The 137,139-nt window shown below is 49.0% G+C and overlaps 2 protein-coding genes and 1 long non-coding RNA gene across 9 annotated transcripts; 1 reads left to right on the forward strand and 2 right to left on the reverse strand.

Annotated features, from left to right (window-relative positions):
* Positions 1-5,857: 5,857 nt before the first annotated feature.
* On the reverse strand, positions 5,858-7,828 carry Mbd-like (methyl-CpG-binding domain protein 3). Of its 3 annotated transcripts, none has more exons than XM_071708912.1 (5): positions 7,593-7,828; positions 7,251-7,386; positions 6,873-6,926; positions 6,247-6,492; positions 5,858-6,118 (listed from the first exon to the last, which is right to left on the reverse strand). In XM_071708912.1, the coding sequence occupies exons 1-5, from the start codon at positions 7,715-7,717 to the stop codon at positions 6,020-6,022; spliced, it is 660 nt and encodes a 219-aa protein (XP_071565013.1). In that variant the 5' UTR covers positions 7,718-7,828; the 3' UTR covers positions 5,858-6,019. The 3 variants fall into 3 exon arrangements, with proteins under 3 accessions (XP_071565013.1, XP_071565012.1, XP_071565014.1); XM_071708911.1 differs by having other exon boundaries at positions 7,251-7,398; positions 7,593-7,827; XM_071708913.1 differs by lacking the exon at positions 6,873-6,926 and having other exon boundaries at positions 7,251-7,398; positions 7,593-7,827.
* A 978-nt stretch (positions 7,829-8,806) lies between these two features.
* LOC139773999 (protein groucho) lies at positions 8,807-77,733 on the reverse strand. 5 transcript variants are annotated; one of them, XM_071708910.1, is made up of 13 exons: positions 75,084-77,733; positions 59,688-59,785; positions 57,914-57,977; positions 50,624-50,668; positions 34,499-34,636; positions 30,647-30,920; positions 26,986-27,011; positions 13,352-13,471; positions 12,990-13,272; positions 12,633-12,891; positions 12,229-12,507; positions 11,290-11,893; positions 8,807-11,156 (listed from the first exon to the last, which is right to left on the reverse strand). In XM_071708910.1, exons 1-13 carry the CDS (start codon positions 75,141-75,143, stop codon positions 11,049-11,051), a joined length of 2,358 nt encoding a protein of 785 aa, XP_071565011.1. In that variant the 5' UTR covers positions 75,144-77,733; the 3' UTR covers positions 8,807-11,048. The 5 variants fall into 5 exon arrangements, with proteins under 5 accessions (XP_071565011.1, XP_071565008.1, XP_071565007.1 ...); XM_071708907.1 differs by lacking the exon at positions 57,914-57,977 and adding an exon at positions 56,045-56,108 and having other exon boundaries at positions 30,647-30,926; positions 75,084-77,731; XM_071708906.1 differs by having other exon boundaries at positions 30,647-30,926; positions 75,084-77,731.
* A 7,591-nt stretch (positions 77,734-85,324) lies between these two features.
* On the forward strand, positions 85,325-108,840 carry LOC139774029 (uncharacterized). Its single transcript, XR_011718490.1, has 3 exons — positions 85,325-85,444; positions 97,850-98,002; positions 108,422-108,840. It is a non-coding gene; the product is annotated as an uncharacterized lncRNA (long non-coding RNA).
* Positions 108,841-137,139: the final 28,299 nt, after the last annotated feature.

A 137,139-nucleotide genomic window follows, 5' to 3' on the forward strand; every position in this document is an offset into this window, starting at 1 on the left:
AAACGGCGAAACGCAATCGTACGACGGATTATATTCGCGCAAACGCGTCATGCTCGGTTGCCAATCGCCGCGTCGCGTCGATTAATTCGGGGCAACGGAGAGATGATCGATAATCTCTGCCGGCCGAGAGATCCGAGGACTAATTATTTTGGAGAAAGAGAGTCTTGTAGCACCGATAAATTGAATTTAATTGATTTGTAAAAAAACAATTTACGAAAATCACCGAGTTTACAAAAATTTGAGGAACGTTTCACGACGAGGAATGTGACGAAAGGTAGAAACGACGGAATATTTCGCACGAACACGTGGCGTCTTGTTGCTAACTTAGGCTAACTTAGGATACGACTCCCATGGGAGTCATGGAACCGTCTCGATGCCCAGCGTCAAAGGATACGGCCGAACCTAGAGCCTCGACGCCGAAAAGGAAGCTTTTCTGGCCGCGCCGGCCGCTCCGACGCGTTAAACCGACTCCTCTCCTCGGTGTTCCGCGTCGCTCGTCGCATTTTTACGGCGTGCAACCGGTTGCCTTCCACGTTGCGATCATTGTCGTTGCTTTGGCGAAACCCGGCGACTCCCGTGGTGCGCCACGCCGCCTCGTCCTCGCCGATGTACTTACACGCGGATAGACGCACCGCCGCGCCGCGCCGCGCCGCGCGGCCCGCGCGCGCGTGTATGTATCGTGCACGCGCGCGTATATAAGGTATACGAAGCGACGGTGCCTCGCTCGAGCACTCGGCGGAGAGGATATTTCTTTCGATTTCGATCGCCGGGGTGCAGTAACGCCGGAGAACCGCATTGCTGGCCTCTGAGTCGGCGACGATGACGACGACGACGACGACGACGGCGACATTAGTCGCAGAAACATTTGAACGAGAATTTCTTATCTAATTTATACTCGATATAAGCTTTTATCAGCGATGAAATGAAACTGTTTTAATATTCTGTCCGAATACGGAGAAATGTACTGAAATTACGTACTATTAATAGATAACTGTTACACAAGGCTTTCACGAACCGAATGACTAAACGCCATCACGTGTTGTGTGCCCCGTGTCCCTCGAGGCGACTCCGGGAGGACTACAATGCTCGAATTATCGCGCAATGTGCCGGTATCGATCCGGCCATTCGATATCTGGTTATCCACAAAATCTTGCGGACGGACGCCCACGCTCGCCCGCGCGCACAGAAGGCAGAGATATATATCCTTATGACTACCGAGACCGCAACGCGGTGGCGGACTATGAGAGGCCGTTGCACAACGGCGAAAACACACACAAATAGCCAGTTAAACGATGATAGCGCGGATAAAGGCGCAACGCCTTTCTAAATATACCCCCGGTGTGCACCGGGTCCATTCGCGGAATTTCATTTTCTTCACCGCAGACGCAACACTTGTCACTTATTAGAGTTCCCTGCGAGGTACGCTTAAGCCTGCCCGCGCGCGCGCGCGCGCACGCGGACTCGCAGTCGAGGCCGTTTCATCTCGAACGCAAATAAGATGCATACACGAAGATTACGCGCGCTAAGATCCCTTACAGCTGAGAAAACGATTTGAATAATAAATCCCGAACTCCATTTTGCCCGTCTCGTAAGAGTCCAATGCAAAATGCAAGCTCTCGGAAACGTAAAAATCGCAATGTCCGTTAAAGGATGGCATGACGGGGCTGCAACAGATGTATTTTAGAGTTTCCGATGCAAGATTTACTCGCGTCCGGACGTGGCGAAGCCTTTCTCCGCAAAACGGAAAATTCCTCACTGTCTCTTCTCGATTTTACGAGAATACAACTTTGTCGGACCCCCTACGGCTGTATTGTCGAACGACAAAGTACAAGTCCTTTGTAAACTTTGGCCTGGCGGAGAAGCCGGAGAAGAATTTTCTCTTCCTCTCGAAATGCAGAATGCGCAGGTAACGTGTTCTTTGCAGTGGAAGCTGATATTTTCGAATTTTTCCAGAAATAATAAGAATTCGAATTTATCATTCGATAACGGACTTGCTGCGATGTGCCATGAACGTTATAAATATAGACGATATTCTAGAATATCCGATTAAACGTTTATAAATATTTCTTATTCATCGTACACGTGCCTCTTTCTTGATTCATCTTTGTTATTATACGCTATCGAACTCTCTCGCATTGTCCCATAGATGGGAAAACTAATCTGAAACAATTTATCTTATCGCGAGCTATTGTTATTATCGTAGATATCGGAAAATCATTCTTACGTTTCCATTGCTGTCTGTAAAATCTGCAAAATAACTGAGCGCCATTCATACAAAAGGGAAACGTGGCGACGAAGGAAAGCCGAAAGGAGGTCCGCTTTTTAGACCGATTCGATACATTCCGTACCCGAATGCCTCTTTTTTTTCCATGAAAACGAACAATGGGCCAAACGGAAACCGTATAGTCAGGCTGGAAGAGAGATCTATCGGCCCATGTGCCCGCATGTCTTCTCGTGCAGATACGAAACGGAAGCTCGAAAAAATTTCGGTTGACGATTATCAAAAGACATTGAAATTGATCGTTCGCTTGACGCTCGTGGTGGATGAAAATATAGTTATTTTTCGCGGACGTTGTTCCACGCGAGCATAGTTTTAAAGAAAATATTACGTAATTCGCGTCAGAGGAGTCAAAGAGATGCACGTAATTTGCATCGTTATATTACGCGTCGTGACGAGAAAAGACTCGATCATCCGTTCAGGCGATCGCGACGAAAGTTTAAATCGGAAACGAGCTAAAAATATTTTTTCTTTCACCTTCCCTTACAATGGCTCCCTTTTATACTTTACGTAATTATTGTGCTCTTTGTGCTGAAACGGTATGGGATATGTTAAAAACGGAAACGGAGAGATAGGTGTGTTTCTCTCCGCCACCGACGCGACGCGACGTCGTGGGACCCGGTGAAAATGGAAAGAGCACGATCGGTTATAGGCACACGCCCGCTCTCCTCTCCTCTCGCGGGTCCGCGAGAGAGAAAGTCTGTCGACGTCGATTACGTATAGCAGCCGTTGTTGGAAGTCGAAGGTCCCGCAGTTGTTCTTCCGTGCGAAACACGCTGGATGGACCAACGCCTCCTCCTCCTTCTTCTTTCCGAGACCCACAGCCCGAGTCACCTATTCGTCGTTTTCCTACTCGCCGTCGGCTTTCGCCGCGCTGATTGTCAATCGAGACTTAAAAATCGCGTCGTCTCCTCGTCCGCGTCCCTTCGCGACGAGATAAATCCGAAATACTTTGCGGCCAGTAACCCCGATACAAATAGTATAGTCAAGTCGGTCAACTTCCGATGGTCGAATATACTGCCTGCGCGAAAGATCGATAACGCGCCGTAGAGGAGCGTCTATTTATACATCGGCTATATTACGTCCAAGACAGCGGAGGATGTAATCTTCGATGGTGCTCCAGATAAGGTCTTTACACGCGATGCGACGCCGCCGTCGTCGCCGCCACCGCATAGATCGCCGTTGCATCAAGCTGATCAAGCACGCGTTAAATAATCTATCGAGTGAGAGCCCCCGAGAGAGAGAGAGAGAATCGTGCGCGCGGAATTAAATCCCGCATAACTGAGCGTAATGTCGGTACCGACCATCGTGTTTGACGTTCAAGCGCGGTGCAAAAATTTGCGTGAATTATGCACGCGCATGCGGGGCGTGGACGGTAAGTGAGATTATTTCGGGACGTGTCCCGTAGCGATTTCAATTCCTCATCCGTCGCATGATATTCGCATTATATATTCACATGCGCGACGTTCATTATACATACATATACATATATATAGTATATATATATATATATATATATATATATATATATATATAATTAAATTCCACGCTACATATCCCAAGCGACATCCTAGAGAAATCCGCGATGTATTTAGAACCGTGGACTTTTCGGTAAAGAACGCAAATATGTCAATCAGGTATAATTATTCAAATCGCCGGGTGCTTATTTCGCGATTAGTGCATTATGATTTCGCTCCACGATTTTTAAGCATCCTTAAGGAATATACACCGCTCCCATTGTTGCCTCTCTCTCTCTCGGCGTTTTCTCGCGGGCCGGATGTCGTCTCCGTGTGCATAAATTATTGCAAAGAACACGCGATAGCGCTATTGATCGCTCGGGATGCAGACTCGGGGGATGCAGGAGACATTCGGTGTTGAACTCCCGTTGTCGACGATGCCACGGCGGCGTCTCGTACTCACGATACCGCCGTACGTGTGCCGATTAGACCGGATGGATCGTCGGGTCGAGTCATGTGTTCGACGAGTTATAACGATTTAAACTGGGACATGTGCCCGCGTATACGCCGTACCGGCGATGGGGCGAGAACGGCTGTTCGTCTGGTTGACAATAAGGGAGAGAGCGACCCTTGCCCGCGCGCGGAGGGAAACAGCTGTTGGTCGAAGGTGGTGAGGTGCCGGGCAGGGCAGGAGGGACGGGGGCAAGCAGGGAGAGAGAAAAAAAGAGGTTACCACCTGGTACCCCGCTTATCCTTACCTGAAAACCGACGCCTGCCTGTATACCTGCCTGAGCATTCTTTTGTGCGGGGCCCTGGGCACGTACCGATTCCCAGAGGGCCTTGGGCCCAGCATTCGATACACAACTGCACTCGGCACAATGCACGCCTCGAACACTAGTAACACACGGTGCACGGTACTTAATGCGACACGATTAGAAAATACTTTCGTATGGAACAAAATCTTTGGAAAATAGTTTTTGAGAATCATTCAAAATGAGGAGTCCTCCTGAGAGAAAAATAAGTCCCCGATTAACCATTCATGCTCCTCGTCTAAGATCCTAAAAGAATTCTTTACTAATGTTTTTGCACCATAGGATGTCGTAGGGTTTTAGCCTGTACCTTTGCAACATATAGAAAATGCTAAGAAATATCTCATACTAAAATATCTTGAAACGGCTAATTCTATACTTTTCGTTGTCCTCTTACTATAGATTTTCTTGGAATGACGAAGCAACTAAAAATAAAGCGAAACAATATATTTCCATTTTTCATATGTCACCAAGAATAACAGAGTTCAACAAAAAAGAAGATCCCTAATTCCCAAGATTTACGAGGATCTCTATAATGAAAATATCTAAAAACAAGTTTTAACAGGTAGCCTAGGTTAATATAACTTATTTCCGGTGGGAGATGTCGGTAGGATAATTCTCGAAACCACTTTTGATAAGTTTTTTTAAATCTCACGTTTTCTATCCTGGGCCGCTGATAGCTTGGCAAAGGTTTTATTGAACCGTGCAGGCTATTTCCTGCGACGATGACATGCCATGCTCGAATTCGACGCGATATTTCAAAACCGGTCAATTCCCGCGCGGCCTTTCTCAGGCAGAACTGAACGCGGCAATTTGCATAATTAATATAGACGTTTTATTAACCCGATTCTCAATTTATTGCACGGATAGTATCGATTTTAGATTAAACACGTCACGTTGTTCGAAAACAACATCTCTATTCATTGGATTGAAAAATATCGATCAATATAATTTTCTTAAATATTTACTTCCAGTAATCCAGTACTACTTTGTGCGTTAATTTAATATGTTTGATACGAACTAAATACGGAATCTGCCGAAACCAAATCTGAGAAATGGTTATTTCCGTGAGCACATCGTTAGCTGGATCGATATCCTGCATGTCACAGAGAATATTAGGCATATGGCGATCAGCCATTTGAAGCGCTGCAAACTAAATTATTCTCGAATTATAATGGAAACTCGTCGAAATTCTTTAGAAGAGCACCTCAGCCATACGGTCGATTCTCGTGCACTTCCGACCTTATTCCGTTTCGAGAAATTTCGTTAAAATACGTTACATATTTGGAAAAAATCAATAATTATACTTTAAATATATCATCAGATTCTTCCATCTTAATCAGATTTCTATTTTTCCTCATTTCTCTTTCTTTTTTATAAAAACATTTATTACAAAAAGTGGTATGATATAATTTATAACGAACTTAAAACTAAAAATGAGCAAGTGATATAATAATGCACCGAGTTTCTATAATCTAGGTTTGAAAAGCACGTAGGGCATCTTGTAATTTTTTTCTTGCGACAGCCACTCGGTCTTCTTGTTTCCTTATATCCTCATCCGCTATCGAGACCGCCTTAAACAGAATAATTTATTCATTAATACTATTTAATACTATTAATACGATATTGGTGTCAATCGTTCTAATGATACTATTTTATGGGGCATTCTTCACGCCAATTAATGTTCGGCTATCGACTCTACCTGTACTAGTGGCTGATCAGGATTGAGAAATACCCCAGGATTCTTCTCTAAAGCTGTCTTTGATCCCGTTTGTCCCGTGACTGGTTGAGTACATACGTGCAATGCAGTGGCCACACTTTGGAGCAATGTTTCTTCCGTGATATATGGTCCTACTGGCTTCAAGTTCTTTGGCAGATCCATCGCATCAAATTCATAACCGTCGGTGTCACACGCTCGCAAACCTTCCAAACGTTTCTCCCAGAAAAGCTGGAAGAACGACATTTTGATTATCATTTATTAATCGTCTTATACCCAGCATACGCTATTCTACAAAAAAAAAAAATAATAATAATACAAGTTAGAAATGTCTCATTACATGAAATTGAATTATTTCAACATATAAGTTTCAACATATAAACGTTTTTATTGAGCACCACCACCAACCACCACCGATTAACTCATAATCCTACTCAAACAAAAATTGGGATGGTATAACTATAAGACACTTTTCTCCACTTGTCTTTATATATTAAAAAGATTGGCTTTTAATGTTATTATTAAGATCTAATAATCAATAACATTGTCAATTGAAAACATAACAGAAAAAAAAACTATTGACAATTTCATGATTGCATGTTCAGAGTTACCTGCTTAGGCTTATCTTGGGAGCCATACTTGCCGTCAGTTTTATCGGCTCCTTCCTAAAGCAACGATTTGACAGTTGTGAATTTACAAGGATAGCTAACAACGAGCAATACAAGTGAATGGGTGTAAGCAGACAAAGTGTATTTTGCAGGCATGAGGGATACAGGGATTAGAAAGATTTCCATATACAAGACAATATATATAAGACAATAATCCATGAATATACTCATAAGATTATAAGTGTGCGACTATATTAGACTATATCACATATGTGAATAGATGGGATACTGTGTACCAAAAGGATTCGATTCATTGACACATCAAGGTGTTCGACAGTCCAATTAGCGTACAGTCAACCGCAATTTGCTGCGTAAACTGACCTGCTTTGGCTTCTCCTGAGTGCAAGGATGCTTGACATCCTTCACCTTTCCCTCTTGCGTCTTGTAGATCGTCACCGGTTGCTTAAAAATCGACGCCGTTTGCCTGATCGGCGGCACCAGAGTCGCGTCGTTGATCCTGACACCGCGGCTAAAAACAAAGCCGCGTCATTAGTCAACAGATGATAGCTGTCATCGAGGTTACGATTCGCAGCACTCGAGAACCTGCGTGTCCGCGTCCATGAAAATTACTCTCGATCTGAAATATCCGTCCGAGAGGAGCCGCGCGTCGCGTACCTGCGTGAAATCGAGCGAATCTTTCTCTCGAAAATTGATCAAACCTACTTGTAATAGTAATCCTTCCCCGGGGAAGCCAATTGATTCTGACTCTTCCTCGACGGTTCCTCCCTCGGGGGCCAATTGATCGGTAACGCCGAGGGGTACTTCTTCTTCTCCACGGACATGTTCATCGTTGCGGGTTTCTGTCTTTACACCGCGCGAATATCCTCCGAAAATAATTACGGCCGCGAACGTACCGTAATCGTGCCGTAGCCTCACTATCGGCCATATTGAAGCGTCGTGCGCGCGTCGACGATAGTGACGGTACGTAGTTCAACGAGTCGCCGGCAGAGGCAGCACCTCCCGGTAAACAGAATGCACGTGCGCGCGTCACGCACGTGCACTTCCGTTCCGCATCGTTCTGCGGAGTTCATTGAACACGCGACAGATTTCTAACGTTTGAAAGCGAGATGAAATTCTAATACGAGCCTAAGACGCGGACATTGATTGCGATAATAAAATAATTTTTTTCTTCTTCAAATGGTTGCTTTCAATTAAACTCTTGTACTCCTCGATATAAGTTTCGTTCTTTACTAAAGTCTCCCTCAGTCGATCCTGAGTGAATCGTCGAATTTAAATAATTTTCTTTATTTTCAAGTGCTAATTCTATTTCAGAAATTTCTTCTGAGATTAGATATACCGTCTTGTATCGTTTTATCAGTACTTGTAAGGATTCTTTTCAGTTGACGAATATGTATTCAAATTTTAGAGATTTTTTGCATTGATATTTATCTCTGAACATTTAAAGCTATTAAGGAAAATTTGCCTAATGAAAGTTGCGCGAGAATCGTTAGTTGTCACAAAATTTCTACTGTTAACCTTCCAGTGGACGCTTGGGTGTAAATTACACTCCACATTATTTATGCTATGAATATTAAATCAATTATTCTGTTCAATATTATTCATTGTTGCACATATCTTAAAGTATGTTAACAGGTTGAAATTTTAATTTTAATGTTTCTTCGACAGTAATTGGTTCTGTATTGAAATGAATCCAGAACAATAATTTTCTTATAAGCTATTGTGGAGTGTAGAATACACTCCACACGCCCACGGAGGGTTAATATCGAGTATATTAATGAAGACCTCAGATTATCGAACCGCGAAGGCTTCGAGATTAAAGTGCTTCCAAAATCATTCTATTTCCGAGATTTTTATGAGATTCCACAAAGATTAGAAGGATCGGGAAAACAGGTCGGCGAGCGCAATGACGTCAACCCTTATATATAGATATAGAGGATTTAATTGCCGAAAGAAACAATTTTCGCGTAGCTATAGGAACAACTTGAACAGTGCTTGGAAAAAGATTAACGCTGCCTGTCTTCCGTTTATTACGAACGTATGTTCTCTCCCACGGCGGCTTTCGTACGCTTTCGCGGAGTGCAAAATGCGAGCACGGAGACGCAATTCAACGGTATTACGGTTCTCGATGGGCAAAAGGGTAGGTAGGTAGGAAACGGGGGGGAATGGAGGGAGAGGCAGGGTACAATCATTGTCGTGGCTATGCGATCTTTTTTTTGTCTCGCGTAATGCTTTCTTTTTTCACGGTGCGTGTGTTATTCAACTGTAAAAGAATATCGATTCTGTACAAGTCGATGAGTTAGAGATAATTAACTATTGAGTCTTCTTGAGGTATCGTTGTTTCTCTATTGGTCTATATGAACGGGGGGCTGCGATCGTCCAAAATCGAGGGTACGTTCATCCGGTTCAATTCCGCGACCGGCGAATGCTAACCACGTTACAATGCAAAGTTCTTATAGCGGCAGTTATTATATTATCGTGGCGTTGAATTTCGGACGGTCACAGCGGATGTCAACATGTGTGTGTGTAATGTATGTGCCTTCCTGTAACAAAATATAAATCTCCATTACGCATCACCCGCTTTCACCATACGGCCTCCGAATAATAATGCGCTAGCTAGTACCCTAAAAGTCCAGATGCACACACCTCCGGCTTTGTAACCTGCACCGAAGGGCGATGGTAAGAATCCAAGTGTGTGTTTCGCCTCTCATTTTACATATATCGTCTCGTCTCTGCAGTCGTCGATGCAGACGCGCGCGTGGTCGATCACGCTCGACCGGGTTTGCTCGATGGTTAAGCCTAGGGCCTCACGATGAATAGTCACAAAAATACTTTATCGAATATTCTGCAAAATCCGCCCACGAACGTGGTCCGCTCGTTCGTGTTTGTTTACGCGTATATGCGTGTGCGTAGTATGTATATGCCTATTATGGCAGTCAAGACTCGCAAACAATGTACATTGTATCAAGTATCCGATTGCGCGTTCGGCGCAACTTATAGAGTTCCTATTTGTATTCGATACCGCTCGTAATAGGCGTATGAAAGCCAGTTTCATAATTACCGCAAAAGATCGAAAAGTATCTTTCGTCGTCGTTCTTTTTTTTTTCTTTGTTTTATCACCGTCCTTCTTCATCGACACGTTTTATAAAATCTCAATTACAATAAAGTCTTAACGGCAGACGCAACAGTGCCATATAATTATAAAAGAACCGTATTTAAAACTGAAGGTGTAATAAGTACAAATTATTCCTCTTATCGGTGGTAGAAATGTCAAAGATCACATCACTGGCTTCGATACCGAACGAACGCAGCGTCGCGTACGTTCAACAACTGTTAGCGTGATCGATACTCATCGGTTTCTCATAGCCCTACAGTTTCTCCGCTACATGACGTAAACGTTCTGTCTACATGTGTGCTCAATATATTATGTATAATTCTGCGACACAACATACATCCCTACTTTGACAAGTCTACAACACTAGATCAGCATTCCGTACGTATTCAGGTATTTCACCGCGGCGGTTCGTTTCGTCGCCGCGAATTTTCGCGTTATCGCAACAGAACGACCTCACCCGACGAAATGCGCTCAATTCTTCGCTTCGTTTCCTTCACGATCACGTGCAAAAGGACCTAATTATAAAGATTCTATATTACATCAGTAACATATTACACAAGCGACTTCATCATCGCCTTCCACGCTAAATACAGACGGAGGGTACTTACACGCATTTGTCTCACATACGTACTCTCTCTTTCTTTCTTTCTCTCTCTCATATTCCATTCACTTCATCCTACTTACGATTATTAAGTTCTATACAATCTTATACAGCTAAATGCTGCAATCTTTATATATATTTATATATCCCCATAATTTATATACTATATCCCCCGGATATAACTTAGTTTTCTTTTTTGGATTACGGAAATGTAAAATTTAATTCGGTTTCTGAATGTAGCGACCGTAGTACATCGATCAAGTCTTATCAATTCTTGTTAAACTTCATAATTCGCCGTACAGCTGATGCTTCAAGTCACATTTAGGGAGTAAAAAAAACTATTTTTTTTAATTCCTCCGTCATGAGTCAATCACATTTAATGTCACGAGAAACTTCAATCGATGTTGTATATCTGTCAGGCTGTATCATCAAGCCAATACGTGGCTCAATACATCACTTCATAGACGGTGGCTTTCTTGTCGCCAGATCCGGTCACAATGTACTTGTCGTCCGTAGAAATATCGCAGCTAAGCACCGAAGACGACTCTTTCGACTAGAAAAAGAGAAAAGAAACGTTTACAGTATTATACTCGGAGAAAAGCGACAATAACGGATCACGCGCAAGATTGGCGTCAAAACAAAATCCGCAATTTGCGATGATATGTGATATGATATGTGATACTAACCTGGAAAATCGAGGCACCGTATGGCGTGCGCCACGCATTAAGTAAATTGTCCTTGCCAGTAGAGACGAACCACTTGCCGCACGAAGCGAAACGTAACGACAGCACGCAAGATTCGTGCAGATGCAACTGATACTTGTCAGGCTTCGTGGCATGGAGCACTTCGACGTTCGAATTTTCCATACCCACGGCTAACCATTCGCCGGTGGGGCAGTATCCCAATGAGAATATCTGTGACGTGAAATCGTGCTGCTGCAGCTGCCTGCCTTCCCTGAGGTCCCAGGATCGCACAGTATTATCGAGACCACCTGTCCACAGTTTCGAGCCGTCGGCGGAGATGTCGATACACGACGCGCCATCCGTGTGACCTTGGAATTGTCTAACCAGCGTCTGATTCTGCAAATCCCACACGGCGATGTTGCCATCGCTGCAACAGCTGAAGCAGACCTTCGAGTCCGGCGAGATGGCCAGGGCGTAACACGCCGGCGCCGAGGAGGTCAGCTCGGCTTTGATTCTCGGTGTCGGACTTGCCAGATCCCAGATGCTGAGATTACTCGCCTCGCCTCCCACAATCAGAGTTCTGCCGTCTGGCAACAGTTTCACCGACCTAATGACACGAACAACGAGAGTCGCGTTACATTAATTCTATTAAATACCGCCACTTATGCGCGCTTTTAAATAATTACTACGGTCGCGCGACGCGGTTCTACGGTACGCGAGGAGAGAGAGGGAGGAAGTCGGGAAGGGTGGTAAATGCGTACGGAAAATGCACGTGATAAATCGATGCCGCGCTGCTTCGACGTGATATACAGCCGGCGGACACGACTAAATGTCATCCAGAATTCAGAGTCAGAAATTAATTACATCGACCGCATATAGCGTTCGATGCGGGAGTTAATGTGTCACGAATTGCGAATGAAGACACGTGTTACCATCACTGACCTGATATAGTTGTCCCGTTGGAGGCAATCGAGCTGAGAGACAGGTTTCGCGCTAGCACTGCCAGCCTGACTAATGTCCCACACCTTGACGCAGCCTTTGCCGCCGGTGTAGACGTATTTGGTCGGATTTGAGATTGTCACGGCACAGACTACCTCACCGTGAGTGAGCGTGTTTATTTGACGTGCGTGACGCGGAATGCCCGGGCCGATGAGAGCGTCCTGCGGGAACGGCACCGGCTGCATCTGCCCTTCGCTAGACACGTGGAAGCTGTATGCACTGCTACGAAAAAAACATCATATCATAAATAGCGATACAGCGACAAACGATATTCTATATGTATATGCGATAAGGTGGCGCGCGGATGAGACAGTCGACAGCGAATTAGGAAAGGAAAGAACACTCACGGTTTACCACCGGGAGGAATGATCGGTCCGAGCGGTGCTCTCATGCTGCCATGAGGATCGTAAAGCTGCTGAAGGGGTGGTCTCGTGGGGTAACCACCGTTGAGCGCCGCCTGGGGATAACCCAGCATGTCCACGTGAGGTCCCGCGGACGGATGATGTGGTGGCGGATAGTGCGGCGGATAAGGGCCGACCACTGAAGCCGAGACCAACGGTTTGCTGGAGCTCGATGGTTTCAGGCCACCGGAGCCGGAACTGCTACCTACGATATCGTCGATCAAACTCGATTACTTCTCAAACTTTCTTCCTTTCTATCCAGTCTTTATTCTGGCTCTTGAAAAATCTCGAATAATGCCGTACCTGCCGACGTCGGTGTGACCGGTTTCGAGATCGGTGTCGTCGGTTTCTCGCGTTCTTCCATCTTCTTGGCCGAGGGCGTGCTCGCGTTGCTGCTGGTGCCACTTCTGGGCGACGGGGGTGGTACCTCCTTCTTTACCTGGCCGCTTAGAGACACCGAGGACGGGCCCATCTTGTCGAGGCCGTTCTCTCGCGGCGACGCCGTGCCGTTCGCCGCCGGGCTGGTTGGACCCTCGCTCGCGTCGTCGACCACCAGGTCTTGGTCGCTCTTTTCACCATCGCTTTGCTGTCGGGGAGAACACGCACGGCTTTATTAAGACGGACCGCGGATCGCGGAGCATAGAGCACTAATCTTAGATACCTACATGGCCTATGTCCTTGTCCTGCTCCTTTTTCAGCTTCTTCCCCAGTAGATGTTCGTGCTGAGGATCGGGGTTGCTGCGCGGTCTGTACTTCTCCCGTTCTGCCGGCGATATCGAGTTTCTCTGCAACAAAAGACGATCGACAATCAGCGTTTAAGATCCGGGATCTTTAACGGAGTCGTTCAACGAGGACGTTATGATTTTTATAGAATTCCTTATCAACGCGAAAGATACGATCCGCTCTCTCGTTTAGCGCGGTTAATCCGATTACGGAGATTTACAGGATTTATTCGTCCAAGATTTTTACGGGCTGCGCCGGATTTTACCTCCTCGATAGATTTCCACGGAAAAGTATCGGGAACGAAGGACTTCTTGCGCCACCGAGGGGATGGTCGAAACGGATGGAGGGTAGAACGACTAAATTCCTTCCTACCTCCTTCGCGATTAAATAAAACGACCTTCCCGTCGGACGGGTGGAAGAGGCATCGACGGAATTACTTATCCCTCCTGACCCGTACGACCTCCATTTCGCTCCGAGGCGAACGAAGAATAATAGAGCGGATCGTAGAATCCTGCTTTTTTTTTCTATCGTATTATGCACGAGTGCCGAGAAAAATATCGGCATGCATTTCCAAATGCGAAAGTACTTGAATATCTTAGGCGTTTTATCGGCTCCTTTTTTTATTTCATCGCGCCTCTTCAATAATCGCTTATATATGAATTGAGATAAACCCGAGGATAAATCCTTTTCCCGAGAAATTTAATCAGCCAGAGAAGACTTTAAGTTTTAATATGATAAATGTAAACATGAGATAAGAATCGTATAGACATTGATGAACAACGCGAAGATTGCTTATCGCTACGCCGACCTTGTTCTTCTTCCTACTTCGGCGCGATCGCGTAAAATTGAGAGGAAGATCATCAACGCTGACAATCTTCATAAAACGTGAAAAGGTGCATCTTTCAAAACGCTCGCACAGGATCCCCGAGTCAGAGGTATCATCGACCGGAAGCTTTACGAGCGGCAGTTTCGTCGTCGATACGGCCGACAGCATCGCGACATCGTCCGCATGCCTTAGTGTATATACATATAAGCGCGGCAGAGCCCTTTCCCTGTCCCCGATAACTGTGCACCCCATCTTTGCAAACCCGTAAACCACCCTGTCGCATCCCCTCGCAGCCACCGCCGCCGGTGTCGAAGTAAATTTCCTCTTCTCTCAATTACCTTTCGTCCCTCATCCACCACTACCAGCGACGCCGGCTCTCTCGCTCTCTCGGACCATTACTTCGACGCCTCGGTATCATCTCTCGCCTGTCGACCGAAACGTTTCGGGTGGAAGAAAATAAAAAAAAATGGGATCTTGAGATATATACGAATGCGCTCGCGCGAGTATCTCCGGGCGATTAACGTACAAAATTACATGCCGCGCGGAGAATAAGCGATATTGCGCTGGTGTCTTGTCAGACATCGTCGAGAAATCGCTCGGGAGAAGAATGAATCGGCGAGAACGGGTATGAAACGCCGCGACGCGGAAAAATCGAGCGGGAGCATGTTCTCTCATTCGCGACGACGATATAGTGACGGGAAGAAAAGCGAAGACAAAAGCCGGGAGAGGGGGGGGGGGTGAGAGCGGGCGGGAAGGTCTCGCAAACACGCGCTCCGCTCACGTCATGAAAGATTCTCGGTAAGAAAAGGATCCCTCGGGAGCCGTATTACGTGCCTCTCTTTCGAGTTTTCTTCGCGAAAGAATCCTGAGAGAAAGAGGGATCTTTTTCCTCCGAAAAGACGTCCTCTCGTTATCCGGAAACGGTCGGTCATTGCTTATCCGACCAGAGTCCACTGAAGCGGATAAGACGACTGTCGTGTCGTTGGAAAAGGAAAATCTGGCGAGAAAACAGCGCTTGACACGCGCATTCGCGAGAAAATAAGGCGCGCCATTATGATTTAAAATCTTAGGATTTAGACAAACTTGATCAGTGATTAAAAAAAAAAACATTTCACGCTACACACATTCTCGATGAGTTTTTTTATCACTGCATCGTTCGCACACATCTAAATCAGTTGCAAATATTTTTTCATGCACGATAATTTTCGGTCGAAGAAAAAGAATGAAAATATTTGTGGGCATTATATATCTAATTTAATAAATTATTGGTATAATGGTATTATTAAAATGGAGGAAATATACTCGAGTGAAACATAAATGGAATATAGCAACTGCAGTAAAACGACTCCACGAGGAAATCGCGATTGGATTTAGTTCCCTGGAAAATCATGCGGAAACACACACCATCTCTTGTCCACAGTCGATACCGCTAGTAAGTATGTACCCGGAAGTCTCGTCTTTCAGGGGGTAAGCGCATCCTTTCCTCTCCCACCCCGTCGCGAGACGCCGCGCCGATAGCTCGCAATGTCGTTTCGCGAGAGCTTTCCGTTTCTGTTCTCCCTTGCTTTCTCGTTGCCCGCTCGTGTTGCATTAGTGTATGTACCGAGCATACATATACAATATATACACATACGCGATGCGGGGGTATATAGGTACCTCCGCGAAGAAACGATATACACGCGGCCCGCCTTCCATTCACGTAAGTTTACTTACACCTATCCCGTCGGCTATCCATATCACCCTCTCCCACAAAGAGGATTCGTGCCACGATCAATATGGGGGTTGGTACCTCAGGGGAAGACGAGGAGATAGAGGAGGAGGCGGCGGAATGTAGGAGGAGCTGCGGGTATACCGTAGATATATAGACTTTGTAGTGTTAGGGACGACTTGGTCCGCAAGCAAGCAGGCAGGCAGGCAAGCAACTTGGCAAGCAGCAGCAGGCACCCAAGTACAGAAAGGGGTGGCTCTTTCAAGGGTGAGAGACGGGTTGACGGTAGGAGGGAGACGGACGGGGGACGGCTTTGGCCGTGTGCATGGTATTGGGGTTGGCGGTCGCAGCCATGAGGGTGGTAAGTGAGTGAGCGACTCCTTCGCCACGGCGCCTCGTCTCAACTCAACCACCCTAACCTTACGGATATATCCCAAGCCACCGACCGACCACCCACCGTTCTCTCTCCCCCCCCCCTCTCTCTCTCTCTCTCTCCTTCTCTCCTCTTTCCTTTTCTACGCCGTCTCTCACCCTTTGCTGCCGATGCCACTCGTGCGCTCTCACCCTACGTCGACCAACCACCCCCGTCCCTCGTCCGCCTGCCTGCTTGCCTGCCTGCCTGCCTGCCTGTGGTGCCTGTTTCCCTATTCCTCACTCCACCGTCGTCGTCGTCGTCGTCGTCGTGGCTAGGATCCCGAGAGAGAAGGTTACGAGCCGGAGTCGCGTCTCCCAAGACCCCGCAAACCCCAGCTGGTACAAGATTGCACCCAGTGGCTCTCAGTGTCTTCGTCGTCTCTCGAAGGAACGCGTCGGAACGGAGAGATGTCGGGAAATTGGGATTCCGCGTGGATCGGGACGACTCGATACCGTCGACTGCGGGGGATGCTCGTGGTTGACGGACATTGCGGGGCTTTGCGCCGCGACGCGGAGACGTTCGACTAATGCGTCTCGTGTCGGCGAATCTCCGACCGTCGAAGCACGACGGAAACGTAAAGACAATACTCTCTGTGTTTCAACTTTGAGACTGACGTTGCACGAACCGGCCGTACAAGTCCCGTCTTGGTGTTTCCAACCAAGACTTATCGGTTTTGGGGTATTTACCTTTCCCCTCGAGACATCCATCGCGATGACATCATGTAGATCTCGAACGAACCTCATTCTTCGACGCGATCAAGTCTTCAAACTCAATTTCCGAACAGATAAACATCCACGGTATTAAACTATCTTGACACTTGTTCCGCGATTTTGAACTCGCTCAAGACTAATATTCCTGAATAATCGATGTCCGATCGCGATTTTCGTTTCCGCTCGGTGGAAGATTAATTTAATTAGCCGAGAGATATTCATGGCGGGATCCGAATTGCGAGCGTAATTTTGGGTGGACACCCGTTGGCTTGCTGGCTACACAGCGCGTCGCAGCTTACTCGCGAATGCATGGAATTTTTTATGATCGCGTCGGACGCGGGACGGCAGCGGTAATCGGTTCGCGAAATCCGGCGCGTACGTGTCACTGGGTCAACCGGTGCATTCGTCATACCGGCAATTAGTGTGCGCGCGAATTTTTATCACCGCCGCGCCACGGTAACGCAGATATCCGCGTGTTTTAACCCCCGGTCGATTTTTTTTTGCGTGGCTTTATCGAAATCGATACCTGCCTCGATGAAAACAAGCCGTCCGTCGATATTGCGCTTCCACACACAGGCATCGGGTATCTTTCTAGATAGAGGAATTTTTGTTCAAATTATACTTGCACAAATTTTAATCATAAAAGCACCAGGATGGTATACTCGCGTTTTTTTCTCTCTCTCTTTTATTTATTCGATACAAACCGCGCCGCCGGTTTACCGCACTTCTACCGCGGATTGTCCCCGTCGAATTTTTTCGGCGGAGGAACCGCGCTATCTCGCAATCGGACTTGCTCAAATTGGACGACGTATAAATAAAGCTCACACGCAGCGCCGCGAATCAGACAGACATTCACAACGCTATGATTTATGGCAGCACCGTAAATAGCAAAATTCCCTTTCTCTCAGCGCGTTACTCGCCGTGTTCTCTCGCGCTGCGCTTTTTTCCTCTCTCCCTCTCTTTCTTCTCCGCCAGCCCTCTTTTTTCCCCCGGCCACGTCCGCCCTCGGAACGGCAGAGGGACCCGTGGTGGAATTTGCATTTTTAAATTAACTCGCGTCTGTTTGCAGCTATCTCGGCTCGGCGGCGCCGCGCCGCTGGTGCTGCTGCTGCTGCTGCTGGGCTCTGCAATTTTATGCGGCAACGCGCGTGTGGATCGCGTCCCATCGCCCCCGCGTATACACCACCATCTCGTCGCCGTTCTTTCTTCCGCACGTACATACACAGGCGCATCCGCCGCGTGATCGATAGTGCAACAGTTATCGTTATCGCGCCGAACTCGCGCAGCGCGGACGGTTTTTCGCCCCAACCCGGGCTCGCGCGACGAAAACTGCGGAGGCAGACAAATTTTTCCCCTCTTTTTTAAATAATATTTTACAAAAAACGTAACTTCAGAAAACCGACCGAGTGCTTTTGGAAAACGTCATACGTGTCGACGAACGAAGAGTTAAGTTTCATCAAATTTTCATATGGATTCGCTCTTGGGTTCCCCGTTCTTACGCTCGCCTCGTACAGCTGCCGCTTTTAATTACGTTTTTAATTACGAACGTGGTTCCGACAAGAAATGCCAACACCGCGAAGCCGCGTGAATACCTACTCGACCAGCTGTCCGATCCGATGTTGGACTTGTACGTGCGATTTTTCAAAGAGAAAATGCTTATGCACCGTTCGCACAGGAGGCGTTGTCGGCTAAGTCAGTACCGAGCTTCGCGGCGATAGTTGGAACGTGAGTGGGTCTTTTACGAGGCAGCAGCTTCCTGAGAGAGTAGAGAGTACCGCCGAGGCTGAGGAGCGAGGAAAGACGACACGAAGGGCTGATGCGGGAGATAAAAGACAGAGAGAAATAGACGACGGGGAGGAGGAGGAGGAGGGGGGGGGGACGATTGGGCGGGCGAGAGCAGATCGGAGAAATAAGGGGCAAACAGAATAGCCTGCCATAAAGTGCCTGCACGTTATCCACGAGGGAGGAGAGAACGAGGAAACATTTTTATCGCTCCGTCAGAAGAGAGAAGTAGGTGGAAGCAAAACAGACGGAGGAGGACGAGCAGAGAGGAACGAGGCAAGAAGTGTGTGCGGCGAGAGGTGGAGCTACGGGTAATTGAAAAGCCCGTGGTGCATCCCGATCGTCGCTTTATTTCGCTCGTGCACGCTCGACGGCATACCCGGAGCTTCTCTCCTATTATCTCGCCCTTCTACCCACTCCCGGTCGAGCTGCGCGTCGTCTCCTCTCACGCTCTCACCTTCCGCACGTCGGAATAAGAAAGACGAGAAAAAGCCGGAGGAGGAAGAGAGGGGCGCGACGAGCAGATGCCCGCCGAGGTAAGCTGGCGAGAGAGGAGGAGAGAAAAAAAAGATCGTACGCAACAATGCCCGCGGAGGTGCATTCTCGCGCGATTACTGACGCGCGGCACGGAGGGAGCCGCTTAACGAATGGCTTCGTAAACCATGGGCGCTTTAAGGTCATTACACATCGCAAAAAAGAGAGTTAATGGCCGTCGTCGAGCCGTACGCTGCCGGCAGGAGGCGAGACGGAAAAGCAGAAGGAGAGAAGAGACGAGACGGGACGGGACCGGTTGGCCGCCCGTCGCCGATCGACCGCCTGATTTATAGCGGCAGTATCTTCCACCGGAAAGACGAGAACGCGCAACCTCATTGGCTTCCTACGATAGCGGGTTAAACGTTCTCCTGCGGCGCGCACCGTCCCCTTGAACACTCGCCAAAAAGCTCAGCCACGTGTACGCCGTTAGATCGGAAAGTTCGACCAGAATGCGGAATATACTCGATCGGAATGGTAGACGCGCCAAGCGATATTAGATTTTCCCTTCGAAATACAGAACCGAATTATACGCGGCGCGGTATTTCCTCTCGTTCTATTTATTTACTTGAATTTCTAACAAGAAACGTACGGCGCGGCGCGAAAGAGAGAGCCAGTTGAGAGGCGGTATATATATATATATATTGTATATATATATATATGTATGTATACGGACGCGCTCGGCGAATTTCACAGATTTTTCCCTGCGAGTTCGCGTATCGGACACGTTATGTAACGGACGTTATGTTGGAATAAAATAATGATCCTTCGCTACGTATCTCGCGTCCTCGTTTGCAAACTGCATCCGTCGTCGCGTTGCGCGGCGCCCGTTATTTCCAGCGGGACGTTTTAATAACAAATCCACGCTTTCGCGGCCGCTCTTCTCTTCCGCTTCTGCTTTTTCGTTCCCTTTTCTCTCTCTCGCTCTCTTTCTCTTTTTTCCTCTCCCTCTGTCATTCCTGTCGTCGTCGCGGAAAAAGCGTTTCACGGCGCGGTAGAAAACGCGTTTGCACGGTACGCGGCACAGTCGGCCGATTATATTGTGAAATATATACACGGAGACGTAATTACGGGACGGTCGATCTTTGCGTCGGCTGTCTACTACGTGCAGCATTTTACGGCCGTCTCATTAAATTACCGGACTAATTACCAGTCGGCGAATTATTAAAAAGCTTAGTCGGCCGTTAAGCGCGCTACGAGTCGTAAAAGCGCGCCTTCTCGTTTCGAGGATTATTGGTCTTAAGTACGACTGCATTACGAGTGTCAGAATGGATATGCATATACACGCGTTAAATAAAAATGTGGCACACACAAACAAATTATTCACACAATAACTTTTACGATAAATTCCAACAGGAAAGAGTATAAGCCTAAAATTATCGAAAACATTTAATGTCGAAATTGAAAAATCTCCGACGAATTGCACGGGAAAAATAAAAATGCGGCGTGAAAAACTCGCGTTAATTTCTCGCTGGAAGACTGTGAGTGCGAAAATTTGTGCGGGCTTTTACGTTGGAGTCCGTAACGCGGACACAAACGGCGGGCGTAAATATCGGCGTGCGCGCGAGGCGGAACGAAAGCCGCGAGCGGCGAGAGAATCGATCGTAAAGAACCACGACGGAGCGATTCGCCGTTGAGGCACTGTTGCTAAAATTGCTTCCAATCGCACACCTACGGTATCGTGCTGCGGCGGTGTAATAAATATTGGAGAGACGTTTTATTCCGTTTCGCAGAATCGTCATCGATCGCTGCGAGCGCGCAATGACTATAAAACCGCCGATCGCGGTCGTGCTCTGATTGCGATCGTTGCGCGCGCGCGCGCAAGACGCAACCTTTATACACATATTTTTTTTTATTTTTCCTAACGATTATGTCTGTTGCCAATCGACTGTAAAACTAGGACGCGTTACGAAGTGCCGTGTTGCGTTTTTGCCACCGACACTTTCGTAAGCACAATTACCGTATCATGCGCCTCTCGTTATGGTAATTGTTACTTAGAGACTTAGAGTAATTAAATGTTCTTCCCATATTTATTGCGCGATGCTTTGGCGATTGTTTGTTTCATCATAGTGAATGACTTGAAACAAGAACTTACTTTGAAAAATGTGTATAAAATATACAAGATAAAGAAGTCTCTCGTTAACCTTGCCACAATCATACTCCATAACGAATTCAATCTTCTCCGATCTATCGAGCTCCAACAATTCTCTGCGCAAGAAGAGGATACTTTGAAAAAAAAGCTAAGCGAGAAAGGCGATAAAATGAAGCCGAAAAGCGGATGCAGCGAGGCGTTGTTAAGGACCATGATATTTTTAATTAATTAATTCGCGAAAGCCGCAGATTCGCCGTCTCATAAATTCCTGTGTCAGAAGCATCCTCCCCGCGAAGGGGGAGAAAGACCAAGGAGAAGTATAATATCGAGGATGGAGGTAAAGTATGTAAAGTATTTAAAAATATTAAGTATCCCCGAGAGAAGAAGAGCGGATATTAAGACAGAGAGAATCGCAAGCTCGGAGAGGGTTGGAGAGTCGTTAGAGTTAAGGGTAGGGGTGAAAGTGACAGCGACGTGGAAACGGAATTACGGGATCGGCGCGGTGGAAGGTGGTAGGAGAACGTTTCAATTAGTAATTAAAACGTGCCGTGCAGTAACCCTCGCCCCAACCCCTAGTCGCCACTCTTCCGCCCCGCCGCGGTACAACGAGGCTCTTGCTCTCTTATACCGTCGTCGTCGCCACCGCCGCCATCTTGTAAATTAATTAATGCGTTCCTAACGAGATCAGAGGCGTCGGTAAAGCAGGAGGGTTGGCTGGTTCTCTACTTTGCCCGCCAAGGAAAGGGGGTGAGAAACTCAAGAGCGTAACTCGCGCCTCGCGCACCTCATGCGTTGGATAATGCTCCAACGATCTCGAAGTAGTATCCCCGTTCGAATTCCGTTTAACAATAAGAACTAGACGGCTCGATAATTAAATTTCTGATCACGTGTGTAGTAGAAAAGCTTCGAATAAAATTTTAAATAAATATTATATATTATGGATAATTGACACAAGCTTCTGATTTTTCATAATTCTCTATATAAATTATACTTGAAGATTTTGTTTCAAGCTTCCTGACTAGTTATGTACATACGTAAAATATATCGTTCCAAGTGCATTCTTAGCGCAAACATTCGAAACGCGAAATTTCTTTCGGCCGCGAATCTCGACGCCAACTTTTCGAAACGCTCTCCCACGATCCTCACAGCCCTGGATGAGAGCGAATTAGTCTGTTCCCGGGGTAGACAGCAGAGACAGGGTGTTAGTGGAAGGGGATGTTGGTCGGGGGGTCGGTGTCAGGATCTCTCGACCCTTTCAAACCCTTTCATCGGCGCTTCACCCGCTTACATAATGCAGCCACTCTAATTAAAATAAATTACACTCTCGCGCGTCAGTTCGCTCTTTTATCTCTCTCTTTCTCTCTTGGTCTCGCACCCGTACCGGTCCTTTCTCTGTGTTCTCCCCCCTCTCTCGCTTCCCTTCCTCTTTCCTCTCGGCTAGCTTTTTTTCGCTCTCACCCTGTCGCTTTTTTGTACCGCACTTTCGACCACCACCCGGGTAACGCCCCTCTCTCCCGTCTCCTCTCTCTCTCTCTCTCTCTCTCTCTCTCTCTCTCTCTCTCTCCCCCTTGCTCGTTTATTTGCACTTTATTCGAGATTTAATTTACCGACCTCCGGCGACAGCCTCGTTGGTGCGCGCTCGACTCTGTGATGGGATTAAAAAGGCGGGTAGGGGATGATAGGATGGAAGAGGCCGAGCGGTGAGAGGGAGGCGAGAGGATGGCGTAAAAGTTGGAAAAAGAGTAACGCGACCGCGAGCTCCGCGACCAATGGAGAACGAACTGCCGGAAAATGGCTGAACCAAGGAAAAAGCGAGAAGGCGTAGGGAGGGACGAACAATCGATATCGCGGCGTCTCGATTCGGAGCCGATTTTCAACTCTCGGAACAGCCGAACGTGTACCTGCCACCGCAACATAGCGATGGCGCGAGGGCTTATACACACAGTAAATAACGGAATCGATTTCGATTAAACGTTTAAAATCGTTCCTGTTTTCGTGATATCGGGATCGCTGATGCAGTTGCGATGCCAGCCTCCGGGCTACGAGATACGGGGTAATTTTTTTTCCCTCGGATGATATTTGATTGCAATTAACATTCGACAAATCGTATTCAGCGTCATCGTTTTGAAATAAGTGACGAATAATGTCGTATATATTGTTGCACATCCGCGCCAATGTTTAACTCTATGAAGAGACCACTGTACAAGATCAATATTGAGCTGCAGAATGATGACAACATCCAACGAAAAAAGCATATCACCCTTAATTGACAAACATGAAAAGAAGAGCCGGGGAATTGGTCGCGAACGATGTCGTCGAATTATCGTGAAATATTCTCGTTATTACGATTGCGTTTTTGCGATTGTGTGTTTGTTAAATATTTCGTGTTGAAAATAGAGATATTCATTTATCTGCGAGCGAAAGCGGCGAGGGAGCGCGCACGAGAAAGAACCGCGGGCATAACAATATATATCTGGCTTTACAGTCGCAGGCAATTTTCGCGAAAATGCGTTCACATTACAGCGGGGTGAATCAACATTAACGGTCTCCACACGAGTATCCTCCTCGTCACCATCGAGACCACCAGCTTCCGCGACAATTTACCGCGAGCTATCCGAAACGAGGCGTAAGCATCGCGCAATTCAATTAAGCTCGCGCTTGGATGGCCGAGAGGGGAGGCCAGGGTAATAGCTGGAAAACCCTTTTTTCCGTCTGTGCGCGAAGCAATAGCAATAAATAAATATTCTGCTGTCGTTCGTTATCCCCCCTCATCCCCATGCTTCTCCCGCCTTTTTACGCCACAGGGGGCAACCGCTTCACGGTGTTTTATGAATTCGTTATGAGTCGACGCCTCGGCTGAGAGAGACGGCGAGAGGAGATTGTCGAGTAGCTCGCACGGAGTAGCTCGGTCTTTCATCGTCTTTTCCTCTTTTTCGAGCTCGAGCGACGTCAACGTCGGGCTATAGGCACCGTTGGCTTCTTTCCCGCATCCTCGAAAAGCTCCGAGGTGTTCCGCAACGCATAGAGGAAATATTTCCCGGGTCGTGAAAAATCCTGAAAACGGAGAGGCGCGCGCGCACCGCGCGCACGAGATATATACGTATATATATACATATATATACATATATATAATTATACACACACACACACACACACACACACACACACACACACACACACACACACACACACATATATATACATATGAGGTAGGATGCGAAAGGTAAAGCTCCCAGGAATGAAAGGCGAGGACTTTACTGGCGCGCGAATAATAAAGACTTGCATTCTCTCCGGCTGTCGTCGGTTTTCGGTTCGAGACGCCAAACCTTCTTTCCACCCCTTTTCATCTCTCGCCTGTCCCTCTGTACATACGTATACATTCCCTCTCTTTCTCGAGATTTTTTTCCTCCTTTCCATCTAGCCTTTCACGATGGTTTGCCCCTTTTCCACGAGAGCACCGTTCTTCCTCGTCGATCCAATCACGAGATCGGATTGCACGGAAGAAGGGTGGTGGGTGGAGGTGCAAGAAGGAACATGAAAATGTAGTTGGGTAACGACCCGCCGAGCGGAATAGAAGTTTTATCGTGCAGCCTGCCCCACGCTGCGCTGCGGCGGAGAGGACGTATAAATTCAAAGTGACGCGAGAAAACGGATCGATGGGAACGTAATTCTTCGCTCCTCGGAACTCGGTAAGTACGGCGTCAATTTGTTCGATGGCTCGGAACTTCCTTCCGTTAAAAAGAAGGCGATAGACGCCTTCACGCCGAGATCGGACCCCTCGATCAATACGGTATACATGCAGTGAAACATCTTGACAGAATAAGGGAGGTAGCGAATCTCGAAACTCGAAATGGCAATACGCGTAATTGCTTTTCAAAATTCAATGCCGTTATTAATTATCAACTAATGCGTTAAGTAAAGAGAAGAAAAGTAACGGAAAGCGTGGCGTAGAAAGGCTCGATTAGTTAAGGGTGTTCTTGGAACGAACGAAGACACAGAAGGTGAAGAAAAAATATGTACGAAGGAAAATAAAAGGATTCACCTTTCCAGCAATCAGTGATATTATATGACGCCGAAGTGAGTAACCCTATTAGCATTCATATTTCAATTTCACAGGCCTCAGGGTCGCAGTTTGAAACTGTGGAAGGTACTAGGTTGAAGCGAAACGGGGGAGATAAACGGAAGAGAATTCACAGGCAAGAGCCAGAGGGGAGGAAGCGATGCAGATGAGAGAGAGAGAGGGAGTACGTAGAGGGCGAAAGAGGAGAGCTGATATCGATAGCAACCTATTACCATCTATCTCCATACCGATGTAATGGACGCGCAGCCCGATTATCAATCCGTAATAATTGTGCATATTAAACGGGCACTAATTATCGGGCTGGCAGCGTGCCGCGGGCGCCATCGCCATCGAATCGAACGAATTACAACTCAGCGGTCCGCTTCGCTCTTTCCATCTCCCTCCCTCCCTCCCTGTCTGTCTCTCTCTCTCTCTCTCTCTCTCTCGCAGTAAAATTCACCACGACCGAAAGAGGATTAATAACCAAAAAATCATCGCTCGCTCGGGCGCGAAAATATTCGCGAAATCAAATATCAAACTGTGTTTTTCTCGATTCGCCAAGTGATTCGCGAATTTTTCAACGAGTGTGAAACCTTAATCGCCCATTCGTTTCGCCGCATCGCAACGGTTAATGCGGGAACGCTGTTACGACGCGCGGGACCGTTTAATCGACGCCCGAGCTAACTGCGCACATCGATATTCATCCTGAAACGAAAAAAAAAGAAAGAAAAAAAGGGAAGGGGCGGATGGGAGTTCCGACCGCGGCTGATCGATTCTCCTTTCTCGCGCGAGCCTTTTGCCCGTGCGATCGATCGATCGGCAGGACCGATCTCGCAGGACACTCGAGAGACCTGAGAGGCGGAGAGCGCGAACGGCGGTGCCCTCGAGCGCTCTCGAGGCTTTTTTCCTCTCCGGAGCGCTTTTAATAAACGCGCGCGCCGCAACCAGCGGACGCTTTATGTTATCGAAGAAGAAGAGAAACGCGGAGGAACAGAGAGGTCGAGAGGCGAGAGCGAGCGAGAGAGATGGAGAGACAAAAAGAGAGTGAAAGAGAGCGAGTACCCGAGTGGTCGATGAAAGCGGAAGGGAGTGCTTTTGACGACGAGCTTTTTACGGCCCTGTGTTCCGGTGTTCAGGCTTTTACGTCCATTCCGCGCTTCCTCCTTCGTCACCATCTCCACCTCCCATCCGCCCGCTTCTCACTCTCTCTCTTTTTCTCTCCCGCTTTTTCTTTTTCTCCACACTATCGCGCGCGTATCGCGCTAATTCCCTCTTTCACTCTCGTATTCCTCTACCTCCGCTATCATCCAATAATACATCGCGCGTAAGCGGCGATCTAATCCCCTTTATGAGGTGAAATTTTACTCGCCCGACGATATCAGCGATATGCCAGTCTCCCTCATTCGCGACGAATAATGAGAAATTACTTTGGTATTCGAATGTGATACTCACATGCCTCTCCTCGGCTGGATTGAGTCCTGTAACAAAGAATAAAAATTTCGTGTGAATTACGCGTGAATATCACGATATTATTAAGATGCAACAATGACTATTTCGCCGAGATAATAATCTATGTTTCAAAAAGTCACTGTTGACAGATCTATCCCCCGACAGAACGAACGCCATGAATGTTTTTCATTATTATTACAGCGTCGAAGGGAATAGAGTCGGTGGTATGTCGACGGAATCTTTTCCGCGGGAAGAAGCAGATAAAAGGGAAAGAAGGAGGTGCGCGCGAGAGACTAGCTCAACTTCTCAAGGATTTCCGAGAGACGGCGGGAGGAGTAGGAGAAATCGGGAAAAAAGAAAAGCCGGCTGGAACAGGGAGCGGAGAAAATCCAGACGGAAAAGCTTTGTCCTCGAGAAGCCGAGTTCATAGTTTGCCCTCGCTCGATTTCCCCAGTCTCCCCCTCCCCCTCCTCCTTTTCCTCCTCGTACCCACGCCGGTTGGTACACTTTGGTCTCGTAGGAAATATCTTAACGATATCTTTTTCCTACCGTTACCCGTCCTGCTACGAAGTAAGAATTACACGAGCCGTTTATGTTCCTGGTGCACCGGGACCATCATAAATTGCCTCTCTTTTCTCTCTCGCGACATTAACCACCGCGGAAATAAAATATTTTTATTGACGCGATGCCGCGGGAGACAGGACTTCGATACAGGCATACAGGGCGGTATTGAGACGACGGTTTTCCCCAATAATAAGTTGCAACGATAAAACGCGTATTTTCGTCGTTGAATGAAACCTTAATTCCCTCCCATTTAGAGCTTCCGTTCGAATGTTCTCTCGAGTATCATCGGCTATCTACATCGCGGTGAACGCGGGTGATTTTATTATTATAGTCTCCGTAGTCCGTTAAAATAACGGGAATGATAGTCGGGGAAAGCTTTACTGGGCCGGAAGAACTTTCTCGTATTTTTCCGAGCTACCACCCAGTAGCACCGGTAGCCGACGTAAAATGCGGAGAGGAGGCCGAGAGTCGGGTCGTTTCAGGGGGTTAAAATCCTGGATACACGTTCACGTCGTTATCGAGCAGACGCGTGCAAAAGCGGAACAGTTTCGGGGAGATAGAAGGAGCGAAAGGTATCCTCCTTCTCCACGCGCGCCGGGTATAGAGCTCGCTAATGCCCGTCATCCCCCTTTTATCCTTCCTCCTATCCGGCCAGGAAACTCTTTTCTCCTCCCTCACTCGACTACTCCCGTGCGCGCGCTCGTAAACGGACGCGGAAGAGCGCGCATAATTTTCTACTAAAGCGCGAAGAGGTCGTCGAGTGTTTCCGAGAGACGTTTTAAGGACTCGCGTGCTCGCATCTCCTCCTCCCAACTTGGGACGAGCTTACTAAAAGTACCGAGGACAAGCTCGCCCATTACTCAGAAAATTATCAGATAAAGAGTGGCTCGTTATCGAGTATATTCGAGTTATTCAGCGAAAATCCGCTTCGTATTAAAATCGCGCCACTTCTCCACTCAAGGAGCGACGCGGGGATAAACTTGAGTAAATCGAGCGAGGATCAATGCCACTATTATCAACGCCAACACGGCCGACATTGGTTTCTAATCGAGCATGAAGACTGTAGCTCTTTGCGGAGTGAGTAAAAAGGAATCGCGGCGTCGCGCAGACAGTCGGTGGCAGATATTGCCACAGATATGCCCGAGGATAAAGTCGTTTTAAGGGAAAACGCGAAAAACCGCCGGAAGGGGAGAACAAAACGAGAACGTGGCTGCCGCGCGCTGCGCTGGTAGAAACAATTCGCTCCGGGCAATGTTCCGGAAAGAAGGAAAGAAGTTTCAGTTGTCACGACAGAAATACTGGGCCGTTACACGTCTCTCGGTTCATAGCGGAATCTCTTTTGAAAAGAGTGTCTGCGATCGTTGACAATGTAGACTGCAGCAGATCTGTTCTTTTTGACTGCGCTTTTTCATGCCTTCTTTGCTTCGTGCGAGGCGAACGTGTATTCATGGTTCGGCGAGAAAAAGAAGGGGACAAAAAGTTTACGTTATGGGACACAGTCAGAAAGAACACGTCCGAAATAATACGTAATACGTCACGTTACCGAACATTCGCGTCGACAAATAGGGAACAATTCGGCAATTCGCGGTATCAATGAGTTTTTTCTAAGATAACCGGCGGCGTTCCCGCGAAAGCGATTGCGTCAAGATCGACGGATTACGATGAATCTAAAACATCGGTCGGAAATCGCAAAACAACGCGCGAAGCAAACCGGCCGGAGGCTATATACCCGGCCGGAGTAACGTAGTTAGTTGAGTGCGAGTCGGGGGAGGGGAAAGATAGGCAGGGTCAGAGAGTGGAGGCCATCAGGGAATAGAGACAGCGAGTAAGGGCGTCAGACGCAGGAAAGGGGAAGGGGAGGAGGGGAAGGGTTGTGGAAGTACACTCGTGTCGAGAGGAGATTCTGAGTGCTCTCTCGAGAGATGGCTGTGGCTAGAACGAGACACGCCGAGCGAGACATCGGAGGAAAGCTAGGAAGCGCGCGCGAGAATAAGGGCGAGAGAGGAGAGAAACGAAAGGCGGGAGAGAGGAGTTTGAAGGAGTACCGGCGCGTCTTCGTCAGCGGTACGTGAGGCCCCCGAGAGCGCGAACCAAGATCTTGCAGTCGCGTGACGTGCCAACGAGGAAGACAGGCGAGAAGGAAGAGGGGCGGGGGGGGGGCGAGAAGAGGAAACGAGAGAGTGAGGACGAGGACTAAGACCCGAGAGGATTCTCGAGGTCAAGATCGAGAGTTTCAGAAGCTTCTCTCGGGTTTAAGCACGGTCGTTTGCATCATCGGCTCGTTCATTCCAGACCGCACTTAAAATAGCACGAAAAGGTTCTGCTTAATTTCAGCGACTTTGGAGCGGTTTCGCCGTATATACTCTCCAAGTGTACTCTCTCTTCCTCTTCTTGAAACGTTCTCACGAGCGGTTTTCATCCATTACACCGACGGGCTCTCGACGGACTAATCGTGTTTACGTTCATCGTCGCTGCGTATATCGCTGAATCATTGATGAGATTACGAGTCACGACGAAGCGCGGCAAAACAACAACGTATCGTCTCATGAGGATCGGTTACCGGCCTATTCTCGCAGAAACGAAGATAAGCGATTGAACAGCAGGTAGCCGAGTTACGCGAGACCCAAGGCGAAGCTGAATGCGCAACCGTTCCGCGAACGAGACGGTTAAACGGATCGTTTGGCACGCGAAATATCCACGAGCGAGTTGCTGAGTGCGCGAGACAGTCGAGGCATTGCAGCATTGGGACCGACAGACTTCCACGAATAGAATAGAATCTTTTCTATCAGCGCGCTGACCTTACACACGCTCGTCAAGAGAGACGCGAGTTTACACGTGTCGAGTGACTGATGAAAGAAAAAGATTCGTCCGAAGATCACGAGAAGACGCTTTCTCCCATTGTAGCGCAAAATTTGAGAGATATAAAAATGTTCAATATTTTACTTTTTGACGTTGAATTCATTTCTTCGAAGACTTTATTTTATTAAACACATATTGTCAATTTTAAACATCTTGAATTCAATGTTCGAAAAAAATTTAAGACTCGAAGAATTAAACAGCCCGAAAAGATAAAAAAAAAAAGAAGGTTCGTATGACTTACCTCCGTTAGGTTTGAGATCGTCGGGTTGACCGCGGTGAAGTTCCGGTTTTGTCAGCATTGATAACGGATGCGCGGCTGTGCCTCCGGGGGTGGCAGCCGCTCCCGGGGGAAGGCCTAAACCGAGAAGCGCCGCGGATGCCGAGGTGGGGACCGGTATACCCGCGCCCGGGCCCAACCCAGGAAGTCCGGGTATACCCGGATGCGGTCCCATCGCCGCACCCGGTGGCAGTTGTTGGGCATGCATCTGTTGTAGAAGTCTCGGCAGATCGGGCCTCTGTTGCTGCAGGCAACGACAAAAATTCCGCGTGTCAATAACAACGTTTGCGCAACTTGACGATTGTTATCTCGCGATCGGGATATAGTATCATCGGGTGCTATCGGTTGCTCGTCGATACGCGCTCCGCGAAGCATCGGTACGGGAAAGATTTGGGTACGTGTTTGCGTACACACGTAGATACGCGGGGATCGGCACGAATAATATATCGCACGGATCTCGATAAGTTCCGTAGATTAGATTAAATAAGTGGCGAGGCAATTAACAGGCTCGAGAGCGCGTAACGGTGCCTCTCAAGTATTTCCGCTGTAATTACCAGATAAAAGCGAGCGGGTATTATTCCGCGAAAGACGTGAAAAAACGCGATGTACGGGAATCGAGGCGATCATCGCTAAGAGCGCGGCAGATTGGAATTGAACGGGACAGGTGGGATGGGGGAAAACTTTAATAGCGTGTCGATATTATCGTGGTGGCCGCTACGGCTATACCGAGAGTGAGAAAGAGAGAGAGAGAGAAAAAGAGAGAGAGAGAGGCAGCCAAGCCCAATAGAAGTTCGGAAATGATTTTTACGGGCTATCGGTTTAGCACGGTGGTGTGGTGTGTACGGTGCCGCAGCTTCGTTAGGAGAGTCTGTTTGCCGAACGTGAACTCACGTTTCCAGCGCGGACAAATGCATAAGCAAATAAAATCGCGTTCGCGAGCAAGCGCGCGTGGATTTAAAAGCACGGCACGGTGCGGCCTCTCCTCTCACTCTTTCTCTCTCCCTCTCATCCGTCATAATTGATCAAACAATTTCGTTTCTGCGAGAGGAGACAGGGAAACAGTGAGGGGGCAAACAAAAAGCAACGCAACGATAATTCGCTGGAAAAATCGCTCCGCTTAATTCCAGTCACGATCGCGTGTTCTCCCCCGGCTCTCTCTTTCTCTCTCTTTCTCCCTTCTTCTCGCTACTGCCAGCCACCGCCAGCCGCTGCCGACGCGAAAATACACTTCGTTACAGTCAACGGAGGCAACTTTCCATTAGCAAAGCATACAAATTGCCGAGTAAACTCCGGCAAGTTTGAGTAACCTCCGCGTTCGACCTCGCCCGGGTAAATCAAAGGCTGCGAAACAAGTGGAAAGACTTACGCGTTCTACCATCGAGCGAACGAGCGAACGAGCGAACGAGCGCCGGCGAAAAGTTTCGCGGAAATCTTAAGCGTATCTCACCCGTAGTTTCCTCGTTAGTTGGACCAAGCCGCCAGACAAATTGTGGATCTGTTCAACGCCGTTTTAACGGTTCGCGGATCATGGTGCGGAGGCGAGACTGGCGGAGAGTAGGTAATCACGTGAAAGAAAGACAGAGAGAGAGAGAGGAGGAAGGATAGTGCGCAGCCGGCGAGTACGAGAGGAGAGTATAGTACACCCACACCCGCCTGTAACCATGTACACTCGTTAAGGCAGGCTGAGGCGAATATATATTCCGGGGAGTAGTTTGCCGAGATAATTAAATGGCTTAACGATATAATAACCTCGCGTCGAGCGTCGACTGTCTGAACAGAGCCACCCACAAAACATACAAACAGAGGAACGTGTACAAGCGTGCCGGTGCTGCGCGCCATGCCGCGTCTGTGGAGGGATGGAGATTGGAAGAGAAAGAGAAAGTGAGACAGGAATAGAGAAAGAGTGGAGAGAAGGAGAGAGAAAGAGAGAGAGAGAGACAGAAATGAAGAAAGATGAAAGACGGAAAACGGCTCTCCACGAAGCCGTATTTCTGCGAAACGTCGCCGATGATTTCGAGGAAGTCGGAAGCCCCAAGGAAACGTTCTGAGTTTCCACTCTTGATAGCGATAATAATCCTGACCCGGATCCGACTTCTATGCGGAGTGTTACTCTCTTACCAGTGCCAGGAAACCACTCTCGTCCTCGTGCCGAGATTCCTCGTAATACCGCAGCAACGGGAGAAACGACGCTTTGACGTCGGCGGCCCGAACGAATTATACGAAATGTTCAGAGGTGTGAATTTCGTTTTTCAAGTTCTTGCTAACGAGTAAGGAAATATGGGCGAGAAGATACATCGAGTGTGGTAAAAATTTCACGAAATTTAAAAAAGATCGCATAAAATATTCGGAATATTTTCTGTCCTTCAAACTTGATGTAATTAAAGACGATACTTCTTTTTTATGACCGTCATGAGGGTCGGAGAAGACTTCTCCGATTTAAAGCGTCTTAACTTTCTTCTTTATTTCCGGATACGAAGTTACTGCGTCTTAATCTTCGTGCGAACCATCTCGCGGCACCTGCATCGGTTGCCAAGTACTCGTCCTCAGCAGTTTTCACCGTCGCCGTTGCCGCTTGCTGACTCGACCAGACGCGAAGTTACGGCCGAGAGATCTAAAGGGGATCGTCTTAACCTTCTTATATTGCGTATCGTTGACACACTCTAAGCGTCTTTTGGCCGAAGTAAGCAGTCGCCACAAGGGAAATTGCGATCGATGCAAATGCGAGCGTATCTACCGCGAAGACGCGTAAGCCAATATCATTCGCCAATATCATTTTGAAGCTTTACAACTGCGATATCCTGTTCGCTGTCTGTATATTCGTAGCGAGTTTACAACAACGGTCTCGAGTAACTATTATACAACAGAGAGATAGAAGGAGAGAGAGAGAGGGGGGGGAGAAAGAGGAGCTTCTTCCGAGAAAAGCTAATCTACCGCGATATCTATATCGCGATGCGAAATAATCCGCGAAACGATTACGTTTCCTGGGCTTATCTATCCACGGCGAAATCGACCAGCGAATCCGTCGTGGCTTATTCGATTCGATCTATCCAGCATAGCTGGTGGGATTTAAGAGAAGAGAGTAAACTAAGACGGGTGGCATTCCGGAATCCTGCTAAGGATTTGCCGCACGTACCCCCGACAACATCGCAGATCCGTGGAAGTTTCTCCGTGGGCTGTGTGGGAAGGAAGGCTCGGAGACGGAGGGGTTGCTGGAATGCTGATTAGTCGGCGCGCTCGTGAACCGTAACACTATAACCTACCCCCGACGGCTTGGGTAACCGGGCGGGAAGACTCGGGATAAGATTCAGTGAGCGAGAGAGCGAGAACGAGAGAGAGAGAGAGAGAGAGAGAGAGAGAGAGAGAGAGAGAGAGAGAGAGAGAGAGCCGGCTATATAGGTGGTGAGAGCGGATGCGGCGAGGAATAAGGGTGCGAGGGTTCGAGGAGGCGGACGACGACGGGGTCGGAACGGAGCAACGGAGGAAGAGAACGAAACGGGGGGTTGGAGAAGCCGGTGGCTTAATAGGGAGGAAATTGAGTGCTCGAGCAATATTGAGGAGGATTCGGGATTCGCCAGGATCGTATCCGTCCCGTCCGCTTTTGGATTCCTCGGACGTGCATCGGCTTCCAGCGTAGCGTGCCCGCAGGGGTTCTCCATCCCACCGCGAATGCTTTTCACGCTGGGACGCACGTGAATAGGTTCGCTATGTATTCGATCGAGTCGCGAACGCGATTCGACGACGATAGGTACTCGCGACGCGGCGTCGCCGACGGAAGATCCATCTTTGTAACAAGCTATAACATTGGCGTGCACTCACCCCGATAATAGTGTTCAGCTCGGTCATGGTCACTTGTTTGGCTCTGTCGAGCGCCGACGCGACTTGCTGCTGATGCTCTTGCGACAGAAACGGCAGGATCTGTACGACGATGGCGTTCAATCTCTTTGCTATTTCCGTCTGAAAAGAAAAAATATAATAATAATTTATATAAAAAATTATCTTTTTCAAATTACTAATTTATCATATATGTTCGCGAGTACAGTAGGAACGCAACACGCACGGAGCAAAGAATGAGATTATTTGTATAAAGATTGCGAAGGCTTTTATAATTGAAACATTAATTTTTCAAATGAATATTGGGTGTTGGAATTAATTTTTTGGTTTCTTTGCATAAAAATTAATGTTTATTGAAAAAAAAAACGTTGATAAGTCAACCTCTAATATATCCGCCAATTCTTGTAGCGTTTGGCATGGATCTTCATCCAACAATGTTTCCAATCTCTCATTTTCGAACTTTTTTGGCTGTCCAGGGCGCTCTTTGTCTTCCAAGTCAAAATCACCAATTTTAAATCGTCGATACCAATATTCAACCGCTTGAACCGTCGGAGTATAATCACCATAAGCTTCCAGCAACAAACGATGACAGTCAACAGCTTTTTTCTTTAGGTGAAAGCAAAAAAGCATGGCTTCCCGCAAATTGCGTTTCGATGGCTCGAAACTCGACATTTTTGACGCACCAAAAAAACGTGTTACTCACACTTCAACGAAATGGCTTCTACTGATTCTTAAAGCTTAATAACAAGACTTTTATATAAGGTTGGCAACAGTATGCACCGGCGTGGAATATTCTAGTTACGCCATCTCTTAGAAAAACCAAAAAATTAATTCCAACACCCAATACGTAAAGCGAAACAAGCACGAGCAATTAGAAACGATGAATGACCACGCAAGGTTCCGATTTTTTTGAATCTAATGTTTTCTCTAAATTATTCGAAAATCTCAGTAACCTCGAAATTATCAATCGTGACGTTTACATCAATCAAACAATCAGCAGTTTGTCGCTGAGACAAAGGGATCTTACTCAAATATTCTCAAACTTCTATAGAAGTTTGTGGACTTTACGAACGAGAATTATTGATAAACAACATGATTGAATTTAATTTTTTGTTTCGCGTGTTCATAAAATTTGTTGTCACCCTTTAAACCGTTAACCCTCTAATGGCGAGGTGGTTTTTCAGAAAATATATAAATAGTCTACCAAAATTTTTTTGTTAAAAAAGTAAGTAATAACATAAAACTTGTTCATTTGTTTATTTAAGTGAAAAAAATACAATACAGTTTATTATCTGACTTATTTAAATAATTGCAGTAAAACAAAAAACTGTAAAATAGACGTGGGTCACCATCCAACATTACCATTAGAAGGTTAAGACGGTTAAGACGAAGGGAAGTCACAAGAGGGTTGTTAGATGCGCGAAATAAACAATGGGAATTGCTGTGATTATTACAAATTACTGTGCAGAAATTGTTCAATTTCGAACAATATCAGTTTACGGAATTTTTTCATTTATTATCCTATTGTATATCATTCTCCTTTACTCAATTAAAAAGCTATTACAAGAAAATGTAAGAAAAAAGGAGGAACAGTAAAAAAGAATATTTCGTTAAGCACTCAATACTTCCCCCTCGACAAGCTACGTATTACGGCGGGAGGGTGTTCGATCTGACACCATGCCGCCGTAGTCTGCGCCCGAGGCCCTCGGGCGGCTTGTTCCGGATCGTTAAGAAAGGTAAGGGCTAGCTTAACGCGCCCTCGCGAAGGAAACGAGTGAAGATGCAGGTGCGGCATAACCGACCGAGGGTGTTTACGACGCCCTCCGGCTGGAAGAGACTGCCGGGAATTAAATTAAATCCAGGCAAGATTGCTACAGTGGCGCAAGCATTCGTGCCGTTATTTCGCCCTCTCTGGCCCGACTTACTCCGGCATACTTGACATTGGAGATATATTTCTTTATGTCACTTTGAGGCATCGGATCTTTTTCGGTATAGTAGGTACGTCACTTTTCTTAAATTAAATTTTTAATATACAACTTATCTCGACATGTGTCATAATTTCCTTGACTTCTTCCTCATATTTTCTTTCCTAATCTACTAATTTTTCTAGACGAGAGGGTACTAAACCATTATTAGATAATCGTATATAATAAATCTACGCGCCAGGCCGGATAACTCGGCATAATTATTCACACGGCAACATCGCATAGCGCGAAACTACATTTAATTATCGCGGAATCAACAGGCAGCGCACGGAACGGAGCGCGGACCATTTTCAATGCTTTCGTCGAGAAAATGAAATCACTTAATTACCTCGACAAAGCGGCGGCTCCGACGCTCGTTTCCCCGCCGACGCGTAGAATTCGCACGCTCGAGAGACGCGGAAGCGGAAGCCGCCGATTCGTCGTGAAACAGGAAACAAACCGCTGGTTTCTACGTGCCTTTCGTTCCCTCTCTTTGCCGCTCATCCTCGGGTAACTCATAAACGCCCCGAAAATATAAGCCCGGCGAGCTCGCGGTTGATATAAACGTGAGCTTCCGTCAACGCGTTTTCACCGCTGCTTAAACGAGTCTCGGATACTAATTGAAATATCGCCAGGCCACTGAAATTCTTGGCAAGTTTCCCCCGAGCGCATCTCGGCGTCTCGGCGAATGAGCAGAAAAGGAAGGGAAGGAAAGAGAGAAAGAGAGAGAGAGAAAGAGAGAGAGCGCGCGAGCGATTGTGTACGTGTGAACGTATGTGTACGTGGAACGAAGATGAAAGAGAGAACGCAAAGAGGAGGACCTGTTTTAATTACTCGTCGCCCTCCGAGTGCTAGTTATTAAGCCGCTAATTATAATGTACGCGAAAATGAGTCGAGCTATATCCGCGAGACATCGTGTATGAGAGCAAGGAGGTTTACAGGCAGTGTGTAAAAGGCGCGCGATATGCGGCATATAGAACGTGCAATTTTATGGAACACCGGAATTTTAAAAGTACATTTTGTGCGCGTACACATACGTATACATTCAAAAGAGAGTATGAATAAAGAATTTTATGAAAATAATATTCAGTAGTACATGTAGATTCACTTGTAGATTGTTGATTAGATTTTCTATTATAATATTATTTTGTTAATTTATATATATATAATTTTTCTGATAAAACTGTTTCACACTAACTATTCTCTCCCCGCCCTTACTTAAAGAAATAACAGGTGGCGTTAAACGTGTTTAATAATTGACATTTAAGCATGACACGGCTATTATCATGATGAAACTCGAACGTACTTGTATTGTTCGCTAGGATAACACGGGGAGTGTGTTTCGTAACGTGCGGTAAAGTCCCATCTACTTGGCGTACTGTACGGCAGTTTGCGACGGTACTAGAACCAGAAGATTTCAAGCGAGTGGTAGAACGGGGGAGGACATTGTGGGCGAGAAATGGTAGCAGCTCCAGGGAGGAAGAGACGACGACGGGGGTGGAGTCGTCGCAAACGTAATTGCGTTGCCAAGAAGTTTTCCCCGGGTGAGAGGTAACCAAGAAAATAATGAATGGCTCGGATGCTCCGCTACTACTCTCTCACTCCAGGAGAGAAAGAGAGGATGAGTGAGCGAGAGAGAGAGAAATAGCAGAAGTAGAGAAACGAGAAACCGAGTTTTGGCCACGGTGTTCTCGTTGGCCTGGATTTCACACGGGGGAGAGATGAAAATCTCGCCCTGAGAATGAATTTTTCTCTCCCGTGCCAAATTGGACCAACGAAGATTGCTCTACTCCGAGCGGAGTCTTTCACAGCGCGAATGGCTTTTTCCTTAAAATAGCACTTGCAGCGGGCGTTGTTATCCGCTATCGAAATATCGAGGGCGACGTGAGATTTCAACGATTACTGCGATTACGCGCGAATAACCATGTACAAGTCTGTGCAATTCTCAAAATCTTCAATACTCCTTTCCGTTTCTTTTTCATATCCGCGTTCTCTATGACATTACGTGGCGTCGCAACGTGCGCTGAAACGGAAGACGCAGATGCTCCGGCTCAGTAATATCGCGAAAACCGCAAGAAGCTCTCGCAAAGTGCCATCCTTCTCTCCTGCTCTCTCTTTCTATATATATATATATATATATATATATATATATACACATGCAATACCGCCGTTGTGTCGCACGCTCGCACACACACCCGGACACGCGGTTACGAATACATGTGTATCTCAAAAGGAATCAGGCGTCTCTTCGAGACGCTCTCCCATACATATAAACAACACTATAGCGTACGTCTAAAAGCAGGCAGCAACATTCACGGCATGAAAATGCAAAGCGCCCGAGTGCCGTCGATAAAATTCCTCGCCTGTAAAACGGTGACGTGAACTGAATACTCTTTCACCACCCCGGCCCGGCCCGGCCCGATACTGCCGATAATCCGATACTCGAAGCTGCCTCGAGAGGAGATAGGCCTCCGTGAATCCGACTGCATTCTATACTATGCGCTGAATATCGAAGCACGATCTCTTATCTCTTATCGCACGCACGGGACACGTCTTTGTCTCGCGATGAACTTTATCCTCCGTGCTACGCTGGAAAATGTTTAATCGAAGAGTCAGCATCCAGTATTATAAAAGAGAAAGAGAGAGAGAGGGATATAGAGTTTGTGGCAACAAAGCCATGCTCGCCGCCAACCTCTACCGACTAACCGGAAGCCGTTACTTGCGCTAACGAGTAAACCAACGGCTGCTCGTCGGACTTTGGTGGTATTATGCTGCGCGAGCAAATAAACTGGCGTGTTCGGCTAACTCCCTGGTTTCTGGTAAGCCCCTGCACACCGGCGGCGGTTCTCGTTCGCTCGGCCTGTAAAGCCCGGCTAACGTCCGCGTGATTGCAATACCCCGCGGCTTGCGGAGAATACCGGATGTGGCCGTGTGTACGCGCGCGCATCTGTGTACACACGCTGGACCACCGTGTGTGCGCGAGCGCGGGTGGGTGGATTAGTAGGTAGAAGAGGGAAAAGCGGGACATGGATAAAGCGTCCGTTAAGGTATACGAAGAGCCGAAAACTCATTGTGTCCGCTGTTGTTTTCGAATCGTTGCACTGTCCAGTTACCCTGAAAGTTAGATTAAATCAATTTTCCGTCTCGCGTCGCGTCGCGTCGCGTCCAATCGAGTCGCGTCAGCTAGTTTTCATCGCGTCACGAAACCAGACAACGCGTATCCAACAGCACCGGGGTCTCCTTCCGTCGTGCGACGACGTGAAAAGAATCGATAATGCGCCCTGTCTTTTGTTCCGTCTATCGCGCGCGTCCGTATTGTCGACGACGGTGCATGAAGCTAACTGACAAATAGGTCAAACGCTGTAACAGCGGAGGTTTGATACAGTGCAAAACGAGAACTGCTTCTTCATTTATCCGTTAATATCGCTATATCGATCGCGATATTCGCGCGAGGGCGTTCGTCGGAAATATCGGCGCTCCGAATCGCGAAGTCGATTAGAATGCGCGCGGATTGCAAGGTGAAAATGAAAAAGGGAGGAAAAAAACGCTCGCAACGCTCGTTCCAGCGACGATTACCCCGTGTGTCACGCATGACAAACACGCGCGCGCGCGAGCGAACGCGTCGCGGAACGGCCGCGGAGTAGCAACGCCTGAAATTGCTTGTATAAATATTGGAGCTCGCCATTTTCATTCGGTTAATTTTCCGCGGTGGACGCACCCGAGAGACCGCGATGAAATTTTATACGCTTTGCACGTCTCTCGACGTCGTTGCACACGCCGCTCTGCAACGCGATGCGGCACGCATGATCTCGTTCGCGAATTTAAAAAAAAATAGTGAGAGAGAGAGAGAGAGAGAAAATCACGGCGTCGCGCAAAATGGCCAACTCGCCAACTCGAATAACTCGAATCGCCGTTAAACGGGTTATCGGAACGAACGGGTTACGAATGACGATGATACGTTGGCTGTACAGTGTGTTGGCGGTTGTTGCACCGCGAGTTGAAGGGCACAATTGCCTGTCGCGATGATGCGGTTCCCGGCTTCGATCGTGCTTCAACGTATTGTAACAACAACTGTCCGCGCGGTGATAAATCTAGTACAATTTTAACGGAATTCAATTTTTCTCACAATAAGAGTTTTTGATTTAATACAACTAGATTTATTTAATTTTGGTCAGAGATCGTAAAATACGATTCCACTTTGCGGATCGAATTGTCGTGCACGAAATTCGAGGACGGAGACGGTCCTGCGAACATAGCTCGGGCCAATCTCTGAAAACAGAGGGCAATCGTCGAGACGGCGAAGGACCGAGAGGGAGAACATTGTGCGCGAACGTTCGAGGGTAAACAGGCTACAATCAATTCGGGGTTCGTCGTGGTCGCGCAACGAGGGTGGCGAGGGGTGACTTGGAGTAGCCGCAATTCGGAGAACATCCACAGCTCGTATGTACGAGGCGTACGTGAAACGTGAACACGAAGCATGCTACAGAATGTGTACGTATGTGTGTATGCGTGTGTGTGACCCGAGAGAGAGAGAGAGAGAGAGAAGTCGTTGTTGTCACTAGCAGTCGGTATTGCCGTCACCAGCTACATCGTTGCGCTAGAAATGCCGGGATACCAGAGAAATGGAGAGAGAGAGAGAGAGAGGGGGGAGCAGGAAGAGAGAGAGGAAGAGGATGAGAACGGAAAGGACCTCGAGTTCTGGTTAGAGATCTCCGGGCCGACGAGAGATGGAACGAAGAAAGGGACGAAGGGGGTTGGAGAGAAGGATAAGTGGTACTCGAGTCGCAGCAGAAGCAGCAGCAGCAGCAACTCGGCAGGCGGAGACCCGACACAGACGGCCCGACCCCGAAAGATCGAGATGTTTGGATGTTTGAACGTCGGAGTGCTGTCTCAGCACTCGAGCTTCCATCCATCCTTCCCGTTTCCCTCCTCACTTGCTCCCTGCTGCTCTTCGAGAGTGTCGTGATCTCGCGCGATACCACGGATCTACCGGGTGGCCGGAGTCGTTTTCAGACACGTTCTAGAGACGTGGAAGAGGATGCGCAGGGATCCTCGATCCTCCAACGATTCACGGAATAACGAAGTAACCGCGCGAGAGTGGTTTACCCACCCACTTATACCACCAACGCCACTCTCCCCTACCCCTGCGTAGCGTAAAAACGAATATTTACAGAGAATGCGGAAACTTATGGTGGGTTCGTGCGAGCGGTCCGGGAAAAGCCTGTCTCTATACTTCTCGCGTATCTAATTATCCGACTTCTTAGCTTCCACCCTCTTTTGCCGCGATGCTCGCAGTAGCGACGACCGAGCGGCTTGGCAGAGCGATCGATCAACGAGTGTCAGTGGGTTACGGTCGACAAATTAGCGGCACTCAGGATATTAAACGTGCAGAACACCCATCTCTCGGAGCGAACGCGCACGCGCACACGAACGCGTGGCTACGATAATGTCGGTAGACAGCTAATAACAGCAGCGAACCTTGACTTGACTGTGAAAAGGAATGTACGAGCTGTTAAAAGGATGCTGAGAGCCGTTACTCTCGGATGACTGCGGCAAGAGTTGTCTCGAAAGAACGTTTCGAGAAGCATGTTATCGAGCGATGAGATTTCTTTAAACGGAAATCTTCGATTGCTGATTATTATATTGTTATCGCGATCATGGGGTAAGAGAATCATTTCGCAGCAGGCGATGTAACATACTATTTAATATTTAAGCCTTTTCAGATTAACTTTTCGCACGAGTGTCATCGCATATTCGTCTCGGCGTTTGTTTATCGGACCTTGTCCTGTAAAAAAAACCGCAAGAAAGAGAAAGAAAAAGAGAGAGAGAGAGGCGAGAACGAGGTGCAGTTGATAATCCCGACCGCAGCAACGTATTCGTGTGGCTCTGTGCACGTATATATACGGTGGTCACTCTCTGGTCGAAGCGATGTGGGGCCGGCAGAGACCACTAAGCCCACCTGATATGTCCTATCCTCTCTGCTCTATCGCCAGTGTACTACTCTCTCTCTCTCCCTACATCTCCCTCTCACCACCCTCCGCCACCGCTGACCCTTTCCTTTGCACCCTGCCGAGGGGCAGTCCGCTTTCGAACCGCAAGCCGCAACGGGCTACTGCCTTGATTAAACGCGCCATAGACCGCCATTATCGCTGATTGCGCTAAACATTAACGGACTAGCCGCCGAGGCCGACCGACCTCCTACTCTCCACCCTTTCGAGTACGAGTCTCGCTATGTGTACAGTACCCTCTCTAACAGCTCGCTATTATTGATACGAGGCGAATTTCGGGCTGTATCTTCGTTCATTTAACCAGCCGATTCATGTCTTTGACTTTACGATTGCGGCTTCATTGGCAGTCGATTCCCGACTCCTGCGATTAACGCATTATCCTCGAACAAATACAGAATGCAGGCGCAAGTCGAAATTAAATCTTTGTCAAAATTTTATTTACAATCGGATCGTACGTGCAATCCTCCATCGCATACACACGACGCTCGTCTCGAAACATAAACGCGACTGCGGTAATCAACGCAGAGTCGGGAACGGAACTGAATGACATCCGTCGCGGCGTAAAGCGAGCAGGATCTCGCCCTACGTCCTACCCTGCGGACGCCGTTAAGACGCCTCGTTAAAAGTCCCTCCTTGCCTCGCGCGCGCTTCTCCTCTTCATTCCACCAGCCAGTGTCTTGGCACTTCTCTACCGTGACACGCTTGGGCGCCTCGGGCCTCGGATGCATTCGCCACGGCGTCGTCAACAACGACAACGACGACGACGACGACGACGACGACGACGACGACGACAACGACAACGACGACGTCGGCGGCAATCCGCATTGCCGACTTGACTTTACGACCGCCCCCGGCACACCCACCGAAACACCAAGAAAATTATCGTCGCCGGGCGACCCTCGTAATTCTCCAGCACGGCGAATGCCGGGGAAAACAAGACCTTCCGTCCCACCTTCACCGCCCACCCGACCGTCCGACCGTGGGGTTAGCTCGCGCAGGAAGTACAATTAACTTAACGCTAATTGCGAGATGAAGACCGAGCGGAGCTCGGAAGGAGGAACTTGCCTCCGGCAATTCGCAGACTCAATTACTCAGTCATATGATACGACGATTAACCGCGCCAGTTTCCTTTATGCCTTCCTCTGCCCCCGCGGCGAGACTGACTCTTTCCGCGGTACGAGGTACGAGAGATACCGAAATCGCGTGGTTTAACGCGGGTCGCGCCGTAAACACCACGGGGGTGAATGAATAAACTACGCGGAGATAAAGCACATTGTGTATCTAAGCAGATGAATCCTGTGTACTAAGCAGGCGAATCTGAAATTCAAACCTTAAAGTCGGTGAAATTTGTCGAATATATATGTATATCTTCATCAGTAGAAATAATTTCGTCTACTGAGGTTGGAATACTACGCAGGATAATTGCCACGGCATGAAAATAATCACGGACTTTATGATGCTCATCATTCTTTTTTCTTCGACATCCTAATTCGTTGAGAACGAGGCGCGAAAGCAAGAGAGAGAAACGTGATACTTTACACACACACATATAAATATATACATATATATATATCTCTCTCTCTCTCTCTCTCTCTCTCTCTCTCTCTCTCTCTGTGTGTGTGTGTGTGTGTGTGTGTGTGTGTGTGTGTAGAGTGTAATAAAGCAGGCAAAGGGAGCGATCTCTTAACGACACCCCTAAGTACAAGAGGGCTCGAGGGTGTCCGTTCCACCCTCTCGTTGATAGCTGGCATAATGCTAACGCCCTAGCGTCGATAAAAGTGCCGGGGGCTCGGCTGCATAAAGCCGATGGAGGAGAGTTCGGGAGCTGCCGCTTCAGCTATAGTATACGAACACGTAAACATACCCGCAAGGCAGTGTAACGTCGCCAATCTATATACCCCCGGGCGCAAATTAGATTCGCACACTGATACGCTCCTTTTGTACGAGCTAATGTCGGCCAGCGGAACTTCTTATCTCGCGTGCATTCACGTACCTCCCGGGACACGATATCAAGAACGTCCACGTAAATACCGAACGTGTTTAATTGCCAAACATGTTTAATTATCAAACATGTTTGATTACCAAACATGTTTAACTTCGTTACAGCTTACTTCGGTGGCAAACGAGGATTTCAGAGATGTACCGTCTTTCGATATGCGCAATCACAGCGCGCGACAATATAAGAGAAACGTAGGCTATCGCGCACAGCCAGCGTCCATCGGCGAGGCCTAAATAAAGATAGCGGCTCGAGGATAAGGCTCTTAAAAGCTCGAGACGATGATAATGGAGGCGAACTGCCGCGTCTCTTTCTCATCCGACCACCCATCGCGCTGCACCTGCACACGGCGTGATATACACGCGTCGGGGGCAAACTTTACGACTCGCGGTTTAAATACGGCGCTTACAACGGCGAGGGCATGGAAAACATGCCGCGGAAGACGCGAAGAGGCGCGAGAAGAAGAGAAAGGGCGGCGAGAAGAGCGGGGACCAGTCGTAAAAGATGTACGAGTGATAAAAGCGATCCCAACCGACATCAGGGCTAGTAGTAAGTAGTTACGCCCCCCTACCTTTGCAGAGAGGAAAGAGAGAACGGCCGCGAGAGTGTCTACGTGGATCTTAAATCCCGCGAGAGATCTCGATAGCATCTCTTTTCTCTCTCTCTCCTTTCCTCAAAGGCCGAACCTCTTGAACCCCTTTCCTCCCTCCCGAGTTAACGGCTCGACTGTTTCCCGCAGCGCCGCGGGTTTTACTGCGAGAAATTTAAGTGCCCATTTGGAGACGCGAGAATTAAGCGTATTCCTCGTGTTTCGCTCGAGCTCCGAGAACCTTGAATCCGTCGTAAGCACGAAACGGGAGAAAGAGAGAAAGGAGGAGTGATAAAAATTCATGACCGCCCGCGGTCGCGTATCGTGTACTCGCGCTTGTACTATGATAGCTTCAGATATTACCGGCGCGAGTACGTGCGCGAATTTCTGCGCGAGTCGTTCGTATCGCGTAGACAAGCTGGTTAACGCCGATTATGGTCGAGCGTATTGCAAGAGAAGAAGAGAATCACAGTCGAGATCTAAAGTCTCATCGTATACGCGAAGTAAATTTTGTTTCCGATAAGATACGGGTCCAGACTGGACCACTCTGGACCGACTCAAACCAGTCCGAGTAAGTTACTCAGCTTCCCCCGGTTCGCGGGAGAGAAAGGACGTGATTCGATTCGCGCGACATTCTCGTGTGCCGGCGAAGCCCATTTGCCGCGGATAAAACCATCCACGGATTGCGACGTCTCGGAGCAACATCCTTCTTATCCGTGGGGCGAAAAAGGTGCACGTATTGTGCGCGCGGAGGGAAAAGAGAAAAAGGATCCGAGCCGCGGTGCCGGTTGAAAGAACTTATCGTGTTGAGAGATCGCGAGCATGGAGAGGACGTGTATCGGGTATAACCCCCGTCGATATCGCGGATTCCTACGCTGAAAGCACACCCCCGGCCGGCGTATACCTGTACGTGTGCGCACGTACACACGCACGCCCGTACTCCCCGCGAATGCGCGCTCTCGCGACACCGAGAAAAGGAGGACGTAGACGCGCGAGAGTGCGAGCGAGAGTAGACATTTCTGTGTATATTTTATTGTGCACATATTGCGAACCGTTCTCCGCCAAGCCGCACGGCACACACGAACGCGTGTCAAACTCACACCGACGCGACGTACACGCCTCTCGCTGGAGGCCCTCGGAGGGGTTTGGCGGCGAGGTCGGAAGGGATCGCGACTCGTGGTTGGGCGAGGTCGAGGGAGAAAAAGCGAGGAGCGCAGCGTGTGGAGAGGTCGGCGGCGGTGGCGTGGAGAGCTCGATTTTTCCGATAGCAAATTTTGCTCTTCGCTTTTTCCCGCCCCCTCCCCCCCGAACCAACGCCGAGCCACCGCCAACGCGTCCCCACCGTCAACCACCGCCGCCCGACCGCCACCCATCCACCCCCGACGGCGGTGGCGGTGGCGGCGGCGGCGGCGGTGGCTGCTCCCGGGTTTCCCCCTTCCGGCGTGCACCCTGTTCCATCCCCTTTCCCCCCCGCCTGACACCAACGTCCCATTCGTTCCTCCGCTCGTTGCGACGGCCCGGACTCGCCCTCTTTTTTCTCCCTTCTACCCACGACCACCCCCGCCGCGCGCGTGTTCTCCCTTTACCTCCCTTGTCCCCCCCCCGCCCTCCCGCCTCGCCCGCTTCCCTCTCAATCACCATCTGCTCCTCCGCCTCCACCTGGCGCGGCCCGACCGATCAAACCAGTGGCACTGCAGACACAATAAAAACGGGAAAAAAAGCGGCGGCCGCGCACACATTTCGCGCAGTCACTCACTCTCTCTCTCTCTCTCTCCCTCTCTCTCTCACGAGCAAGGGATGACGAACTACCGGACGCTTTTGAGAAGTTATTCATGAAGCGCCCAACGAGATTCCTCGAGCGTCGCGTATTTTTTTTCCCCAGACGCGACGCTCAACGCCCTCGATAAAAAAAATATATGGTGGCGTACAATTTTACGAACGTTAAACGTTTCGTTTGTTCGACAAATCTCGAAATCGCTCGACAATTCCCTCGACTGTCGTCGTTATCTCGATAACGAGTGAAAAGCGTATATATACGCGTCTCGGATCTCGGATACGCCGGGCGAAATCGCGATCGGTCGATCTTTTGTTTTTCCGAGTGAAAGGTGGAGCGAGCGCCAAACAAGGGACCGAACGAGCCGAGCGGGTATTGACCATCCGATATCGATATTTCGCGACGCTTTATCGCGGACGTGCTCGTTAAACCGATAAATGAATAATGAGCGTACTGTATATGGGATGGATATGGAGAGACAACCGGGGGAGACAAGCGCCCGGGAGGGGGGAGGGAGGATGGAGGGAACGCTCGCGCGAGGGGGAGCGAACCAGCGAATCGAACAAAACAACGAAATCGAATCACTCGTGGTGGCCGCCCATACTTTTCATGCGTGAATTTTCCGACTGCCCCGACACGTACGTGCAGCTGCGGAATCGCCGGTAATAGCGTTAGTAAAATCGAGAGTAATGCCTGAAAGCGTTTACAATACGCATCGCTTCCTGCAAATAAAAACGTGGGGAACGCGCGCGACCGCGTGGTCATTGGCCGACGATGTACGACGAAACGGGTCAAAATCAAACTATACCCATCGTGACGTAACATTCTCGATTCCCTACCGGCGCCCCGGCGCCAAGAGGAAGCGATGAGAAAAATGATATTCGCAGGAAAGAGACATCGATACGTCTAAGCGCTTTCGCAAGCGCACTTGACGTCGATCCAAAAATCGACGATTACTATATTCATATCTATAACATCCGATATATATATTAAATGAGCCGCAGTAGCAATTACCTGATTAATTCACGTATTATACGGCCGATCGAAGAACTGTTCGATCAACGTGGGCGTTTATATATAGCCGCGCGCGATATATCCATAAACTATCCGGCAAGCGTGATTCCGGTTGACAATAATTATCGTACAGGTGTAACAGGAAAACGTAACAGCTCGGTTGCGGTCAGAGACGGCTGACGATGATGACAGTAATTGTCGAGAATTAGCGACGTTAATAACCTCGAGGGAGAAGGGAGTGGGAGGAGGAGAGAACGGACGCGTTCGGTGCGTGGACACTTGCCGAACCGGTCGTCGTCGCCGTTAATGTAACACACCCGATAATTCTCGAGCGCCCGCGATATTTTGCTCTTTCGCATCGCCGCGCCGGATCCGTTATTCATTCTCGTCCCCGCGCTTTTTCTCGTTTTATTTCCATCGCGCGCTCTCGCGCGAACGCGACAACGCCCGGCCTCGTCATAAACGCGCGGGCTGGCTATTAATCGCGGGTACCGCGTGGCAGGAGCGAGCGTGTCGACGAGGCGAGGCGGCGGCGGCGGCGGCGGCACGGCATTTCGATTTTATAAATATGAGATACCGGATACGCATGGATCCTGTACACCGCGCGCGTGTACGAGCGTGTAAATCGCACGCGCGCGCGCGCGCGATAATGCCCGGCCCGATAATAATAAATCCCCGCCGTCCGGCTACCAGAAGCGATAAATCGTAACCGAATTAAAAGTGACAGCAGATAATAATCGTCATTCCGATCCAGAAAAGTACGCGGGACCGTCACGTCGTATTTCAGGGCGCCGCCTCGAGTGCTTATCTCGAGGATATCGGGGACATAAAACGGCGGATACGACACGATCGTATTGCGATTTCCTATCGGAATTTATATTCCATCGCTCCGATACCACATTTCACACGGTACGTATCTCGCGGCTTGTTCCTCCACGTAGCGCACGAATGTCCTCGTGGAGAGGGAGTCTTGAAAGAGTTATGCTCTTCATTCAACCTTAATACGTAACTTTTCTACGAGACTTACAAGCGGAAATCCACGTTTCGATCATACGGAAAAATCGCCCCGTTCCCGTTCGGTCTCCCAGAATAGAATCCTTCTTCTTTTCCATTTGCGCACTCTTTTACATCCCGATATTTTCTCTTTTCCTTACTTAACAATATTTTTCCAGATACTACTTTTACGCAATTTTTAAACAAATAACATGAGATATACAAATTTACCGAATTAATGATTTAAACAAATACTTAATTATTCACGTAATTGCCGTTTCTCGAGTCACGTCACATCTAAAATACTTGCAAAAGTGTCAACATCATTACTCGGTTGAATACCCGCTCAGGAAAAGAGATAAGCGAGCTACTACCTGACTTGCGTCGCTACTGGCTTCGTGCAGACCTGCCGTAAGGCCGACGCCGAGGTCTTATTCATGATTTGAGGGACGCATCCTGCCGGAAAAAGAAGAGGAGTCGGAAAGAATAGGCGGGACACAAAGCGGACGGATGGAGGCGGGCTGAAGGAAATAACGGGCTCAGCTGCTAAATATTCAATAAACGTGAGCATTACTCGTCGCTGCACGCCCACGCCCAAGATAGATTATGGAGAAGCATCGATGAGGGGGCGAGAATATCGAAGTAGGCGAAGAAAGAGGGATCGTCATTTATTCTACAGAATTCGTGATCGAGATTCTTGTTCAGTAGCGTGTACAGAATGCCTCCTCTAGGACACTCGAGAGCTACCGTCGTCGATATTGCTGGCTTGTCGATAATTCGACGAATTCACTTGTAGTACGTCGAGTTCAAAACGAGATATTTCTCAGACCTTTCGCGAACGGCGAACGCGAAAATCCATTCCGCGGATAATAACGACAGAAATATGCGATTCCCCGAACGGGATTTCTATATAAGATCGCGTCAAGCCTGCCCGGGGGCGTTTCACTTCGATCAGACGCGTCCTATAATTAAGAGATGGGGTCTCGTTACCGATCGATTAACGCGTCTCTCCTTTTCTCTCGCGACCCACGTCGACCCTAAATTATTCCGCCGGGCACCACCTTTCTCTCGTCGTAAAAAGAGAGAAGCCAGGGACTGCTTCGAAAGAAAATGAAACCAACGCTTCGCGGTAGTTGCCATCAATGGGATGCACGTGCGAGAAAATAAAAAATTCAAATGGTCCGTTCGCCACGATGAATATGGATGCGATGCAAAAGGAGCTTGATTACGAAATCTTTGTAATGGAGATTCTCGAAATGGATCTCTGTTCAAAAATAATATACGCAGACGTTTGATGATGCTGTACGAGAAAAAAAGAATATATGAGTATTATTTGATTTGTACGCGCAACGCGGAAAGAAGTAAAAAGCTTCATTTGCCCCGAGTGCTTTCTGAAAGCACGGTAATCTCGGTAGTTCTTAATGAAAGTCTGGAAGTCAAGTTAGGTTGCTTTTTTCATTGCGTAAGGTTTTGCGCAAGAGGTAACGCGGGCACCCCCGACCGCGCTGCTATTTGCATGTTATTACCTTGTTTACATATTTATTCAATAGCTAAGATCCCGGAGGGTCGCAAACACCCCGTAATCGGGGCTTTCTCCTCGTGTTCGACCCTTTAATTTTGGATTAAAGCCCAAAGCTGCGCGCAACGTGCCAACTGAGCGATTAATAAATCACCGCCGACTGACGTCGCGTATCGATCACGACGATATCGTTCTTTAACCGCATTTTCAAGATACTTTTAAATAATGTAGGCAGAACTGAAATCTCTCTTACCTGTTTGTGCATCTCCACGTTAAGCCCGTACGACATCTCGTAATACTGCAAAAGTAAATGAAATAGAGAGATTAGAACGTAATCACATAAATTACGATGTTAGTACGGAATTAGTGTAAGCGTAGTGTTGCGTAGCTACATCGTTATATGCGTTTCGTTAACGAAGCCACGTCGACGTTAAGCGTAAGGTGATGCGTGCGTGAACTAGCAGCGTAACGCCGACTTTCTCATGCAAAAGCTGAACTTTGCCGGAAGGTTGCTCACACGAAATCCAATTTTCGTATTTACGTTACGGCTTTGTCATTTTATCCTACCCCGAAGACGTTACCGCGTAAAATTTCCGTTTACTCTCTCCCTCTCTCTCTCTCTCTCGGATAGCTAAGAAAATTCGATTAAATTTGCGCCCACGAATGCAATGCCGCATATACCTGTCGTGTTCACGAAGTACATGTAAAAGTAAACATCGATTTTATCTTTCATTGCGACGACATACAGAAAAATTCGTCGTAGTATATTCGGCGTGTTATTTTTATAAATAACGATCCGAGCGGAAATAATTGAAATTGGCGTATAAATATCGCATCTCGAATAAAACGCAAAGCCACTCCGTGGGATTAATCGAATTATCGAGTTTCGCAACCCAAGATGCTGCTTGAATCCGTAATGACGGCTGTGCGGAAAGAGCGCCTCGCGGAGGATCCTTAAGGGCCTGCTTCGCGATTGCAGGGTTGAGATTATATCGATCAAATGAGATTACGAGATTACGAAAAGCGGACCAAATGGAGCCGTAATGCGAGACCGCAGTCAGTCGGTAAGAGGGATAAGCGCGTCGAGAAAATGAGAAAAACGAAGACGATGAGAAAGGAGCGCGGGCCCTTTCTCTCTCTCGTCTCCTTCTCCCCGAGAGGGAGAAAAGGCTTGTACGTGTGCTCCGTCGAGTGCACGTGTGCGTATGCGTGTCGACCAAAGACCGGTTTCTCGTAACATCGTTTCTACATCGTGTGTACAAGACTCAGGCCGGGGCTGGCTTTAACTAATTCGCTTACCGAACAGCGGTTCTCATTTCGCACGCATGAGATTTCTGATCGTAAAAGATTCGCAACGAAATAGCGCTTACGTATTTAACGTAAACGTTGCCGCGGTAGTGGTTTTCGAGCGTTTCCGTTCCTCGCGAGCGCGTATCCTGTACCGACGCAATACCAACAGCGTGGCGCGTAACTACGGTCGCGCAAAGGAGGAAAAGAGAGAAAATCCGGCAGTTCGCGATTTTAACGAGCGTCTTGAATATAGTCGCCGCATTATTCCCGGCGGAATCAACGACCGTTGTGAAACGGGCTTTATTGCCCGGTGGTCGTAAAGAGCGTACTAAACCGCGTTTTAATATATCGGTGCGGCTACGACAGTCGGTTTAGAGTTTTTCTCGCGTATATATACAAGGGAAACGCGCGTAATGCGATAGACGTCGAGACGCGGGCGCGAGAAAACAGTCTCGCGCGCTTTCGAACGCAATGTTCTCAACGTTACAATTTTTACGACACCGGTAATATTTATTTCGCAATGCGGTAGAATTATTATCGTTAATACTTCAAACGCGGGCAAATTCGTCTGGATGAATATTTTACGAACCTGCTCCGGACAGGCCGCGATTAATTAAACCCGTTTGTTTTAATAATTCGATATTCATTCGGCGCGGTTTATCTTTGAAATTACGATTATTTTGTAAATTGCGAACGCTACAATGTATATATATAGAAAATATAAATATAGAAATTTGGCCCGGCTCACGCTCTGCTTTTAAATATAAATTAATCCGCCCATATTTTTATTACATTCGCGCTCGCGAGCATTATCAATAAATCGCGAAATGTATATTTCAATCGGTTCTGTTCTTGCGAAAATAATAATTTCGCTGAGAGCTCGCAGCTTATGTTAGCGTATAGTGAAATTTAATTATGTTTAAATCAACTTATTAAAACGTCGAGAACAAAATAAAAGAAAAGCGATTAAAAATTTATCAATAATATATATGTATTCCATTTTTTATCATCGAGTTTTTCTATACCATCAGAAAACTAATTATGAATCTTTTTTTTTAATTTAGTGTCTAAATTTCAAAAATATAGCTTGGCGAAATATTTCTTTCTTTCTCCTGCATTTTGATTCACGGATAGAAAGAAAAAGATAGTTAAGAAGCTACGCGGAGATCAGTCTCGCCGCCGCAGACCGTCCCAACGAAGCAATTGGTTTTTAATTAATAGACTCCATTGAGAGAGGGAAACCCCCGGAGACGGGAGATCAGGATCTTAATTATCACGAAACTGGAAACGCCACTCTCGCGGTCGAGATATCTAATACGAGTGAAGGAACACTGTGAATAGCGGCAATCGGTTACGATAATGGAGTGAAGCTCCGTAAACTCGATGCAGCGTGATTACGAATATCTCATAGTATCGACATTTTATACGCGTTGCATCTTTTTTTTATGTAAAAAATTGAGAGGAAAGTATTTTAGTGCTTTCCGACGACAGATCTTTTTCTTGAGGTCGAGAATAAATCGAGCCTTTATCTATGTTCGTATAAAATTCTCTCTCATTCGAAAAACAGTCGAGAGAAGATTTAGGTTGAATTATTAGCTGAAAACTTACTCCGTGGATAGTCGTCTCTAATCGTGACCGATTGAATCGCGAAAACGACTCCGGGATGGCGCAATCTCTTTTCAATTCACGAGCAGCCAAACGATATCGATCACGATCGGTATCTACCCCACGAACGTGCCTGGCTCGTTCCCCTCTCGCTTAGAGAAAGAAAGACACTCATCGTCTCCCGATGAAAATCGTTCCTGAATATAACTCTTTAGGCGATGATAATGTATCTGATCGTGTGCGACTTGCAAATTTCGTCCTCGATGCAACCTCGTTACTCCGCGGTCGAATCGGCTTAATCAAGAACATGCCACAGCCTACGTGTACGGCTGCAATAGTTTGTGTTTACGCTCGTGTATTCGTACTACGGAATGATTCAGCAAATCGGCGGCCCCGACGCATACACGAATTAATTCTCTGGTGAGCGTGTTCTTACTTCTAACATTATTTTCGTATTTAATAGAAACGTTTTAGACGCTCACTCAACCGATGAGAGTATCGCGCGCAGTTATATAGCGTGCGATTCGCGAGCGGAAACACGAAGCGGAGGATGTACTCACGTCAAATGTATCGGGTGGCATTGCGAGCGCGATGAACGAAGTGCTTCGCGACCGGTCTCCCGCCATGCTCGCGGTTCGCGCGCTCGTAAAAGTTCACGAGCTCGACAATTACATATGAAAGAGTCGTAAAGGCGTAACGCCCCGTGGCTGGGGCTACACCCGTATGGTATAACGATGTCGTACCGGGCATCCTACGGCTCGCACGAACACGACCGTATACGCCGATGGCCTCCATCGATAACGAGTCCCGAGAGATTCGCCGGCTGGCTGCCAGTAAATGCCGCCTCGCGACGTCACGTGGAAAATTCGGAGGGAGACCAGATACGGGGACTGGCTTTACATGTATGTGTACACACGTCGTATACGAGATATCCCGGTTACTGTACTCGCGATATCCGGGAGAGACATTCAGTGGGGACGACGGCGGCGTTGTTCGGAGCGCAGGAAAGCAAGCTACGGCGATTACCGTAGCAAGACCGTAACGTGATACTTTACTCGGTACACGCTAATTCATCGACGATGAGGGCGACAAAGCATCTGCGCGACGCACCGCTACGCGCGCTACGATTGTAATACCCGCATGAATCAATGACTCGCTCGATGCGAACTCGAACGTGTTTTAGCCGACAGACGCGAGTACCTGTTGCTAACGCCGACCTGAACCCGATACTACGATAAATTCTTGTTACGTCGGTAATCAATCATCAATGATAAAACGGCGCGATAGGACGATAGCGCAATAAATATGCTTTCGTGCTCGCCGATCGAAATTTGATTAAGTGCATTCCGTGGTTTCGCTATGTTTCGCGCCGACGTTCGTTACCGCGCAACTGGCAGAACAATAAGCGCCCCTGCGCCACATCGAAACGAAAGTGGAATAAAGTATGATATGTACATTTAAACCTGTCACACGCCTGAGTCGCGGGCCGATCGATCGATATGTGTACGGGCGGAACAAAGGATACGGGCGCACGGGGCGCGAAGATCGATCGATCGAGGGGAGCGAGAGCAGCGCATACCTGAACGCGAGATAAGCGCGCTCTCGTACGACGTACACGCTATGTACGTGAGACGATCGCGCGATTAATCTTCGTGCCGTGGCGTGAATCGGCGGAAGTGCCACGTCCACGCGAGAGCGAGCGACGCGCATTTTATATGAAGTTATTTGCATCGACCGTGCGCGGGCCGGTTCCGCGGACTACGGCCTATAAATTATCGCCGGCCTATAATGCATGCTTCGTGAACTTTGGGCAACGAACTGCGAACCGCGTATACTTATGGCGTGCGAATCGCGGCGCGGCCCGGCTCTCTATTCGTACGCTATCAAGATTTCTCGAATAAACTTCCAGTTAGATTAGCACAACGAATATCTTCGCGGTAAATTTGCAAATCTAAGGAAGTGTCTGTGCCTTAATCTAAAAAAAAAAAGATTTAGATCTATGCTTCTCTGGGTACTAAAGTGATGTAGCCTGGAAATTATCGCGTTATATGTGAAGACACTCTCAAGATAGATAGCCCGGAAAGAATGCAGATCCACCGAGACGCCGCGCGCCGGTACAACTGGCGTAAAATTAAAACCGGTACTCTCGGCGACCTTCGACCTCCCATGAAGAAAGCGGTGCGCACCTCTTTACGCTTCACGCGGCTTAATGAAGATGCATACACGCGGTCGACGGTGTATCGCGATAACGAAGATCTACGGGCGAAAGTAAGCCGAGACTCTCGCGGCGTCTACATGTATACTCTCGCGGGACAAAGCCGAAAAACAAAACTAGAAGAGAAGCCTTCGCGATCGGCGAAGGAGCACCGCACGGCACGTGTACGACGTGATTCTAAATTATTTCGTCATCCTCTTATGCCGCAAGACAAATATTTTTTTATCGCAAATCGGACTTCTAGAGATATATGTACCTAAAGATATATATGTCAACTTTGTAGCGCGTAATTTAAACATCATTAAACTTATGTACTCTCGATATATTTCAGCATTGCGTCGTAGTGCAAATTTGACGAGCGAACTTACGATGTGGAGTGTTCCCTGCAGTCCGCAACGGTTCAAGTCAAGAGTGAGCGCAAAAATAAACTTTGCGAGGACTCGTCTCTAGACGCGAAATGAGAAAAGCGCGTCGCGTCGCGTCGTTTGACCCTTTTACGTTTTAAATACGATTACTATCGATATAGGTTCTGCCAATAGGTTTTGTAAGCTTGTGTGAACTCACCATGACGTAATGGCGCTGCATCTCCGTCTTCTCCTGGGCGAGTTTCTCCAGCTCCAATTTAATACTGGACAGAACAAGCAGGAAATCGCACGTGTAAGCTAAACATTAGTAAGTGCAGGCGACATTCAAAAGCTGTGGGGGCAAAATAAAGAAGGGGGCTCTCTCTCTCTCTCTCTCTCTTTCGTATTTGACCGGGGAGAGGACTCGTGGAGCGTTTCGGCTAACAATAGAGAATATAATAACGCCGCTAAACGGGATTATCGAGTCATCAACGAGTCGAGGGTCTGTGACTTGGGCTCCGTGGCGAACGAGGGATACGATATCATGTTCGAAACGCATTGTTCGATCGTGTAACGATTCGTTAATCTGTCCCGGATTTTTCCGCATGTATTTTTTTTTAACCTTCCGAACCGGTTCGTTTCTATCGCGCCCCCAAATTGAGGGATATTGCGGAGGGGTGGTGCACAGCCAAGCCATTAAAAACACACAATTAGTGCAGCCGCAACAAACATTGATAATAATTGTTATATACTGGCCATCGTGTGTGTGTGTGTGTGTGTGTGTGTGTGTGTGTGTGTGTGTTACATTGTGTGTGAATTTCGTGTTTACCAAGTGGACCGTGGAGAATATTGGAAGCGTCGCGATTGCGAGCGAATAATTCATAAAAACGCATTCGTGGAATTTACATCGCGTTCAATTAACAAGGAAATCGTATGCAAATACAAACAATCGCAAACGCGTTAGGTAGGTACTACTGGTCGTTAAATATTAAATAACAAAACTGTTCATCATCGAGAGCGATAATTAATTATTTTGTAAAAAAAAAATATGTAATCGTCAGAAAATGTGTTTTCGAGCACTTTGCCCCGTTTAAAAAGAAAGTTAATACGAAATCAATACGAGAGAATCGGCGCGGCACTGCGCAGGTTCATTAAAAGTTAATCCTCGTCGCGTCGCGCTTTTCCCCGACGTGTTAAAGCGCATATTAATATTCACTTGGCCGGCCACCATGTTACCCCGACAGCGACATCAGAGCGGGAACAAAGGCCCCGTCCACGGTGGCGATAACTTTTTTAACGACGACAAGCCCGCGCCGTATTTTTGTTTAGCGCGGCGCCCCGGGGGCGCAGGAAAATAATCTTGCGGTGGCGGCGGTCGACAAAACCGCTTGTACCGCGGCGAAATGAATGCGTTCGTATGTGCCTGTAACGCTCGAGTGCATCGCGCGCCCGCCGCCGCTGCTGTGTTGCTGCTCCGCTGCTGCTGTTGCCGCTCTGCCTGCTTGCTCCATGACTGTATACCTACGATAACGAGTATGGGGTGCGTCGTGTCTCTCTCTGTGATTCGTGTTTCTCCCCATGTTCCCAGTATTTTCGGCGCGCGACGACCGCCAATGCTCGGCTCGCGACGATAATTTCCCAGAAATTTCTTTTTTTCTCTCTCTCTCTCTCTCTCTCTCTCTCTTTCTCTGCCCCGTCCACCCAACTCCCCTAAAATTATACCTCTGACATTACTTTGAAGATCCGTACCATTTTCCTTTTAATTGCACTCCCACGTATAATAAAAGCGTTACAGCCGTGCTGCCGCGCGCATATCGAAAATTCATTTCGGTAAAATCAAATCGGTTTTTTAATAATTTCCCTCCCTTTTAGGGGTCTTCGCAATTTCGCGAGAATTGAAACAGCTCGACCGCGACCGAGCGATATCTCTCGAATTCGAGCGCGACGAAAACGAATGCATTTTAATCTGGGAACAACGGCAGGATGATTCGTATGGCTTTGTGTGCATGTGTGTATGCGTGTGTACGTGTAAATGTATGTATGAGTAACGCGTTGCCCTTTCTACATTTTTATCTTTTTCCCGGCTTACCATCACGTAATGCCTCTGTATCTCTATTTTTTCACTGGCCAGTTTCTCGCACTCCAATTTAAGGCTGTGTAAGAAGAACAAGAACAGAGCATTAATATCCACCGGCCCTCGAAATCGTCGGTGCCATTGTCCCTCCGCTCGTTCTTCGTCGCGACATTAAGTTAAAAACGCGCCGTATAACGCGCGCCATATATATCGCGAACGGGAGAAAATAAAAGGTCGGTACAACTGTAAAAGCTTCAACGATAACGAACGGAGTAAAGACGGTTTATATCGATCTCGCCATCGAGTTCAGCACGAAAACGCAATGATAAATTTGACATTTCTCGAACAACTAAATTTTCTTTCTCTTTTGTGTTTTTCAAGGAGGAAATCCAGAAGTCGCGTAACGGGACGCAAAAAGCAATTTGTCTCGGTTCGAGGAAATGATAGAATGCATGCGGTAATTCCGACGCGGCGTTTAATATTCGTGAAAGGCGAATCCACGCTATATGTTGCGCGGCGTAATCTCACCTATAAGGCGATAAATTAGCACGGTATTAACGATCACGCTCGCGCGAGCGGCAACTCTCGTTACGCAAACGGCAATACTCGTACAGTCAGAAAGTCGATTAATTATTTCAGATTGACGCCGTGCCAACGATTTGCGGGACGATTTATCGAGAATCACGTTGCGCGCTTGAATGCGCGCGCCTACTAACACGTGGCCGAGATAGCACTCCGTTTCACGCGGCCGGATGCATTTTTGCTTTTCCGCGATTAATATCTCAATCCGCGGAATTTATGAATGTTGTTCTAAACGCGCGATAGTTATTCGCTCAAACGTGCCCGGTGTCGTCGTCCCGTTGTAATTATTGTAATTATTTTTCTTTTATTGTCAGCACTTTGTACATTTAACTTTCAAGAAAAAAGAGGGGGAAAAGGGAGAGGAGCCGGTGCCGATGCTCTTTCAACGACCCCGGAACGCGGTGAATTTAACATATCGATGAATAGGGACGCAAATCCAACGATCGAAGAAACTAGTCACGCGCCAGCGAGCTTTTCGCTTCCGAACCCGCCAAAAAGCGCGACCCGCGATCTCGGAGGAAACCCTTTTCTGCGATCGCAGACACGTGCACCGCGCACACAGGCGCGCTATCCAAATGGGGTCTGGGGTCTTCGCTCCTTCTCCAAACCGTGCGCATACTTCGGTGTGCACCGTTTCCGGTCGGACAAACAATTATCTGCCCACGTCCGTACATCAGTTCGTGCGTTTCGCGTGCGCGCCCACGTGGTATTTGCACGAGCGCTTAATGGATACGGCCCTGCGGTGTCCACGGACGCGAATGTTTACTCCGTTCGACAAACTACTGACCGCTGAATGAAGTTTACATCACGCTCAACTATCCGCGAGAAAATATGTATTTTCGCCGAGGAAATGGGAATCCGACAATTTTTCTTAAAAAAAAAAACGCCGATAAGATCGCGTAAAAGCTTTGGGACAAGTTGTATCAATATCAACTTCCTAGGTACTCTACTGTTACTTCAGTAACGAGAATAAAAAAATACGTGTCGTTAATTCAAAGAAAAAAAAAGTTATAAATATTAATGTCTGTGACAGACAACGAAGATGTACGTTTACAGTCGCGTGATTAATACAAATTGCCAGGATTGTCGGAAACAATACTTGTGACAAATTGGCCGTGTCTTTATTAATATTGAATAAAGCCCGTACATCTTCGATTGACTGCAATCGACAAGGACAAGTTTGTAAATACGAAAAGAAGAAGGATACCTGTGATATTGGGCTTGTAAAAAGTTGAACTCCTCTTTTATACGATCGCAGGACTCGCTGACCGAAAATTTGAACGGCTGCCCAGGCTGCGGTGGACCCTGCAACACAAAAAAACCATTAAATGTATCAATGTGCCTTAATCCCTTAACGCCATTAAAGCCCTTAAGACCTCGAGATTTATTCGAGAAACTCCGCCAACTCGCTGGTAACTTGAAATCGATACACAGAGTTGGACAAAAAATGTTGCCACTTTGATGTACACTCCGCAAAAAAGACCGTGCCACGCCTCGTTAATTAATGCTTTTCTTCAATTTTAATGTACATCTATCTTTCATGTCTATATGTAACTGCTCTATTTCTTTTACCGTAAAAACTAATGTCAAATTTTGATGACTCTTCCATCAGACTTTCTAGATTACCACAAATGAAATTGCCGGCGTAATAATCTTCGAGTACATTTCGAACTGTTCAAACTGTTCTGTAACTGTTCTGTAACTTCGACGCATAATCATAACAATATAAACCGGCTTAAAGTTTAATTGGTTTAATAATTCTATTATATGTATCTTATCTTGATTCAGGTTTCATCCGAGCATCGCGTTATACATGCGAAGTACAATGTAATAAACATAAATACCGGATAACACGCTAAACTTATTATAGATAGTTAGTTTCTCATCTAAAAAAGGAAAATTTCGCTCTATTATTATTCGGTCGAAAGTGATCACTATTATGCTTCAAGCTTAAGAGTCAAACTTATAATCGCCAGAATATAACTGCCAGAATAGAAACTTTAGTAATAATTTAAACCAGTATATCACGTCAAGAACGATCCTTAATTAGATTTATATCCCTTAATTATACTTATATTTATCCCAATTATAATTATATTTATGCCAATTAATTAGATATTTCAGGATACGCTACTTTTTTGTCGCAGAGCATATGCTGTAGTAAAATCCGAGTGACTTTAGTGGTTGCTGTATCAGCGCGCGTCCACAAGCGTAAAAGCCACATTATTGCCGGTAGTACCAGTGCTACCCGCCTCCGTATACCTGTTGGTAATAACGTTACGAGCGTGTTATCGATCGTTTTGCACGTCGTGCCCCGCAAAACGGATACGCCACTATGGCCTCGTAAAAGCCGGAATATAGTTCCCTCTCCCTTTCTCTCTTTTCCCTCCGTCCGATCGTTCTCCCGCATCGTGCGATCTCTAGTCTAATCCGCGGCGGCCGAGGAATGCCGCCGGAATCGCGACGTTTCGTGCGGGAGCGCGAGCGGGAGGTCGCTAACGATTCGCCGGCGATCGCGATCGCGATCGCGTAATGAAAATCGTGCCAAAACTCGTAAAATAAAGATCAACTTTCGGTCGCGTTGCCGCGCTAATGAGTCACACGTGTGATACCGGGCCCGGGTGTGTGTGTGTCTACTATATACATATAATATATAATACCAGAAACAGTACGGACGTTCAGCAAACGCTAAGTACTTCCTTGTTTGTGATTTATTAATTTTTAATCTCATTTTTAAAAATCGTTTGTTATTGTCTCGTTAGGATTTCTTTTACTTTTTACAACATGCTTTTAAATTGTATAATATTTTACTGTGATAAGCGAGTAATATTTCAAAGGGAAATTCGATCTCACGTGAATCGATGTACCTTAACGTAGTCCTCGGAAAGCCTCGTAGCTGCGAGTAGTCACCGCAGCGTGTTTGATTAATTTTTACGGCTTCGCAAAAGGCTTCTCCCCGACGCATTATCGCACATGTATATTCGAATTACGCCGAGGATTTGCGCGCCAGGTGTGCAATATCTTTAAACGGCTCAAGCTCGACGGAATCATACCAGACAACGCTGTGTATCTCGCTCGCTTGCTTGTTATCTGCGAACGTATATACACATATCCAGAAACACATACGTACGCGTATATACGCTCATCTTTCGCAAGTGACTTTTAAATGCGACGTAATGCGAGTAGATTCTCTTATCTATCTTATTAAAGGACGGAAGAGTAGAGTTAATGCAAATTGGCAAACAGCTGATCGCAATGGAATCGCTGATCCGATTTGTATGCGACAAGTCACGATGGTCAATCCAATTAATTTATCAGCTTTCGCCCGTGGAACAAAATAGCAGACGTCAGAATGAAATGTACCGCTTGGTATTTTCCGGTAGCTCCGTTTATCAGCTCCATCAATAGATCGATATGAATTAAGAATATCAGTCTGTCGAGATACGGACACCACTCGTAAAACAGATTTATATCGCCGCGTGCATAATTTATTGTAAATTATTTATACTGATATAGCTAAAAAAACACATCTACATACCTAATACATATGGAAATGTCGAAAGTAATAGTAATGTATCTAATATGATAAACACACAACAGTATCTTGCCGATATTTTCTTGAAATATTCACATCGTTTTAATGTTCAACGAACGGAATGACGATATAGTGATGGCCTTTCGCATCGATGAGCGAGACGGAAAAGCAACACACACCCGCCGAGCGACACGGTTAGCGTCCGTCGAAAAGCGAAGCGCGCGAATTATGTCGTTTCGACGAATAATAATGAGAGAACGTAGCCGTCGCGCACGTCAATCAGTGTCCTTTACGTGCCGCGGCCGATTTAATTATCCGATAGCCTCCTCTCTCCCGCATCATCATTCGGTTCCCTCTTTCCACGCCGCGCCGCGCTTTTTATTCCGCGCGATCGAGAGCCATCGGCAATACAGCGTGCGCGCGTTTGCGCCGGCGGTATTCAAATAGCGCGTTATCGGTCCGACAACCCCGTGAAAACGATAGCCGGGGCCGGATAACGACGAACAAGAATTGGCATTAAAGCGCAACGATCGGCACGATCGCGCTTTTATTGGTTTTCGAGTCTCGCGCGACATTTAATACATCCCGGCAGATACCGGATTACCGTTTCGCAGTATATTATCGCGGACAACTCAATGGAGCGAGGAGGCCGCTCAATGGACGTTCGTTAAAGCCGACTATGGGGCGACATCGTCGTTTACGGTCACCCTGTCTCTTCGGCCGTCAAAGAGGAAAGGAGAGAGAGAGAGGGGGGGAGGAGAGGAGACGACAAGTCGGCCACGCCGTGTTACGTCCTAACGCTAACAGCAACTGGACCAATCAGTTGCGTTTGCAGCCACTCAAGTACGCTTAAGTGGCGCGTATCACTGCGTCTAATTACGTTAGCTCCATCGATCCCGCCGTCCGTCATCCACTAGATGCCTGATTATCGGCACGTATTATCGGACAGGTTAACTGCTCTCTACGATGTCCCCGTCTGTGATCAAGCCCGTAACCAAACACAAGGCACGCGCGCGCTCAAGTGCCAAGAACATTTGCTCATCTCGAGCTACGGTAAACGGGCATTGTGCTCACATTAGGGTCGCAACTAAAACGGAATGCTATATATATTACGCTCCGAATATTTTAAATTTATTCTCGCGTTCCCCAGTTATATAATATAATTAAAGATTTTAGATTTATTTCGATTTACCAACTCGTTAAAAGGTTTAACTTCAAAGTTATTATTATACAAATTTCACTATAACTCGTTTCTCTTGCAAAAAAATAATAAGAGTTTTTTAACCAGTGTCTTTTCTAACTTAATATTCGAGAGAAACAGCTGCCTGTATCAATCGAAGCACCTGATATACCGTGCTAATCAAAGAGACGGTAGTTTCGAGAGTTGTTGGCCGGTGCGCACTCGTCCGCTTTACTTAGAGGCTCTCGTGAGAAACTCGCTAAACCATGGTGGGATTACGCGAAAGGACGACGCAAACAGGGAGAATGGCCGGGAAGAGCTTCGAGAGGGTCGGCGGTTTTCGCCGCACCGCAAAACCACCGACTCGTGGCGCGGATTCCAAAACCACCCGACGACCAGAACCGACCGCGTTCGCCCTATAAGCGAACCTCTCTCTACCACCTTCCGTTATTCCGTTATTCCGTAGAGAACCGCTGGTCGCGAAATATCATCGAAATATCGCGCGCGGTGGAGAGAGTAGGGAAAAACATGATTTATCTTATAACGGTTTAAGCACCGTACAATCGGAATTCCTTGAACAACCGTAATATCGCGAACGAAATAACCACGATCGACGGTAATGAGCTTAAGTTACGTAATTTCTACAATTTTCACGGGAAATTAGGCGAAAAACAATACAGAAATCGATGTTGGGTGTATAACAAACTGATTGCCGAACAAACGAACTCAAGCAAACCCAAGCACGATCGAATACCGAAATTATGCAACGCGATAACAATTCCCTTAATATCGCCAGACAATACGCTTCAAGATTTGCATGAGGTGTAGAGAAAGAAAGGGGGGGAAGGGGGAAAACGAGAGAGAGAGACGGGTGTACGAGCGGTTGTATCTTATTGATCATTATGATTATTCCCCGTAGCAGACTGCGAATTCATCCCGAGACTGCGGGGCACGACCGCTATTTGCATAAGCAATGCATTTTGATTCGTAGACCCACATTGTACTCGGCACACGGGGAATGACATAAATAATGCATAGAATAATGATAGCGCGCGCGGCGCGCGAAAGCGAGTCTCTCTATCGCGAAACGAAACGAGACGAGACGAGACGATTCTCGCGCTCGTAATTCTTCGGTATGCTGAAATTGCGGTGCGCCGCCACCGGCGCATGCATTTTGTTCTACTCTCGTTAACCATTACCGGCGCGTTATATCCAGCTTTCTCGCGGTGTGATTCGCGCGATCTTCGTGCACACGTTACGGTAGATCCCACCGTGCATCGTTCCGCGTGAAAAAGCGCAAATAGACATATCTGAAATAAATAAACGGAACAATGAAGCCGAAGGCTTCTTTAATATCAGAAAACGGGAATATTAAGATCCGAGAGGTCTCAAGAGGCGAGCACATCTGCTGTAACGCATTAAGGCTCTTATACAGTTAACGTATAATCATATCGTATAATTTGCCAGGCCATTTACTTAAATTTCTTTCGCGAGAGGTAACGAGCAGAGTTAGCGTATGTAGAGCGGCTAATAAAACCATCGTGTCAAAACGTTATTTCACGGAAGAAGGTGGTAACGGTGTCGGCGCCTATCCGCCAACAGTGCGTCCACAAAATATTCTTTTATGTGCGTCAATTCGCTCATAACTACGATGTATCTATAACGTAACTCACGATGACGTGAAGCGAGCTGAAAACACCTGACGCGTGTACGCACGGTTCTCCGTGCCGTCCCGAGTCCCGACACAGACAGGCCAGGCCACGCATTCGAGCAGATCGCTCGATAAGAAGCGACCGCGCGGCAGTTTAACCCGTCGAGCAATTAAGGCGATACGATCGACGCTCTCGTAAAATAACGTCACACTGGCACGCCGCTGGATACATGAATAAATGCTACCCTCTGTCTCTCGTCTCATATCTATACGTAGTCTCTTCGTTCGTCTCTCTGTCCCTCTCTTTCTTGCTCTACCTCTCTCAAGCCCGAATGTATTTACACGAATGCTTTGCATGGCATCTCGCATGCACACGACGCGGTAACTACGATCACGACGACGACCAGCTGTGCGCGCCAGAGATCGCTGCGCAGAAGACTTAACTTAATAACACGCGGACGCTGACGTTTATAGACTCCGTTTCGCCGTTGGCGAATGTAAAGTGACCGTTCTCTCTCTCTCTCTCTCTCTCTCTCTCTCTCAAAGTTGATATTCCCTTACATCGGTATTATGCAGGAAATCGCGTTACACGTTTCAACAAAACAAACGAATAAAGTGTGCGAAAATGTAGAAAATAAGCAGCAAAATTACTGCATCCATGCAGCGATAAATTTATAATAATAAAGAGAATATGCCCCAAACACACCGCGGTACGTTCTTCGGATCTCCAGCAGTAGTGATTCAATGGGCGTGCACACATAAGTCAAAAGGTTAAGAACCGTTGTTATACCATATACTTTCGCGGATACTACGTCGCGCGCCGTAAAAAGAAAATGTCAGACGTGACAGGTTCGAGGTGAAACACGAGATAACAGACGGACGAGAGAACGAGGAAAAAGAGCGTATAAAAAAACCGGTAGGAATAAAGATTAAGCGAACAGAAGCCGCGGACAAACAAAGAGCCGAGAGCTATGATTCGGCCGTTCCGAGTAGACCAGGTAATTACTGGTTGAATCTGGAAGAGAGAAAGAGAGATTTCGTGTCTTTTCTTCCTCCGCATTTCCTACCCTCGACCATGGATCTCGACCTCGTTGAAAGAGAGAGAGAGAGAGAGAGAAGAGAAAAACTACGAGATGGAGACCTCGTTGAAAGAGAGAGAGAGAGAGAGAGAAGAGAAAAACTACGACGATGGATAAAAGCGCGACGAGAAAACTCCGTCGAACTGCGCGAATGAGCCGCGCGTGGTACTTTAACGGTACAAAGGGAGCTTAAATATCGGCCAACTGTCGTGGCCCGCTACCGTCGTCTCTCTCAACTCCCTGGAACGACCATTTACTCTCCTCGTTCTCCTATCTCTTCGTCTCCCTTTCACCGTCTGGTACGCTTGGTTGCCGGTGGAAGCGAGAGCAGAGGGCATCGACAAAAGCGACGGTGTTACAAAAGCTCTGGCGATAATAGGAAGCACGGCGGGAGCCACCCTGGCAGTTCGGTCACCTAATCTGTTACAGTCATAAACCCCGTTCTCACCCTCTCGTCTCTACCCCCTGCCTGCCTGCCGTTCACGGTGACGCCCTTTTACGAGCTGCTCCTCCCGGCGCGGCGGAGCAGCTCACCCTTACGTGAAACGCTCTCGTCACTCTTTTCCTCTCTCTCCCTCACTCTCTCTCTCTCTCTCTCTCTCTCTCTCTCTCTAATTTTTTTATAAAGTGATTCTATCAGCGCCTGTAGAACATTCGTTCAACGTCGTCAACGGGGACAGTTATCTCATGGCACGCATGCGAAAATGTGAAGACAATGAATAAACGCCGCGAATTTAATATCGCGCATTTTCTCTGGAAACTTTTAATAACGACTTTACGATCGTCGAATGATGGTCTTTTCTTTCTCTCGATGGCATCGCGCCTTTTTCGCAGCATCAACGGTCCTTGAGGGCGTCGCGCGATATTCAATGGGGAATCTGTAACACGAGGGTCGTCTCCCTCGGGATTAAGGGGAGAGATCGAGGGAATATGTTATAATTACCGCCAAACTGAACGCTGGAGCGGGAGTCAGGAGCGAAAAGGAGGGGCTGATGGGATCGTACCTGCCAACCGACCTCTCTTGCTTTCGACACTCGCGACAATGTCGTCCCTTTCGATCTCCTGGGGCTGATACCGCTCTTACCCTCCCCCTTCTCCCCTTCATCTTTTTTACGACGCGCCGCGCATCACGGCGTAGCCAGTAACGTCAAAATGAAATTTCTAAGGACGAGGACAGCTACCACTCTCTTACCACTCCCTTTCACGATAATCTCGTTATCCACGCCGACAACCGGGAGAATGGAAGGCGGAGGGTGAAGGACGAGCGGCACCCCTTGTTGTTGTCTGCCTCCCCCTCGTGCGACGAGGGAGTGTGCATCGAGGCAATGAAATCCGAGCACGCGGCCACATCTCTCGAGAGCATCTAAATTGCGATTCTAATCGGCGCCGCTCTCGTGAGCGCCCCCGACCATCCGTTTTGCGGATCATAAATGCACGATCGCGCTGAGTCATAACGCGCGCCGCCGGGCGAATTGAAAATGACAGTCGATTGTTCCCGGCGAAAATGAGAAGATAAAACGTTTCGTGAAGAATGCGAAGATTGCAGAAAAAAATCTGTAGATAAAAGGAGGATTTTTATGATAAGGGGTATACGTTCTAGGAAATCGGAGAGAAAGACATAAGAATACTATTACGTATTGTACGATCGTAAGAAATACGAAGAATATCTTTTTATTCGTTCGAAACGACCATGAAACGGCCAAATCACGAGCTAACTGCATTTGATTCCATGTACTCCAAACTTCTGTTTTCGTATTAGTTGTTTTTTCTGCCAATATAGCTCGGTGAAGAGAGAGGACCGTCGCGGGACTCGTTTCCTCGCTCCGGCGATCGAGTATGAGCTGAAAAACGAAACAAACGCGAAGCGGTTTGGATGGGGAGGAGAAAAGAATGTCTCCCTCGTGTCTCCGGGTTGTCAAGCCATTATCGAAGCTATCGCTCGACGGTCGACCGGGCGTTTTTAAGAGTGCCAGCCTTTATCTGGCGAACAAGCTACAGCTAATGTAGATCCCGACTGCGACCCGATTTTATCCTTCTATTTTATCTGTGACATACCCGAAATAGAACTCTTCACGGAACCACTTCTCCTATTTCTTAGCGCCTCGTGTATCGAAGAAAAAAACCGTTACTCTTTTAGCGGCGGGACTAAAGAACAATTTTTACGTCTACTGTTCTTGTCTGAGAAATACCAACGACATTACGCTGACGGTATTATCTCAATTATGTAAAATACGAGAAGTCGTAGTGGGTATAAGAGATGTTAAGCGGAGAAAGTGAGAAGCAAAGAGCGCGCGGGAGAGCGACGAGAGATAAAAAAGAGGAAAAGACGAAAAGATGGTAGCCACGGACGAGCTCGAGACAGTAGTATACGGTAGCCAGCGTGTATATCATTAACCTCATCCTCGTTTTTCGTCTTCCCCCTCGCGCGCACAGCCACCCCACCCCACCTCCGTGACAAGCACGGGTCTCAACGGTCCGATGAAACAGGAATGCACCGTCTCGTTCTCTCGCCCGCGTCGCGTCACGCACCCCGCATCGCTCTTTCTTTCTCTCTCTCTCTCTCTGTCTCTTCCATCCGCGCGTATATATATATATGTGTATTCTCTCCCGTTCCACCCAATATGTCTTCTTTCTCCGTCCATGCCGCGCGATACTCGTCCCGACCCGCACACCATCTCACTTCCAGATGACTCCGACCCAGCGCGGCACAAACGAGTAATTAACTATCTCCGTGTGGGACACGTGTTCCCATCGTGTTTCCTCTCCTCCTTCCGTTCATTTCTCCCTCCCCTTCTCCGCCGCCTCCTCCTTCTCCCGACTATGTCTCCTGCTGCCTTCCACCTCGCTCCACTGACTCTCCGTGTTTGCACACACTCTCTTATGTTAATTCGGCTTAACGCCCAGAAGCCCTCGAGGGGTCGAGAAGCGCCTTGCCTCGCCTCGCCGAAAAATTACGGGCGATCACGAAGAGGGAGCCCACGACGATCGGGGTGGTCACGGACGATCTCGTAGAAAATAATAGGGATGTTCGTCCACTCGTGTGTTACGTGACAGGGGAGAAGATACGGGAAGAAACGTAAGGGTCGTTCGATCGTTCGTAGGGTCCCCACCACCATTATTCATTGTACACTCGACGCGATTCACATCTCTTCATACGAGCTTCGCGTTAACGTTCCTGAAAATGGTACTGCTAATCTTCCGCCATTCTCGTGAAACCAAGCGTCTCGACAAACATCGATGCTAGTTCGTTTCAATTATGAACTCCCAGGGGTTGCGAACAATACTCGATAAGTCCTCGACTTTTTCCAGTTAAGTCTTTTCGCGACCGTTCGTAATTTTGCGGATTTGTTCAGGTTTGTAACAGAAGTGGATCCTCGCCATTTACCATTCGGTATGGTTCGCATTTTGGAAAAGCATCGTGTCGACAGTGAGAGGAAGAGAGAGAGAGAGAGAGAGAGAGATAAGCTAAGAGAAACGCGCTTGCTAATAAACTCGATTATTCCGACGTAATCCGTAGCGAACGTCTAATGACCAGGTAGTAGTACCCGGCCTCAAATTTATCCATGGCATTCATCTTCCCATTAGCGGTGAATAATTCCGTTGGCGTTTACGTGCCGATTCCCCATTCGTCCGGGTTGTAAGATGATTGGCCGCAGGGAGAAACGACGGTGTCGTCGCACGGTCACGACCTCTCTTCCGTTCCCTCTTGGGCGCTCTCGTATTCCCGTCCGTTGAGAAATCGAACCGTGGGGGTCAAAAGACGCCGATAACTATTGTACAACAGCTAGCGATACGCGCCAATCTATCGCATACTTTTTTAAATTGCATATTTTTAATAAATCTTTCCTTATATAAATATTCAATATATAATTTAAGAAAAAATAAACTTGAAAAACAGATAAAATAATTCTCTAGCTAATTTTAAGCAGACTTAGTTTCGATTTTAAATTGAAATTCAGTTATAAAGATAGATGATGCTAAAGACTGGAAAGTTGCAATAAATAATGACCACTCTCGACGATATCACTAAGGAGGAATCAACAACTCAAAATTAACCACGAGATCCATAAATAACAGGAAATACGCTTGATGAAAAAGATAAGACTTCAATATTTAACATATTTTCTATGCGAGCATGAATACGAGATCGAAATATTACTCTCGAACGATAAATCAAAATGTTATTCTTAAATCATTACCCAAATGAGTGAGATCAGTATACACTAATGCTTTTTTATCTCTTTTAAGATCCTATTAATTTTTCAGTCAGTAATTTACACGGTAGTAAAATCTGAACTTTCTATTACGCATAAAGACCAGAAAATAAGAAAGAAAGGGACAAAGGCAGAGACACGTGATTGCGAAACAGAAACCTCGGACACGAGATTACTCTATATGGCGTACTGTGCAACATGAAAACAGTGGGAGACGAAAAAGAAAGAAAAAAAGAAGGCGAGGAGACAACTTGACAAACCACCAGATCTAATGTCAATTAGTGCCATTCTCATGTACGAATAGGCCCGCAGGGATCTCTCGACGAGGCTTCCTCGAAGTTTCTCCTCTTTTTCTCCAGAGTTCTTCGTTCTTCCTCTTTTTACTCGGAGATTCAAGTACACAAGCCGTATTCGCCACTTTATGCGTAATTACAAAATTGCAGCAAGTATCCTTTCAAATACCGTTTCTATAACAGGTGTGAAATGAACACTTCCAAAGAGAAATTTCTACAGGGAGCTCATTTTTAAATAGAAAAACTGACCGGACTAGCGATAAAATTATATCCTCACAGCGGCATGGCGCAGATAAAAATTTGTGCTCAGGTCAGAATGGAACGACAAAGACGATTAGGATCCATTCAAGAATTTAAGGGTGCGGAAAGCGAAAGGTTGCCAAATTAAAAATAATCGCGGAAACCTAATAGGTAAAGCTTTCTCAACTTTCTTCAAACTTTTATCGGACCAATTCACGAGGGTTTAGGAGAATAAATATCCTAGAAAAGGTCTCGTGTCCGATTATCGTCATGGAGATTATTTCGGCAGGTAGAGCTAGGAATATCTGCAGAGCTATTCATTTCATTCACATGGTCAGCGAACGCACACCTGCGACGGAAGTGGCGCGTCAGACTTTTCTAGAGACCACATCGCACCGATCGACTAATTATACAGCCCAGCGAGATATTTAATCATCATGACACGTGTTTTTTTTCTCTCGGCCCGCGCATCAGCGGCAGCGATTATTATTTATTACGTCGTAAAGCATATCGTTGAGCAAAGAAACGGAACGACACGGAACAAAAAGGCACGGGACGGATCGCTCGTCATATCGAGCGTGTTGATCACGATGGGGGAGGGAGGGAGAGAGGAGAGGAAGAAGGGTATCTCACTCGACCCGTCATCGATTGCGTGTATCACGCGAAACCGCTTCCTACGCCGGTCGCCGCGCATTAACGTGTAATTGTATCTAAAAGTAAATACAGACGTCTCGCGATAAAATCGGTAAACGCCTCGCGCGTTACGCGTTAGCGTCGGCAGATGCACGGCCGTTGCGCCATAAAACCGCCACGGGAAGGAGAAAGCGTAGGTAAGGAAAGTGGAAATTAAAACCGTCGCTGCTCGCCGCACGGCTGGCGCACACGCGCGCACGCACACGCACACGCACACGCAGACGCACACGCGTGAAGACATGACGCGGCGGCGCATGCATACATACATATATACGTATCCCGCCGCGGAGTTCCTCCATCCATTCGGCGGCGCGGCACCGTGTAATTACGTCGGGCGAGAGCACGAGATCGCGATCCGGCTCGGCCAGGAAACGTATAATGGGAGTATGCGTGAAATTTACTGGCCGCATCGGCATAATGGACGACGTGACGCTCAAGATATCACCGTGATTCCATATTTCCGAGCGATGCGCGCGCGGCGCGGCGCGGCGCAGCGGAGCGTAACGCGCCGCGATTCACCGCGTGTACGCGTCAGTTTAGATCTCGGATTTTAATACAAGCAATTACCGGGAACGGGACAGGGTAGACCGAATCGGCCCGAGTCCGCGGCCCCTGCCCCAGCTCCGCTTTGGAATATCCGCATCGCATCGTGCATTTATCGCGCGCGGCCTCGGTCTGTAATTTCGCCGAGTCGAATTTCAACGTTGCGCGTAGGTATCACTGTATATCACCGATACGCGTGGATCGCGGCAACGCGAGGATTCAGATTCAATTAATCCCATCGCGGTAGCCGAGATCTGTGTTTATCGGTGAAAAAAATTCCAATTTTCAACATTTACGAGATATGGCTTTTAAAATCGCGTGACTTTCCAGACACTTAAGGAATCCTCGGGTATCTGATCAAACACGAGTAGCGCGATCGTTAGAGAAGTATCCGAGCTTCCTGTGCTACGCGCAATTTCTTATGCGAGCCAGTCTTGCGTAAGCCGTAATTAACATATTACTAATTAAGCAATCTCGACGCGTCGCGCCTCGACGAGGAGGAATTAAAAATGAAGAAGGCGAAGACGAGAAGGGAAAGGAGCGCGCCCCGCGCGACCGACCGGTTGCGCGTCGCCGCGTTTTTTCAGCTGTGCACATTCGGACGCGTTTGAACAGCGTGTCGGCGCAAACAGACCGATTAAAAGTATCAATATTTACCGAATTGGGGGTCCTGCGCAAACGTGCGCCAACGTGCAGTTTACAGGAAGGTAGTAAACCCGACGGCGAGGTCCGGTCTCTCTAATACGCGCGTGTGTACGGGTGCACGTATAACGACGCCCGTCTGCCCGTTGACGTTCGCAACGTGTACCCTACTAACTAACGTTAGCACTTCGCACCACCGTCCGTCCTTCCTCGTAGAGTTATGGATTGCTCATCGCCCCTTCGCCCCTACCCACGCTTCAGCTCCGTAATATTCGATTACGTGGGGTGTCGTTTACGCGAAAAATATTTCAGGGGTGGATACAGGCTCTCGAGATGCGAAGGAATATGCTGTTAGATATAGGAAGCACTCTCGTAAAATTTAGCACTGAATTCGAATAGGGTTCAGCACTGAACGCAAGTACGTGGGGGCTTAACATGCACGAATCGTAATATTCGATAGAAAAAAGTCAAGATCAGCTAGACGACTCTAGTCGCTAATTACAAGTAAATATAAGTCGATACCGATATCTTAACTTTTGAAGAGACACCTCAAAGATATGTATAATAGACGATAAATTAAGTCGAAAGAAAAATTTCAATGTAGTCTTTAGGTGTATCTTAAACACATTGATATCCTACGTACAAAAGAATTTAGCCTGATCTTTTTAGGGAACTTTTCTACATGCTTATTACCTGACCTACCTGACCACGTCCGGGTGCACCTCTTATTACTGTTATTATTAGGGTCGGGCCTTTTCCTGAAACTCTCATTACGTTGCTCATTACGCCTTTAGGTCCCTTTTCTCAGGTCAACGACACCGGCACAAAGTGACGTCCGAGTATCTCGCGCGTCACAACGATCGTCATTCGCAATGATCGGTAAGTGCGTGCAATGCCTTTTTCTATGAGTCACGTTCGAGTTACGTTCGACTAACTGACTCGATTAGCGAGTTGCGAAAAAATTGTTTGTCCGCGATTTTTACGCGCCGGGCGCTGCGCGTATTTGTTTTTAACGCAAGAGCGTTGCGTCGCGGCGAAACTAAAAAAAAAAAGGCGTTAATATCCTGTAACGGACGGATGGAAGTTATATGCCGACGAGCGAGAAAGAAAACCGCGAAACGGCGTGAACGTGACGGGACTACGCAACGACGACTCCGAGCGAGCTGGACACGAGTCGTGCGCGACGACCAAGTCGCCATTATCTCGACCGGGCCGTTAAACGCAGAACCAGCGCCGAGTCCATCGCGGAACGGACGGCGGACGGCTCTCTTCGCTCGCACGATTCACGGATCAACGATTCCGACGTGCCGTGGCGAAACGCTTTTCGCACGGCCGCGAGGCCAACGTCGGACGACGGCGAATGCGATTGTTCCGCGTTCGTACCGACCGAATTTTCGACGCGCGGCGGAAAAGCACGTGCACGTGCACGCGTTGTATATTGAGCAATATCAATTTAGCGATATTTATACAGTATATTGTGTATGCGATTACAGTTGGAGCAACGTGTCACACGTGCGTTCCACGTGGTCGCGTCGCCTCGAAACAGCCCGGTAATCGTGATTTCCTCGCACGACGATCCCTCGACGTGCGTTAACGAAAGTTTCCGCAGGCGGCCGAAATCCGATATACGCGAGCGAAGCGCGGAATGCCGAGGTTGCGTTCGTCACGTCGCCGCGTATACGCGACGACACGGCGAAACTCGAGAGGCCGCCCGGATTCGTCGCTGACGACGGATCGTGTTACGAGAGGTGCGAATCGCGTAGTCGGGAGTAACGGGAGCGCAATCGAGCGCGACAGCTCGAGCACTCTAAAAAGAAATCATCATCATGCGGCGTGTTTATCCATTTAGCGGTAAAAAGATGACGGAGAAATAACAAGAGGGGGAAAAGGGGAGGGAGAGCGCGGCGAGTCAGAAACGCGCCCCGCGATCAAGGAAGAACGGGTTAAACAGGGTCAACAACGATGTAAATTACAGACGTAAATCAGATCGCCAGCGCGCGCGTGGCACGACCGCGCCGGTCCGCGCCGGCGCGCCGACGCGTCGCGGCGGTACATTAAGTATGCAACGTGCTGTAAAATAGACCGAAGGCTCGCGGCGGTCTCGCGAAAAAAGGAACGCGACGGTCGGGGGGGGGGCGGCCATTTCGCGGAGCGAGCGAAGTAAAACCTATCGACGACGTCGCGATCTCTCGCGTCTGTAATCCGATCCCGGCGAAGCAGCGTCGCGGCGATACGATCGCGGCTCGCCCCGCGAAATATACATCACCGCCTCGTGTCGTCGACGCCGTTATCGGCCGCATTCCGGCGGTGATCAAGCGCGCGTCCAGCCTAATTTATTCGGCCTGAGAATTTACATCGATTAAACCCGATGGCTATTTAATGGTTACACAATTGCGGTTTACGCAGTTTATCTACGCCGAATGCCATCGTCGATCCCGGGACAAAAACAAACAAACAAACATCAGAGTTACGATTATCACGATAATAATAATTATTATTATCGTTATACGTTATTGATACAATCGTTACTCACCGGATGCCTGGCGGCAGCGGCGGCCACGGCGGCTGCGTTGATTCCGGCGCTGGGATACATCCTTCCTGCGCGGTTTCCCGCTCGATGCGTCCACGGAGGTACGCCAAGCCAAGGTATCTGCACGATGTGTCTCGCTGTACTGGCCGGGAGACGCGACTTATCCGTTGCTTTTCAGCGGAGACGCGTCATGTCGCGCGCGCGGCAGTCGGCACGCTTATTCCGACGAGCGCGCCCCGGGGAACAACAATAAACAACAACAAAACGGCACAACGGGCAACAACCGATAACAGAAGTAAAACGACGGTTCCGAGGAGGGAAAGGGCCGCTCTCTCTCTCTCTCTCTCTCACTCTTTCTTTCCCTCTTCCGGGAGGCTCGTAACGCGCGTCGAATCACTCGGCCGCTACGAAGACGAAGATGATCGGCAGCACTCCCGGCGATGACGTGTCGTCCCGCGACGACGTGCTACGTTCCGGTGCGACGCGTACGCGAGCGTGATTCGCAACACCCCGTTTCCCCGCCGAAAATCCATCGGCGGTCGGCACCAATCCATCCGTCACTACCGTCTCATCGGCCGCGCTTAAACGTCACACCTTCTCTCTCGCACTCGCGCGGAGTAACGGTCGGTTGGTCGGTAGGCGGCCTCTCTCCTTCTCTATCTCTCTCTCTCTCTCTCTCTGTCTGTCTCTCGGTTCGCCGGGTCAGGTGAGGCTGGTCGTCGCGTTCATTCGGAGTCACGCACGACGCGCCGAGACGAGCCGATGCACGATGGGACGAGGCGAGCGGAGGAGGCCAACTCGATCTCCTCGACGGCCGTGTCCGCGCCTTTCTTTGTGCTTCGCAACGCGAGAGTCGCGGCTTACCCTTTTTTCGGTCGGTAAGGCAGGAGAAACTCGCGTCGTCGTCGTCGTCGTCGTCGTCGTCGCCGCGCCGGAGAAACACACCGAAAGATCTCGAGAGCACACGTTCCTTATCGGACACACGCGCGTTTATTGCGATCTATTTACTTCACTCCCGCCTCCTCTTCTCCTCCTCTCGCCACGATTCGGAAGCGGCGGCGGCGTCGTCGTCGTCGTCGTCGTCGAACGTCGCGGGCAACACTGACGCGCGTCACACACGCTGGCACACTGCACACACTCGGTTGTTTACTCCAAGACCGCGAATTCAACGTCCAGGCGCGCGCGCGCGCACACACAATCGCGACTACGAGATCGCCGCCGAAAACGTGAAAGCTCGAAAGACCGCGGAGCGCGATCGATCCCACTTGCGGAAGTTCCTCGCGAGAAAATCGCGACGAGCGTCATAAAAGCGCGCGAGAATCAAATGACGCGGACGAACCTCTCGCGAGAGCGGCTACGGAACGACTGACGGATAGACCGATGGTGGGAGATCTCCCCACCAGCGCGCTGTATACCCCCCGCGCGACCTCCCTCCCTCGATCGTCGACTCTCCCACTGCCTCGCTCCCTCGTCGCTCACCGCGCCCCGCGCCGCCCGCGGCCCATCGGTCCCGCTACTTCGCGTTCAAAGCCGCCAAGCATCCCCTCGAATGTCTCTCGTCTGACGTCTCCTCCACGCTCGTATTAACTGGCGCGATAGCTCCTTCGCAATTAAGTCGCGTTACGTAAGGATCTCGAAAAGGCGAGCACGAAAATCACGGCTCGTTAAAACGTTGCTCTACGCGTCCCTCTTACAAACTCCGTCCGTCCTTCTCTCTCCCTCTCTCTCTCTTTCTCTTTCTCGTATATCTCCACTGTTCTTACGTATGGTCGATCCGTTTTATCGAGCTCCTTTCCAACGAGGAATGTTCGTCGTGATTTTCGATCGTCCACGCGCAAGTCTTTACGATTGCCTTTACGCGTCGCTCGTCGGCGATGAATGGCAATTTCAGCGGAATGGAATTATATCGTCATTAAAGCGGCCTGGCGTCCCCGATTTTGTCGTCTCGCCGAGCGACGACTTCGCACGGCGGCGGCACTTTGACATTACGACGATATTGCGAAACGCGTCGCGCTCCCAATTCGTTCTTTTCCGCGAGCGAGCGTGCAAAAAGGTGACTCGGCACTCTTTTCCCCCTTACTCACCGATGCTTTATCGACATCGATTACCGGCCGTCTGGTTTTTCTTTTTTTTTTTCTTTTCTTTTTGCCGTAGCTACATGGAGGCATTATCGCCACGACGACAGCGTCGCGGAACCGCGCGCAAACAATATTCGCGCTCGATCGCCCCTCGGAATTCAAGCGATTCGGCGTATCAATCTCATGAGAGACGGTGACTAATAAAAAGTCGTTGCTTACCCGGCGTCGTTATTCCGCTGGGAGGTACTCCACTACGAGTAGTTTGCTCCGACTACGGGCTTGGATTTTTGTGAGTCTTGGCGCGGAGAAACGCCCGGTCCATCGGGTACCGAAAAGTTCTCAGTCGCGGACGGATACGCGCGGCGCGCGGTATAGTACGAGGATAGATAGAGAGATAGAGAGAGGCGAGGGAGGGAGGCGCGGCATGCCGAGCATACGCGCCGGTATTAGTCGTTCCTCCGGGTTCGCTACGGCGTGTGCAAACAAATCGAAAGTTTTTCGCAAAATGGCCGTCACCGGGCTGACACGGATGTCCGCGTAAACTCCCTTTCGCCCCTCCTCCCCGCGCCGCCATCCCCCGCCGCGCTTTTCCCCGCGCCTCGTTTCCCCGCTTGTCGACCGGCTGCCTCTCTCGCCACTCGTGATTTCCCTCACTTCCCACACTACCACAAATATGGCGCCTCCACCCGTTTTCCCAACCCCTATACAACGTAGCTCCGCATAAAGCGACAGAGCGAGAGAGGGGGAGGATACGTACACGTACGCCAGGGCGCGCGCGCGCGCGCGCGCGCGCACGCACACACGTACGAGATATAACCGGAATATATATGTATAGCCGTGTACGTGCGCGTACGTGTGTGTACACGTGTACGAGTGTGCGCGAGTGTGTAGCGAGTACCATCCTGTACGCGCGATTGTGTGTGCTAAGGGGGTGCCCCTATGTGAATATCGCGCGGCACACAGTCCCAAGCAGTTTCCTACTTGATTGCCGCTATCGTCCGCTCGCCTCGTAAAGGCGCTGACTCCGCGCGGACCGTGCCGTCGTGATCGCAACCTCGACCAATCGACGCCGGCCTAGCCGACACTTGGCCAATCGCGGCGCCGTCTGGCGCGGCCGATCGACTCGACGGCGGCAAAGAGTCGAATGAAAACGCGACCTCGGCCAATGGGCGCGGCGACTTTTTCAAATGACGCGCGTACGTGGCGTCCGCGCGGATCGCTCGCTTGTCCCCTCGAGCCTCCGCGGAGAGAACGTACCTATACTGAATAAAGGTGCTACGCGAAGCCGCAGCGAAACATGAAAAATAGGGGGCCACACGAGGAAAAACACGGACCCGAGGGAGGAAGGAGGATGAGGAGGTGGAGATGGAGGGCGCTGTTGGATGGATCCTACGAACCGAGACACCGAAGGCTGGGTGCAGTCAGGGTTGCGTGGGATGGGTCGGGAAAGGAGGCCGGGACGACTAGAGTATAGAGGCCGAGGATGAGAATGGAAAAGTAACATAACGAAACGTCGATCCCATTACCTGGAGCTCTCTCTCTCCCTCTCCCTCCTTCTCTCCAGCCCTGCCGCGCCATACGCTCCGCCGTTGCTGCACGCCTCACCGCGTCGCGCCGTGCAACCATCCCCGCTTTCGACCCTTAATCCAAAGGAGGATTAGAAAAGCCCATTGTCATGCTCCGCGGAACGCGGGATGGGTAATACGCGTACGCGTATGCGCGACGCTTCGTCCCTCCTCTGACACGTACCGACGTGTGCGAAAGACCGAGAGAGAGAGAGAGAGAGAGAGAGAGAGAGAAACATTTCCCTAATGAAATATAATAAATACGCGACAAAGCGCGACGCGCGCGCGCGCGTACGTACGGCGATCACGGTTTATCGCAAGAATCATGCGTTTTTTGCGCGATTCAACGCGGTACGCGCCGAACGAGTCTATCCTCCTCGCTGGGCGTCCACAACCGCGCGCCCTCTCGTCCGCCAAGCTCGCCGGCCGGCTCTTTATCTTGTTTTCACGGGGCGAGAAGGAATATAAGGTAGTGCCGTGGAGTGTTGGCGAAGCTGTCGGTCGCGCTTGGTCGGCTGCGGTTTACGCGAAGCCGCCTCGCCTGCCTGCCTGCCTGCCTGCCTGCCTTGCCTTGCCAGTTTGCGTGTTCGCTCGCAACTTGGATACCTCTACGTGTCCCCGACGCGGCTCGGCTCGACTCAGCCCGGCTCGGCTCCGGTGCTCCCCGGAATGGTGGAGGAGAATTGGAAGGAAGCCGCACCGCGCGAGAGTGCGACGAAGATGTAGGAATGCGAGAGGAAGGGCGCGATATACCGCGAAAAGCGCCGACGAGCGAGACCCTCTACCGTACCGTACCGTACCGCACCGCGCCGCGCCGACAGGCGGCTACGAACCGGTCGCTGCGGTTGCCGCGGTTAACCGCGCCGGTGCTCTCAACCCGCGGCGACCGCGACGGTCACGCAGCCGCTCTGTACCCCGGCTTCCTCCGCACGTACAGCTCTCTCGAAACGGCCCGATAGATTCGCCAAATTACGCTTACGAGAATTCTCTCGGCGCTTTATACATCTACGCGAAAATGTCGAGCCCGCGCGAAAACCGAATAATATTTCTCGAGTCTCGCTATCTCTCGTCCGAGAGATAACTCGCGCGATAATTGGAGAACATAACCATCCACCAGCGACCATCACTCATCATACGGGAGGATGCTATTTTAATTAATCGTTATCGGTCGAGAGCCTCTTCTCTCGCGACCATCAGCCTCCCGGTTTTATTCGTCCCGGAAGAGAGGGAGAAGAGGGAGGAAGCGAGAGTCAAAGGAGGCCCACAAAACGACTTGTGCGCCAACGTGGTCTACGGTCTTGCCAACGCGGAGATTTGCGAGGATGACGGAGCGCTCTGTGAGAGCACTCTCGTTAATATTTTTACTCTTGGACGACGACGGCAAGCACGCACGCGCACACACGGCCAGATTGAAAATAACTAAAATGCCGAATCACCACCGCTACTAACGGCCGCTCACACACATGGAGCTTAATGGAATGTGGAATTTTATTGTTCCGACACTTTTCCATTATGCAAATGCACCAAACAACTGCTTCCCTCCGCGATACGCATCGAGGAATCAATTTTAATTATCGTCGCGACGAATAATTAACAGATCATGTATTCGTATACGAAAAAAAAAGTTAACGTAAAGACTAATGAATGATTGCCGCGCGCGCTAATTGATTGCCGAAATCATTGTCGATATATCAATGGAAAACGCAAAAATTACGTGTCTCTGCCACAATTACTTTCCCATGTCCATGTCAATGCAACATGGCCCCAAACTGAAGATTCGAATATAATCCTATACACCCTTTGTCATTTTTCGTGCAACGTGATGGAGACCGATTATCCCTAATCAAATCGTTGAGCAATCCTGTCGCGAACTTCACCGAATGGCGTTAACACGGTTGATGGGAGCGGAACGGAGCAACCTTTGATTAATATCTCACTAATCCCAAAAAGTCATGGAAAAAGCGAGCCGACGGCGGCGCTTTTGGCAAAATGTTAGGATGATTGTGCGGCCTGCATATACATATATGCAGGTGTACGTGTATGGATGTATCGCCTCAAAGCTGCGACTCTAGCCGCGGCTGACAAATGCCTTCCGCGATTCTGGCAGCGGTATACCGTTATCCAAATTACAAATAACACACCGCCGTTGACGTTTTATCCAACGCCCGAAGACAAATTGCAGCCAACGTAGGACGGCCGAGCTCGAGATTATCCCCCTTCTCGCCGCCCCGCTGCTGCCGCCGCCGCCGCCGCCACCGCGCGTCTTCCAACTACTCTTCGTGGTGTAACCGCGTGTCGTGGACTCGGTTAATACCGGTAGTTGCTCGGCCCCTTGGTCGGCACACGGAATTAACACGGCGAAGTGTATTTATGGATCAGGCCCGACCAGATATCCCGAGGAGGAGCGCAGGCAGATCTCTTCCTCTCCCTTCGTCTCCCTCTCCGTCTGCTCGCCTCGCCTCGCCTCGCCTCTCGTCGGTGTTTCTTTTTTCTTCTTCCACGGTGGAGGATTAATTAATGAGACTGGACAAGCCAAGCATTATTACCTGCTTTACAGCGGCGCGGGGCACTGGCGTGGGAATGTCTCTTCTTCCCTCGATTACTACACCGAGCCGGCGAAATTTGCCGAGGGAACTTGGACCATTAATTTTCATTCACGATCGGAGCCGTGATAGCTCGCATGATATGTCTCGAACATGTAATGAACCGACGTGCTGCCGATCACATTTTTATCTCGTTTTTGTGACGAGAAGTTGGAATACGACGGCGCGGCGCGGCGGAAGAAATTGTCCGCTTACCGATACAATCTTCCGCGCGCACTTGCAACGCCGCTTGCATTTCACATCAGTGCTTGAAGCAGCGAACGTAAATTCGTCCCGGTAATGATTCCTCATCGTTGGTCGCGTCCTTTATCCCGGCCGGGTATCTACGGCGCGGAGCGCTCGGGCAACGCCGAGGGCGCGATAATCAAATAACATCGCCGCCCTTGTGCCCGACGCCATTGGCCCACATCCCACCGCATACAGGACGTGATACACGTGTACTCGCAGCGTGTAACGCGTGCTCGAATATAGTGGTCTCTCAGTGTGCATCGCCGGTGCATTTGCCATGCACTCGCAGAGAGCCACGTACCACGCGTAATGCACATTTGTAAAACTATACACGGGGCCCGGCAACCGCGACTAGACATTTTTCACCGTGCCGAGTAACTTCCTTAATTGAAACCTTTTGTGAAGGAACAAAGTGTATTCTCGGTAACTGTATAAAAAAAAACCCCGGGAGGGCACGAGAGAGGGAGAGAAAGGAAAAAGAGTGGAAAAAAAAGAGAAATTTGCCGTCATTTCAACTTTAATAGCAGCAGGAAGAAGAAATTACAGAGCGCGCGATATTAATGTCAGCGCGAAAGAGAAAGCATTATTATAGCCGCGACCGAGATGCCCGCGGCTAAACGCGTAATAGAGCACGTTTAAATTGGAGCGAAACTTAATTGATTAAAATGGACGTCGCGGCTTGGCTTAAAATTCGATTTTAGGTCAGTCGCGAAAGGTTAAATTAACTAACGAGATATTAGTGCCGCAGGGTAATTTAAGACTCTCTGGTAAGACGGCTGCTCTGTCGTATCGAGGTCACTTATACATTGTTAAACGCCGCGATCGATTTTTCACCGGATGGTCTGTGACTGTTATCTATATTGCAACGCTCATAAATAATTATCGATACCTCCCAAGTGCCGAGATATTTCTGAAGAAACATATCTGCGGCTTTACATCGATTTTGAAGGAGATTTATAAACATACGTGAAAGACTACGTGCGTCGGCCAGACGAAATTTCGATACACATGGAAGGTTAAGAGTCACCAAAGAGGACGACTGGTTTCTCGCGCGGAAAACGAATGGGCAGTCGTGTCGTTTATACACACTCGAGTCGAGAGAAACGAGCGAGCGAGCACGACGACGACGACGCCGAGAAGAATGAGAGCGAGGACGACAGCGACGGCGACGGCGAAGGCAACGACGACGACGAAGGCAACGACGACGACGACGACGACGACGACGTGGTGACGGCGAAGAGGGCGATTTCGTCACGGTAGTCACGATTGTCACGGTCGTCGCCCTGTGGCTGAGCGAAGCGGGGCAAGGGGAGACGAACGAACGCGCGCGCGCGACTAACAGAATTATACTCGCAGGCCATGGGAGGTTTTTAACGGTCGATTTGCCGCGTAGCTCTCTCTCTCGTGTGGGTCGCCACGCTATGCCGCGCTGTGTCCTCTCGAACTCTTCAGCGGCAGCTAAGAGCGACGGCGACAGCGCGACGTTCACCCCACAGCCAGTTAGTGCCCTTAAACTGTCCCTACCCTATGTGCCGTTCGGCGTTTCGTCACGCCGAACGGGGGGTCAAAACTGGCCGCAGATGTCGGCCATAAAGCTCGTACGGGCACGACCCAATGCTCTACTGATCGTCGTCCCCTCATACGTGTCCTTTCCCTTTCCGTCTTTCTCTCTTCCGCCCTTCCTCTGTATCTATGCATCATGCATCGCGTCGTTTCGCCATTGTATCTTCCGCCGAATACACGCCCTTAAATAAATCTATCCACGAACCCCCCGTCGCGTCTGCACCGTGACCACCAACCACCTACCCCTGCCTCCGTTGTCCTTTGTTACCTCCGTGCTGTTGTTACCGAGATTAGGTTCGCGTTCCACGCACGTCGTCCGGTTCTCCGACCTAACTCTCGACTCGACATCCTCGAGTTGCTTTTTTATTGGTACCGACGGTGGTGCGATTTCGAGAAATCTCGTCCCCCTAATCTCACGATGTAACAATGTCATATTTGCATCGAATCGACGTATCGCGTTCCGGCGCATTCGCCGCGTAATACGTACACGTTTACGAGCGTGTTAATCCTGACGGCGCGCGATGCACGCTGCCTCGCTGAATCGACGAACACCTATCGGACGTGACGGTGCGAGCAACCGTGACACGCTTCGAGAGATTCCAGCGCGATCTTTAATGACGAGGCGCGGCGGATTGTTAACGATCGCTCGTCGACGTTTAATTAGCCGAGGCTCGCGATTACGGGCAAGCGTTCGCTCGCTTGCATCTCGCAAGCGAACCAACAGCCAGGGCCCCGCGGCGTAATCGCAATCGCGACTGTAACGACCCGTGGCCGGAGAGGGACCGTAAAAGGCCGGCGAGAGTCAATGACGAGATTCGCTTCTTCTTCGTCGTGCCTCTCCCGATCCGTTCGTTTGTTCCTTCGCTCTCGCCTCTCGTCCTTCCTCCGCATCGCCACTCTTCCTCCATTCCGTCCGCTCTTGCACCATCCGTGGCACTTTTGTGCAATGCCGCGTTGCACGCACGCACGAAGCGAATCGGCGAATTACGACGATTGAAATTCAATTCCGCGCGCGGCCGAGCGGCTAATTAGACGCAATTGCGGCGCGGCGCGGCGGCTAGGCAACTAGACGACTCGTCGTCGGTATGCAGGGACCTCGAGTCTACCCTGGAGGCTCGCTCGTTGCACGTATCTCGCAGCTTGTGATTATTAGCGAGTGAGCTCGGTGTGATGCCCAAAAACGCCGGAAGTTATCTCTTCAAGCGAGATATACACGAATATAATCGACGTGGCTTAGCCTCGAGACAGTCAAGAGCGCGAATTATGGATAGCCTGGGAGAGTACGTAATAATCCGCTTTTGCGATTCGAACTCGAGAGACATACTTCTCCGGGCTGTGTGCTGTGTGTACGAGGTCGTAAGCCGGTCAAAAGCCGTAAGGCGCGGGACGATTAACGTGGTCGGGCATGCGTGACGAATAATTATCCGTTCGAAAGCTGCGTCGGCAGTCTGTCGGCGTTAACCGGCAACTCGTTGCCCGCAATGTTGCGACATTGAAGTCGTAAACGACGTCGATCATCGTTTATCGATGGCTACTCCGATTAAACGTTTGTACTCATTGACGTTACACGCATTATACGCGTGTGTTATCTCAAATGCACGCACGCATAATTAAAAATTCATGTAGCGTTTATTTATACGCGTTAAAAAATACCGCATATGTCTGTAAAATCGCGAACAGTGCTTCGTGTAAATTCTTTAGTCAATACGAAGCCGAAAGTAATGAAGTGTAATAGAATTTCGACGACACGTTTTTTAATTCGTATAGAGAGAGCCGACTTTCCTCAGTGAAAATTATTTTAAGAGGCCGTGAGGTGTAAACAAAATTTTTCGCGAGGCAGGAAGAGTCCCATTATGTAAAGTTTAGCAACCGGTGCTGACAATTAGCACTTGTAAAATCGCAAACGGACGTCGGTCGCTGTACGCGACAGACGGCGGACCCTCTTCGATCGGACTCGTGTTTACGGAGTAAACAAATCGCCCCGATTGAGGGGACCGTGACTGCCGCGTCATCGAGCATCGGTCTCCCCGCCTCATCCTCTCGAACCATCGACTTCACTTCACGGTTCGAAGTTAGCAACACGATTCCAGCTCGTGCCCCCTCTTCTAGCACGCTCTTACTTTTCCCCTCCCTGACGACTTTCCACCCCCTCTTTTTTTCCCCAGTTAACCATCGTACGGTCTATATTGCGCTATTATTATCCCGATCCAAGTCGTGGCGTCATTATTATCCACGAGCGCGGGAAGTCATCTGTAACCATCGCATCGCGACGGGCGGTGACTTAATAACAGCCCGCTACGTAAGCGTAATGGACGCTGCCGAGTAACGTAAGCCCGCTAATTTACCGTTTTTTTTTGCACAAGTCCTTTCCCTGCTCGATGTCTCTCTCTCTCTCTCTCTCTCTCTCTCTCTCTCTCTCTCTCTCTCTCTCTCTCTCTCTCTCTCTCTCTCTCTCTCTCTCTCTCTCTCTCTCTCTCTCTCTCTCTCTCTCTCTCTCTCTCTCTCTCTCTCTCTCTCTCTCTCTCTCTCTCTCTCTCCCTCCCTCTCCCTCTCCCTCCCTCCCTCCCCTTCTCCCTCTTTTTTTGTGTCTTGCCGACAATCTATTCACTAACAGATTGTTCACCTTTTTTTCACAATGGGTTTTGCTTCCTTTTTTACGACATGTATTTCGTCAAAGTCGTTTACTCAACAGACATTTGCCAAGTTCGGACGAGAGCCATATCACACGTCGAGATAACGCGTCATCCGTTCAGTTGGAACAACAACTATTTCGCAATTGGGATTTTTTTTTCATTGGAGAGGCAGTTTTCCGGCGCGAATGTCCATCAACGTTTATGGATGTACCGTAAATGGTAATCAAGATTGACGAAGAATTATTTGCGATTATTGATTCGCTGAGGAATGCGCCTTGAACTGACGAACATCTGTATTCTCGTGGGATGACAGGGACCGTTTAAAGCGCTACTGACTTTCTACGGAACGACGACCGTAAGGCGGCCCGTTGGTGGCACTTTCGCTCTGCGCGCGCGATAACGATCGGAAAACGTCCGCTTTCGTCGCGACAATGGCTAGTCACTTGAAATAATAATACAGAGCTCTAGCGTAGGCAGCGTCGACGGACCTACGCTCCACCGGCGGGTTCCTTCGGGCGAGCATAATGGCCTATCCGGCGCGCACTCGCGCACTTCGCCCATCTGCATACAGGGTGCGCCCGTAAGAACGATCGTCGTTGCCTACGAACGACGAACGGCCGGCGATCCTCCCGGACAGAGTACTGCGAGACAATGCGCCGTTTATCTCCGATCAAGCGGGAGGAGAAAAGGGTCGCTCCGCTGATGCGTAACGCCTCTCGATGTATGTAAGAGCCGATAAATAGCCGTTAAAACGCTTCGAAGGAATTTAAGAACGGTACCGCAAGCCGGTCTCTCGAGAAGAGCTTATAGCTTAAATACTTAATTGAGAAATTTCCATAGTTGTTCGTGAAACGTGCAGGGAGGCTTATTGTTGTCTTTAAAATATATCTTTCGCCAAACCATCATTACATATCACGCGTGAAGAAAACGTAAATCTCTTTTACAAATTATCGTTCGGCTTCAGTCGTAATTCCATGGAAAATGGTCTCATTAAGTTGAATATAATTTGACATCTGTAGAAAAGTGGAAACAGAGCTCTCGACTAAATCTCTTTCAAGGGTCATCTCCCTTCTTCGGTTTCTCCCAGTAGGGTATCGGTTGTCCGGTCGATCCTGTCACGCGTGCACGAAGGACAGAAATAGAGACAGAGAGACAGAAAGGAAGAAGTAGCCGGACCGGATGACAGTAAATAACGAGAGATTCTCGAGAAACTCTAGCCGCCAAGTTGGGGATGTCGGGGAGTGTACAGGCAATCGAGCATTGGAATCGAAATTCGATACCGGCGCGTACACACGCCCTCGCGTTTAGAGGCGGCTTTCAGGACGGCGGCGGCGGCGGCGGCGGCGGCGGCGGCGAGAGGTGCGAAGTCCGGGTTAACCGCAAGCGGAGAATGTTCGCGTAACGGAGATGCAAAGAAGAGAGAGAGGGAGAGAAACAGGGAAGGCAAGCCTCCTCCACGTAATAACTATTATCTTAACCGAAGGTACTCTTCCTTTAATTCGCGCGCTTTCCGAGACACATCTCGCATCCCGGCATCGAGTTTATGCGATGAAATCACGAACGCGCGGCACGACGCGAACGCACGTGTGCCTATACCGGAGCTAATAATAACATGCACGAGCGCTCGACGAGAGAGAATCACCTCCTAATTATAACTCGGCTACTAATGATCCGTGAAATTTAGTAAGTACAGCGCCGTGGCTCGTAACCTGGAAATTAAACGGTCCGCCGGTCTGTTCGGCCCCGCCGGCGGCGATCCGACGAAGCAATCGCTTTACACGACGCGACTCGATATAGCCCCCTTCTTGCTCGCGGAGTTATTAGAGAAACGTCAAAGATACATATACATGGACGTGCGCGCGCGCGCGCAAGTGTGTAGCGTGTAGTGAATACGTACGTGCCGCGCCGGTATCGATACCCTCTCGCCGAGTAGACGGGCGCGCGCGGTTATGTATTACATCCATTAAAGCCATATGCACGCGCGAAGGTACGCGCGCGCGGTGGCGAGGGCAAGTTTGTAGGTACCTGACGTTAATACGTTCCGCCTGGAATCTGCATCTGCATAAGACAGCACTGTGCGAGCGTGCAACTCGGAGCGGACGATCAGACCGGGGTTCAGACCGGTACTAATTATTTCGCCTCTCTGACACGATTGTTAGTCGTCCGTCTCGCGGGCATTCTAGTTCTCTCTCTCTCCCTCCTTTTCTTTCTTCTCTCTTTCGCTTTTTTACTATAACTTATTTAATACAAATAATATAGTATCTCATTCCTTACTGTTGCCTTGTTTTTCATTTAAATATACTTATATATTTTTTTTTCGCACTAAACAAAGTATGAAAATTCTATCCAGCTTCCCTGCTTTTTCACGTAAATAAAAATTAGAGAGATTTCTTACTCTTTATTTCTATAAGCACATCTTTTATTCTATTTTATTCTACGTTTATCCCTTATTTATATATGTTTTTCCTCAACACGTCGCGTGTCTCAACGACAGAAAGAATGATTATTAACGAGGTTATTTCGTGATAAGCAAGCGCGACTCGACTAAAGTAACTACGTCACACGTTTGCATAAATGCAGATCTTTCTCTATGTGTATGTGTGTATGTGTCCGCGTGTTAAACTTTTCTGCGTGCAAAAGTCGACATGAATCGACCTCCATGCGCGCCGCATATCGCGCGGCCGCGTTATATTAATGCTCGCGTATATGCGACGCCCGCTGCAATACGCTCGTTATCTGGCGCATAACGCCGTCCGTCGCATGCAAATCGCGACGTGTGTGCATGCGAAAGAGTGGCGAAAGAGTGGCGCAGTGGCACACACCGCGGTGGTCGCGCCGAGGAAAATATAGCGATCCAGGTAGCCGATAAAATCGCGAGGCACACGAAGCAATCGCCTCCGCGTGGGAAATAATTAGTGTCAACTCCCTTACCTAAGGCGGTCCGTAGGTGGCGAGGACGGCGAGAAAGGTGTAACGTCGGTCTTTTATTCACCGAACGTCTAAATTTCTAACGACACTTGAGAAATTGCTTTTTTGGGGACAATTTTTCCAAGAGAAATGAACGCGCGCCATTATCGGGAGACGGGAGATGGGAGAGTGAGCTCGCTCGCGTGGAATCGAACGAACTGCGAATTACTGCGCGAATCGAACGGTTTCCAGATGATCGTTCGTGCTCTCGCGACTCTCTGCCATAATGAATTCCACGACGGTGACAGGCGGAACATTAAGAAGTGGCTGGAAAAACGATGGAAGAAGCGGAGAGAAGAGGAGAGATGGGTGGAAGGTGGCATATCTCGTGTCATCGTCTCAGTGGAAATGAATTTTTCATTTCGCGCTAAAGTCGCGAAACGGTTCGTGACTTAAAGGCGAAGATTAAAGGGCAACGGCGGCGCCGAGCTTTTCCTTCCTCTCACCGGCACCGTCTCGCTCTCCCGCTCCTTTGCAGTTTTTTTCCTCGTCGGGGTGTAAGAGGGAAACGACGAGGGCGGTGCCTTACTATTATTTTTCATTGCTCGCGCGCACCGCGATCCTTTTCCATTTCCTCTTTACGCTTTCCTTCCTCCTCACCTCTTCCACCCCCTTGTTTCTTACCTCGCTTCCCCTCTTCTTCGCGGAACGTCGAGACGCCCGCCGCTGGCGTTCCCTTAAATTTGTATTACCAGCTGCGAGAGTTACGACGAGAACTCTTGGAAGAGAGATGCGATTCTCATGGATTATTCAATTGCACCACGCAATTTGTATCGCCTCATCTTAATAGGCCAACGTGATCGTAACCGGGGATTATTAGCAAACTTTTATAAAACGCCAACAAGTTAAAATATAATAAACATTCTTCATTGAATGCGACGTTCGATAAATTTCTCTTGCTCGAGTCACAGCGATAAGGTCTGAGATTTTCACAGATCTACCCTTGTAGATCCGGAAAATTCATTATTTTTTCTCGGCTAACGAGTAACGTGGAATATCCTGGCAGAATAAATGGAAATAAAAGCGGGATAAATACTCTCGCGGGCGGAACAAAGGGATACGGCACTAATTGAAAAAGTCCGGCCCTCGCGATCCTATCGAATTAAGGTCGCCGGGTTCGGATATCGGACCGATATCCATAACTACTAAATTACGGCGTTGTATTTCCTCCCTGAGAGACCCCTTGTCGTTGCACACGTCCTTTCGCCAGATGCCGTCCTCTCGATACTGTCTCTCTCTCTCTCTGTTCGCCCTTCGAGCGAGGTTATTACTTATACCGCAGGCTATCAGCGACGGTTTATTTTGTCGACGACGTAAGGAGACGACGAAAACGACGACGACGACGACGACGACGACGACGGAAAACCGAAGAAGAAGAGGAAAGAGCGCGAGGGGGAGAAACCCCTCGCGTTGGTAGGAGGGCGGAAGGAGGGTCTCTCTTTCTCGACGGATTAGAGCGCGAATCAATATTGGGCAGAGAGGCGAAGTTTTTGTCGGCGCTGAAAGAAATCCCCTACTTCTTCCTACTTTGAGTAGGTACCACCACCATCACCATCACCACTACTTACTCCATCTCAAAGTCGGGAGATAGAGAACGGCGGGGATGGAATCATGCTCGCGGGAGGATGAAGAAGTGAAGAGGGTTGGTCGCGAAGCGCGGCGGAAGGACGGAAGGATGCGCCGCCGCACAGCAGGACACGAAGACGGGGACGAAGACCGAGGTGCGCACCGCGAAGGAAGGAAGTGAAGCGGTGGAGAGTAAGGAGTAAGAGAGGAGGTGGAGAGAGAGAAGTAAGAAAACGAGGATTCCGAGCAACTTACCGGACTTGTACTCTCTTTCTCTTTCTCTCTTCCCACTCCCCCCCCTCTCTCTCTCTCTCTCTCTCTCTCTCTCTCTCTCTCTCTCTCTCTCTCTCTCTCTCTCTCTCTCCACGCTCGAGGATTTACAGATTACGCGCCGGTAGACCGAGCCCGCTCGAGCGCTCGTCTACGAGCTGCAGGGACGAGAGCGAAAGCGACGCCTGAGCGCTACAAGAGAGTCGTGAGAGAGCGACGAGGACGGAACGAGGGGCCAAGTCCGCGCGGACTCGAACGAGATCGTCGGCCGCCTCCGCCAATCGGACGGCGCCGTTGGCGCGCGTAGTCCAATCCGCCGGCGGCGCGGGCATTACGCGTTTATTATCAGGCGGCAAAAAGAAATGACTGTTTATAAATAATTAGAGAGGTTTTAATTAACCCTCGGGAAGAGCTCTCGGACCTCCGCTATCCGCCGGCGAGACGAGACGAGGCGAAACGAGACGAGACGAGACGAGACGAGACGAGACGAGACGTGGCGAGATGAGACGAGACGAGGCGAGGCGAGGCGAGGCGAGGCGAGGTACGGCGCAGTTCGCCGTGGCGGCGTTTTAATCGCTCGGCCGGTTTCGCTCTGACCGGATTGGCCGAAGTAGTCGTTGCCGCCACCGAGACTACGAGACGAGGACGAGGACCATGTTGTTCGTGCCATTCGCCTCATTCGTCGCAACCTCCTTTCTCCGTCTCTCCTTTTCGCGTCGCAGTCTCGCGATCCGTGTTATATTTGTAAAACTAAACCGACGTCGGTCGCTATCGATCGTCGAAGACAGCTATCGCTCTCGCTCGAACGACGCCGGTTCGAATCCAACATTTCCAACCACCTTCTCCGCCTTCCTACACATGTCGCGTACGTATAATACACGTAAGTATGATACTTGAAGTAACGACGCGCGCGCGCGCGCGCGCGCGGCAGACGTTGCTCCGAAATTTCCGGCGACCAATTTTCAGGCGTAACGGCGCGGCTCCCGCGCCAAATTTCTTTATTAAATATTCAAGCGTGCGTAAGCTCAGCCCGTGCGCCCCGGCCGCGCCCGATCTCGAAAACCGCTTCAAACGCTTCGGAAAATCTGCCGCGCGTCTCTCCTGCGAAAGGGGGAAATCAAAGCGGCGCCGAGAAGTTTTTACGATCGAACGCACCGCTTTTCTTGCTCGTCGCCTCTCGCCGCTTTCGGCATCCGCCTTGGTCCGCTCCCCGTCACCGTCCCCGTCGAACCCTTCGCCGACAAAAAGGTGCTCCTCTCGCGCTTCTTTCAATCCTCGCGCGTACACAAAGACTATAAACCTAACCTATACCCTATACCCTCCCTGTATATATGGTTCGGAATTTATTATCGGGAACGGAGAGGTTTATGCAGCGAACCAGCAGATGACTATCGAATGGCTACAATGGCCGAGCAGCTAGATGTATGTTTGCAAATATCAAATTCTGCCCGATACCTAGATATTTCAGAACTTTTCTATCGAGTCTGTCAGTTCTGTCGGTCGCACACGCGATACGCATTTTAACTATTAAATCGCTAAATCGTTAAATTAATTGGAAATTTCTTTTGTACAGCTTTCTCACTGAATTAACTTTGTGATGTAAGTTTGACGAGTTTTTATTTAGATCTCAATCTTCTTATGTACGGTCAAGTCAATGTAGATTGAAACATTTTTTATCTTAGCAACCTTTCGTTCGAAAGGCAATCGACTTATAAAAAATTCTCGCGCGCGTTTGTCATGCGATGGATATTACGTCAGACAAGATACTCGACGAATAAAGAGGCAGGAGTAAACCGCGCTTGTTCCTCAGTGATCTTTGGCGGGTAGCCAAGAAATTTGTTTCGCGGTCGTTCCGCGCCGAACCGAGGAGGAAGAATTATTTCTCGCTCGGTAGGAACGTCAAATATATCGCCGGCAGGCGACTCGACGTCATCGTCGTCGTCGTCGTCGTCGTCGTCGTCATCGACAACGACGAGCTCGGAGCGTACGAAATTGGTTTCCGGTCGAACGGTTCCGCGAGATGATTTATTGCGCCGTGGAGCGTGACGAAACGGCCGAAACGAGCGAAGCGTGACCCGTGGCGAGCGGTGTATTACCGGACACCGGTTGGCCGAATCGTCGTCGTCGTCGTCATCGCCGAGACGAGGAACGTATCTTCGAGGGGCATACCGCATACCGAAGTCGAGTAAGGAAAGAGCCCGTTCGAGCGTGGAAAACGGGGTAATTACGCAACGATGCCGTTTCGCGTGCGTATCGTCGTCCACTCGCTATTCGCTAATCCCGCGTGACGATACCGGATGCAAAACTGCCGCGTTCCCCGTCCCTCGCGATTCCGCGGTAAGTGCCTCCGATCGAGCAGACGATCGAACGACGCTGCTGGCCTGCTGGCCATCGTGCCGATCGTGTTCGGCTCGAGAGCGAATTAATGGGCGTGTCGAACGCGCGCCGATCTGCCGATCTGCCGATCGACTCGCTCCGACGGTAAACGCAACCGGGATAATAATCGGGATGGTTTAATTATAATAACTGATTTCTCAGACTCCACTCCATCAACTTTGTCTCCCCGCCGTACCTTTCTCGCCGTCCCTCGTCGTCCCTCGCCGTTGCGTTTATTTATTCTTCCTAAGAAGGGACGGAACGCTTTCCTCTTTCCCTCGAGTTTTTCTAACGAGAGCAAGGAAATTTTCACCCGGGGAGCGGAATCTGACCTGTCTGCCTCGTCCTCCCTTTCCGCCGGGTTCGTACGTATTTATAACATACACAGAAGGGAGGAAGAGACGATGGAAGTTCCTAGGGGGGTCATCGCATCAGGGAAGATCCCTTAACCTCGACTGCGTCACTGATTAAAGCATAAATGGCGGAGGGATATATGGGGTGGTCGCCGAGCGTGAAAGAGAGAGAAGGAGAAATTTGTTTGGAGAAAGAAGAGGAGCGAGAGTGAGAGGTAGAGAGACGAAGAGAAAGAGAAAGAGATAGAGCAATGAAAGCAAATACAACGTGAAGGGATACCTAATTGTAAGTACATTATACCCTCGGCTCGGATGAGATTATACAGCTACTTCTTTATTGCTGACGGTGGCGTCTTTTATCCGTAATCCCCCCCTTCCCCTGTCCTGGATCGTCCTGATTATAATCGAGGGAGAGGATACCGTCTGCGTTCCTGCGTTGGAAAAAAAAACGCACCCTCCGCCACCACGCTCGTATCTCGAATTTGTATTGTAAATCGCTCCTGAATATGTTTGGCCTGTATAAATGTAACGGCACATTCGTTCGTATCTCGTTCGAAAAAAATATGATTTTTACACGTATCGCTGCGCAATAGTTCCGCGAAATTGCGCAATTCGGTATCCTTGTTTTTTTTTTCGCCGCCATTCCTGTCTCTCTCTTAAACCAATAACGAAATTGTTATTGAATGTACATTACATTGGCCGTATCGCTGCAGATTAATATGCACGCGCGAGACGATGTGTAAATTGTTCAGTCCCCTGGTAAACGCGCCGAGGCATCTATTATAAACTATTTACGATTTCGAGATCGGAAACACGAGTTTCCAACTAGGAAATTTTGAAATCGGCTTACCATCGCTATGCAGACAAAACAAACAATGGCGGTCTTTCTCCGATTCGGAAGAGGTTTCCGGCCGCGTTGGCTCCGTTTTCCGTCGGTTATTCTATTATGAGCGTTCGAGTGGGTGTTCGAGACGATCGAAAAGTTTCTGACATCGCGAACAAGTGGAAAGTCGACTCCGATCGGAAAGCGGAGTTGCGAAGATCTTTGCGCCGTAATTGGAAAAGAACAGCTATCGTTTGCCTCACCGCACACAGCGGACGGTAGGCTGCAGATTCCGAGATTCGCGAGTCTCCGATCGGAATCGTAAATAGTTTCGTAATAGAATGGCCACGGGTCATTCGGACGGCAATTATTGGCGCCGTTAATTTGTTTTGCACAATCCTCGCTCACTTTATCACCGCGATATGTACATACGCGTCACGTATATACTCGAGATAGAGGCAGAGGGCCGTTCCCGGGGCTGATTTCACCGCGTCGAAAAAGAACGGTCGTTTCGACCTTTCTCTCCGCCTCGTCTACATGCCACTCCACCGAGCGTTTATCGTCCGCGCGACGAGATACGAGACGACCGAATGTGTCGATCTGTTTATCGAATCGTTGTATTTGCGTCCGACTTAAATCGTAGGACTCACTCGCGTAGCCGATAAGCGGTAGATATGGAAGCGCGGCGATAATGTAAAGCGCGATAAGAGCACGCGAAATTTCTGCGACGCGGGCGTGACTCGAGAACTTGTTTAACTCGAAATCATTCTGTACACCGCGGCGCGGCGTGTGTTTACGAATAAAGATACATATATACATGTCTTTATATTTGCCAACCTGTGGGAGATGTACGATCGACGCCAGAAGGCGAGAAATGGATTTTTCTCTAGGACGGATGTTTTTCCCGTAAATTTGGACTTTAGCACCGGGAAAAGAGGGGAAGGGAGAGAGGGAGCGGTCTGGATATATACGCATTCTTTTCCCTCGCTTCTCGTTTCGTTCGTCCTCATTGTTGAGACTTCGGTCTCTAAAACCGATTTCTGCTTACCCCCGCGGCCTCTCGAGTCCTCTCCGTAACAAACAGGGTAACAAGATACAAGTACTCCGAATCCTTCCATTCTCAGCCTGTTCCCTCCGAGTGTTCCCTCTCCTTCCCACCGCCGTTGCACGAGCTCGTGCGAGCTTTTTTTCCCTTTGTTCCCTTTTGCCCGCTTCCTTTTCGAGCCGTGTTCTCTTTCCTCGTCGGGTCGGGATCGGCTTCCACCAGCTCGTCGAGCGATTTATTACCCGACCGCCCTACCACAAACACAGGACTGTTTAGCCCCGTTTTCTATCTCGTAAAGGGTAGGATAGGGTGGGTAGGGGAACGAGAAGAAGAGACGGAAAAAGATAGGGGCCGGGGGGCGCGAGAAAGGTGAAGCTATGCCTGGCGAGGAAAGTGAATCGTGGTCGTGTACACGCGGCCGCAAAAGTGCCGACGAGCCAGTTTTTATGTATCGTCCGGAAGAAACACACACGCCGAAGTACTCCTGAAAAATTTATATACGCTCTTTAATTAATCGTTATTAACATTTCCACGCGCACGCGGAGCTCTTCAAGCGCGCACGCTCGCGATATAAACGCGCGATCGCTGTATCGTAATTTTTTTTTCATTTTTTTAATTAGGTAGTACACACGGGTACCGGTGATATCCGTGAATTAAAATAATTTTATAATCGACGACGCCATTAGCGGAGTGCGCGGGGTTAACGACCGCCGGCTGCATTAATGCCCCGCGGAACGCGCGATTTCGTTCGCGGCGGAGTGCGCGAGAGGCGATAAAATTTTTATTAGCGATGTAATTGTACATGCGAGCCTCCGATTGGAACCGCCGATGGAAGGGAGAGCGGAAGGAGAAGAGCGAAAGGATTACGAAAGGAGTGGTTTGCGCGATTTAATCGCGCCGCTATCTCGCGCGACAATATTTTATTATACGGCGCGTCGTTTCCTCGCGATCGATAACCGGCTCGTCGATCGAACAAGGCGAACGCAATCGTTGGCCGGGGCTTTCCGGACGGCCCGATAAAAGTGCGAGGCCGGGCGCAGCGGAGACACACGGCGGGATTAAAACGCGTAGCGTGAATGGAGACGTTTTTCTTTGATGGAAGGGGCAGGCTACGGGCCGTAAAGAGAGAATTCAAGCGCGGCCGCGACGCTCGAGCACCTGCCTGCAGCGTGAGAGGAGGCCCACAAAGGGCGACAAGCCTCTGCCTGCCTGGAACTCGTGAAAATAATTTCTGCCTTTCAAGGCGTGTTGCAAGGCACGCGGGTATAAACCGGAGGCGAGTGCGTGTCCCGGCGTTCTCGCCTTACGCGGTGCTTCTCCCTCGTTGGCTTAAACGGGATCAAGCAGGTGTCTATTGTAGACGTATCCGCAGATTCTCGCCTCTCTAACGCACGATAATCTCTCGTTGGGTAATTTATTTAAACGAGGAACGACGTCTCCCGGCTTTACCAAGAATCTAAAGCAGCGTATATGATTTATGTATTTATTAGTGAAGTTGCTACAAAACGTGCGCGCGCGCGCACTAACGACGCCGATTTTTCAAAGACACTATACTCGATTTTTAAGCAGCGTGTAAAGTGTTCCAGATGAAGGATGCGCGATGACGTTTCGCCGTATAACGAGCCATTTGCGAATTATCGCCCCTCGAGCACCGAAACCGCTCTCGTAGACTTTTAACCTTAACGATGACTGAGCAATTGGCCCGTAATGGCGGACCTTTATTAGACGTCGTTCAGAAGTCCGCTACGCTCTCGAGTCCGCGTCATTAAAAATACATATGGTCGTCGGCTTTTATCCGACTGGGTCGTTTACCGTTTCGCCGTGCATGTATTATCGATCGCGCCGAATTAATATGTGATATCGGCGTATTAATTTCTAAAGCGTCAACCCGGCGCGCGATAACGCACTGTGTCGAGTGTTTCCGTCGACGGTAAATAACCGTTATGCCAAACACGGCAAATCTTTATTGCATATATGTAATAAACAATCTAAACATCGTAAAACATGCATTCGGTCCGTACACACCAAGGTTGGCAATGTTGCCTAATACATTGACCGATGTATATTCCGATATTTTGTTGCGCTCGACAGTATACCTCGCTCACTCTGCCGCGCGAACAAAAAAATTTTTCGCACACTTTTTTTCAGAGTTCTCGCATCGATGACGAGGCGATAAAGGTAAACAGTGCGTCGTCGATCGTTCCATGTGTTCCGTGATAACTTTACGCAACGGCGCTATCGACGCGCGAGCGAAACGATTATTATTACTACGCGGCACCTAACAACGCGTCGCGAAAATTTCGCGCGAGGCGAGCACAACGGCCTAATCTAGCGAGTAAATAGCGTCTCTTTCACCGGTGACGCGCGGAAGAGCGAGAGGAGGGGGAGGGAGGGATGTGATTCAAAGCCCGGCATGACATAAATATTTGCTGACGATAATACTTCATCCCCGCCTCCGGTTACCGGGGGCCCCGCGCCTCGCCGTACTCACACGCATGCGGGACACGTAGTAGTTATAAACATCGCCTATGCCTGCAGGTGACTGTAACAGCACGAGATAATCAATCCCCGAGTGCCGCCTGAACTCTAGCCTATCTCCCCTTCTTCCTCCTCCTCACCGCAAGCTCGGGCGCGTAAATATCTCGCGCATTAATGAGTCATTATCGCTGTACCGTTATAGCATTCGTACGTGCTTGCAGGCAATGCATTACGAACCCGGGGAAATCTTTTCATCGCCATGCCGCGGACTCGCACCAGCCGGGAGTTAATCTAGACGAAGGACGATAAGAACCTAGGAAGGAAGGTGACGAAACGTGAGACGAAATGAGTGGAAAGAGTAGCTAAACTCACAGGTAAATTCCACATTTATGCAAGTAGCGAACAGTTGCCGTATTGTACAACGAGAGATGCAGAAATATTTAGTGCTTATAAATGTCTTTGTATAGTGCATATAGGACATATAGATATTTTTATATCGTTCAGTGCTTGTGTGTGGGTATATTTTCTTATCAACTATCGCAGACTTTGCGATGTAACATTTATCTGTTTATTCGGACGGGACCGTGGAAAAATTTACGAAGTCATTAATGCCTCTTGACTTCTCATCAAAAGTGTCTATTAATGAAACTAATAATATTGCATACGGAATGTTGAACACTTATTGAGAGATAGAGAGAGAGAAATAAAGAAAGAAAGAGGAAAAGTTGTTTCCGCGTTCAGTATCGCGATACTCACCGCGAGGGGGATTGTTTGTTTTTAATTTGTTTCGCAAATACGTTTTGCGCGCGACAAAATTTAATGAATACTCCAAAGCGTTTGCCGCTTGCAATTTTGTGTCACATCGTATCGAGTCGCGTACAATTTAATAACTTCCCGGACTAATTGCGTTGAACGCACGAAGGGAAGAGGGAGGGAGGGAGGATCGGAAGGACGGAAAGGGAAGAGAGAAAAAGAGCGCGGGGAAACGAATCGAATATATTTTAGTCCGTGAAAAAAAATTGAATTTTGTTCGCGTTTTATACGGGATACGTTTCAATAACAAATACAATCGACGTGGAGCGTAACGTTGCGGCCGTTGCGTAAAATGCAGCGAAAGATACGCAACGGTAGAAAAGCAATTATCCGCAATCATTGGTCCTTCCCTCGTTGCGTGTTCCCGCGTGTAACTCACGTAATAAAGACAAGAATTGTCGTTCTCGTTTACTCAATATTGACCGGAGATTTCGAGGAGACCGCCGAAGCCTCGTTCCTCTTTTCGAAACTCTGCTTATCGTCGTCGTATCTGGCGCCACGGCGCATTGTCACTTTTGAGAGGCTCTTAACATCCTTTCGAGGACGAAAGGCCACTCCGCGCGTTGTACCGGTAGTAGATAGGCAGCCGACTCGGCCGAGTCGAGAGCGCTTGTATGCTCGCCCGCTCGGGAAAAATTTATTTGCAGCTCTCTCTCTCTCTCCCCCCTCTCTCTCTCTCACTCTTCCCACCCCCTGCCCTTGTGCACACGTCGAAGTCCCTCTCGACTTCTTTCGACGCTCGAATGCGTCGATTTCGACGGGGTTGGATCGAACAATGCAGAGCGCCAGCTTCGCCGGAGAGTGTTCTCTTTATTGTTTCAAGATATGTGTCATTCATTAACGCGTATCGAACACACGAGTTACACAGAAAAAGAGAATGTACGATCAATCAAATTAGAAATACTTTATTTATCAAATGACAGCTATTTATTTGATAGGCATTGTTAAGGAAATAAATAAATTGTACACTTGTATACTTCGATTCATTTTAGAGTTTCAATTAAGATCACGATAACGCAGAAAACCGATCTGGCTCTTTCTAATTTCTTAAATTAACGAGCGGACGTCGCGTCGTTGGGGAATATCTAACCGACCGAAACTTCTACACTTTTCTCTCTCCATCCACTTTACTCCGTTCCGCTCTCTTTGTTCCTCCAGAACTGAAATCAACTTCCGTGTCCTTTTCGCGCCTCTTCTATCTCCGTCCTACTATCGGCATTTTCTCTCCGTTTCGCCCTCTTCTCTTCTCTTGTTCTCTACTTGCTCCCCCTACATCGTCGATCCGGTTTCTCGACACCTCATCCCTCCCTGCCGTCCGACGTGACTGGAGGTATCAATCTCACCCCCGTTCTCGACCCCTGGAAACGCCGTGTTGCCACTTCATTACCTCGTGCACTATAGTGCCGATGTACCGGTTTTTGGGGGAAGGAACCAGGGGAGGCTGAAGTACAGTCCGCGAAGAAAATAAATCTCGTACCAAGAACCGTAAGGTGGAAACTGGTGCAAGAAAATAAAAAGTTTGCCAAACCAGAAAGGGCGGGATTTCTCATTACGCAAACAGTATTTTTTTTTCCTTTACAATTCGAGGAGTTTTCGAAAATTATTATTAATACAAATATCCGCGAGTGACCCTCGGCGAGTGTGGGGCGCGTTTCGGAATTTGGCGAAACGCGCGTTACGCCACGCGCACATACGCGATATTTAAACGAGTATGATTTTAAATCGCTGCAATCAGTCAATACGCACGTGTGTATACCGAGAACGACAAACACAATATACCTACCGTACCAGTACGAACGATAAAAGAGAAAAAAATATCCTCGCGAACAATGCGGGCATGAAAGCACGCAGCCAACATTTACGCATGCTATACACGCGCATACGCGTCGATTTCGTTAAATCATACAGAGACGAAAAACGTTCCCAGCAATATCGTTGAGACACTTATACGATCGCGGCATATTCGAGGATAAGAAGACAACGTCGCGAAGAATGCTCGTTTAGCGTTTCACCCGTTTCATCGATGCAATAGCGGGAAGGGAGGAGGGAATTAATTGAGACGATGAAGAAGATCGAGAAAGTAAAAACTTCTCTCTCTTGCCTGTCGCGCCCGTTTCCCCCTTTTGGGTGCCAATCGCCGGCCAATTTGTCGCGTGGCAACCATTTCCGGTCTGTCGGAGGGCCACCGTACATGAGCTTGCCCTCGATTGGTTGGATACATATCTGCGGTCGGGCAAAAGGACGATTGACGGGGGTGGCGGCGGCAGCGGTAGGGTAGGCGCAATAAAATTCACGATTGCAGAGGGTGCGGCGTGTGTATCGTACGTGATCGGACGCATGCACGCACGTTTTCGAGATATCGCCCGATGTTTATATTTGATATTAATCTCGTTGATGTTTGCGGACCACGTCTCGTTCGTTACATTATTTTAATTAATTATTTTAATGAATACAAACGTAACCGTACACGCGCTACGCGCACTTACAAATGCGTTTTATTAATATTATGCGCTAATATTACGCACGAGCAAACGCGCAAAACTCGGAAAACCATCTCCACCTCTATTAATAGGGTTGGAGCAATTTTTACATCGGGATCGGTATCGGCGATATCATGATTGCGCTCTTAGATCCGTCTCGAAATTACTTTCCCCCGAAACTTCTCTCACGCGGAAATTCCGAGAGATATAGTGAATGCAACTCGGGATACTGTTCCGAGAGTGGCAAAGTATACAAAATAGAAAGTGAATCCTCTCACCCTTGCGCCCTTGATTCTCCGAGGGGATTCTCCCCTTCGAAAATTGAGCGCTACGAGTTCTCATATCCATTATCTCCGTGGTGCCCCGTAGCTCGCGTCCACGAGCATGTGGCCCCCTTTTCGTTATACGCACCCCTTGCGCTTTGTTCGCTGGGGTGCTCTCGGACACGCCTGGCAGTCGCGTTAAATCGCATATGCGGGTCGACCCGTGTTTTCTTAATTTTCCGACGATGTCATCGTGGGGGATTCACCGACCTATCCCAAACTCATCCCCTATTCGGGATCGAATCTTTGTGGATAGGTATCTCTGCGAATTCATTCGTTGATTTGGTCTTAGCTGTTGTGTATGTGTGTGCGCGCGCGTTAAATTCCAGGGTCGAGGTAGGTGGCAGTCGAGAGGTGCAACGGTCGCGCAGAGTAGGTTTAGAGGGATGAGCCTGATGAGGCTGTTGATACAATCACGAGGGTGCGGTGGTGTGGGGCTCCGGCAAGCGACGGGATCCAATGAGGACGAGGACGAGGATGAGGAAGAGTAAGCACAGCGAGAGACGGAGAGAGGGAGAGAGATAGAGAGAGGAGAGACAGGCGGTCGGGCGGAACCAGGGACCGTGGTGGCCTATTAACAACCCTTGCCAACATCCGGCAAGCCGACATTACTCCCGACTAACCCCCTCGAGCGCGGTGCTAACTGTGTGTATGTTCAACACGCGATCCCCGTGTTAGCCCCCTACCACCCTACCATCCAGCGGGCCGGCGTCGACGTCGACGGTGTCGGCGTCGCGCTTCTCCGCGCACAGAATTTACCTTCTCTCTCATTCCCCCGGACTCTCCTCCACCTCCTCCCTCCTCCCATCCCCACCCCACCCCTCCCCTCCCCACCCTTCGTCCCGTCGCGATCTCCGTTGGCCGCAGCGCACCCGATAGAACTCGAACATGCTGTCACAGAGGCGTTGAGCACCTGTTTCCTCGGAATTGACACGTTGCCATCCCTGGCGACACGCCCGCTATCGACCTCCATGTCAATCGACCGAATCTCGCAATCGTCCGCTCTCTCCCGAAGCTACTACTATATCTATGTCGGCTTAGGGCTGTGCACGCACGTAGCCTTTTTTTCTACAATTTTATTCCAACGATTACGTTCGTAAAAGAACACGCTAATTTGAAGTCATCCGCTAAGCTTATCCCGATACGCCATGTATAGCCTGCGACGGTGGGTCGCGTTCGTCAGAGAGAGGGTGTGCACTCACAATCTCGCCGGAGGGAAAGAATGAAAGAGAAAAAGAGTCCGGTAAGTTGGGAAAACATCCGCTACGGTTTAACGATCGTGTTGAGGTCAGTCGGTAAAAATAAAGCGAGCCACTCGCTCGCTCGCTCGCTCGCTCGCTCGCTCGCGCTAAAATTAACGACGTGTGGATGTGGAATATGGCTATGAAACTTTTACAAGGGTGTAAACCTGGATATCCGCACTCGTTTGGCTCGAGCTTGGATATACAGGAACGATAGGGAGGTAATGTCGCAAAGTCGCGAACACGCTACAATATATTCTCCGCAAGAAAAGATTTAAAAAATTTCGTATTTAAGATATCACAGGTCGTTTTCGGGAGCAAACGTTGCGCGAGAGGATATTAACGGGGTTTACTTTAGAGTTGCAATTTAAAAAAAATTTCAGAAAATTCATCTTCCCGAGATTAACTGTATTTACTTATCTCTATGTGCGCACGTCGAGCGTGTTAACCGAGCGAAACGAATCTCGACGAGCCCAATCTAGTCGTCGCCGGTGTACTTCCGTCTCTTCATCGCCCACGCGCGACACCGCGCTCGCTGTCACGCTCCGTCAATTCGCACGCTCATATTCTGCCTCTGTATCCGTGTGCGCGTCTCTCTCTCCGTCGCGGACTCCGTTGGCCCGCGGCGCGTTTTGCGCATACACCAGACTGAATTTGCATGTCACGCACGCGGATGCGAAGCGAGGCGAACGGCGTCGCTGATTGAGAATTAACATAACAGCAACAATTATTGGGCAAATTGGTATAAATCGTTTGCGTCCTCGCGTATGCATACGTGCGCGCGCGAACATACGCGATTGACGGTGCGCGCACACTATACGGGGTGCTTCTAGTACGATGCGTAAAACTCTCTCTCGCAATTCGAGACGTGATCTTTAATTTCGGACATCTAACGTGTCTGTCAAAATACATTCGCGTCCCAATTAAATATAAACGATTCGCTTAATTATAGTTTTTTGTTTAAGTAGAGAGAAGACGGATAGGTAATATAATCCGAGGGGGTTGAAAGATCCCTGTCGTTCGCGTCGCTGAAGGTGACTTTTGACACGCGAGTTCGCGGCGTCACGCAACACGGAAATGGAACATCATCGACACGCGGCCCGGGGGAACGTTATCGGCAAAGGGCGTCGCGATATGCGGCCCACCGCCCCCTCGTCGTCGTGGGTGAGACGGTATACCGCTGAAGGGTGAGATAAGAATAAGTTATCCCCTCGCGCGCAACCCTCGCGACTTAGGCGGCAACACCGTTTTCCCAGATTATCATCGCGAAGAATTCTCGCGTGGGCGGCGGATATAACAGATTTTTACGCCCCTACCCGCCGCGCCGCGCCGCGCCGCTTACGAGCGCGCTCGCACACAAACATCCAGCCGTGCGACCCCCGAAGGCAACCGACGGCGAACACAACTCTCGATACGACGTAACGAAGTAAAATAAATCGTGGCTCGACGGCAATAAAAATCAACGAGTTCCGCGATCCGAGCGGTCCCTTCGATCCAAACGGAACGTGATTTACCGCAGCGGAAGGAAGGAAAGGGGGCGTAGTCTCCCCTATTGTCGTCGCCAACAGGCGGCGACGGAACGAACGTCTGAATTTCAGGAAGAAAAAGAGGCGAAAATGACTCCCGCCGGCTGAGAGAAGGAAGATGTGAGATTCCGACTTAAACTCGGAGGGGCTCGAGTTAGCCGGGCCCCGGCCTTCTGAAAACTTAATTACCTGTGTAGGCCCTATAAATTAATTTCTCTCGATTTTCTTGCCGACCCTTTTCTTTCCCATCCTTAACCCCCCCGACCAGCATTTCGATCTATCGCGTGGCCCTTTTCCCCTCTCGACTCTCGAGCCGTTGCCAAGCGCGTAATTCCGCCACCATTATTCTCAGCACGTCTTCAATCGCCCCATCGTTTCTCCCGCGGCTGTATTTTCCGCTTCCGATCGCTAAAGGCGCGGGCTTTGTTCCTCATTTAGTTTTTATTACCCCGGTGATTCGAGCAACGGCTCTTCGGAATCCGACACACTTCACCCACGGTCCATCGTCCGCCTTTTCTTTTTTTAGTAGCACCCTCTTGTCCCTCGTCTGCGGCAAGACGCTCGCTCTCGTTTACACGACTTCTCTCGCGAACGCGTAACTTTTTATTCTCAATATATTTTTACGGCCGTCTCCGACAAATGAGAGCGCCCGACCCTCAAATTCTCTCGTTGGAGAAGCCTCCCTCGAACGCCGAATGATAATCGCTAATTCGATCAGAGCCACTTTCGTGTACGGCTACTCCTAATGGAGGTTGATAACGCAGACGGGGAGCGAAGCGAGGAGGAACGAGAGGGTCAAAGTGTGCGCGGGGACATCGAGGGGTTAAATACGAAAACAAGCGTATCCAGCCGCAAGTACCCTCCAGTACGCGTCATCGCTAATACCCGGCTCTGTGTCATGTCGCGGGCGGTGGGCGTCGAGTATGTGTCGGTGTGGTGTCAGTGTGCGTCGTTAACAGAGGGAAGTGAGAGAACGCGGGAGCGTCGGTGTCGGTGTCGGCGTCGGCGATGGCGACGGCGATGGCGACGGCGGCGGTAGCGGCGGCGACGGCGGCGGCGGTCGCAATCGTGTGCTCGTCGTGGTGCCGTATTACGGCCCTATCTCCCCGTCTCGCTCCCTCGTAGCCCGCACCGAAACTTTCAGTAATTACTGTAATTGGTCCAATTAACAGACTCGCTCGAGCGGCCCCTCTGGCTACGAACCCTCTTCCCCTTTCGTCCCTTTCGAAACTCTACCGCTCTGCCTACCATCGCTCTTTTCACTCACTCGCTCTCTCGGTCTCTCTCTCTCTCTCTTTCTTTCTCTCTCTGTCTCTCTCATTCGTTGTAACATCCACGTCAACGCGCCCCAACACCAACGAGATCAACTCGCTGGCTGGCCAAACTCTCGCTGGCGATATGGCTGAAGGCAACCGACCTGCGTTACTGTGACATGTCCGCGTACGTGTGTGGTTATGTAAGTGTATATCCACCACGGGTCCTCATCCACTTCATTCTCCTCCTCCTCCTCCTCCTCCTCCTTCTCTTTTGACTCCTCTAACTCTCGGCGCTCCGCGCGAGTAGCGAGTACTACACTCCTAGTACTCGTAATCCAAAAGCAATGTTGCGCGCATCCGAGAGATACGATGTATCAGAGTTTCCGCGGCGGAAGTAACGCCCAAGTTCCGGGCGCGGAGACCGAAATGGAGATTATTCGGGTGTGTAGCGGCGCGACGGGGACGAATCCGATTAACTAATTATTGTGAATACGAGGCGACGCGAGTTTATCCACGTGCCGTTCCAATTATCTTTTTTTTTTCACGGTATACACATGGCGTTATACCAGGAGATTGGCACGCAGCGCAAATTCACGACAATTCGGAATTAACGGGCAGAATCGCCGTGCGGGGAGGGGAGGCGCGGAAGAGCCATTGATTTATATAAGCGATTACTTTATTTGTATTAACGATTCACGCGTTCTCCATTATTTCTGTCGGGAATATTATATTTCACGTATTGGACAATTGTGTGCCGGTGGTGCGCAAACCGGCGCATTACGTCCGTCCATGTTATTGCTACCGACCGATGTTAAATAACAATGAACACGTACACCACGTATCCGTTTGCACGACATTATTTAACGGGCTGTTGGTGGGCGGGCGTACGCCGATCATATTTTACGCGCTCCTTATTGATACGATAAATATCAACGCATCTGCACAATCACGAATTGGCAGAGCTGTTTGCCGAAGATGATAGTAGGACCGAGACTATCAGACAAACTGGATCAGATCAATTTAAATAACCTTTATCTTTCGATAGTTATCTATATATTATCAATTTTATAGCCTACAAAGTGTCAGAAATTAAAGCTCAACCTCTCGAAAATGTCTTATCACTGTGATATATTTTGGACTGTATATTTCGAAATATATTTTTTGAATCAAGAATTAATTACAACATTTGTATGTGCTATGGCATCCTGTATGTGTATAGATCCGACGCAGCCTTTCATCGCGTTAGATAGCGACCATCCCCCGGTTCTCTCGCCGAGTTTTCCCCACCCTTTTCCGTAATTTGCGAGAGGCAGCTTATAGTCGCGTCGCAGCATCCTGCAACTGGCAGAAAGAGTCGGGGCTAGACAAGCTTCGCGGTGCAAGTGGATGGGGTCTCGCGTTGCCATTAACACCTCTGCCGCGTCGCGTCGTACTTCGCAATGTACTTCAAACAAATTAAGCGCGTCCGTAATTACGTTACGGCTGCGCGACCTCCGCGCCATGGAAGAGGAGTCTCTCTTTTGAGTCTCCGGCAAAACGCGCGCCCCCATCCCCCCCGATATGACTGCGATGATAAACAAGACTCGGTGCTGGGTGACGCAGTCTGAGGATGTAATGTACTTCGGGCCTGGATCGCATGCAGACCTTTGAATCTTCCGCGATCTGATAACGGATGTTCCACGCCCACGGAAAGATAGATAAATAGATAGATAGACAGAGGATGAGAGAGAGAGAGAGAGAGAGAGAGAGAGAGAGAGAGAGAGAGAGAGAGAGAGAGAGAGAGAGAGAGAGAGAGAGAGAGAGAGAGAGAGAGAGAGAGAGAGAGAGAGAGAGAGAGAGAAAGCAGTAACAACGAGGCGACTTTTAACTTTGCTCGTTTCTAACTCCGACACCTCCGCTTTCGACATCACGATTCGCTTCTTCGGCATTATGTTGTTTTCTCGTTCTTGAGAAGCTACGTATTTGTCACATTCGACTAGGTTGACGTTTTAATTCCTAGAATTCGTTATTAAAATTTAAATCCTATACTGCACACGGCTAAACGGAGAGTGTCGCGTTGCCTTAATCAGAGAGAATCTTATTTCGAGATTCCCGCGTGCGACACGCGAGGGAGGGGGGGGGGCGAAAACGCGATAGAATTGGACGTCGGACGTCTGGGACAAATGAGTGAAAGCAATAATGCCTGTAGCTACAGTCCCGTGGCGGTGCAACGTTGGTCAAGCTGTAATTGATTAGCATCGGCATCGGTAACACGAGCGATAATGTTTTACGAAACACAAAACCGCCGCGTATCGACGCGACGTTTAGAGGTATATCGCGGATCGTTATCGCGCGCGGACCCCGGAGTTATCGCCATAAACACCGATACGTACACCGACCACTGTCGGGCTGTATATCGGTTTCGTGCATACGCCACCACTTTGTATACAGGGTGTCCCGCAATCACAATACTTCAATTCCGGAGATTAATTGCAGTCTTTAAAACTCTACTATACGAAAGTGGGGATGCCACAATGGCTTTCGAGTTATAGAGTAGCCAATAATTAGCACAGAGTTACATATATCGCGTAGAATTCGCGCCCTGAGATCCGTAACTACGTGCGTATCGATCTGTCATCTGTTATTGATTTTCACAGTTCAGATGAAATTGATTATCACTGGTCAGATGATTTTGTCTTTGCTTCCTACATATAGACGGTGTGTATATTAAACGACTAATGTTGGCAATGCCTGTCAACATCAAATGACCTGATATGTTGATTATTATTAATAGCATATTTTAACTTTGTTACTCGCACATTATTAAACCTTTTTTTAATGAAAATTTGCGCGGCTGATTGATTACCTTTATCTAAAAAGAATTATTAAAAATAATTACATGAGTCACGTAGTTTGTTGCGGAACAAAAGAATTTTTTACATAGATTATCTTGGGGTTAATGTGTTATATGTCAATTATATTAAAATATTTGCTGAAATATATATAATCTCTAATGTATTATATTAAAAATAATTTTCTCTCTCCCTTTCTTTCTTTCTCTCTTTCTGATAACGTTGGTAATATAACGAAATATCTACGTTGACATGAAATTCATAAAGACGTGTATCGAAAATATGAAAAATTTATTCTGACAACAATATGGATTGTGCGGCAGATCCATCATTCGTGTCGGACCTCGTAACATTTCTCACCGACCGTCATTAACCATGACATGCCGAACTTTGAAGCAGTTACAACGTTGTTACGACCTTGTTACGACGAAGAACTGGATGAAGTTTCTTCTGGCTTGTGAGTCTATATATATCTATTAATTTTTATTTTTGTCATGTAGTTGTTACCGTTTAATGCGTTCATTTCTTATATCAAACCGTATTTATATTAGTCGGTCATGAACCGATGTTGATTGTGGTAAGATTCTAAAATTTACTTTGCAACATAAAAAAAACATTCGATTGATTTTAATGTAGCATGCAATATTTAATAGATTACATCTGATTTTCTCGTTGTTTTGCTTAGATTTTGCATTATTTAATAGATTATATATTTAAGCAAAATTTTTCTCTTACTTTCTGAATATAATTTTGTGTAAAAATATAAATGTTAAAAATTTAAAAGCAATTCAGTGTTGCAATGTTGTATACTTAGATGCAAAAATGTATATATATAAAAACATACATAAAAAAGAGGCGATGACCGATGATATGATTGAATCTCAATACAATTTGCGAATTTTTATACACGGTCAGTTATAAGAAATTTATGTTTATTAGAAAATACTATTACTAGGCTAAAACTGGATTATTTAAAAAATAGCTAAAAGTGAGCTGAGAGTTCTCTTTTGTTTTCGGTTATGTTCGTTGTCCGTTTCAAAATTCTCTATCAACTTCGATGATAAAAGAGACAGAAATAATTATGTAACACACTTATATTAAATCTATTTTATATGGCATGGAAAGAACGGGAAAGAGGAAGTCCCTCTGATATGTATCGCTATATCGTAACATAACGATCGACTGTGGTGATGGCGAATGGGTCCCGGTTAGGTGACGATACATAAAACAGAACTTGACAAGGGAGCGCGACTGAACGACGACAATTTTACAGTGCCAGTTATATTATACGAATAATTTCCGTCGTTGATCGTTCCTTGCTCCGATCGTAAAATACGCGTCGTGCCACCTGTGTTCCTCGATTTAGCGATCCGGTCGATTGCAGCAAAGTTATGATAGTTGAAGCAAACGTGACGTTCGCTCGAGTTCGCTCATAGTTGTTACGCCATCCGGACGCCGTGGTGTCGTCGAAATCAGTAACATATACGACGTAACTGTAACTGAGAGATATGTAACCGAGCCCGGAATGCTGATTGAATATTGAGTAACTGATTGATATCGCATACAGAAACAGCTGAGATCGTCAGCAAATAATCCGCGCTGCGAATAGCGAATAATAAGTGATCGACGTTAATTGCGATTTATCGATGGGACAAATTAAACGACAGCTCGTCCGATCGGTCCTTTCGTAAACCCGCCTCTCCTTCCCCCCCCCCTCCTGTACACGTGTACTCTATGCATACTCATTCGTTTAATCTTCCTCTCGATTAGTGTTGTACGTCATTCGCGCGGTACGATTGAAAACGGCTGTAGCAGACTCCGCCGTTGGGCGCGCGTTGCGAGGAGAGCGCGGCGGATTTACATTGTAACTGTGTTTACGCGCATCAGCCGTCTTGACGGTGTATAAAGCGGTATAATCCCGATATATCCGGCATCCGCCCTCCAATCCGGCACGTAAAATATATACGCTCGGTTCAATTTCGCGCCTCGCGCGGAACGCGGCGCGTGAATTCGCGATGGCGGGCATCTCATTTCGAATTCCCTGAATGCGCGCCCCCGGTATCCTCTCGCTGGGGCGCGCAAACGAAAGGGAGGGATATATAAGGACCCGGGGTTATAAGAAGAAATCCGTGAGGCTGCGGCTCGTATATTTTAATCAGGACCCTCTGGCTTTGCCCCTCTTCTTCCTTTATCTCCGTCTCATCTTCTCGGGCTCCTTGCTCAGGTTGCTCCGCCCGAGGAGACTTATAAAGAAGAAAGGAAAGCGAAGGACGGGAAGGGAGAGAGAGAGAGAGGGAGAGAAAAAAAGACGCGGGCTCACGGGCTCGGGCGGAAAGAGCTGAATAACTCCGGGATAAAAGCCGAATAAATCTTTTTATTATGACTCGTCCCCGCGTCTGTTCCGTTCTAAACTCAAACCATCGCCCCTCCTCTCGCCTTAGGCGCCTTCGCACGTACTTCTCCTTCTCCTTTTGTTCCTCCTCTTGCACGAGCGTTATTTTCGCGCTTGTGTTAATGTGCGTAATTGACTGAGAATCGCCGAATTTTAATGGAAATTAAAATCCTCAAATTTTATGACGCTACAAATACAGGCGAAGATACATACGCCAATCGTCGCGAACAAACGATCCTTTTCCCCTTCTGATCTCAAGGATTATGCCGGTTTCGATTTCTGAGTCCTCTAATTCTAATGTTCTAAAGTAGCGGCCGACGGTGGTAAAACATATATATCCATGATTTCATCTTCAATAGTCGGCGGAGTCGATAGACGCGTTTCGAGTCGACTGGAATTGGGGGAGACTACGCGACAGAGGGTACTAATAATCGTACGATGTACGCGCGGCACGTTTCATTTAGCAAATTGGCAATAAATGGCGATGGCCATCGCGTGAAACTCACCCCATAAACGCGCGACCCTCTCGCACCCTCTCCTTCTCTACTACCCTCGTCACCCCTTTGTTCTCTCTCTCTCTCCCTCTCCGCTCGATCTCTCGCTCGGCTCTTCGCCGACCCTCGACGAATTAAGTTCCGAGAGAAGGGCGGCGGCTCGTAGAGAGTTTATGGGGTTAGGTTACCGCGGCCGATTTCAACCCCTGCTACCGAGATTGGTATCTACACGCACGCAGTGGCAAAATCCATCTCTCTCTCCCCCCCCCCTCTTTCTCCCTTGCTCTTTCTCTATATCAGGGTCGTGTGTGCAACGCGTGCGTGCACATGTGTAAGTGCACGTGCATATGCATGCAAGCGAACGAGCACGTAACACGCGATCGTCAAACCCAAAGCCGTAAACGTAAACAAGGGCTGTTTAGGACGGCCTCTAGGCGAAAGCGCGGGCACTTATGATCGGATCTAAATATTTTGCACCCCTTCTTTCACCGCAGTGACTCTCAACATTGTTTCACTCTCCTCAGAGATTATGTCGATGGAAGTATCAGGGAAAAAGATGCCTCGAACCTCGTTTATTTGAATTAACGCCTGATAACGTGTAACAATGAGCCTTTACCCAGCCAGCGGCGAAACCGGCCCTGTTCGCGTAGCTCGTAAATTTTTTTGCGAATCGGTTTGGAGCCAGTTTCGACCGCAGCGTCGTTTATCACGAATATCTATGTACATCGGCAGTCGGATCGCGTGACTCTTAATATTAAAGCGCTATTGATTGCGAGCAATTAATTACCGGACAGCCGGATACGCCGGTAGTGAATCGTGACGCGAACAATCTGACGCTGGAGCGGCTCGTCGGCCGATTGTCCGTTCAAAGGGAAAAAAAGCTGTTGATTCACGCGCCAGTTAAACCAACCAAATTACTTTGTACAATCAACGGAACGAACATTGTCGGGTCGGTGTAAAGCAAACTAGTGGCGCACGGATATTGACATTTTTATCCGGGCAACGCGTACCTATTGATTTCAATTTTGTCCGCCTGTCTTTCGTCGATTGGAATCTCCTCCGTTGCGTCTGAACTAGGTGATCGCTGAACGCGTCAATGTACGTGGCGGGATTGTTTCGGATTTCCATCGCGCCGCGTCCCCGCATTAAATGAGTCGGGACACGCGCGGGAAAATTCCGTCGTGTGTTCCGAGTGTTTTTGCATTTAACTGGATTCTCTGTCACGGCTACGCGAATATTTTTAACTTTAAATGTCGTTTTTGCACGCGCGCACCAGCGTTTTCATGCCGGTCGTTTCATCTATATACCTCGGGGAAAAAAAATCGGTGGAATCGCGAAAAATTTTTTTATAGTTTATGATAAAACCCAGCGCCCGAGCGAATACCGCGCGCGCGATGCTTATAAAAAAAAAGGCAGAAAAAAACCACATTTTTGTAAATCGTCCCGTAACATTTGCGACGCCGGGCATAAAACTGCTACACGGGGGAACGAGCGCGTCGAAGCGCGAAGCGACCGGATATCACACGCCCCGGAGCCTCCGCAACGCGCTTTCCGCCGCGATACGAACCACCGCGAACAGATTACGACGTAGTGTGTGCGAGCCCGGCTTTTGTCGTTCTGTCGACGCGGCGCGACGCGCGATGCAAAACGTGGCATTCACACGGGCGCAAGAAACGGAGGTTGCATCCTCGTTTTCCCGTGGGATCAAAGAGGAGACACGTGCGGTAGGATACACACCGGCGGATTTATGAAATACGGTCGCGGCGCATTCGTGTCGCAGACCTGCCAGGCGGTAAAACCGCGCCAAGCCTCGGCAAAAAACGCTTCGGGTTTCCAGGGGCGATACACCCCGCAGGGGGATCGGACGAATGCGAGAAAATTGTCCGATTGCGTGGGCTCGCATGTCAAACAGATCGAACGCTACCTGTGTACATAACGTTTCAGAATTGCAATTTTGTAATTTTGTTTATTTTAGGAATTTCTTTAGAAACGACTCTTTTACTGAAAAAAAAAAAAATGTATTCTTGTGGAAGCTTTGTAGAATTTTTATTCGAAATTCGTTACGACAACATATATTATCCCTACAACGCAAATATTACTTAGAGTATTAGAAATAAAATTTCCAGCGAGAAAAAAAACTTTATATCGCTGCGGCACGTTACCTTTAAGAGATCTTTTTTTAATGATAAAATGTCATGGCCGCGGCAGAGCGGCGAGTTACGTTGCCGCAGCTGTGCTTTCAGACTTGAAACTTGTGATAGTTTAATGAGCGACGTCGGTTGAGTTTTGAACGATCGCGCGTGCTATAGCCCCCCTGAGTTGCGGCGGCTAACAGACAGCTCGAGAGATCGAAAGTGAACTCGTCGTCGGCAGGATCGCGCGGGTTCAACGACCCCAGAACGCAAACCCATCCAGGAACTATATCCGCGAAGAAGGGAGGTCGGCCGATGGCGATGGTGGAAACGATAGAGAATTCACGAACACGCAGCCTTTGAGATACGCGCACCTACGAGACCGCGATTGACTCGCCTTTGGGCCCTTCCTTGAACTTCCCTTCGAGCGAGGAAACCGCGCGACACCGCCGCGACATTATCACTGAATTACGATATCGCGCTTTTTCACGTCGAGGAAGTCACGCCGTTATCATGAAAATCGGGCAATCTGCGCGCGGCAATAGATCGTTACTATGAAAACAAAGTGCGATAAGAATGTATTTTCTCCCTCCCGGTGTTTTCTTCTTCGCGAGAGGATAACATCGTATATTCGTCGTTTCTCCTCGAGGCCGAGACACGTTGAAATTTTCCACAGGGCGCGTCGTAACTTGCTCAAAGATTCGCGAATATCGTCGGAGACGAAGCCCGATATTTGCAGCGGAAAAGATAGTGACGTGGCGCGGAAGAAGAGCTGCCGTGCGGAGAAGTCATAAAACTTTGAACGAAAAGCGACTCTTCTTTCTCTCCCCCTATGACTTCTTAAGCATCCTCGCGATTTATTTATACCGTATGACCGCAACGCGGTACGGACGTACACCGAGGTACCAAAGAACTCTTCCCTCGCTTCGTGCCAGCGAGCTATATTCAACGTGAGCGTAAATGCGCTGTTATCGATCGACGAGCGCGGAAGGTTGATTTTCTCTCCTCGATCGAATCGACTCAACAGCAATTCGCGATGATTAGTCGGATTGCGATAAAGAATGTCGCAATAACTTAATATAGCTTAATGGATCATCTTTTTCGAAGCTTCCATAAGCCGAAATAAATCAGGAACAAATGAAATTTCCTTTGAGGAGATTATATTTTCCCGAGAGAATCTGCAGAATCTTTCGGAGTAATAATGCGCGAGGAACCATCCGCGCTCCATCTCTCTCCCTTTCCATCCCCATCCTTCGCGATTAATCGGGAACATCTTCGGCGCGCGCGGGACGTAAAAATGTTGTCTGCGAGAAAGCACCCTCGGGCGCGCAGACAGGCAGAAAGGAGAGAGAGAGAGGGGAGGTTCTCTTTAAACATCCCCTTCGGGTTCACAGGTGCAGGGCGAGGCAAAGCGGCGCGAGGGGTGACGGTGTGAAAGCCGCTGTCGTAAAACCGCACACTTAATTTGCCTTGCAAAATTCAGTCCCTCTTTTTCCTCCCGATCGTCTATCTCTCCTGGCTCTTTTCATCCCCCGATTCTCCCCGTCGTCTCCAACTACCATCGCGACGACGACGACGACGACGCTTTCAGGTCGGGGGAAGTGAGCGAACGAACGAGCCACCGCCTGCTTTCCTTCCGTAGCGGCTTCTCGGCGGGTAGGAGAACGACGAGCGGGAAAAGCGAAAAGACCAGGGGGGGAGAGGGAGCGCGGGACGTACGGTGGAAGAAAAGTGTGCTTAAAATATTAACGCCGGAGGCGCTTGGTGCGGCGAGGCAGGGCACGGTGTTCTTTGTTCGAGCGGCGATGGAGGGCCACAGGGTGTAGCATGAAAGAGGGTTGCGCAAACAGCCGCCGGCGGTGACGTTCGTTCGCTCGCTCGTTCGTTCGTTCGAGACACCTATATAGTAGTATGTATGTATCTACATCCCCACGCGGAGGCCGTCAACCTCCTTGTCGCGCAAAATAATATATGAAATATGCGCCGCGTCGTCGAGCACTCCGCCGAAACTTTCCTCCGCCGAGAGCGGAGACGTTAATGAAAAACTTTGAATTTTCCATGAAGGATTTAGCTAAAGTCCTCGGTCCACGCCCGCTCTCTCGCTCCGGCTTCCATCGATTTTCTTTTTTCTTCTGAGCGAAAGAGAACGACCGAAAGTCGCGAGATATCGATACATAGGGTAAATTATTTCTTACTGAACTAAAAGGGAGGGAAAAAGAACGCATTATTTGTTGGAAGATAAATAAGCAGGGGCAGGTAAGAAGAAAAGGAAGGAGGGGTCTCTCTCTTCTCTTTCTCTCTCTCTCTCTCTCTCTTTTCTCTCGTGGTAAACGTTGCATGCCGCGGAACCATCGCGCATCCGTAGACTTTCACACACGAAGAAACGGACACTCAGGCTGCACGAAATATTTGAGTTACTCGGCAAACACGTAAATGTAAACGCGACGTTTACATTACCGTTTACTTTACTTCCCGTCTTCTCCACCGCGACCACCACTACCACCACTGCCGAGTCTCGAGCCCTCGGGCGTCTATACGGATGGTGGAAGCGGGTGTGTTGCTCGAGACGCGAAGGTGCCGGTACATATCGAGAGACGCGGCAGTAGGAAGAAGAAAGGCACTGGTGGAGGCGGAGATGTCGACGACGCGGAGGAAGCGAAATCTCTCTCTCTCTCTCTCTCTCTCTCTCTTTCTCTCTCCTATCTCTCTCTCCGTCTCTCTCGCGAGTCGACTAACCGTCGAGCAAATATTGACAGAGCGGGATATTGCTCCCAATGCTTGTTTGTTTATTTCAATGCCCGTGACCGACGGGAGCTCCGCGGGAGGTTCGTTTACTCGGGGAGGCGCGACGCGGGGGAGACACACGGCGACACACGCAATGCACACACGCGGCTATTTATATCGACTCCGATATGTATATCCAGCCTCGCGCGTTTCCTCGAGGATGCCTAACGATAGCCATCGACGGTGATCCCGCGCTCGTATCGTCTCGAGCGCCGTTTTCTTTCTTTCTTCAGTGAGTAAGATATGTTCCTCGTGATGGACCACTTCGGGTAGACAGCATTATTACAGCAGGCAACGTTAATATTACACAAGTAATATAATATAAGACAATAGACGAGTAGAAATCAATTAATACAATGAACAAATTATCTTTTTATATTTAAATTTTATTCTATTACTGTATTTGATAACATTTTCTAACTTTTACAACCCATTTTTAATTTTATTCATTTAAAATCGCCTGTTTTGTGTTTATCTCCCTTTTTCCTCGTTTTTTTATACTCATAATTTAAACATTTTTTTCTATTTTCTGTTCCTTTTTTTTGTACATATATTTTCTCGTATTTAAAATAAAACGTATATGTAATATATAAAGTGTGTGTGAAAAATTCAATTCATGCAAACAGTTTTGACATCTCAAGACTCAAACTTTGCTAGCGGGAAATCATTCATTGTAGATCCGTTTGACGATATCGGCGATGGCAAAAAGTCGATCGGCGTTGTCGGGCCGATCGACAGCGGCCGCAACACCGAAATGAACACGTTACAGCGTCGCGACGCGACTCGACGCGAGATACATCGAATACGAGCATCGAATCCATCCGCCCACGCCATGAACGCGTGTACAGTGCGCGGCACGAGTGTGTCGATACGAGCCGCATTCATCCGCGGGTATTCGCAACGATCATGTTCCCCCACGTGTCGCGCGTGTCTCGCGCGCTAGTTAGCCTGTCCGCGGACGCGCGTGTTTCTCGGCACGTTGCGCGCCGCTCGCTGCGAGCCACGCGCGTACACCTTGTAAACACCCGACCGACGCCTGTCCGACAGAAACAATTAAGCTTAACTAATAACCGTGGAAAATCTCATCGCCGCTTTGCCTCGCGCTTACCGGTGAGATCGAGCGCTGCAGCGTGCGAAGACGATGCATTTATCGAGTACGATTTTACTCTTACACGCTTACTTGTTTTCTATATTTTTAAATTTCCCTTAGCGTTAGGCCGATCGCACGATTCGCACGCATCCTCGCACGTTACGCGTATAATATAGATTTCTTTTTTTTTTCGAAGCGGTATATAAATAAACCCGCTACTGAGTTTCAACAGCTAGATAATAGCGCGTCGCGAAAAGGCACGCTCGAGCGCGTTTGAGTACCACTGGCGAACACTTGATTACGTCAGTTAGGCGGTCGCGGCTCAATTCTGGCTATGAGGTAGCCAACCCCTTTCCAAAGCTATCCGCGCCGCCTCCCTCGTTGCTCGTAGTGCGGCGGCAAAGCCAATGTGCGCCATCCTCGTATCCCCCCCCGCCTGCCCCTCGCAACCCCCATCGTCGTCCCGAACCCCCGTCCGTCCGCCTTCCGCTTCCGACAGATACGTACAAGCGTACAAGCGTGTTACCTACCACTATCATGGACTGCCGCATACGCGAAAGGGGATACAACCACCGCCCCTCTCTTTCGGCCTACGTTGACGAGCTAGCGCCGCGTACAGCTCGAAGCCAACGGATTGCGACGTGGGTCCGAGGTACTAAACGTAATTAAACGGATAGTTTCCGCATTAGCCACGATTGGATAATCATTCATCGATTATCTCGGCTACACAGAGGGTGACACACAATACGCTACCGCCCGCGCCGTTGCTGCTACCACTCGTATGTTCCACCGAGCGCGCGTTTGCCGTCCCGAAACCAAAACACGGATCTCGGAAGATAGACAGATTTACGGTGGAAAGATTACCGTCAAATATTTGCGTTTCGAGAGTCCCGCACTTTTTCTTTTTCTCTCTCTCTCTCTCTCTCTCTCTCCTTCCCTGCGATATATCGATTCGTTGAGGATATGATCTTCGAGATAAAATGGGAGGACAGGAGGGGAGGGAAGTAGATGCCAGGCGGGTCTCGCGTGTGTCGAGGCAACTCGTGCGTGCGAAAAACAATCTTCCGCTCGGTTGCCGGCCGGACACCTCCGAGAAAAGATCGACGCACGCATTATGTAAAAAGCCAGTCAGCCGACCGGCCCAGCCCGGCCCGCCCTGTCGTGTCATGAATTATGTAACGTCGTCTAATTAATTCGAGATTTCGACTTCTCGCGGCTTCCACGAAACCGGGAGGCGTAGTACACTCGCGATAACAGCGCTTTGCTTCTCGTTTGAATCCGACGCACGCGATGCCTCTGTCCCTTGATCCTTGGATTTGAAGTTCGAAAGTATCGAATATGAAAATATCTTGATATTATATCTTTAAAACTATATCTGTATCTTACTGGCGAGACCAGGGGAAATTCTGTGCTGTTTACGATAGTATCGATAGAATCACTTTACGCTCTTACCGGCGAATTATTAAGAAAAAGATATCTCTACCTTTTTAAACTTCTACTTCGATTGCGATAAAAAAATTATATATTGCTGAAAATAAGCAGCGTCCCCGTCGTTGTTTCGATGATTTATCGGTAAGTTACGGAAATTACTGTGCTCCGAGAGCGCTTGCCGAGGAATTACGGGAAAGGGGCCGGTATTTGACGGTAAATTACTGTGAGTCCGATCACTAAGTAGGAGAGCGCCGCGTCATCCTCGCTATTTACACGCTTCCCTTTCTAGAAATACGACGGTAGAAATGTTTTCGCGTGAGAAAATGCTCGGGGCCACAGGAGGACTGCAGGAGCAAGGAGGAGCGGAAGAGAGAATGAAGTCGATTGGAAACGCCAGGGCCGAAAGATTACTTTCCTCCTCCTTTCAGCTCTCGCCTCTTCCCGTTTCCTTCCTTTTTTTCCCCTCCCTCCTCTTCGACTTAGAGCTCGGACACGGGCGTTCTTCCTCCGGGCCGATTTCACTTAATTCGAGAGGAGTGCACGAGGTTTGTGAAATGGCCAAGCGAAACCCCGAGGTAAAGAAAAGGAAGGAGACGAGAGCGATGAGAGCGAAGACCAAAGAAGAAACGTATAAGCGAAAAACAGGAACGCCTCGAATTCGCCCTCGAAGATCTATCTCGTGTCTTCTCCTCTCGGCGGCGTTTTATTCCCGGGCACTCATTTTCGAAACGCGAGCTCATTATTATTAATTTCGCCATCTCGTAAAAGGCACGCGATTTTACACGACCAATTATTGTATCTATTATTTAAGATGTTCGCCGAGTAAATTCTTATCGAAATAAGCGAAAGGCTGGATCATAGACATGGACTGTTCTGAGAGGGATATGGTCCTGCAGAAATTTCGGTGTGTATCATAATGAATTCTCTTTGGATACGGATTATCGTAACACGCGCCAATTACCCTAAATGAGTGGCGAAATGATTTATGCGTCCCACGGTGTACATTCTTGCTCCTTATAGAATCGAGATCGATTCACTTTACGTCCCCTGTGCTCCGTATGTTCGGCCGGGCTGAGCAGCCGATTCTGACGATACAGAATTTTCCAAGGTCGAAAGTAATATCGCGGAAAGTAACGAGCGTCGCGGATATGCATATAATTAACAGCCACAATTTTGCCACGTTATCAGCCGATTAGAAGCGCGTTATTAATTCGCAATTAATATTGTTCCACGATGATAAATGACGCGAGCGAGGACGTTGCTAAAGTATTCAAGATTATGCGAATACTCGATCGCACGTTAAAATAGCGTTAAACGCGAATTAAAACAATTTTACTCGAAAGGGAACATCGGTCCGAGAGGCATTGCGGATAATTACTGTCGGCATAGTATGAAAATCGCCTTCGGAACTAAATTGATATTTATTAAACGGCATCACGGGACGAGAGCGCGAACGCGCGAGCGGAAAGAGAGAGAAAGAGAGAGAGAGAGAGGATGAGAGAGCGGGAGAGCGGTGGTCGATCGATTACAATCGTAATGAACGTACACAGCGGCGCATAAATGTTTCGAAAGATCCGACGGGCCGAGCACACGTATGCGGCTGTATATGGCGTATTTGTGGACGGGCTCGTCCGGAAACCGTTGTTATCCCAGTTCTAATTCGACTCCCAGTTAAATTATTACCGGGCGACCGGCATTTCGTGGCCTGCCAGCCGTGCTCGGCTTTTATACGGCCAGCCCGACAATCACAACGCGACGAGACCGCCCCGTTGCTACCTTTGTTATCATTCTACAATACACGGGTGTCGCAGAAATACGCTTAATCGTGACGATCGCGCTACGTAGCATCGCCGAAATTACGGACAGTGTGTCGCGAGCGAGTTCGTCGAGCGGCGCGGCGCGCGGCGCGGCGGTCAGTTCGCGTGAAATACAAGAAGACCGCTTCACGATTGGCTCCAACTTTTTAAGCGCGATACCTTATCGAGAGACAAATGCACATACCATGTTCGTCAGAGAAATGCACACACGGTAAAAGGTCAACGAACGATTAATATCATCGCCATATGGAAAGAACGGTTCAGCTGAAGTATTTAAAAATTCAGCTAGAAACAAATCTGAAAATAATTATGTTGGACCACCGAAATAATTATATCGGACGCTCAAAATGCTTGCTAGAATGTCAGAACTTTTTGCGGCATTAATTATCATCGTGCTTGAGCGTCCTCCATAATTATTTTAGTCCAACATATATAATTATTTTCAGAATTGTATTGGGCTTAATTTTTATATACTTCAACAAAATCGTTTTTTTCGTGACGTAAAATATAGGATTTTTGTTTTCCATCTTTCCGTCTCGTTTTTATTTCGGGTAATTGTCCTCATCTTCGTTTAACGCGTCTGTAATTGAGAGTTTCGCGCGTCATCGGATTTAATTTCGCGCGACTAGTCTACAAACGACGACGGGGAGGAAGAAAACGATATAAAATAGAAGGTAAAGACGCGAGAGAGTTAGGCCACGGTAAACGGCGTGCGATCATTAATAATACCGCGGCCTCACATCTCCATTTTACGGCCCTGACAGTGGACAACTGTGCAACAATAATGTTGGCCGCCACCCCCGCTTGCGCTTACCGAGGCGAGGACGAGGGCACGCACACGGGCCATCTACCCGCTCGCCGCGGTCAAGTAATGAAATTTGACTGGAAATTAACCACCGTGGTGTACACATACGCGCGCGTTCCCGCCGGACCCGAGAGCACGCACACGCACGAACAAGATATTACGAGCAGAGAGAGATCAGCGAGAGAGAGAGAGAGAGAGAGAGAGAGAGAGAGAGAGAGAGAGAGAGAGAGAGAGAGAGTCGCGGGGCATCATCGGACAAAATAATGGCCAACCGTTTCGTGATAACGATGAGTTAGCGTTGGACTTCGCATACATATATACATGCATTACGATGTGCCCTCTCTCTCTCTCGTCCGAACGAAGATTCATGAAATCTGGGAGAATTTCGAAATCAATTATCGACGAGATGATTGTCCCGAGACTATTTCGACGAAATGATAGTTTTGGACGATTGAATATTAAATTATTAAAAAATGTCAACTAATTAATTGATCTCGACGAACTTGTGAATCTGTCATTAATTTCTCTCAGTTTCTCTCTCTCATTTCTTTCTTTATTATTTTATTTAGCACTTTACTTGTTTGCATACACCAACATGGATCCAGGCTCTGTAGACCAGTTTCTTACGCTCCGCGATACTGAATCTCAAAGTATTTATCTCAGAATAACATTAATGATGTTTTTATCAAACGTTTTGCTTTTATTTCCCATGCATTTCACCATGCAACATTTTGTTGCATTAGCCCGAGCCGTTTAGTACGCGGCCGGTGATTTTGTCTCCCGATTCCTCTTAAGCTCAAATTAACGCTATAATACCGCGCGGGCCGTAATACTCTCTGGTAGCTGGAACCGTGTATCCCGTGTCGGTGGCGCGCGCGTTGTCGTTTCTGCATTATCCAGACGTTGCGCGCGACACGATTATGCGGTTCTCGCGCGCAATTCCGAACGAATTAAGCGGAATAAAAACGCACGGCCGTCGCTACGTAATTTGCGTAGTATGTCGCGTGTACCTTTAGATTTATACGGTGGCGCGTACAAGCGGCACTCTCTCTCTCTCTCTCTCTCTCTCTCTCTCTCTCGGACAGCCGAATGAAACCTCTATATTAGGCGCGTAACCCGGAAAACACGAGCAACCGTACACGAAAAATCACAGCCATGCTTTTTTAAAAGGGAATATTTATGGCCGTAAAAAAGCCCACGAACGCGAGGGCAGCGGCAGATAATGTTAATCTCGCCGGATATTATAACGTCGAAACGATCCGCTCTCTCGTCGCTGTGTTGCTGCCGTAACAGTTTTTCCAACGGTTTGTCCTTTCGTATACGCCGTCGCGGTGTAGTCGGAAAATGTGTAGGAAGCTGACGCCATTTTCCCCAGCCGCTACCCCCCTCCCGCGCTTGAAATCGACGTTTCTCCCCCTTTTTTACGATCTGACCAGCGGCAGGCGCACAGGTGCACCGTAGCAATACTTTTTCTTCTCGCAGGTCAAAGGGAGAAGACATATAAGAGAAAACAGGGGAAAAAGAGAAAGAGAGAGAGGGAGGAAGGGAGGGAGGGAGTGAGAGGGAGATGAAATGGAAGAGAGGTAGGCGAGAAGAAGAAGAAGATGAGCGGAGAGAGAGAGAAGGAGAGAGAACGAAGGTCGGTAGCTATGGTAGCGTCGTCGGGATGGGGTTGGGGTGAGCGGAGGAGAGTTGGGAGTAGGAGAAAGTACAGGCTGTTTTATTATGCAAAAGCTTTCTCGGCAGTTGGGTCGTTCCGGCTCCGCGCCGTTGCACTACCCATCGAGTCGCGGAGGCGGCGGTGGCGGCGGTGGTATATAGTAGGTGGAGGAAGCTCGGAAAAAGCCTCCGCCCCCGAATCACGTAAATACGGGCAGCCATTTTGCGATAAACTTTTTTCGGCCCGACTCCGCTCCTCTTCGCTCCTCCGCGTCCGGGCGACCCGACCCGACCGCGCGAGCGAGACGGCGAAGAACTTTGGACACGCGCTCCGCGAACGAGAGAACGGGGGTGTAGGTACGGTAACCCGTGATACTCCACCGTGCGAAACCAGTAGAAACGAGGGAGGGAGGCGGTCTTGCGGTATATACGATATACCGGTTCGAGGTAAAGAGGAGATAGGCGATAAGAAAAACGAGCTATTAATCTACCGCGGGAGAGTAATTCGGACGTGTAAATGTATAATTGACTCAATCGTTCTGAGTGCAACGTAAGTCTACAATTTACGGAGATCGAGATGATTAACGTGTTTCAAAAGTGTGAACCGACAACACGCGCGCGAAAATGCCCGACGCAGTTGAGCTTTACAGACATTTTTATAACTCGATTATTGTGTCGAAGATATTGAATCAAATCAAAATCGGAAGAACTGAAAATGAAGGAAAATGGATCGCGCGCCAAGGCGTGCCAAGGTGATTATCCTCTTAAAATAACGAGTCGTTTGTCGCTAATGTATGATGGAGTTTAATTTATTCAGTTTAACGAAATTTACTTCAGTTAACAATTAACAAATGGACACGTCGCAACACGTGTCGTGTTTTCGTTAAAATAAAAAAAAATAATGTTCGGACGGTTGTCGATCGGAGTGCCACTGTTGGCGTACGATTGCGAACTGTGCGGCAGAACACAATAGCGATCACGAGTATGAAAATCATGATAAACCTCTTATCGAAGTAACGAGGACATTCTATACGTTCTATGCATAGAATTATATTTCTCTGTAATTAACTATCCCGTGTTGAATGCAATTATCCCCGATGTCTGGTCAAGAAACGCTTAACAATCATAATTAAGCAATCGCTGTGCCGTTCGAACGGTGGCCCTTTCCGGCGTTTTACTTATTACAAGCATCGCGTTAACCCAATTATACGATGACTTGGCTGCGGTTCTGCTTGATAAGCGGTTATCCGATCGCGTGATTTCGCGAACGCGACAAACACGGGACGTTCCTGCGAAGAAACGTCAATGCCGCCTCGAAGTCGAAGCTCGAATCAAGACGTATTGTCGGTGAAAGTACGTTCGCGTATATCTTACGACGAGAGTAAGGGGAGAGAGACGAAAGAAGCGGCATAAATGAGGCGAAGCGTACCGCCGCGTAATGCCGAGCTCATTCATTACCGCGCGTGCATTGCGGTGCGCCGCGGCGATCACGGGTCGGCGAGCAGGTGCGAGGCAGCGAATTCGAAGTATCGAATTTCGCCGACGCATCATCTTTCTTATCGCGTTCTCCAGGACAAAGGATAAAAAGCGAGAAAGAGAAGGAGGAAACAAAAGGCGGCACCACCTACCCGTGTCGCGGGTAATCCTCTTCTACGAAACATACCTCTCTCCCTCTTCTCTGCCTTCCTCTTTATCCGCTTTTCTCTCTGGCCACCGAGGCGAGACGGACGAGAGGAACTCTCTCGGGCCGCGGATAGGCGGGGACAGATCTTGTTCCGATAGCGCTCGTTTTGCGTTCGGGTCGACCGACGGTGAGCTAAAGGTCCCTACTTCGAATCATCGATCGCAGATGCGCTCGCTTTACGTTTCGAGTAATTGACGGCGCGGCTGCGCGAGCGAATGAGCGAATCGCTCGTAATAAACAGTGGGTGCGATCGCGAGGAGAGATAAGATTCCGGTTCGAAAGTTGGAAACTCGTCTGAATTCGCGGTACAGATTACACACCTCTCGCGGCCTCGACGCATTTAACAAACATCGAAGAAAGCCAACCGAGGACGGGACGGGACGGGAAGGTATGGAACAGGAAGGAGGGAGGGCGAGAGAGGCGTCCGGCGAGCCCCTAATTTCCATCGTGCCCGATTCATTACCGGGTGCGCGCGCGAGGAGAAAAGAGGATAGGGGGTAAGGACGGTGGCGCGGCGACGCATTATTACGAGGCCGAATTACCTAATTTCGCTGGTCGTTACGTTGTTTCGACGAGCTCAGAGCCCCACGAGTCCGGAAGGGAAAGAAGGGCGGCGGGAGAACGAGCGGCGGGGAAGGGGGACGTAGGACAAGCGGGGTTGAGGCGTAGAGACCCTCACGGTAGCGGGTCCTTCTGGCACCGAGCTTCGCGTTAAACCACCCCATTTGAGCGTTTTCCACCCCGACGACCTTACCGTCGGGGTGGCCCGAGCGTGACCCCCTCCCTTCTCGGCGCTCTCGGTTCCTCGCGAAAAATCCGCGCGGATCATGCGACCAATCGCGCTCCCCGTTCGCCCAACTTGTCCAATCGATCGTCCCGGTTCTTAAGCAATGTGCCCCTCTTTCCGTACAGTGCGCCGCCGCTTTTAAAAACAGCCAATGAGGACGCGACCTCGACCAATCGATGCGCCGCACGGAACCGCTTCAGGTGCTGCTGTACCGTACGACGGCGCGTGACGTGCGCTTGTTGGGTCCACGCGGACTCCAGCTGAGGGGGCAAAACTATTGGCCACCCACGCCAAAGCCTCGTTTTCTCTCTCTCCCTCCCTCCCTCTCCCCCCCTCTCTCTTTCCTCGTCTCTTTTAGCCTAGCCTGTGTGTGTCCGGTATCTCTCGGGGGACCGGAAAAACAAAACTCAAGAGGAGAGAAAGGAGAGTACGTAGGGGTATGTCTACTCGTCGGTGCTCTCCTCGGCTGAGCTTTTTTCGCTCGCTCGCGACGGGGGCGAATGGACCAGACGGAGGAGAGTCTTTCCAGACTTCTGTCCTCCCTGCGGGCTACGCTATTATGGCTTAACAAAGTCCGGGTGGCTCTCCCGTTCTCGCGTTCATTCTCCACCCCCCTCTCTCTTTCTCTCTTTATCTCTCTGCCTAACTTGGTTCCAACGATATCGGTCTCGCTGGGGTACCCTGTTCTATCACTTCCAAGACGCTTTTTAACAACGCCAGCGTGTTTATAAATCGCAGCTTCCAACAAATTTGGATTCTATCGGCCCCCTTTATATTCCCTTCATCGTCTTTCTTCTAATCAGTTGATAGAACCGATAATTGCCGAAAGCGCCGTAACGAGTACAGAAACCCAACTTTGTACTCGGCTGACTTAACGCAGTCATTAATCATACACGTCGACGACCGACGACTACGACGACGACGACGACGACTACCCTGCTCGACCACCGCAATTATTTCCCATTTTTCCTCACACCATGTCGATCCCGCCATTAGTCGCGCGTTAGTCCGGCATTCTGAAAACTCGTCGTCGTCGTTATGAAACAATCGGCGGCGATGGTGGCGGCAACGATAAACCGAGCGCTAACGCACTGGAAATCTCCATCTCGCGCTACGGCCCGTTGACGGAGCCGCAGTTAAACCTTGCTATATTCCAAGGACCCATGATTTCGATTTTAACAACGGGAAAACGCCGGCGAAACGACCGCGACGCGAATCGACTCGTCGACTATCGTTATCGGCTCAAACAATACCGCGGGTCGTTCATGTTCGCGCTGACTCGTCGTAAAAATGTATTTTCTCTCTTTCTCTTTCTCTTCTTTTTTTTCATAATACAGTGCGATATTTTACTCGTTATCGCGTGCCGTTACGCTATCGCGCGCAATGGTTGTCCGCCCCGGACATCTTCGTTTCGCAATTTTCCCGCGCGTCATCGCAATCACGGACGCGCTCGATTTGACCGATTATTTGGCTGAAACACGCGGCTATAATTAACATCTCGGACCGTTAGAAAGCGAAGCCGAGTAAAGCGGAGCGGTGGCAGATCGCGATCGCTCGTGTCTCTTCCGACGCGTCGCTCGTGCTTCATTGCGCTTGTACGCGCTCGCGCGAGGACGATATTAAAGGGATCTCGACGAGGTCGAACGTTTCCCGCACCGAAGAACCGCGAACAACTTGTTTCTCTCTCTATCTCTCTCTTTCTTCTCTATCTCGCTTCTCCCTTCTATCTCTCGCTGTACCTCGCTCTCGATTCCCTTTCCTGCTTTTCCGCACGTTGCTGTGCGAGACAGCATGAGCAAATGGGAAGATAGACCGCGAAGGCGCGAGAGAGAGAGAGAGAGGGGAGGGGACGATTCGAGGCCACTGAAACCAGCTGCATACCCGGCCATTAGAACTCCGCACGGTAGTGAAAATTTACTGTCGTAACCCAGTCCTAATGCACTGCGCGCACAGCTCTCAGCACGGCGAGGTGCGGCGCGGTGCGACGCCGCCGCTCCGTTGCAGTTATGGACGTTCTGTTAGCGGTGTCGGGGTTCATATGTCTGTGTGCGTCTGCACACACTCTCACGCGCGCGCGAGAGAGAGAACGCGCCAAGTCGCTTTGGCTGTGTGGCCCTTGGGTAGGTAGGTAGGTAGGTAGGTAGGTAGGTAGGTAGGTAGATAGGTAGGTAGGTAGGGTATCTACCGCTCTCCGGTACTCGAGTAGTTGTACCAAGAGCGGCGGTGTCATGCAGCAATGTTATCTGCCACCCCGCCTGACGAGAGCCGGTGAGAGAAACAGGAAGTGAGAGAGTGCGGCAGAGAGAGCGCGGAGAGGAGAAAGACGAGAGTGTCCGTGTGCATCGCGGTAATGGCTTATATCCAGGATCGTAGCAACTCGCGAACGTCTCCGCGAAGATCCGTCTTTATACTTTTTTTTTAGGTTCCAAGATGATTTAACAGTCGGTTTGATTATTCTAAAGCTATCGGATATTTTAGGCTTAAATTCTTTGAAAAATTCGCTTCTCCTGGCAAAAATGTTTTGACATTTATTCCTTAAATTTTAATTTAAGACTTGCAACTAAGGTATTAAATAAGAGTAGAGAATTTTTAAGAGATTTGTGTATAACTATTCCGTATGTAATATATAACATGGATGTAATGCGTCAATTTCACGTCCGAAAACAGATGGCCGAATACGGTAGCTTTTTTATGCGCGATCCTGATTCCCATTTTTCCATTCGCTCGGAGGAAATTGCGAGAGGTATAGAAAGAGGCGATATAGATCCTATTGTTTCACGTTGTGCGCGTGTGTCTCGCGACGAGCAAACAGCAAGCGATGTAGGAAACTTCAGCGAAAAATGGAATTGTAACTCCGATTGCGAGCAAAAATAGCTCGTGCATCCACGGGGATTACTTATATCGTCGATAAAACGCGGACGACGTCGTCCTCTACTTCCTTTCTCGTATAATTTGCATATTTTATTTCGATAAGAAATATATAGAATATCTCTACGACGCGTGTGTGCAAGATAGGTATTCATATTTTAAGAGCGGCGAATTTTTCGGAGACGAGGTTCGCGCGTCGTAGCGGTCCATCGAATTTTTCCGCGGAAAAATTCGATGGACCCGTACACAGCTACTGCCGTATATATTTCCCGTTACTTTTTCCATCCCCCGGCCCGAAATTCCATTTTGCAGCAAATGATCTTTTACACCTCCCGCACGTCGCACGTCGCACGTCGCACCCGTCGTTACCGACGGCCCTGGGTCTGTGTACGCTCCGCACACCGGGAACCTCGTATGGCGGACGCAGCCACAGCAGCGGCCGCAGCCGCAGCCGCAGTCGCGAAGCTGGCGGTTATTAGCGTTCGCCAGCAAAGTTGGCTGACCGGTTGACCGTCGAATCGTCCCAGTAGCGGCTGCTGCTGCTGCTGCTGTCGCCGCCGCCCGCTGCAGCCATCCCCCTCTCAGCAACGCCACCAGTTACACGGGTACCTACCCATTGCCGTTGCTGCTGCCGCTGGCTGCTTCACCACCGCTCTATTGCCGTCTCTCACCACCGCCGGCAACAGTCTCGCTAAACTCGAAATTGCCAACTGCCTCGTCCCTACGGCCGACATTCGACGCGATCCCGCACATTCTATTGCACCTATCCGCCTCCGTGTCTCTTACGGCCTGCTACACTGAACCCATCCCGGGTTTAAAACTACGATACGAGAAGGAAATGTCGCAGTTGCATACCGGAGAATCGTCCGGATTACGTCGGGCATTTTGAAATTAAAGCAAACGTTTCAACCGGATTTCTCTCTGGATGAACCCGCGTCGCACGTAAACCATGTATCGCATCAGGATGCATTCGTCGCCCTAGATATGTGCAGAAACAATACTCTTAATAAAATTTCAAAAATATCAATTATCTACCAAACTCGAGTTAGGAAAATTTCATCGTCTATTTCTTTCGTTTTTATGAAGCACGTGCTCCATTGTGCATTGCACTTTAAACTCTTTTCATTGTTATACTTTGTTCCTGATGTCAAGAATGTGTACCTATCGGGTTTTGTGTGTTTGGAGGGGCTCTGTGTCCCAGGACGCCAATAAACCGCTCCCTCGCTCGTTCACTCCCCTGTTCCGCTCATGCCGACTCTCTCCATCGTAACCGATCGCATTATCGCGATGTAAGGTACATACATACGTTCGCGGTGGGCCAATTCGCAATAAACCCGGGATCGGCGTTAAGTCACCGTCAAACGTGGACAGCGGCCATCGCGATTATCGGCAGCACTGGCTGCTTATTTGCGTCGCTATCGAACGGACGGATGACGTTTGCGACAATTCGACTGTTACGTGTGCCGATTTAATGCAACGCTGTCGTGTGCGTTTCTGTTTGAGGAAAATAGAACGGCGCGTTATCGCGAGGTCGTAGATATAGAGACGAGAGCTCGTGGCAGTCGGGTAATTAGTTTACCTTTCGAGGCAGTTTTTAGCGTGACCGATTCACCGATTGTTCAATTCTCAGGCATCGTTGGCAAAGAAACTGAAGGATTAAGTCATATCGTCTACTTTTGATCGTGGATCTTTCGTATGGAAAAAAAGGCTGAAGAAGTATATTTTGATTAAACAACTCGCTTAATCTTAAGAATCCAATATTTTATTTTCGTAATAAAGAAAAATTTGTTAATTGTTAAGTAAATTTACGCCCCGGATTTTTCCGTCATATTTCACCTTCATCCAATCCTAATCGCACGTGGTATGTTGCACGTGCACGTGTACGCACGCGGCCTACGATACACTCGGGGGGGCACACCCTCGGCACTCCCTCGAGAACGAGACGAGACGAGACGAGGGAACGGAACAATCCGTGAACAAGCCACTACACGAGGCTCGTGGATGTATCACTCGGCGATTAGATTCAAGAAACGGTAGTGAGACCGTACACGACAAGCGCGTCTCGCGAGCGGCATCTCCCGAGCCCGGCGAAGTCAAGAAAGTGGGCACCAAAAGGGTCTTAATTAGCTCGCTCTTTATACAAGATCATACATGTATCTATACGGGCCAACGGACGACCAAGAGCAATGCTGAAGGTTTAAAACGTTTTGCTTTCGGAACAGCGTATACGCGCGCGAGGAGCGGAAGAGAGGCGTGTACATAAGAGCAAAAGTGGAATGTTAGATTCTCGCGGCGCGAGGGGAGCGATAAATTGCGGCGGATAAACGTGATATACCATCTCGAAATGTTTCCGCGCGAGATGCGGAAAAAAAGGAATGCGAGAGAGAGAGAGAGAGGCGCGACGGGACGGATAAAGAAAAATAGAGAGCGAGAAGGCGAACAAGTTGGAAGAAGGGAGGGCGTAAGAAGGGTGGGACAGAAGGGTCTCGGCCCCGTCGGATTCGCTGCCGGGATAGTGCCTCTTCCTTTTGTCCTCCGGGCGCGAGATATCTCTCTTTATCCGGATTAAGAGGCGAAAAAGGTCAAGACTTCGGGATTAATAATTTGTCCGAAAGCAACGATCGTCCCGCCGGTATCTCCGACGGACGGCGCCTGTCCTCCCATCTCTAACTCTAACCCCTGCCTCGTTCCCCCCTCCGTCTCCCGTCCCGTCCGATTCCCGTTCCAACTCTCGGCGAGAGAGCCTCTCTTTTTCTCTCTTGTCACCGACGTTCAAAATCACTAACCGGCCGATAGATGGAAGAGCAACGGAGAGAGGAGGATCCACGAGAAATATACGGTTGGTCGTAGCAGATAAACGATGTATCGATAAAGCGAGCAGACGTGCCGCTTTTAGCAGGATGCTCCCGCTTTTAGACGTGTCCCATTCGTTGCTCATTCCAGCTGCTCCAAGTGTCCCGCTTGTTTTACCGATAACCGAACGTTGATATTTACAACCGGACGTCGACAAAAATCTTGCCGAACTAATTTAATTAAAAAAAGAAAACCGCTATATATTTTTTAGTCTTACTAACATGTATTGTGTGAAAAGGATAGTCGTCTTTTGGGCCGAAAGAGTTTTAATTTCTTCCCCCCCCCCCTCTCTCTCTCTCACCGTTCGTTTTTTCTCTTGTGCTTTAACTTAGTTACCTTATAACCGATCATTCTTGGAAATATTGTTCCGGGAGAACGGAATAGATTTTTCTCTTCGTTCTCTGTGACTCGATCGTCGTTCGTACGAATGGCGTGGAGGAGGAAATCGCAGATTGATCTCGCGGATCGGCGGTCGCGAATCGTATGGTTCGAAGGCTCTCGCGGAAAGCTTTCTCCTCGGTAGCGATTTGCCTGCGAAACGCCTTAACTACGCTAATTCGACGTCTATACACGCCGGAGGAAACGTCTCTCCGACGCGAAGGCTTTTAGAAACGCTCGTTAAGTGTCCGTCGTGTCTCTCGTCCGTCGGTCGATTGATCGCCCTACAAGAATAGGCCGCCACCGCTGCCGCGTGAGAATCGAAAGCCGGTTGTGAGTAAATAAACGCCACCGTTCGCATACACTCGCCGCGAGAACGGGGAACGATATCGCCGCCGCGCCGTCGAGTTTACGTGAATCGTAATCACATTATCGCGTATCGTAATCGCATTAGTTCTCCGACGCGGGGCGTGATCGAGCTCAACGGGAAATAACGATATGCACGGGCAGGCCAGGCCGAGAGATGTCGGTCGAAAATATTCAACCGTCTCTTAAATTTCAATCTATAGAGTTACGATAACATTAACCTTTCATTATAATGTTACTCGTCATTTTTACCGTTACGTAACTTGTATTTCCGAAATCATTACCGATGTTTTACATTCGTATTGCCACGCGGCAATACATATTTGCGAAAAAAAAATAATAATGATAATTTTCGCGCACGAAATCGTAATCTCGGCCGAATGCCGTGTCATAAAATATTGCGACATATCCTTCGACGCGCCAGTCTCGCCGAACGTTTTTCCCGATCGACGGAAGGAGCCGAATGGAATTTTTGGAGTCGCGTCGGCATTCCGACCTGTCGTGCTCATCGAGCCTCGAAAACCGAAAACCGCAGGCTAACGACGGTAACATCCGAGAATTTTGTAGTGGCGGTGGCGGCTCCCTCTTCCTTCTCCTCCTCCTCCTCCTTCTTCCTCTCCTTCCCAGCGGTGCTTTCTCACCTGCCTACAAGCGAGAGTACACGGCGGTACCCCTTAGACCGGGGGCAGAATTGTGTATGTACGCAACGTGTATTCACGGCTCGCTCGCTCACGGCAGAACAAAAGAGATCCCTACATCCTTGCGTGGCTCGGCATCGACTGGCCTGAGTTGGAGTTCGCGGGCGCGCGGAGAGGTGCGCCGGCGTTGGCGGGACGGCGCGGCTGGTAGTGGTGCGCTCGGGCGCGTATTCGTCGCGAACGGCAGGCGATTGGTCGGTGCCGCGCGCAGATTGGCCGACTCGCTTCAGTGACGGCACAGAGCGGAGCCGGAGTCCGGAGTCCGCGCGGACCCGCGGTATACACACAGCGGACGCGGCTGTTCTCGGGTCTCTTCCCATCTCTCTTCGCCCATCTCTCTTCTCTCCCGCTGGTCCTTGTCCTCTCTTCGTCCTCCCTCTCCCCCCTGCACCGCGCGGCCGGGGGATTTATCCTTTCCTTCGCCTCTCGATTCCCCAATCCCACTTACTTCGTCTCTCGCTCGCTCGCTCGTCCGTTCGAAAGCAGTCTCTCAGCGGCGTAGCGCAGCGAGAGAGATCCCTCGGACGAGATATGAATTCACGTTCCTCCTTTTATATTCCACGCTCGCCTGCCCTCCATTTTGCTTGCTCGAGCCCCTTGTCTACCTCGCCGATCTGCGACTACCGTATGTGTCGGCCGCACAGCTATCTCATAGATCCCACTCTCTCCCCGTCTCTCTCTCTCTCTTTCTTTCTCTTCCTCTCGCTTTTTCCGCCTGTATATGCGCATGATCATGCTGTTCCGACGTCGTCGTCCGCTCGTTCTTTTCTCCCTTTTTCTCCTCTTCTTCTTCTTGGTCGCCATCGTCATCGTCGTCGTCGTCGTCGACGACGTGGGTTTGCACGATGCGGTTAGTCGCTCGCGAAAAGTACGATACGGAAGAGGAGAGCAATCTCGGAAGAAGTTCCGCGTGTCGTGTCGCGTTCGCGTTTGCGGCGAAGAGAAACGCGAAGAAGCCGATCGTCAAATATTCAACGGCGCTCGCGCTTCGCGTATGTACACACGCGCATACGCGACGAGACGCGACGACGACTAGTAGCTATCGTTGCGGTTTGTTAGGCACGGTCCCGCTCTGTCGTTCTAGAGGTTACGCGATGTATGCACGCGTATGCATACGTACGTCCTGCATCGGCGTGTACACATGTAAGCACATGCGCCGCAGGCCATCGAGTGGTACACGTGATATTTGATGTATTTACGTTCTGCGTTTAGAACACGCGACAGACGCGGGGCATCCCAAGTATAGAATATTTCACTTGAATCAGAAAGTATCGATATATGCGCGCAACATTAAGTCTAATTACAATTCCTCGAGAATGCGGTACAGCGTCTTGGTTCCTCCTTTTCCATCGATCCGACAACAATGTAGTTATCGTATTGTAATGCTAATGATGATTGATAGTTTTACAATGTAATTAACTGACATAATACTAATAACAGCGATTGAGCGTTGAACGTCTGGTAATATACTGGAGACGTTCTACGAAGCTCTCTCCCTCTCCCTCTCCCGTTCCGCAATTAGGAAATCGGAATCGCTCAGCTCGCGCACTCTTCTATCATCTGCCGCGCACTACCGCATGTCAGCGCATAAATGCGAACCCATGTCACTCTAGGCCTGTGAATACGAGATCAGCTCTCTTGCGCCAAATGTTAACGCTGTTACACTTCCTGTGTCTCGGCGCAGCCGTCACATTGCGACAATCACTCCGAATGAGACTATATTCGTTAGCAACTTAACTCGCTTTTTACTCACTATAATCGTCCGTTCTTTACCGTACATTCTTGAAGGGTCTTGCTCCGAAGGGGACAGTAAAGGCTTTTACTATTATCTACTTGTTACTGCTATTATTCCGGTGTGCATTCGGTACGATTAGACCAGTTAACGACCGAGCGTTTGGAAAAGCTGATCTCTATTCGGGGGAAAAGGGAACGTCGGGAATATAGAGATAACCGAAAAATCCGAAGGATTTCACTTATGGCGGTCCAACTGGTCCTCGCTCGTTCCTCGAAAACGTAAAGGCAACGGGGGTTCTTTCTTTCTCACGAAATAGTAAGTCGTTAAACAGGGAGCTCATCGGCCGCTCGTAGTATTTTGCCGGTCTACAAACAGCAGTTATTCTTGTCACGGAGATGATCCTTTCCGGGGAAGTTTATGCGTTTCGTTTGTAGACTTACTAAATAGCCGAGATGATCCGACTTTTTCTAATTCCTGGCAAAATAAATTGATCCTGGATCTGTCCTTCGTCTAAGATTTTTCGGTCGACTTGCATCTCTCTTAACGGAAACTGAAAACCTTCAAGACGCCGATGATTCTCTGAGTCATAAACGACCGACAATGGAGAAAACTTTTTGGGAATTATGTAACTGACCATGCGAATAGGTAGCAGAATCTTATTCTCCACTTAACATTAGCTCTGTTTAACTGGATCTTTTATTTGGACAGGTTTACAATACCAGGATTTATAACATAAGGCTATGAATGATTAATGATTCACAATATGGGATAATGACTCTTTCCGACTGTTTTCATTAATGAAACATCGACCCCGAAGTCGGTAAAAAGGACTTAGGGACGAAAGTTGACTCGCTAGGTCTGGGACATCCTATTTTCTATGTTGGGACGATCACAGGAACGAACAACGGGCAGGGATGGGGGTGATCGCTCACGAAAGCGTGGCCGGTGCAACGACACGCATCGGCTTGCGACGGGCTTGCGAGCGAGGGCGACGTTATCGCCAGTTGCACACACCATGTGGCTGCGGTACGGTGGTTAGGGGCGGTTAGGGCAGTGCGCCGCAAGGGTGGTCAAGCCGCAAACGAGACCACCGTCCTAGCTATCTGCTATCTGGATAACCGCCATCGCCGCCGTCTCTCTCTCTCTCTCTCTCTCTCCGCCGTCCCCGGGTATCGTCCTTTCCACCTCCGAACGATGCGCATGTACGACGACAGGTAGTCCACAATGTCGCTGCCGCTCGCTTATCGCACTAATTCCGAAATCGAGCGATAATCGTGCGGGCGGGAGACTATAAACGAGACGCCGCGAGCATTCTCGCATCTGTCGCTTCGACGACGCAGATTCGACGTGCAGCGGATCACACTCGCGCCAAGAAGGATCTCGTCCATCTATGTGACGTAATGTAGGACGCGGTACGGCGCGGCGTCGCGACGCTTCGCATCGCGTTGGAGACCAGGGGAGGAGAGTCGACGAAGAGGAGAATAATCGTACTCGGGATAACGGGCGGAGTGATGAAGAGAGAGAGAGAGAGAGAGAGAGAGAGAGAGAAAGGGGCACGCGTTGGCGCGTTTATTAGTGTCCAATTGTAATGAGGAGAGCTGTGTGGGGGCAGAGCGAAAGCGAGCGCGTGAACTCGCTCATTTGCGTGCCTGTTAATTTGTCGCGTTGTGTGCGCGCTGCCGCCGTGCCGTGCCGGTGCCGCGCAGAGAGTTGCCGTCGACGTGACGGACAGAGGGAAAATTAGCTCTTTGTACGAGTGCCACCAACTGTTGGATCGCGTACTGCCAGAAGGATGCCGCCCGACGACGATGACGATGACGGCGCGCCGTGCGGATAATCGTTCGCAATAATCTTCAAATCAACTTGAATACTTTGGCAGTCGTTTCCGGGCCGCGAGGGACGACGAAAGCGAAATATTGAGACCAAAAAAAGGCAGAATTGAAACGGAAGGATTATGCAGCCGATTGTTGTTACACGTATTTGTCGCGGACATTATTTTATAGGCCGTCGCGAGCAACGCGACGCGATAAGTTTACGCACGCGAATAATCCGGCGCGAATAAACTGCGGTAATACGCTTCGCGCGTAACCTGCCGTTGCCCGTCGTCGAATTAACCGTAATAACCGACGCATTTAGCCGCGATATACAAATCTCGCGGCTCCAATAGTCGCCACCACCACCATCACCGCCACCACCACCGTCATCTCCTCCTCCTCCACCTCCTCTTCTATCTCTTCCTCATCCCCGTGGTCGTCCCTCCCCGATCCCTTGCCGCGTCATTCCTGCACCGCGCTCGCTCGCGCGCGCCGCATATGATTACCATGCAAATACGGCCGGCAAAACCCGCGTAAAACCACACTCCCCCCCCCCCTCTCTCTCTCTCTCTCTCTCACCCCCTCCGTCATCGCAGCCTCACCCTACCCGACTTTATTCCTCCCTCGTCCGTGCGATCCGTGCTAACCCCTGACCCCTCTTCTCCCCTGCCGAAGCGACCGCCACCCGGTCACATATGCAAAACGTGCCACTATTATAATAACATTACGCCGATGAACCTTCCATTGAACGCGTGCATGCATCGCCTCGCTAATTATACACCGGGTGGCGCGGATTCACCACGCGATACGAAGGCGTAAATACAATCGTTTTGACTTCGACTATGCTCGACGCGTATATTTTTCTCCTCCCTTTTTTTTTTAAAGGGTGGCTTTTGTTTTTTTATACACGTATACACCCGAGCGCGCGCGCGTGGGAGGTTGAGCTCGCCCCCGATTTGTTTTCATGACAATCACGAAACCGTCAGCACGCTGCCCGCGCGACCGGCGGTGACTGCTCTCTTTTTTTTTTGTTTTTTATCGGTGAAATAGTGTCGTAATTTTCATGACGATCCGCCGCGCCGCTGCCCGCGCCGTGTGCCCCGGAACATACAACTAAATATTGTTGATGTCTCTTTTTTGCGCTAACAATGTTCGCGTGGATGGAGTAACGAGTGGTCCTTGTTTTTTTATTTCCACCGACACCTGCCCGCTGTGTGCGCAGCCCTGATTTTTATCGGCGTGCCGGCCACTAAT

Source organism: Temnothorax nylanderi, unplaced genomic scaffold (assembly GCF_030848795.1).
Source record: "Temnothorax nylanderi isolate EJ_2023f unplaced genomic scaffold, tnyl_v1.0 TNYL_tig0072_pilon, whole genome shotgun sequence".
Lineage (NCBI taxonomy): Eukaryota > Metazoa > Arthropoda > Insecta > Hymenoptera > Formicidae > Temnothorax > Temnothorax nylanderi.

What these genes read in the sequence shown, in the direction of transcription:
- Mbd-like (XM_071708911.1), bottom strand. Translation starts at nt 7,717, where the DNA reads ATGAACATGTCCGTGGAGAAGAAGAAGTACCCCTCGGCGTTACCGATC. An exon ending in GGGAAGGATTACTATTACAA is followed by an intron (nt 7,399 to 7,592) that starts GTAGGTTTGATC and finishes CTTTGTTTTTAG; the next exon opens with CCGCGGTGTCAGGATCAACG. An exon ending in CCCAAGATAAGCCTAAGCAG is followed by an intron (nt 6,493 to 6,872) that starts GTAACTCTGAAC and finishes TCGTTCTTCCAG; the next exon opens with CTTTTCTGGGAGAAACGTTT.
- LOC139773999 (XM_071708907.1), bottom strand. Translation starts at nt 75,143, where the DNA reads ATGTATCCCAGCGCCGGAATCAACGCAGCCGCCGTGGCCGCCGCTGCC. An exon ending in AGGACAAGGACATAGGCCAT is followed by an intron (nt 13,273 to 13,351) that starts GTAGGTATCTAA and finishes TCTCCCCGACAG; the next exon opens with CAAAGCGATGGTGAAAAGAG. An exon ending in ATTCCTCCCGGTGGTAAACC is followed by an intron (nt 12,508 to 12,632) that starts GTGAGTGTTCTT and finishes TTTTTTTCGTAG; the next exon opens with CAGTGCATACAGCTTCCACG.